Source organism: Mesoplodon bidens (genome assembly GCF_964165515.1).
Source record: "Mesoplodon bidens genome assembly, contig: HAP1_SCAFFOLD_277, whole genome shotgun sequence".
Classification (NCBI taxonomy): Eukaryota; Metazoa; Chordata; class Mammalia; order Artiodactyla; family Ziphiidae; genus Mesoplodon; species Mesoplodon bidens.
This window is the reverse complement of record NW_027671840.1, coordinates 422,792-566,970: the sequence shown is the minus strand read 5'-3', so window position 1 is coordinate 566,970 and position 144,179 is coordinate 422,792. Positions and strand designations below refer to the sequence as shown.

Here is a 144,179-nt window from a genome sequence, read left to right as displayed (position 1 = left end):
ACATAGCTACGTCATGCAAATGTCCCTCTCTCGTCTACCACACCTGCTCCCTCAGCTTCCGGCATGGCCCATGCATGTTATTATGTTTTAAAATTCCTTTTTCAGGAATCCGGAGATCACATCGAGACACTGCCCAGCCTACCGCACCCCTAGCCCAGGTTCAGGAAAAAGGGGAGACCGCTCCCCCATCACACTGTGTCTCCTCCTCACCCTCTTCACCCTGTAAGAACGATCTGCACCCAGACAAAGAGGAAAGGGGCATGAAAATATACTACATGCAGGTACAAGTGAACAAGGGTGTCGCTGTCTCCTGGAAGACAAAGAAACCCTTGGAGTTGCCTGAAAAGCAGCTGAGGATAGAAGAAGTGACCCTTCCTGAGGATGCGTGCACAGTAGCCACTGAGCCCTCTTCTGATGTGTCCACCGAAAACCTCCTGTCTGACAGTGAGCCCACTGGGGAGGACAAAGAGTATGAGGAAAGGGCAGCGCCAGGCAGCCCATCAGGGTCACCTGCCGTCGAGGAGAGACCCAGGGCCAAGACACCGGAGTGGATGGTGACCATGGAGACCGGCTTCAGGTGCATGGCCTGCTGCCGGGTCTTCCCCACCTTGGAGATCCTCCAGCAGCACGTGAAGTTTGGCGTCCTGGAGGGCTTCAGCTGCCGTGTGTTTCATCTCACCATGGCCCAGCTGATGGGCAATGTGGAATCCGAGATCACCCCGAGGAGGAGGACGAAGAGGACGAGGAGGACGAGGAGGACGAGGAGGACGAGGAGGACGAGGAAGAGAAGGTAGAAGGCCCCAGCCCGAAGAGACCCCGCAGGCAGACTCTTTTCTCTCTTTTGAGTTCCACACAGCAACTGAGATTCATGGGACAGAAGATCCTGGAGACGGTGTGGCCTTGGAAGAGGTAAGGCTTGAGGCTGGCAGTCTTCTGAGCCTATGTCACGAGGGCCCAGAGGAGTCCAAGGGAAGGGGCCGCACACATGTGCTGGTTGACCTAATGGCTCTGCAGTTGCATCAAATGGGACACACCCAGCACTAACAAAGGCATTGAGCTCTGTTGACGTAAACAAGAAGGTGGAGCCTTTTCCTAGGAGTTTTCTCAGGGTCTGCACGACGGACCTCAACTCTTAGAGGACGTACTGCCAGCAGCGCCTTCTCGGCAGAGAGAGCCAGGAGTGGTCTCCAGAGAGGACAGGGGCCCTGGCAGGACCAGACCTTTGAGGTCTGAGAGCCTTGGGCCTGAGCCGAGATCTCACCCGGACCACTGGACCTAGCCTTCTGTGACAAAGGGGAATATGAAAGAGAGTCACGTGGAAATGAGGTCCCCCGAGATATGGAAATGTTCCAGAACCTTCGTTGCGTGGTAGTTGATCTGGAGCCAAGCTCACTGTGGTGTGTGTGGCTCTGAGCATTAAGGCAACGCTGGAGGGTAACCCTGACCAGCAGAGCTTGGAGTGCTTCTTGTCTCTTCCTGTTCTACCTCAGTTGTTTTATCCCTTCCAGGGAGAAGAAAGCACCCTCGGGAGAGTTGGTAGTAAACCAGGGTATATCCTCCCTCAAGGGGACCCGGCCTGCCCTTCATTCAAGATGCTCTGGAAATGGGAACTGACTCATGTTATCCAATTGGCTGAGGGAGCACAACTCCCATGTTGATTCCGGTCAGACATGTTCATCAGACCTAGAGCTTTTCTCCTGATTCAAATCAAGTAGGGTATTAGTAGAGTTCCCATTTATTTCAGCCCTAGAGATAGCACATGAGCAAATAAAAAATCTTTGTGTATCAAAGCATTCTAATGAGCCCTTTCATTTTGCTGTTCATTGTGAAAAACACGCTCACTTTATCTCTGCCAATGAAGTGTTTCCACTTGACCAATGATGCCCCACGATCCCATTAGCCTCACTGAATTTAGGGAGCCCATTATGATGACATCATTTCCCTCTCATTCTTGGCCTGCAGAGAAGAGCAGCTACAGAGCATTCCAAGACTGCTAACGCTCCCCTCACCAATACGTTTCTTAAACCTCTGGCAAAGGAAGTGTCCTCTGAGCCCTCCCAGGGCACATAGGGGGTTTGGGTGAGCAGATCTTATATGATAAATCCACTCCAGTGGTCTGGCATTCCTATGCCTTTGTAAACCTTCTACAGTGGTGGTTCTCAGCTGGGGACACTTTTGGTCCCCCCTCCCAGGAAATATGTGGCAGTGTCTTGAGACTTTTATTTTATTTTTTTTTTGTGGTACGCGGGCCTCTCACTGTTGTGGCCTCTCCCGTTGTGGAGCACAAGCTCCAGACGCACAGGCTCAGTGGCCGTGGCTCACGGGCCTAGCCGCTCCACGGCATGTGGGATCTTCCCGGGCCCTGGCACGAACCCATGTCCCCTGCATCGGCAGGCGGACTCTCAACCACTGCGCCACCAGGGAAGCCCCTTGAGACTTTTTTCTTTAAGGAGCTGTGTTATGAATGAGCCCCACGTGGCTGGTGCACACGGATGTATCAAGGCACTTTTTTTTTTTTTTTTTTTTGGTACGCGGGCCTCTCACTGTTGTGGCCTCTCCCGTTGCGGAGCACAGGCTCCGGACGCGCAGGCTCAGCGGCCATGGCTCACGGGCCCAGCTGCCCCGCGGCATGTGGGGTCTTCCCGGACCGGGGCACAAACCCGTGTCCCCTGCATCGGCAGGCGGACTCTCAATCACTGCGCCACCAGGGAAGCCCTCAAGGCACTTTTTATTGTTACAACTAGGGTGGCAGGGAAGAGTATGTGCCACTGGCCCATCTTACATTGCACAGGACAGCTCCCAACAACAAAGAGCTATCCAGTTCAAAATGTCAGTCATGCCAACGTCAAGAAATTTTGCTACAACATACTTAGAAAGTCCTGGCATTTTGACTTTAGCCTACGCTAACTTTGGGTACAGGTTTCAGTCATTTGAGCAAACTGCTGAAGGCATTCCCAGGTAGCCAAGCTAACACGCTGAGTCTGGAATGGGTGTTGAATGCACTCGTATCAACAAATCCAGCCTAACCCAATATTACATTACTCCCACCTGCTTCAATACCTACAAACTCCACACACATTATTTCTCAGGTTTCTATTGATATAAGTTATAAAATTCCGTATTTTAGCAGATAGTGTCTCCTCATGGTCATCCTTTATACCCGGTGGGTACCCACCCCTTCCCTGCTCCCGTCCCCATTTCAAGGACTCTAGTCTGATTACTAGGTCTGGAAAAACGAGAGGTAGTGGAGGCAAGTCTTGAGGATCCACAGACCCCTGCAAGGAAACTACCTCAGAGTAGAGGCAGACTTCCTTCTAATAGCACAGCAGGCTCAACTAAGAGGTCACAGGTCAGAGGTCACAGGCCTCAGCTTTGTTGGAATCTGCCCATATATTTCCACCTCAAATTTCCAGGATTCTACTCCTTCCCACTGATGCCCTATGACATAAGAGAATCTACAAGGTTGTGAATCAATGTGTTGTCATTCAGCCACTGACTGAATTTGACTTTGGATCCCCTTAAAAAAATAAATAAATAAAAAGGAAGGAAAGAAAGATAGAAATGCTGATTATAACAAGTCCCCCAAAGTGTTGCTATGTAGCCAAGCTCAAAGCTAAGACAGAAAATCCCCAACGGTAAAAACAGATTTCGAGCTCAAGCTATCAACTGGGACTTGAAACTGAAGGCCCTACAAAGGCCAATGGAACTGGATACAAAGCTAAAGATTTAGTCTTTAGCATAGATGGGAGTCAAGGTTAGAGGAAGCCACGCACTGGGAGTGAGTTGTGAACTACTCAACACTAAGAGCAGCTCTTTCATTGAATGTGAAGAAAGAAACAGGTAGTCCCTAGTTGCTACCACTGTCTTTGAACCAAACTAAAGAACAAGGTCAACCAGAAGGGCAGATATGAGAATCAAAAAGGAAACCTCTCTGGAATCCTCACTGAACCAAGTCTAAGTTCTGCTCTACTTGTGGTCTTTCACTTACAGAGACAAACCTTTTGGGCTTACCACAGGGATCAACAGACTTTTTCTCTGAAGGGCCAGAAAGTAAATATTTTAGGTTTTGTGGGCCATCAGTGCTCGTCACAACCACTGAACACTGTCAGCACAATGGGAAACACTCAAAGATGGTAAATAAATGGATGGGCCAATAAAGAGCTTTTAGGTTCCAATAAAGCTTTAAAGGCAACGAGCCAGGTTGGGCTCACAGGAGGTAGTTTTCCAGCCCTTGACTTAACTCACTAAACTACAAATTACCTTGAGAGTTGGTGGTTTGATATCTACCAAACCAAACCAAACAAGAAAGCCCTAGGATTTCTGACATCTAATGCAATGCAATTTGAGGTAGCATGGACTTTACATACACATGTGAAGGTGTGGTCTAGGAAACCAATCTTGGAAACCTGCCTCTCACATTAAATACATCTTTTGCTGAGTAAAGCCCTTTAACCAAGTAAGTGTTAAACATCAGTGAAATGACCAAGAAGTAGGAAATGGTATGCAAACCTCCTCCTTAACAACTTGTTCCCATCATTCTAGGTTTCTTCCCTATGCACATTTTTCCTTAGGGAATCGTTGATAAATTTTACCTCTAAAACTTACCTATTTCCACTCTCTATCTTCAGGATTTGCCCAATCACTGTTACTTTGTAAACAATTTAAAAAGTTTTTTGGGGGGTAAATTCCTCTTTTCCCACAGCTAATGGTTCTCTGTGTCATAGTGTCTGGAACGACCCAGCTACTTCTCCAGTCAGACCAAGCACTTGAAAGGACAAGCCGGTACCCCGAGCTATCCATCCATTCACCCAGTAAGGAAGCCTGATGAGGAGAACTAGGATGTGTACATTTCTACTGTTGGAATTAAAACAGAATATTCTGGGCTGCATGGATTTATCCTAAACTTCAAATGCATTAATTATAAATAGACCGTTACACTGACTAATATTCTGTCTCTTTGAATAACCATATACATTTTTTCTTTTTTATAACTGATTTCTAGAGGTCTATTCCTTAATTTTGGCCATATATATGTATACCTCATGATGATAGGATTTCTTACTGTGAGGGATTAATATGTTCTTAGTAATTTTTAATATTATATTTTACATTATTTTACTACCTATGTTACTATAAAAATAACAGTATTTTACTGGAAAATTGATGCTCAATGAAAAATTTAAAATATGGAAGTTAAATGTGGAAAAAATCCCTGAAAATCTTGCCACTGTTTACATAAGGGTGAATATCCCTTTACAGATGATAGGATGCATTAACACACACACATACATGTTTGATAAAGGTATGTGATGTACCTACCTAAAATACATTAAACTGTTACATGCTTCTGTCATTAAGTTTAAGCCATCATTTTAACAGACCTGTCATTACATAAGTATCTTAAAATATAAAGACATTCCTATTGAATATTTCACTTTTACAAAATTTAGTAACATTGACATGCTACTCACCTTTTCTACTTGAATTTCCTAATTATAAGGTCCTATTCTGTGATTTCTATATCAAAGGGACGCACGTTCTATGTTTTGATATGTACTCAGCAACTTCACTTTGAAAATCAATTTTTCAATCCACCGCTAGGAAAAAGTGTGCAAGTCAGTCATTGAATAAATATGTTTGATGAAATTACCAAATTTCAACAAATAATTTTTTTCTTTTTATCTCAGGCCAGAGAGGAGTAAGGAGATAGAGAACTTGACAAAAGTAATCTACTTCACACAGCCTCTTTTCTCTACTTAAGAAGTCCTGATGAAAGTAATGCTAAAACCCTTGGGAGACAATCACATCAAAACCTAGACGGAAATGTGGTGAGTAAGAAACCAACGATCAGTTCATTTACTAAGAAATGTTTGTCCTCTGTCACTGTCATTAGGAACTCTTTCTGACACTTAAACCTCTGCCTTGACGTTCTTGAAAAAAGGGTCAACAGTATGCTTTCTGTATTGCAAGATGAACAATCCATTTTCAGTAAGTCTATACTGTCACAAAAGATAACCAAATTTGTACTGTATAAGGTTCACAGAATATTAGATAGACAAAGTCCAAGATAAGATCCAACTTGAAGCGAGGCTGGGGGGAGACAAATGGAGCTCATCATAACAGGACGATGCCACATTAATATTACAAATTGCAATACTGAGTGGTTTTCTAACACTTCAAATTTTTGTCTCCCTGAATTACTTTTAAGGCCAGATTTAGGTTAACTCCTCTGAATACAAATTTTTATGAAATTTTGGAGGGGATTGCAACATAATTTTCAAAAAGTTTTTCCTCGTTCATTAACTGAACAAATATCGAGCACCTACAAAGTAGCTGACAATGTTCAGACTGTAGATTCAGAACAAATGTCGCTGCATTCGTGGAATTTACGTTGTAATGGGCATAAATTTTGGCATGTTCATCATACTTTTGTACAAGGCCTGCTAAAACTCACACTAAGGCTTCTCCCCTAATATTTAATAGAGGTCAAAGTTCAAACTTACTACACCATTTACCAGAGTTCTCTGCCGTGTGGCCTCCTGGCTACTGGGACATGTTGAGCTATGGCTGAAACACCGACTTTAATGAAACAAATGATTTTTTTTTCTTCTGAACTTGATGACTGGAAGAATTCACATGACACCTGAGTTGTTTCTGTCTCTGTTTTCATCATTTTATGGAACTTTTTTCGTGTGTGGGCTCTCTGATGGTCTTACCACTCCTATCACTTTTATAGGATTTATCAGCAGCATGGATTCTGTGATGAACTGTCAGATTGGAGCGCCAGCTGAAGCTCTTCCCACAGGTCTCACACGTGTAAGGCTTCTCCCCCGTGTGCACTCTTTGATGGGACTGTAGCTGTGAAGGCCGACTGAAGACCTTACTGCATCTGTCACATCTGTACGGCTTCTCTCCAGTGTGGACGCTCTGATGAAGCTGAAGACTTGAGGCCTGAATGAAGTGCTTCCCACACTCCCCACACTTACATGGTTTCTCTCCTGTGTGGACCCCCTGATGCATGTCGAGGTTCAGGCTCCGCTTGAAGCCCTTCCCACACTCCTCACATTTGTATGGCTTTTCTCCAGTGTGGACTTTTTGATGGGCTTGAAGGTGTGAACTCCGACCAAAGCTCTTCCCACACTCTTCACAGTTGAATGGTTTTTCTCTGCTGTGGACTCTCTCATGGGCCAGAAGATTTGAGGCCTGCCTGAAGACTTTCCCACACTCCTCACAATTATACGGTTTCTCTCCGGTGTGGATTCTGCAATGAATTTTAAGATCTGCTCTACGACTGAATCCCTTCCCACACTCTTCACATTTGTATGGTTTCTCACCGGTATGGATCAGCTGGTGGATCTGAAGTCGTGAACTCTGATTGAAGCCCTGCCCACACTCCTCACACTTGTAAGGTTTCTCTACACTGTGGGCCTTCTGATGGATTTGAAGATATGAACTCTGACTGAAGCCCTTCCCACATACCTCACATTTATAGGGCTTCTCCCCTGGGTGGACAACCAGATGAACTTGATAATGGGAGTTCCTCCTGAAGCTCTTCCCACACTCATTACATTTGTATGGTTTCTCTCCTGTATGGACTCTTTGATGTGCCTGAAGGTTTGAACTCAGAGTAAAGCCTTTACCACACACATTACATATGTATGATTTCTCTCCAGTGTGGACTCCCTGACGGGCCTCAAGACTTGAAGGCCGACTAAAGCCTTTCCCACATTCCTCACATTTGTAGGGCTTTTCTCCTGTGTGGACCCTCTGATGAATGTATAGATTTGAGCTACAAATGAAGCCCTTCCCACACTCCTCACATTTGTATGGTTTCTCTCCCGTATGGACTCTCTGATGGGACTGAAGGTGTGAATTCCGACTGAAGCTCTTATCACATGTGTCACATTTGAATGGTTTCTCCCCAGTGTGGACTCTCTGATGGTCCTGAAGGTGAGAGGCCTGACTGAAGGCCCTCCCACACTCCTCACAATTATAAGGTTTCTCTCCCGTGTGGACTTTACAATGAATAGTAAGTGCTGACCTACGACTGAAGCCTTTCCCACATTCCCCACATTTGAATGGTTTCTCTACAGTGTGGACTTTCTGAGGAGTCTGCAGCTGTGAGCTCTGACTGAACTCCTTGCCACACTCATCACACTCACTGTGTTTTCCTCCCACGTGAACTCTCTGATGAATATGAAGAACCGAGCTGTAACGGAAGCCTTTTCCACACTCACTGCACATGAGACTTCTCTTTTGAGTGTAATTGCTGGTGAAGATCAAAGGTGGAGAGATCGGTGAAGGTTTCTTTACATTCATCACACTGGTAAGGATTTTGTCCTGTGTGAATCATAGTATTCTGATCCAGTGTTGAAACCCTCGTGCTATCTTTTCTATAATCGCTGTAGCCGTAAGATTTTTGACCCTTGTGTACTCCATGAGCATCAAGGTGATGTGAAATCCAACTGATGGTGTCAACATCCTCTTTACACTGACACAGTTTATTTTTCATGGAAATTTGCTGGTGTCTATTCTGATAATTCTGGGACTCAGCCAATGAAGTTTTCCTCCAAGAATCCTGGGCTCTCAAAGTTGCAAACCTTGGATTTCCAGTACTACTGGGATCACCTGCTTTATCATTTAATATACGGTTCTCATCTTCAGAAATTTGAATAGAGTCCTGCCCCAATCTGACAGGGGGAATCACCTTGTTTGTGGAACTGACAACTATTTATCATGGAGTCTTGGCATCTGGTTAAGTCATTTGCAATTTGTTGCCAGATTTGCCAGCAGGAAAGCTCTTCACGTGATCCTCTGTCTTGAACGGCCCTCAACTCACTTTGATTGTTTTCTTCTATATGGACAGAGAATTCAGAGATGTGGACACGTGAAAGCTTTGTTCAAAGATTCAAGATTTTACACTTAAGACACAGTATGAGACTTTAATGAACCTCAGGATGGTTCAGCTGATCTTTCGCACGACAAATGAAGTTCTCTGGTTTATATACTAACAGAAACCAAGAGATGGTCTGTTAAACTCCCAAATACTTAGCATTAATGAAACCCATTTAAAACCAAATGACTACTCTGACATACTATTTAAATCATCTTTCAAAAATTACATGTCATTCCTACCATAACACAGTATCAATAAAGACAAGCATTTTGCTGTGCTCACAGCTTTAACAGTGCCTAGCAGTTAGTCAGGGCTCAAGAAATGCATGCACAGGTGAACTCAGTTTGATTTCTAGGATTCTCTACAATTCTGAATCCCAGGTTAAGTTTGAACCAAGTCAGAGAAGCGAAACAGCTTTTACACGTCAGGTATCAGATACAGGAAAAGGACTGGAAAGTACAGTTTTGCTTAAGTTGAAAGGCTGCACCCGAGGCGGCAGCACACCAAGGGGGTTAGTGCTGAGGAGGATATGAAAGGTGCTAAAAACCGGGACTTCCCCGGTGGCACAGTGGTTAATGATCTGCCTGCCAGTGCAGGGGACACAGGTTCGAGCCCCGGTCCGGAAAGATCCCACATGCCGCAGAGCAACTAAGCCCGTGAGCCACAACTACTGAGCCCACGTGCCACAACTACTGAAGCCCGCGTTCCTAGAGACCGTGCTCTGAAACAAGAGAAGCCACTGCAATGAGAAGCCTGCGCACCACAACGAAGAGCTGCTCCCACTCACCACAACTAGAGAAAAGCCCATATGCAGCAACGAAGACCCAATGCAACCAAAAATTAATTAATTTTAAAAAAGGGTCTAAGAATCAGTGGGGTTAAAAAAAAGCATAAAGACCTATGCACTGGATCCTTCTGAGGCATTTGTGCTGCCTAATATGTTCCTCCACTCCCCCTGCCAATCAGGAGTCAAAATTTAGAGGCTAGGGAAGAATGCTGTCTCTTTAAAAACAGCATGGAAAATTTTTGGACACAGATACATTGGTCTTTAACAAGAATGAGTTCCAAAGTGAAGAATGGGGTTTATGAGTGAGCTGGGAATAACTTCCATAGCCTGTGATAAGTATTGAGAAGAAACAGACTAGAAACTATTAAAGAATGATCAAAGCACCCAAGGTGACATTATCTAAAATGCCTTCTACAAGATACATACAAATGCACACACACACACACAAAATGTTTGTAGAGCTAACAAAGATCGATTTCTTATTAGTGAGGTGGGCTTTGGAGGAGGCAAATGGGACGCAGCGGGGCAAATCTTTTAAGGGAAAGGCTAACTCACCAGCTGCCTGTTTTCTGAGACCTGTTCTCCCCTGGTATAAGGGATAAGGAAACAGAAATTTCTTTCCTTCTATGGGAGGGTTACCTAAGAAGTAGACATAAGAATCCTCATTCAAAACAGTATTTCCTCCCCAAATGAATTTGCTCTGCTACTAAGAGCTCAAGGAAAGTCACAGGGAAAGCATTTTACTCAGTTTGGTTATAATTACAGGTTCTATACATATTTTTTGTGCAAGTTGATGAGGGCCAACTTGTACAGAAAGGCAAACACACACATACACACATCATGGGCACCTGAGAAGTTAGAATTAGGCTAGGAATTCATTTGAAGACAAAAAAACATTTAGCAATATCCCTTATTCACTCGGATTTGTTCACCGCCTACTAGCTATTTTCATGGAAGGCTAATTTCTCTATCCATTAACTCATTCGTTTATTCAAGAAATATTTAAGAGTTCCTGTCATGTACCAAGACTATGCTAAGCACTGAGGCTAGTGAGCAATAAACATATAACAGACCAAATTCCTCCTGCACTCCTGGATTACCCTCCAGTGGAAGAAAGAGAGGCGAGAAACAGGTGAACAAAATGTACATGAGTGAAACGCTTAGAGACAAAACAAGGCAGGGCAGAGAGAGTAAGAAAGAGAGGACTGTATTTCCCATAGGGTGGTCAGAGGACAGCCACCTCCTCATCTTTAAGGTGACTGACTGAAAGAAGTAGAGGCCTAAAAGATTACAGGTGAAAGAGCATTCCAGGCAGAGAGAAGGACAAGGAAAAGGCTCTGTGGCAGAAGCATCCTTTGCAGGTCTGGAAAAGATAGGGTAAGAGGGAGGAGAGGTGGTGTATTCAGGGAGGTGGTGGAGAACGAACAGCAGCCCACAGAAGGCTCTAGAAGCCACTTTAAGTGGTTTTTATTCTAAGTAAAAGAAGCCACAAGAGAATTTTGAAACAAGAACATAACCTGACTTAAAGTTACAAAAGATCACTTTGCCACCTAAAGAACAAACTGTGGGAGGAGAAGGGTGGCAACAGGTGACCAGTACAAAGACTATGCAATAATCCTGGAAAGAGATTTCCAACTGGGACCAGGTGATGGACAGCACAGGGCTGGTGAGAAGCAAAACAGATAGACAGCTAACCACAGGAACTCACGACTGCTTGGTTCTCACCTAAATTTCTATCTGCGTTGCTGAATTCATCAACCAAAGCCTCTCTTCTCTTTCTATATGTTTTGTATCTCGTTTGAAGAATGAGAACATGCAAAGTCACAAGTTAACATGAACGGGCTAGAGCGAAAGTTTACTAGAAATTTGAGTTCCAACTGCATATTCAAGGTATTGAAAGCTGTGTTTTTCAAACTTTGTATCACGACCCACTGAAGAAACAGCATTTATTTCACAACCTAGATACACAGGTAGAAAAGTATACATTACTAAAACGAAGCTTGAATGACCTATATCTAACCAATGTCTCTTTTCATGAAATCTGTTCCCACTGGCTCTCACACCACTCATGCCATCGCCCAGAGTTTCTGCTGCAATGTGTTGTACTCTTCCTAAGAAACTCTGATATTTTCTATACTATTTTATTTCATTAAAAAATCACACGTAGGGCTCAATAAATTGGCTTTATGATCCACTAATGGCACGGAGGGAAATCTGAAAAAGAATACACAAGGTACAGCAAGATACTGTCGATTTACAGTTCTTTTACAGAATAATTGAAAAGGACCTGAAACACACTGTTTGGAAAGACCAGAGGCATCCTCTCGTGTCCCACAGGAATTGCAAAAGTCTGGTCCCCAAACTCAGGGAACCACCTCAAGAGGCCCAAAGCCTTGAAACACCAAGGTCACAAAGACACTCGCAGAGAAAGGCTGTCCTCACCCACTGAGACCAGGTTCCGGAAGTTTTCCACCATCACATCCTGGTACAGCTTCCTCTGGGCCGAGTCCAGCAGCCCCAGCTCCTCCTCTGTGAAGGCCACGGCCACGTCCTTGAAGGTCACCGCCTCCTACGACAAACACCACCACCTCAATCTTATACCCAGTGGCCAGTGGAAGAGGGGCAGCCCCGAGGAGACGAGGAGGATGGGAAGTTGCTCCGGCTCCTGTGAGGTGTGCAGACTTCCCAGCACCCCCTCCTTCCATCCTGCCAATGCCACACACTGACTTTCCTCAGCCTCACCGGACGTGCAGCTATGAAAGAGAAAGCTTTGTGTATTTACCTGGGGCTCTCAGACAACTCATAAGTAAACTCCCTAGAATTCTAACCCCTGGATCCTGAACTAAAAAGCTTTCACTGTTTAATTATTATTGCCAAGTGCCCCAGAAACAGTTACCAATGCAGTCCTGGCAGTATTTGATGGCACCTGCTTTCTCATTGAGGTGGGAACCAGCTGAGAAGGAGTGTTATCTGTGGAAACTAACCAAAAGGCCATGCCAGGTCTCTGAATGAAAACTCTCTCTTTCCCCGTTTCTGTCTTTCGCTTGAATGCAATACTCTGACTCCAGACCCTTGGTTTTCTGGGTGAGTCTGAGTTGGTTCCTCCTTTTTTCACAACCCCTATTCTTTATATTTAAAACAAAGATGAAACCAAGCACCTCTTTATACAATTGTTCTGAGCTGTCTATGCAGTGACAAGTGCTTTAAGTACCACTGGACTTTTTAAACTAAGGTCATGTATTACTCTGATTAGAAAAAAATAGAAGATGGAAAAAGAAACAAACCAGTAAATAAAATACACAAAGGGTCTGACTCAAGCATGGGGAAGACTGAATCTAACTCTGGTCGTGAGAAAACTTCTAACCATACATTATTTTTTCTGCGTGAAGCAGCAGTTTGATCCTGCTGTGCTCTGCCGTATTTGGATATTCTACCAAAAAACATCCAAGGCACCACATGGAAAACATACCTCTTAAATTCTGAATACCTAAACCTACTATGTTAAGGGCAAAAAGGGGCAATATTCTTCAGAACAGATATTTTGAGAACAAGGTTAAATCAGGAACACTGTCACTGTAGTGCTCCGAAAACAGGAGAAGTCTTTCAACTCAATGTCTGTGAATAAAGAATAGTTTAAAAAATAGGTGCAGGGCTTCCCTGGTGGCGCAGTGGTCGAGAGTCCGCCTGCCGATGCAGGGGACACGGGTTCGTGCCCCGGTCCGGGAAGATCCCACATGCCGCAGAGCAGCTGGGCCCGTGAGCCGTGGCCGCTGAGCCTGCGCCTCCGGAGCCTGTGCCCCGCAACGGGAGAGGCCACAACAGTGAGAGGCCCGCATACCGGGGAAAAAAAAAAAAAATAGGTGCCTAAGTTTGCAGGAACATGATAAAGCAATTAAAAGTGAATGTTAGCTAGTATTAAATGAAAAAAACAATTTAAAACTGTATCTATGTTATAAATACAAATACACATCCATGAATACATATGATGAAGAGATTACAGAAATATAAAAGCAGCTAATTTGTAAGCAGGTAAGCAGTAGACTGGAAGATGTCCTTCATTTCCCTTAATTTTTCTTTTACTTGTAAAATAAAAAAATGATGAAATAAAACAAAAATTAAAACCGAAACCAATTAAATTTAACAGGAATTTTAAAAAAAGCACACATGGCACACTCAGGTCCTCATATGCTTAGACTCTCCTTGAAAGAGAAAACCCATATGGAACTATACCCAATATTTCGTAATAACCTATAAGGGAAAAGAATCTGAAAATATATGTATATATATGTATAACTGAATCACTTTCCTGTACACCTGAAATTAATACATTGTAAATCAACTATACTCCAATCAAAAAAAAAAAAGAAAAAGAAAAAAGAAGAGGAAAACCTGTGTCCAACCTGAGTACAAAAATGGCGTTTTTAACAGCAAGAAAGGCAAGCTCTACTCACCTGGAATGTGCTCATTTTCTCTCTCCTTCTGGGGCAGTGCAGAGTCCTAGCAAGACAGACAGGGAAAGAAGAAGTCAAACTGGAAACTGGTTTAAAGAAAAAGAAGTCACTAACCCACGTGGTGCTCATTGTGAATTACCAAGGCTCCCAGTCCTCGGGGTGGCTACAGCTGATTATGCTTGATGAGCAGAGCCCCACGCAGATACCAGATGCCCCCGTGAACCCCCTCAGTGGCTGTGTGAGGAATGACCTGCCCATTCATACACAGTGGCCCCCTCACAGTGTGCCTGCAGCTTCCACAGGGGTCATTCTTATTCTGGGTATGGTGTAAACAGAGACCATGTAAGTCAGAGTAGGTTTTGGAGTCAATAGGCATGGGCTCTGATCAGGCTACGCCATTCACTAGCAGTGTCACCCTGGGCAAATTATGCACATCCCTTCGCCTCAGTTCTGTCCTCTGCCAGTAGGGGAGAACACGGGCATCCACCTCGTGAGATCGTCATAAGGTAGGAAGCTCTGAGAACACCACTGTCAGGGTTTCTTATTTCTTAGCAACTGCGGTAAAGCAGATGATATTTTAGTTAGAAATTATCCTTAGAGATGTGATTTCTACCAACAGAAGACTGTCAGACATGTGGAGGTCATATGTTGTTGCCCTGTTATGTGAGAGTCTTTAGACTTCTGAAAATCTCTGCTTGTCTTCCTAAAGATTTTGTGACTGCAACAATAATATTTAAATTGACACGGACAACTTTTTACAAAAGGTATAAAAATACGTTAAGTTTCTTTTTAAACAGGAAGTACCCTTTTGACAATTATGCACAGAGGTAAAGAGAACTAATAAAAGCCAGGATTCTGCAACAACAATAAAAAATAGTTTGACAGTCCATACCTAATTCAAATGAAAAAAGACAGGAATCTGAATTGTAATTATATCATCATAAATATAGGAAAGTTTAAGAAATAAATGGGAGACTTCCCTGGTGGTGCAGTGGATAAGACTCCACATTCCCAATGCAGGGGGCCCGGGTTCGATCTAGTACAAAAGATGGCAATGATTCCACTCCCCAAAGCTTGGGAGAGAGACATCTTCACAACTTCTAACGACCTCCATTTTGACTCTACACTTGCTAGCTGTCTTCTGCTCAATTCAGGATTCTGAAAGGGGCCCTGACAGTTGACAATAATTAGTGGGGGAATAAAATCATTGGACTAAGTAGGGCTTTGGTGAATCCAGCTCAGTTTTATCTGTGACATCCAGCAGGGTCAATTTCCTCGGCCTCAGTTTCCAGAAAAGACCCTCTCTTGAGCTTCTCGAATTTTCACGTGCATGTGAATTACTGCGGGATCTTGTTGGAATGCAGCCTCCTGGGCCCCCTACGCAGAAATTATAAATCAGAAGGTCTCGAATGGGGCTCAAGGCTGGGCATTTCTATCCAAGTGATGCCAATGCCGCTGGTTTGTGGACCACAATTTGAGTAGCACTGCAGTGTAACATCAGTCCCACAAAAAACAGCCTCCACTACACAGAAACATACACAAAGAGTAACCAGACAAAAAGGCACTAAAACATTAACAACTGCTATCTTTACATCCTAAAGTTATAGATAATTAAAATTTTTCTTTATGTATATATCTGCATTTTTCCATAATGATTATGCTGCTTCTATGATATACATATTATTTGAAATAAAATAAATGACCCAGTTGAGAAAACTATCTTAAAAACTCATAAAATAGCCTAAACCTTGCTCTCAAGGTCCCCACAATTAAGTCCCAACCTACTTTCATGATATGATTCTAGCCAGTACCCTATGCTCAAAGAGAATATACCAAAGGGATTAGCAAACTCAGCTGCTGGACTCAAACTGCCTGGGTCCCAACCCCAGCTCTGCCTCCTACCATCGGGGTGAGGATGGGCCAACAGGGTTGTGTTCCCTGCCCCCAGCTCCTCAGCCTTAAAGTAGAGAAAACAGCAGTACCAATTCACAGAGCCACTGCCTGATGGAAATGTGGTCATGTGCATAAAGCTTTTAGAATGGAAATTAGTGACCAAGGCTCAGTTATCATCGTTACCCATGTCCCATACGTTCTACAATTTATAGGAATATCTTAAGTAGAAGAATGCCAAGTCCTACTCACGTGGGGCTCTGTTGCCTCTTCCTCCGTGCAGTGCTTTTTGAGAAGCCAGGGCTGGGGAAGGAAAGGAGACTGTGAAATACCAGGGCTGTTGTTTCCATCCCCACTAATTCATACCGCACCCCCTTCCGCCCCCGTACCAGCTAGAAGTCCTCTCCTTCCAAAACAGGCCAGGAGTCCAGGACAATTCAGCTTCCTGGGCTCACAGAATCCCGCTGCGAAATGGGTGCCTCCCGAATTAGCGTAGTATTAATACCAACAATGTATCAGGCAGTTGTAGACCTTTTACTTGTGCTATCTCGTTTCTTCTCACAACACTATGTTAACAAGGCATTCCTTTTTCCCCCCTTTTACCGAACAGCAACGGAGGCACAGAGGAGTTAAGCAACTCACCCAGTGTGACGCCGTATGAAGCGGTAGGGCTAGCTCATAGGTGGGGGACGGGGTCAGGTTAGGGGTGAAGAAAACCGGGGAGACCCTCAAACCCCAGGAGGCACGACCTGAGCCCACCCCATCCCGGGTACGTTACCAAACGCAAAGAAGCTCCGCCCGCGGGACGTACATCACCACTCCAGGCCCTCAAACCTCCGCTTTTAGCCGCCCCTCCTCTTTCTCCCCAAATGAAAGGTCTGCAAACGTTGGCCCCAGGCGCATGTCGGGGAAGCTTGAATGGGTCGTGAAGAGCGGACCTGAAACACCGCCATCACGCAAAACATGGCTGCTACGTGTCCTCCTGGGGCGGAAGTGCCTGCGACTAACCCGGAACTCCTGGACCACATTTCCCAGAATTCCGCGGGTAAACCTTTACAGCGAGGCGTTACTGTAGCTGCAGTATATGGGACTACACGAGTTTACGAGCTCTGGACTACATGTCCCAGAATGCAAGGGTGGGTGCGGGGGTGTCTACCGGCACCAGCTCTGGACTACATGTTTTCACTCTGGTTTTCACTTTCCGGAATCCCTGAGAAGGTCTCGGGCAGTCTTGCCGTTCTACTGTGTAGGCTTCAGAAGAGTGTAGATTCTGTTCATTGAAAGGCGTACAAACTCAGTAGAATTTTGGACGTCTTCAAGAGGCTAAGCGACATAAAAGCATTACCAGCCACGAAGGCTTCCTGGTAAACCCCAAAGAGTTTCACCATTGGAATAAGGGGAGAAGGAAACTGGGCTTTCTTTGGCAGGGACTGAAGCCAAACGCCAAAACACCTCATTCCCTGAGATTGTGTAAAGGTGAACGTGTTTTGTTAGCATCTTACAACCCGTGCAGAAGCAAGGGAAAATCCTTTCTAGAGACAGACATCAACATCCTAGGTCTCAAGTTATTTCTGTAATTATAAAATCTGTGACATTGCTATTTGACCAAGTGAACTTTAAGGGGAAGGAAAAAGCATTACTTGACATACGGAGGGACACTTCACAGTCATAAAAGTTTCCAATTATCAGAAACTAATAACTTCAGCTGATACTTTATAAAGCAAAAATTGACAGAACCATGAAGAGAAACATTCAAATTCATAATTGGATCTGGAGATTTGAACACATACATAGAGGGAAATGTTGAGCCTTAAAAGCATATATTAAAGTAGAAAGGGGGGCTTCCCTGGTGGCGCAGTGGTTGAGAGTCCGCCTGCCGATGCAGGGGACACGGGTTCGTGCCCTGGTCCGGGAAGATCCCACATGCCGCAGAGCGGCTGGGCCCGTGAGCCATGGCCGCTGAGCCTGCGCGTCCGGAGCCTGTGCTCCGCAACGGGAGAGGCCACAACAGTGAGAGGCCCGCGTACAGCAAGGAAAACAAAAACAAAACAAAACAAAAAAAAACAAAGTAGAAAGGAAGTTGAAAATTGATTCAGAAAACATCCATTTCAGGAAGTTAATAAATGAATAATAAAACTGAAGAAGGCAGATGGAAAAATATAAGATCAGATTAATGAAATACAAAATAAAGTAGATCCCACACACACCCACAAAACAGAAATTAAAGAAAAAAACAAAACAAACAAAAAAAGATCATCCATAGTATAAACAAAGATTTTTTCAAAAATTTGTTCCAAATTCTTTCAGGAAAATATCCTCCAAGAACTATTCCTGACTTAAGCCAACATAGCACACAGGATTTCTTTCCACTACAAGTAAAGTGAAATCTTGGATATAGCATGATGAAATACGGTAACATGATTAAGTTTTATTTATTCACCTCCTGTTCCCTGTGGCACCCTCCACTCCCTTCTCTACCCCGTAAGCTACCATTCTAATTTGTTTGATGTGTTTTCTTTTGGGTGTGTTCTTGTGCACAATGTGCACTTGTGTATATTTTCGATTCATATAAATAATATTGTGTCATAAAATTCATTCTGGTGTTTATTTCCTTCATTCAGGAGTATATTTTTAAGATTCACCCATCCGGGCTTCCCTGGTGGCACAGTGGTTGAGAGTCTGCCTGCCGATGCAGGGGACGCGGGTTCATGCCCCAGTCTGGGAAAATCCCACATGCCGTGGAGCGGCTGGGCCCGTGAGCCATGGCTGCTGAGCCTGCACGTCCGGAGCCTGTGCTCCGCAGCGGGAGAGGCCACAACAGTGAGAGGCCCACGTACCGCAGAAAAACAAACAAACAAAAAAAAACATTCACCCATCTATCTAATTTGTTTCATAGAGTTCCATTTTCTGCACCCACATTTTACCTGTACTCTTCCAACTGCCATGCCAATGACAATAAAGTAAACATCTTCTTACATTTGTTTATAGACGTATCTGAGAATTTCTTTGGAATACATACCCGAGTGAAATTATTTCATAGCAAATGTGTATACTTTAATAATATAGCCAGATTGACTTCCTGAAGGGCTACACCAGTCCAGATTACCAAAGAGTTGCACGTCAGGTTTTTGTGCAACCACTTACCTTCATTTGGACGACTCATCACCGTTTTGCTAGTGTATTAAGTGTATAGTAGTATCTTGTTTTAGTTAAATTTCTCTGATTTCTAATAAGTTTGATCTTTTATTCAAATGCTTGGTAGCTTCATCTATAAATGTCTACTTAAAACTTTTGCCCCATTTTCTAATGTGGATGCTATCTTTTTCTTCCTCATTTCTATTACATATTCTGATTATTAATACCTTTTCAGTTTTACCAATTACAAGTATCCTTTCCTAATTGGGCACGTGTTTCTAAAATTTTTCTATTGTGTTCTTCATGGAATAGAAATCTTTAATTATAAGATAATAAACCAATAATTTCTTAATATCTGTGCTTCTGAAACTCCTCAGGTGAAAAAATATATTTCTACCTTTTAAAAATTAACTTTCTAGACTTATCTTTCACATGTAGGTCCTTTAAATATTTTGGAGTCTATTTATGTACATTTTATTACATGGGATCCACTTTTATTTTTCTCCAAGAGAAATTCTTAAAAATAGTGATATTCATGGCTTGAAGATTCAATATTACAAAGATATCAGTAATCCTCAAAATGATCTATAGGCTCAGTCAAACCCCAATAAAAACACCAGCATTTTTTCCCCTTGGAAATTGATGAGATGTTTACAAATATTATGTGGGAAAGCAAAGAGCTACAAGAAGGGCTGGGGGCTTCCCTGGTGGCGCAGTGGTTGAGAATCTGCCTGCTAATGCAGGGGACACGGGTTTGAGCCCTGGTCTGGGAAGATCCCACATGCCACGGAGCAACTAGGCCCGTGAGCCACGTAGTGAGCCTGCGCGTCTGGAGCCTGTGCTCCCCAACAAGAGGCCGTGATAGTGAGGCCCACGCACCACGATGAAGAGTGGCCCCCGCTTGCCACAACTAAAGAAAGCCCTCGCACAGAAACGAAGACCCAACACAGCAAAAATAAATACATAAACTCCTACCCCCAACATCTAAAAAAACATAAAAATAAAAAATAAAAGAAGAGCTGGGACAATCTGAAAGAAGAATGAAAAGAAAGATATTAGTCACATTAAATCTTACTATAAATCTACAATATAAGATAGTCTGGTGTTCGCTCAAGGATAGACAAGATAATAGACATCAAAATCCATGTTGAAACAGACATTATAACAACGTGTAAAAAGAAAACACTGCAGGGAGTTCCCTGGTGGTCTAGTGGTAAGGATTTGGCGCTTTCACTGTGGTGACCCTGGTTCAATCCCTGGTCAGGGAACTGAGATCCTGCAAGCCACGCAGCACGGCCAAAAGAAAAAAGAAAGAAAAGAAAACACTGCAGCAGAGAGGGGAAAGAACTCTTGTTAATACAGTTGATCCTTGAACTAGGGTTCAAGGGGGTTAGGGGTGCCAACCCTCTGCTAAGCTGAAAATCCAAGTATAACTTATAGCCAGTCCTCTGTACGTACATGGTTTCTCCATAATCGGCAATTCTGCATCTGAGGATTGAACCAACCTTGGATCGTGAAGTAGTGCAGTATTTACTATTAAAAAAAATCCTCGTATAAGTGCACTTGTGTAGTTTAAACCCATGTTGTCCAAGGGTCAACTATTGGTTCTCAGTCAGCTGGATATCCATATGGGAAAAATATTAATCATTACTGCATAGGATATAAAAATATAAATTGCAGAAGATCTGCAGACTTAAATTTGAAAAGTAAACAATGATGCTTTAGGAAAGAAACGTAAGATAACAGCCTTTTTGCCTTGGAGTAGGAAGAATTTCTTAAGACCAAAAAAGTCACCAACTGTGAAAGAAAAAATTGAAAAATTGGACTATTTTAAAGTTAAGAAACACTGTAAACCCAAACGCAGCACTCTTGGGCCAAAAGTGAGAGATATTTTAAAAACATCTATGGAATAAAAGACTCAGATGCATCCCTCATGCCCATGCATTCTTCAAGGGTCAACTGTATCTACCAAAGTTGAACATATACCCTAGAACCCTTTGGCTCCACCCATAGAAATATCCCTCAAACAAGTGCACAAGGCACATTCTAGATTGCTCACATCACCACTAACTGTGATAGCCAAGAATGGGGAAGTACCCAATACCCACCAATAATGGGATTAATAAATAGATTTTGATATGTTTACACACTGCAATAATATCCACCAATGAAAATGAATCAAAGGTATCCACTCCCAACAATATGGATAAATGTCATGGATATACTGTGGAGCAAATGAAGCCAACACAAAATAGCACCTGTTACACGACTCCATTTATATCAAGTACAAAATAGGCTAAGTGAATCTACACCATTACAAATTAGTGGCTACCATATGGAAAGGAAGGTTACTAGAAAGAGCCAAAAAGGGATGCTTCTAGGGCTTGGGGTTTGTCCTGGTCCTCCAAGAACTAGACGGCAAAGTGCTGAGAAAGACTTTAATGAACAAATCTTTCATTAGGGAAAACATCGGAGAGGAAATGGCAGGGAGCTCTGGAAGGCTGGCGGAGCTATCAGCTCATAGTGCAAGTCTGACCCTGAGTGAAGATTTGGAAGAAAGATTTGGTAGATCATCCGAGACTGCCTTGTCATCCACGTAAACTCCTTCAAGGCTGTCAGAGTCCTTGAAAAAAGGTCACTGGACAGAGGAATCCTGGTCTCCAAGAAATGGCCTGCCTTAGGATCCCTGCTGTGCTGACTAGGAGCAATCAGGGGCAAGGCCGGCCTCCAGGCAAACCTGGTGATGGGTTTAAGAGCAGCAGCTGGGACCTTTGGCCAGTTATGCTCCCTGTGGTCATAACTGTGAAACAGGAGACTCTCAACGTGGATGCTTCCTTGCGATAAGATCTGGTTCTTTATTTCTGTCAGTAATAGTACTGAAGCAACGTTGCGTCCTTCTCAGTATAGCATACCCCAGAGATCTAAAACGTTCGTTTGTTCTGTTATTGATCATGTTCATCTCTTGGCTAAGGTAGTGTTCACCAAATTTATACCTACTGTATTTCTTGTTGTGATTAATACTTTGTGGAGAGATACTTTGGGTTTTGTAGCATCCTGCTCCTTGTAAACTTTCAACCAGTAGTTTTATAATTCATGGATTACTCTTGCCAGAACCTATCATTACTATGATGGTTGTAAATAAGGATTTTTACATTACATCATTCCTTCTATATATTTATGGTTTGGCATTCTATTATGAGAGCCCTTCCTTCCCTCCCTTCCTCTTTTTTTATTCATATTCTGTATGATAATTGTTTATTTTATGGCCAAATTGCTCAGATTTACCCCGTGTGAGTCTCTTCAAGCTGGATCTTTTTACACATCCCGCCACTCTTTCCTACTTTCTGGCACAGTAAATTTTCTCCAGGATCATTCTACACTTTCCTTGCTCCAGCCCTGAAATAGAAACGTGGATATACATGCTTATATACATCACATACACATGTGTGTGTTTGTATATCCTCACACTTCCATATCTACTTCTGTAAATACCTAGCATGTGCACTCACTCCCTCTCTCTCTCTACAGATGGGTGGACGGATGGATGGATGGATAGACAGATCTGTATAAATAACTTATGGTCAGACTTCCATATCCGTGGTTCCTCTGTATCTGCAATTCTGCAACCATGGGTTCAACCAACCACAGATCATGTAGTACTGTAGTAATTACTATTAAAAAAAACCCTGCATATAAGTGGACCTGCCCAGTTCAAAACCATATTGTTCAAGGGTCAACTGTAACTTGCTAAATAAAGCCCTTTAACCAACTATATTAAAAATACCACCATTGGTCTGCGTATGGAACGCCATCCAAACCTGCTTTGTCCTTACTGGTTCCACATCCAGAGGGTCCTCTGCTATTATGCTCAGTTCTCTCCCCTTGTGCATCTTTTCAACAAGAGCAACTTTTTTTTTTTACACCTCCACAATGTAGGTATATCCACTTTTGTTTCTAGCTCCAGGATTTTCCCTCTCCCTATTATGGATCTGTAGTTAAAGCACAGCATAAATAATAAAGCTTCAATTGTTGAAACTCATGAATTTTTCTGTGTATGCAAAATAATCTGAGAACTGTTTTGTTTTTGAAATTGGCTTCCGGAGTTCCTACCATAATTTTGATCTTATATGCCTTATGACAATATAGAACAATCATATAAGGTCTTAACTTGCTATTGCAGAGACTGCGCTCAACCTAGGTCCACAGAATGCTCTGATGTCATCATTGAGGTCACAGAATTCCACTGTGCGCCTGGCAACCTTGCAAACATAACAGCCCTGGTGAGCACTAGGCAGTACTGCTGGTTCACTAAGTGGTACAAGTTTTTCAGCCATTTAGGAGACTTGACTATTTTTATTTGTATTGAATCATTTCAACGGATTGCCCAAGAGCCAACAAGGGCCAACCTGTAGGGAAGAGGAGGAGTTGGACATCTCTTGAGGCATCTTCTAAGGGAGACTTCTAGTTGGTACCATGAAACGGCGACAAAAGAGGAAACATCTGGAAAATGAAGCTCCTAAGATCTTCACATTTGGGGCAGTTTTCATTTCAGCTGTGCTTCAAATTGCTGGCTGGAGACGGCCTGTTGGAAGGTGGCTGAAAGCAAGTAGCAATCCTTCGGGCAGCCTGGCCCTTCTCGACTGTCAGACATCTTCAGGGATATTCTAGGAAATGTTGTTTGTTCTAGAGAAGGGAGGGAAACAATCCAATTGTCCAATAATGCTTGAATGGAAAATAAATGATGCTATATGCATGTGATGAAATAATATCAAGCAGTCAAAAATCAAAGACCTAGATCTATATGGATTCACGTGGATAAATCTTGAAAACATAATATTGATTGAAAGAAAATAAGATCAAGAATGTTAGATTGTGATAACAGGTATGTAAGTATTTAAATATTTAAATCAATTCAACATATTGCTTCTATATATATATAGATGCAAGAAAATAAACTTTATCCAAAGAACACATTATTTACATTTCCTATGCTCATTTATCTAGGAGACCCAAAAGAACCCACAGATAAACTAGCAGGAACTAATAAGACGGTTCAACAAGGCACACACATACAAGATCAATAAATTTTAAAAGTCAATCAGGCTCCTCTACACTGGCGATAACAAATTAGAAACTGTAAAAGAAAATAAGAAAAAAAGAAGATCTAAAAATTGTCACAAGAGCCATATAAATTATTTAGAGCTAAGCATACGTAGAAGGCAATATAACTAACAAACTGAGTACGAACAGTTAAACTCCACCCAACCCAAGGTTAGGAAAAGACTGTTGTTACTTTATGAGAACAGACCCTCTTCTTAAGTGGCAGATCAGTAAGTGAGAGTGAATCAAAGAAACACAGCATTTGAAAAGTCAGCTAGTCCAAGCCTCTTGATGGCACATACAGAAGCTGAAGCCCAGATACGTTGAGTTACTTGGTAAAGGGCCCAACGTCCTGACTCAAGGACTAGCATTTTTCACTCATTCGTAAGACACAATCAAATGCAGTACCTTGGAAAGAGATGGGAAAAAAATGAAGAAATCAATTATATAGTTCCTCATCTTTAAGTACAGAAATAGCTGTGACAAAATTACACGTATTGAGGGAAAATTGAAGTGCAGAGTTTAAAATGTCAATAATCCACAGGGAAACTGGAGACCACTGAAAATATTCATATTAAATCTCTCTAGAAAAGACATGAAAAGATCTCCACTCAAAATGTGAATTTTATAATAGACATGGTATGATACAATTTATAATAGATATGGTATGAACCTTTCCCTTTCACGGGAAAGGTTCAGCTGGGAAAAAGGAAATGTTCTTGAAAATGGGGCCTGTGCTATTGCAGACACTGTGCTCCACCTAGGTCCACGGAATGCTCTGATGTCATCACTGAGGTCACAGAATTCCACTGTGCGCCTGGCAACCTTGCAAACATAACAGCCCTGGTGAGCACTAGGCAGTACTGCTGGTTCACTAAGTGGTACAAGTTTTTCAGCCATTTAGGAGACTTGACTATTTTTATTTGTATTGAATCATTTCAACGGATTGCCCAAGAGCCAACAAGGGCCAACCTGTAGGGAAGAGGAGGAGTTGGACATCTCTTGAGGCATCTTCTAAGGGAGACTTCTAGTTGGTACCATGAAACGGCGACAAAAGAGGAAACATCTGGAAAATGAAGAGTCCCAGGAAACTGCCGAGAACGGAGGAGGTATGTGGGGGGCAACATGCTGGGGCACATGGGTTTCTGCCAAACTAAACCTTCTCTAGGATGGGGGGGACTGAGAACGTGTCACCTGTGAAGCAGGGAGCGAGAGACCTTGTCTCACTGACGCTGCCGTATCCATCCGGAGGGTCCCTGTGGTGTGAGACGGCACAGAACGGCCAGATGCCCCCTGGGAGATGGGAGGTCAGCTCCGCTGGTCTGAGGACTCTCCCCTGGGGCAGCCGGGCCTGGAGCTCTGTCGGACTCATAGCAGGCTGCATCCTGCTTGCACAGACCTAGAGGTGCAGCTTTTCTCAGTCCCCGATTTCTCTCTTATTCTCTTGGATCGTTCCCTGGGGTCATGAGGTGGGGGATGTGAAGGATGCAAGGATGCTGAGAGAGACCCATGAGTTGCTTGGCCTCTTTTACCAAAGTGGAAAGAGAAGCCCCATGAGTTGAAGGCCCTGTTGAAAAATATCTTGACAAGTGGAATGCACTTTGAAAGAAGATTGTTTGTCTAGGGATGGTGTCATATTGAAAGCAAGGAGGTTTTATTCCTTCAACAGGAAGAATTTCCCAAAGGAGATCAAGGGAAGGGAAGGGTTTTCCAGAGACTGAGACCGCGTGAGCAGGGGTGAGAAATGGCCTCAGGGTCCTGCGGGGAGCTCTGAGAGCCACGGGCCACGGGGTGCCTGCGTGCATTAAATGTAGGCGAGTAGCTTGCCCTGGGAGAGGGGTGGTCACCCCAGAGCTCCAGCTAGAGGCCTCTGCCCCAGATTAGAGCCCAGTAGCTCCTACCAGGCCCAGGGCCCTGGAGACTGTAGGATGGGCCCTGGGAATGGAGCTCTAGACAGCAGGCAGATTTCCAGGCAGTGGCTGGGACAGGCTGGGGAAGGCAATGAGTGCCCCTGACCATTCAGAATATTTTGCTCTGTGTTCCTGTGTGTGACTGTGTGTGTGTGTGTGTGTGTGTGTGTGTGTGTGTGTGTGTGGTAGTGCAGAGAAGAGCGAGATGAATGGGGTTAGAGTGCTTACCAGATATAAAGTCTGCGTGGTAAAGTTCTTGTCACCCTGCCTGGACCTGGCTGACACTCGGTGTACGTAAGAGTGTATACAGAATTCTTGTTAGGGGTGTTTCATGAGACAGTAACTCATACACCCATGTACACTCTGATACAGCAAAAATATCACACACCCCACATATAACTTCCTTAGTAAACCACACACAGCACATGGAGGTATATACATGCATCCCTTCTGTACTACGTTCTCATACAACCCACCTGTATCACAATCGTCTCCTCTAACACCAAACGCTGGAGATGAGATATGTATATAGACACACACACTATATATATAGGACACACACACACACACACACACTATATATATATGTATCTCCTCAACTCTTGCACAAACACAGCTAACTTCAGCCATCTCTAAATACCTCTATAAGAACCAGTCACGTGTCATACACACCACACTTATAACACATTCTTGAGTAATGCCAGACCCGCTTTGTACAAACCACAGTAAACCACAGTCTCAGTAACCCAGGTCAGGATGGCCAGAGAAAATATGGGCTATCCAGTTCAATTTGAATTCCAGATAAACAACAAGTAATTTTTCAGTAGCAGTATGTCCCACATATTGTATGGGCCATACTTACACTAAAACTAAGTCAGGCCAAACACTGCATGGGAATACTTACACTAAAAAATTATTCTGGGTTTATCTGAAACTGAAATTTAACTGGGTGCCTTGTATTCTGGTTCGCTAAGTCTGGCAACCCTTATATACTTACCACCAGCTGATGTATTATATATTTATTGTAGTTTTGTTTAGTGTGTGTCTTCCCCTACTAGAATGTGCAGCGTTACCAAAGACTACAACAATGGAAGAGTGCCGGATACACAGGAGTAGCTGCTTACTGAATCTTGGTGACTGAATGAATGAACACGCACCATAAATACAAGCCACACCATGTAATGAGGAAAAGTTACATGTCCCAGAATTCCTGACTTGTGAACAGAAACCATGCACACAAAGGCCACACACACAGATAGACACATCTGCACTGTGCTCCCCATGCCAACCCCACACTTACCACAGACTTAACTGATACACATCACTCACTCTTCCCACACACTCACAGTCACCACCGAGGCCTACATTACCAACTAGACAGTGAGAGAATAAGTATGGATTGGAATTAAATCCTGGAGTATCCACTGGGAACCACACTCTCAACTGTGTGTATTCACTGCACCTGACACGTGTCACACACTCAGTAAATATTTGTGGACAGAGGACTGATGAACCCACCCTGAGCCTTTCATTCCTCCCTCAGGAATCTCGAAGTCACAAGAGGATCCCCCTCGGCTTGGATCCACTGTGGTGGCCCAAGGCTGCAGCCCAGGGCCAGGGGAGGTCTCCTCTGCCTCTAAATACTTCTTCTGTACTTCTACTCGGCGCAAGCTCAGCTACGCTGGTAAGGGCGCAGGGCTCCTCAGGTGAGGGGGTGCTTGGCTGTGAGGCAGGAGGCACACAGATCCCAGGGAGGCTGAGAGGAAACCCAGGGTCATCAGAGGTGATGAGGGCTCTGTGGAGGAGCCTGGGCAGGATGGCTGAGCTGTTCCGAGGGCGTGGATGCCAGCTGAGTCTGGGTGTGTGTGTGTGACTACTGCTACTACCATGGTGGGGAAGTCAAGGAGCAGGGGCCGGAAAGGTCTGGGCTTGAGGTGGAGGGAAGAGGGACCAGATTAAGCATCTTCAGAGGAAAATGTAGGCTTTGTCTTTGCCTTTGCTTCCAGAGAAGGACAGAGTTCTGCATCATACACCTCCAGCCTGAGAGCAGGACCATCCAGCTCAGGTCCACACAGCTCACACATACACGCGCCCTCCAGGCACAGCCCTTCTCAGTGCACATCAACCCCAAGCACGTGCTCCACAGTACTCTCCTCCTGCACCACAGCCCCATTCCACAAGGAATGCACCACCGATATTCCCAAACTCACACTCCTCGTCGTACACGCATCCAGCCGCATCCCTCACATACCACAGCCCTCACCACCATACTCCACACCCCTGTATACAGACACCGCTCCAGTATCCCCCCCACGCACATGAAAAGCCCACAGATGACACCAGATACACCACTCCGTCCTACGGCCAACAGACACCAAGCTCGCGACATAGCTATGTCGTGCCAATGTCCCTCTCTCGTCTACCACACCTGCTCCCTCAGCTTCCGGCATGGCCCATGCATGTTATTATGATTTTAATTTCCTTTTTCAGGAATCCGGAGATTTCATCGAGACACTGCCCAGCCTAGAGCACCCCTAGCCCAGGATCAGGGAGAAGGAGAGACCGCTCCCCCATCACACTGTGTCTCCTCCTCACCCTCTTCACCCTCTAAGAACTATCTGCACCCAGACAAAGAGGAAAGGGGCATGAAAATATACTACATGCAGGTACAAGTGAACAAGGGTGTCGCTGTCTCCTGGAAGACAAAGAAACCCTTGGAGTTGCCTGAAAAGCAGCTGAGGATAGAAGAAGTGACCCTTCCTGAGGATGTGTGCGCAGTAGCCACTGAGCCCTCTTCTGATGTGTCCACCGAAAGCCTCCTGTCTGACAGTGAGCCCACTGGGGAGGAGAAAGAGTATGAGGAAAGGGCAGAGCCAGGCAGCCCATCAGGGCCACCTGCCGTCGAGGAGAGACCCAGCGCCAAGACAGCGGACTGGATGGTGACCATGGAGACCGGCTTCAGGTGCATGGCCTGCTGCCGGGTCTTCCCCGCCTTGGAGATCCTCCAGCAGCACGTGAAGTTCGGCATCCTGGAGGGCTTCAGCTGCCGTGTCTCTCATCTCACCATGGTCCAGCTGATGGGCAATGTGGAACCCAAGAGCACCCCTGAGGAGGAGGACGAGGAGGAGGAGGAGGAGAACGAGGAGGAGGAGGACGACGAGGAGGAGGAGGAGGAGGAGGAAGAGAAGCAAGAAGAAAAGGAGAATGAGGGAGCGCAGCCCACGGGGGAAGGCCCCAGCCCAAAGAGACCCCGCAGGCAGGGTCTTTTCTCTCCTTTGAGTTCCAAACAGCAACTGAGATTCATGGGACCGAAGATCCTGGAAGACGGTGTGGCCGTCCCTCGGAAGAGGTAAGGCTTGAGGCTGGCAGTCTTCTGAGCCTATGTCACGAGGGCCCAGAGGAGTCTAAGGGAAGGGGCCGCACACATGTGCTGGTTGACCTAATGGCTCTGCAGTTGCATCAAATGGGACACACCCAGCACTACCAAAGGCATTGAGCTCTGTTGACGTAAACAAGAAGGTGGAGCCTTTTCCTAGGAGTTTTCTCAGGGTCTGCACGACGGACCTCAACTCTTAGAGGACGTACTGCCAGCAGCGCCTTCTCGGCAGAGAGAGCCAGGAGTGGTCTCCAGAGAGGACAGGGGCCCTGGCAGGACCAGACCGTTGAGGTCTGAGAGCCTTGGGCCTGAGCCGAGATCTCACCCGGACCACTGGACCTAGCCTTCTGTGACAAAGGGGAATATGAAAGAGAGTCACGTGGAAATGAGGTCCCCCGAGATATGGAAATGTTCCAGAACCTTCGTTGCGTGGTAGTTGATCTGGAGCCAAGCTCACTGTGGTGTGTGTGGCTCTGAGCATTAAGGCAACGCTGGAGGGTAACCCTGACCAGCAGAGCTTGGAGTGCTGCTTGTCTCTTCCTGTTCTACCTCATTTGTTTTATCCCTTCCAGGGAGAAGAAAGGACCCTCGGGAGAGTAGCAGACAGAAGGCCGTGGTCTGAAGGAGGATGAAGGGACCGGCACTCAGTCTAACATCATATGACGATAGAAGCGTCCTATGCAATAAAGGGCATTTTCCAAACCTTTCCTGGAGCTTTTATTTAATTACATTTTTCTATCTATGCATCTATCTGTCATCTACATCTGTATCTTTCAAGGTTTGTGAACAAGCTTTCACATAAGCACTAGAGACGTCCACCAGCATTTTCCAGAAGAGGCCTGCAAATTGCTGGGGACTCCTCACAAATAGGGAATGGCCACAACCCCTGCCACACAGACTATGCGCGTGGCCCTCCTGACGTACTCCCACTCTCTCTCTGAATTTCCCAACGTCTGAGATGAGGGTGCTGGCTGGAGGCAATGATCACGTGCAGGCTGAATCTTCTCCAGATTCTGATTCTCTTCCTGGGCCTATCGTCCTCAAGCACAGTCTCCATGTCCCTGGCCACACTGATCTCTCTCCTTCAGTCCTTCCCTCCCTCCCTCTCCTGCCTCCCAGTGCAGAGAATACTGTTTTGCATTTGAGACGACATTTAGTTTTTGTTCACAGAATTCTCACCTGTTCTACTGTGGCCTCCGTTGTGAACATTCCAAAGCTGAGAATTTTCTTTTTTTCTCCCTCATTTCTGCTGAGTCTTTACCTTCCTAATGCAGTGAACTCAGAGTGCCTAGCTGACTGGATGGGGACAAAAATCCAGGGAGCAAAGAGAAATAATAAAAGAATATATCAGTTAATTTTTCATAGTGTTATCCAACTACATATTTTTAAAAATTTGGAATACTATTAGGAATCTTCTCTTTATAAAAAACTGAATTATTGGGCTTCCCTGGTGGAGCAGTGGTTAAGAATATGCCTGCGAATGCAGGGGACATGGGTTCGAGCCCTGGTCTGGGAAGATCCCACGTGCCACGGAGTAACTCAGCCCGCGCGCCACAACTACTGAGCCTGCGCTCTAGAGCCCGTGTGCCACATCTACCGAGCCCACGTGCCACAACTACGGAAGCCTGCGTGCCTGGAGCCCATGCTCCGCAACAAGAGAAGCCACTGCAATGAGAAGCCCGTGCACCACAGCCAAGAGTAGCCCCCGCTCACTGCAACTAGAGAACGCCCGCTAGCAGCAACAAAGACCCAATGCAGCCCAAAATAACTTAATTAATTTTAAAAAATTGAATTAGTTTCAAGGGTACAATGTATAAAAGTACAATAAAAGCCCCCCTTCAGAACCCCCCAACCCCACTCTCAAGATGGAATAGATATGCTGTGATACAATTTATAGTCGTAGCACTACTACTCCTCCCACCACATCCCAAATCCTCTGAGCCAGGTGCAGCAGCTCCCTTTCACAATGCTAGCACCCGCCACAAGACAGATGATAATCCCTTTGGACATTTCAAGGAGCGGCACCAAGGCAACAGTACCTGGGAAATGCCACTGACAGCTCAGAATATCCATGGCATTTCTAGAGCCTCGGCACTGCTCTCGCTCTGGGAATGAAGGTCCAAAAAGCACATCGGAGAATGTCCATAGTTGTAAACAAGCTCCACCTTTGAAACACAATCTACATAGAACCACATATACAAGCCTGCACGATGGAGGAAGCCAAGGTCTCCTCCATGATTTCCCTTCTGACCACCTTAGTGTCTCCTCAACCATAAAAGGTGAACTTGAAACTCAGGACCTTGCCTTGTCCCCAGAAACATCCAAGCTTGGATCAGTCTTTCTAAGACCAGATCCTTGCTCTCTGAACTATTAGAGACTTGTCACATACACAGAAGTAGAACAGGATTGTTTCTATCTACCTGGGGACCAGGAGTCTTTCACATTGCTCCTGTTAAAACTCTCACAACAGCAAAACTTTACCTACAAAGGGTTCAAGCTATGACACTCCCAATTTCCACAAACCTCCTCAGCTCTTGTGAGTCACATGCAGCCAATTCCAGGAATTGGAAACATGGTTGTGAGGATGAAACTGACTTTGGGGCTCCCCTTGGATATGGTCTTCCAGACTTACCAAAAGGCCATTAAGAGGAAGGTTTACCCCACCTCAGGGAAACCCGAGGCAGTACTTGCAGTCAAGGGCTGGCCATGGCTTCTGAGCTACATCCAAAAAGAATTTCATACTGTACCTGGATCTGCTGAAGCCATTTCTGACTGTCCGAGAGCCAGCATGTACCGCTCCTCAACTGCCTCCATTGTGGATCATCAGTAGGGCTGTCAGATTTAGTAAATATAAGTACAGGATGCCCAGTTCAACTTGAACTTCACATGAATAGTAAGTCATTATTTTTAGTATAAGTAGATCCTATGAACTATTTGGGGCATACTTATCTTAAAAATGTACTTGTTGTTTCTCTGACATTCAGAGTTAACTAAACAGCCTATATTTTATCTGTCAACCCTACCCTTCAGAAATGATGGAGGCTCATAGAGATCCAGGAGACGCCTCAGCGCCTCCTCAGCTTTTATTTCTACGTCCTGGACAGCGAGCACGAACCTTCCAGTCCCAGTCATTGGCTAGAATGGAGGATATTCTCTGTTTTAGAGCTTTTTCTACTTGTCATTGTTATTATCTTCCTTATTTTAAAGAGATGTTTATTTTTTCCCAAACTTCATAGCTCATCCAAAAGTATTTCAAAGTTCATTAGACAAGGGAAAAACAACATGGGTCTGAAAAGTGAAGGAAACCGCCTGGTGTTTAGTAAAGAAGTAGTAGGGAGACTGAAAAAGCCAAACTTAATAAGCAAATCTCTCCAAGGGTATTTTCAGAGCTTGATACCCTCCCACACCCTGAAAATATTATTACATCAAAAACGTAGAACTGCTAACCAAATGTAAGGCTCCCATATGATTCTATCAAACTGAGGATGCTTCTTTACTAAGCAGTGAGCACACTTGCTGCCCCAGGGACCTTGGCAGTTGCAACGTAGGGCTCTTCCCTCTGGGATGGAAACAGCAAGTTTTCCTGTGGTCTACACGCTGGCCCCAAAAATACTACACTCCCAATACTTGTCAACTTTAAGTATTTTTCTACATATCTCCATTTTTCTGTTACTATTTGGACTACATCCTAGACTTGACACTACATAAATTGCATTCAAGAAGCTATTTTTAAAAGTTGGTAGGAAACCTTAAATCTATAGCTTGCAGTCCCTGGCTTACTTTCATCCAGGTGCATAAGTGTTTTCAAAAGTAGTCAGGTTAGTTACCCCATATCACAGCCCCACGCTTGTGTCACAGATATAAAAATGGAACATGATATTTAAGGTTTTAGTTGCCAAATCATCAAGCCTCCCAGACAGAGGCAATAGGGCAAAATGATTACAGAGGCATGGATTTTGATTTGCTCCAGTGTCTTGGGCAAGTCACTTGGCCTCTGTATTTATTTGTACTTATCTGCACTTATCTGTCACTTGGGGGTCATAATTGTACCTGGTCCATGGGTACGTTGTACAAATGATCTGTAAAGTAGTTACAAGAAACCGACACAGAGTAAGCACTCCACAGACATTGGCTATTAGCTATTGGAAATATTTCTCCATGAAACAGATGACTTTATCAGTGGATGACTCGGTGGGAGACAGTGAATCACAGAATCACAGCATGTTGAAAGTGACCTAGTTCACACTCTTATGTGAAAAAAAGAAAAGTGTGCCTGGGTAGAAAATGTCTGAAAGCGTACCTAACAAATAGTTTATCATGTTAACTTGGAGAATTAGAATAAAACAGGAAAGCAGGAAAGAAAAACTTGAGTGTAATTCAATTTCTCTATCATTTGTGTTTCTACACTGAGACTCTGAATACACTGGAAGCGCAATGTTTTTTAATGTGGCGGGATAAAGGTTTTCACGTTTTCCTGATCCATCCGTATTATTATCTCAGAATTGCTGGCAGTTCTTGCCATCTTTGGATCTACACCCATCTGAGTCAGGGGGCCATTCTGGACGGAGGAGATAATAGAGCAGAAGTGAAGTGAGAGGAAAGGAGAGACAAGATTTTCTCTTTTCTCTTCCAAGAGGAAAGGTCTTTGGAATGGGAACAACTCACAACCAAACTTTGGGGAAAGGATGTGATGGAAAATGAGACAAACATCCTACCCCTGTGATGAGAAGGATTCCCTGGGCTGGATGGAGGGAGGTCACAGGTGGCTGGACAAGGAAACCAACTAGGGAGAAACACACACAAGTGTAGAGCAAACACCCTGAGGCCACTCAGCCTGACTCCATGCAAACATGTGTCCAGCAGCCAGCCCTTCACCTGTGGCTCCCCAGCAAGACAGGTACCTCGGGGGTGCCAACTCATTCTGAGTCCATTATGCCTGGCCATTCATAAACCGCTGTCTAACGTGTGAGGAATAAACTCTCAATGTTTATGAGGAAATTGGGGAAGGAGATTGAAAGGTTACTTAAACGGAAAAAAAAGAAGTTCAGCAAGGCAGGATGGTAGAGAGACAAGAAAAAGACCTTAAAAGATAGAAAGGATTTGCCAAAGAAGAGAAAGAAAAAGAAATGATTCCGAATGGCTTAACCTGCAGCTAGGAAGTTAAGGAAGATTATTGATGGGTGAAGACTATGGAATAAAGTGAATAAAAGTTTTCAGAAGTTGCTGAGACTATGGTAAGAAGCATGATTATCCAATTATGAATTGGCTGCAATGGCATTCTAGGGGGACACTAGGAAGGGGAAGCAAATGTTCCTGAGATGACAGTGGCAGGTGGAAAGTTGTTTCAGGGGAAGAGCAGTCTTGCAGAGGGTGTATCAGAGGAGGGCAAGTGTGAGCAAGCAAGGAAATACTAAGTGTATACGGTTCCTTCACTGAGTGCACCCAGCCCCGTGGTCAGCCTTGAGAACAAGCAGGACTTCAGGTACTGGAGCTACATTTCAGTCATCAAGACTTGAGAAGACACCCTTAACTCAGGTCTTCTCTTCAAACTCCATCTTTCCTTCTTGACCTTCATTTGGCCTCTTCCCTTACCCTCAAGCTGTGGACTGAGGCCACAGAGCAAGATGGGTCACTAGTGTCCTCCATCCCCTGGCGACTGTGGTTCACATCAGTGGAGTACCAAAGGCAATAGCCAAGTAACAGACACAAGAGTGTATGAAGAAGAAGAGATTCTGATAAGGCTTTCTGTGACAGTGTGGGCCAAGTCGGCTCTATATGGCTGGTATCACCTGAATTATGAGCAGCCTTAGGGGAGAAGTTCTCAGAAGGCAGAGCCTGGCTCTCTAGAGGCTCTGCGTGCTCACAGCCCACTCCAAGACCTCAGTTACACCTTCGGCCCCCAATATCTCTCCCTCTGCCTGCTCAGAGTTTTTGAAGGCTTCTTTCCTCCACATTTCTCTTGAGCGGTGGAGGAGGAAGATGAGCTTCAGGCCAGCTCAGACTCCCCTGGGATCCCAGCAGGATGCCTATCATTAACCTCCCACCTTCTAGGAAGCTCCTAAGATCTTCACATTTGGGGCAGTTTTCATTTCAGCTGTGCTTCAAATTGCTGGCTGGAGACGGCCTGTTGGAAGGTGGCTAAAAGCAAGTAGCAATCCTTCGGGCAGCCTGGCCCTTCTCGACTGTCAGACATCTTCAGGGATATTCTAGGAAATGTTGTTTGTTCTAGAGAAGGGAGGGAAACAATCCAATTGTCCAATAATGCTTGAATGGAAAATAAATGATGCTATATGCATGTGATGAAATAATATCAAGCAGTCAAAAATCAAAGACCTAGATCTATATGGATTCACGTGGATAAATCTTGAAAACATAATATTGATTGAAAGAAAATAAGATCAAGAATGTTAGATTGTGATAACAGGTATGTAAGTATTTAAATATTTAAATCAATTCAACATATTGCTTCTATATATATATAGATGCAAGAAAATAAACTTTATCCAAAGAACACATTATTTACATTTCCTATGCTCATTTATCTAGGAGACCCAAAAGAACCCACAGATAAACTAGCAGGAACTAATAAGACGGTTCAACAAGGCACACACATACAAGATCAATAAATTTTAAAAGTCAATCAGGCTCCTCTACACTGGCGATAACAAATTAGAAACTGTAAAAGAAAATAAGAAAAAAAGAAGATCTAAAAATTGTCACAAGAGCCATATAAATTATTTAGAGCTAAGCATACGTAGAAGGCAATATAACTAACAAAGTGAGTACGAACAGTTAAACTCCACCCAACCCAAGGTTAGGAAAAGACTGTTGTTACTTTATGAGAACAGACCCTCTTCTTAAGTGGCAGATCAGTAAGTGAGAGTGAATCAAAGAAACACAGCATTTGAAAAGTCAGCTAGTCCAAGCCTCTTGATGGCACATACAGAAGCTGAAGCCCAGATAGGTTGAGTTACTTGGTAAAGGGCCCAACGTCCTGACTCAAGGACTAGCATTTTTCACTCATTCGTAAGACACAATCAAATGCAGTACCTTGGAAAGAGATGGGAAAAAAATGAAGAAATCAATTATATAGTTCCTCATCTTTAAGTACAGAAATAGCTGTGACAAAATTACACGTATTGAGGGAAAATTGAAGTGCAGAGTTTAAAATGTCAATAATCCACAGGGAAACTGGAGACCACTGAAAATATTCATATTAAATCTCTCTAGAAAAGACATGAAAAGATCTCCACTCAAAATGTGAATTTTATAATAGACATGGTATGATACAATTTATAATAGATATGGTATGAACCTTTCCCTTTCACGGGAAAGGTTCAGCTGGGAAAAAGGAAATGTTCTTGAAAATGGGGCCTGTGCTATTGCAGACACTGTGCTCCACCTAGGTCCACGGAATGCTCTGATGTCATCACTGAGGTCACAGAATTCCACTGTGCGCCTGGCAACCTTGCAGACATAACAGCCCTGGTGAGCACTAGGCAGTACTGCTGGTTCACTAAGTGGTACAAGTTTTTCAGCCATTTAGGAGACTTGACTATTTTTATTTGTATTGAATCATTTCAACGGATTGCCCAAGAGCCAACAAGGGCCAACCTGTAGGGAAGAGGAGGAGTTGGACATCTCTTGAGGCATCTTCTAAGGGAGACTTCTAGTTGGTACCATGAAACGGCGACAAAAGAGGAAACATCTGGAAAATGAAGAGTCCCAGGAAACTGCCGAGAACGGAGGAGGTATGTGGGGGGCAACATGCTGGGGCACATGGGTTTCTGCCAAACTAAACCTTCTCTAGGATGGGGGGGACTGAGAACGTGTCACCTGTGAAGCAGGGAGCGAGAGACCTTGTCTCACTGACGCTGCCGTATCCATCCGGAGGGTCCCTGTGGTGTGAGACGGCACAGAACGGCCAGATGCCCCCTGGGAGATGGGAGGTCAGCTCCGCTGGTCTGAGGACTCTCCCCTGGGGCAGCCGGGCCTGGAGCTCTGTCGGACTCATAGCAGGCTGCATCCTGCTTGCACAGACCTAGAGGTGCAGCTTTTCTCAGTCCCCGATTTCTCTCTTATTCTCTTGGATCTTTCCCTGGGGTCATGAGGTGGGGGATGTGAAGGATGCAAGGATGCTGAGAGAGACCCATGAGTTGCTTGGCCTCTTTTACCAAAGTGGAAAGAGAAGCCCCATGAGTTGAAGGCCCTGTTGAAAAATATCTTGACAAGTGGAATGCACTTTGAAAGAAGATTGTTTGTCTAGGGATGGTGTCATATTGAAAGCAAGGAGGTTTTATTCCTTCAACAGGAAGAATTTCCCAAAGGAGATCAAGGGAAGGGAAGGGTTTTCCAGAGACTGAGACCGCGTGAGCAGGGGTGAGAAATGGCCTCAGGGTCCTGCGGGGAGCTCTGAGAGCCACGGGCCACGGGGTGCCTGCGTGCATTAAATGTAGGCGAGTAGCTTGCCCTGGGAGAGGGGTGGTCACCCCAGAGCTCCAGCTAGAGGCCTCTGCCCCAGATTAGAGCCCAGTAGCTCCTACCAGGCCCAGGGCCCTGGAGACTGTAGGATGGGTCCTGGGAATGGAGCTCTAGACAGCAGGCAGATTTCCAGGCAGTGGCTGGGACAGGCTGGGGAAGGCAATGACTGCCCCTGACCATTCAGAATATTTTGCTCTGTGTTCCTGTGTGTTCGTGTGTGTGTGTGTGTGTGGTGGGGGGTAGTGCAGAGAAGAGCGAGATGAATGGGGTTAGAGTGCTTACCAGATATAAAGTCTGCGTGGTAAAGTTCTTGTCACCCTGCCTGGACCTGGCTGACACTCGGTGTACGTAAGAGTGTATACAGAATTCTTGTTAGGGGTGTTTCATGAGACAGTAACTCATACACCCATGTACACTCTGATACAGCAAAAATATCACACACCCCACATATAACTTCCTTAGTAAACCACACACAGCACATGGAGGTATATACATGCATCCCTTCTGTACTACGTTCTCATACAACCCACCTGTATCACAATCGTCTCCTCCAACACCAAACGCTGGAGATGAGATATGTATATAGGCACACACACTATATATATAGGACACACACACACACACTATATATATATGTATCTCCTCAACTCTTGCACAAACACAGCTAACTTCAGCCATCTCTAAATACCTCTATAAGAACCAGTCACGTGTCATACACACCACACTTATAACACATTCTTGAGTAATGCCAGACCCGCTTTGTACAAACCACAGTAAACCACAGTCTCAGTAACCCAGGTCAGGATTGCCAGAGAAAATATGGGCTATCCAGTTCAATTTGAATTCCAGATAAACAACAAGTAATTTTTCAGTATCAGTATGTCCCACATATTGTATGGGCCATACTTACACTAAAACTAAGTCAGGCCAAACACTGCATGGGAATACTTACACTAAAAAAGTATTCTGGGTTTATCTGAAACTGAAATTTAACTGGGTGCCTTGTATTCTTGTTCGCTAAGTCTGGCAACCCTTATATACTTACCACCAGCTGATGTATTATATATTTATTGTAGTTTTGTTTAGTGTGTGTCTTCCCCTACTAGAATGTGCAGCGTTACCAAAGACTACAACAATGGAAGAGTGCCGGATACACAGGAGTAGCTGCTTACTGAATCTTGGTGACTGAATGAATGAACACGCACCATAAATACAAGCCACACCATGTAATGAGGAAAAGTTACATGTCCCAGAATTCCTGACTTGTGAACAGAAACCATGCACACAAAGGCCACACACACAGATAGACACATCTGCACTGTGCTCCCCATGCCAACCCCACACTTACCACAGACTTAACTGATACACATCACTCACTCTTCCCACACACTCACAGTCACCACCGAGGCCTACATTACCAACTAGACAGTGAGAGAATAAGTATGGATTGGAATTAAATCCTGGAGTATCCACTGGGAACCACACTCTCAACTGTGTGTATTCACTGCACCTGACACGTGTCACACACTCAGTAAATATTTGTGGACAGAGGACTGATGAACCCACCCTGAGCCTTTCATTCCTCCCTCAGGAATCTCGAAGTCACAAGAGGATCCCCCTCGGCTTGGATCCACTGTGGTGGCCCAAGGCTGCAGCCCAGGGCCAGGGGAGGTCTCCTCTGCCCCTAAACACTTCTCCTGTGCTTCTTCTCCGCGCAAGCTCATGTACGCCGGTAAGGGCGCGGGGCTCCTCAGGTGAGGGGGTGCTTGGCTGTGAGGCAGGAGGCACACAGATCCCAGGGAGGCTGAGAGGAAACCCAAGGTCATCAGAGGTGATGAGGGCTCTGTGGAGGAGCCTGGGCGGGATGGCTGAGCTGTTACGAGGGCGTGTATCCCAGCTGAGTCAGGGGTGGGGGGCGGGTGTGAATCCTGGTACTACCATGGTGGGGAAGTCAAGGAGCAGTGGCCGGAAAGGTCTGGACTTGAGGTGGAGGGAAGAGGGACCAGATTAAGCATCTTCAGAGAAAAATGTAGGGTTTCTCTTTGCCTTTGCTTCCAGAGAAGGACAGAGTTCTGCATCATACACCTCCAGCCTGAGAGCAGCGCCATCCAGCTCAGGTCCACACAGCTCACACACACATGCGCCCTCCAGGCACAGCCCTTCTCCGTGCACACATGAACCCCAAGCACGTGCTCCACAGTACTCTCCTCCTGCACCACAGCCCCATTCCACAAGGAATGCACCACCGATATTCCCAAACTCACACTCCTCGTCATACACGCATCCATACGCTTCCCTCACATACCACAGTCCTCACCACTGTACTCCACACCCGTGTATACAGACACCGCTCCAGTATCCCCCAACACGCAGATGAAAAGCCCACAGATGACACCAGATACACCACTGCCTCCTACGGCCAACAGACACCAAGCTCACGACATAGCTACGTCATGCAAATGTCCCTCTCTCGTCTACCACACCTGCTCCCTCAGCTTCCGGCATGGCCCATGCATGTTATTATGTTTTAAAATTCCTTTTTCAGGAATCCGGAGATCACATCGAGACACTGCCCAGCCTACCGCACCCCTAGCCCAGGTTCAGGAAAAAGGGGAGACCGCTCCCCCATCACACTGTGTCTCCTCCTCACCCTCTTCACCCTGTAAGAACGATCTGCACCCAGACAAACAGGAAAGGGGCATGAAAATATACTACATGCAGGTACAAGTGAACAAGGGTGTCGCTGTCTCCTGGAAGACAAAGAAACCCTTGGAGTTGCCTGAAAAGCAGCTGAGGATAGAAGAAGTGACCCTTCCTGAGGATGCGTGCGCAGTAGGCACTTACCCCTCTGATGTGTCCACCGAAAACCTCCTGTCTGACAGTGAGCCCACTGGGGAGGACAAAGAGTATGAGGAAAGGGCAGCGCCAGGCAGCCCATCAGGGTCACCTGCCGTCGAGGAGAGACCCAGGGCCAAGACACCGGAGTGGATGGTGACCATGGAGACCGGCTTCAGGTGCATGGCCTGCTGCCGGGTCTTCCCCACCTTGGAGATCCTCCAGCAGCACGTGAAGTTTGGCGTCCTGGAGGGCTTCAGCTGCCGTGTCTTTCATCTCACCATGGCCCAGCTGATGGGCAATGTGGAATCCGAGATCACCCCGAGGAGGAGGACGAAGAGGACGAGGAGGACGAGGAGGACGAGGAGGACGAGGAGGACGAGGAGGACGAGGAAGAGAAGGTAGAAGGCCCCAGCCCGAAGAGACCCCGCAGGCAGGCTCTTTTCTCTCTTTTGAGTTCCACACAGCAACTGAGATTCATGGGACAGAAGATCCTGGAGACGGTGTGGCCTTGGAAGAGGTAAGGCTTGAGGCTGGCAGTCTTCTGAGCCTATGTCACGAGGGCCCAGAGGAGTCCAAGGGAAGGGGCCGCACACATGTGCTGGTTGACCTAATGGCTCTGCAGTTGCATCAAATGGGACACACCCAGCACTAACAAAGGCATTGAGCTCTGTTGACGTAAACAAGAAGGTGGAGCCTTTTCCTAGGAGTTTTCTCAGGGTCTGCACGACGGACCTCAACTCTTAGAGGACATACTGCCAGCAGCGCCTTCTCGGCAGAGAGAGCCAGGAGTGGTCTCCAGAGAGGACAGGGGCCCTGGCAGGACCAGACCTTTGAGGTCTGAGAGCCTTGGGCCTGAGCCGAGATCTCACCCGGACCACTGGACCTAGCCTTCTGTGACAAAGGGGAATATGAAAGAGAGTCACGTGGAAATGAGGTCCCCCGAGATATGGAAATGTTCCAGAACCTTCGTTGCGTGGTAGTTGATCTGGAGCCAAGCTCACTGTGGTGTGTGTGGCTCTGAGCATTAAGGCAACGCTGGAGGGTAACCCTGACCAGCAGAGCTTGGAGTGCTTCTTGTCTCTTCCTGTTCTACCTCAGTTGTTTTATCCCTTCCAGGGAGAAGAAAGCACCCTCGGGAGAGTTGGTAGTAAACCAGGGTATATCCTCCCTCAAGGGGACCCGGCCTGCCCTTCATTCAAGATGCTCTGGAAATGGGAACTGACTCATGTTATCCAATTGGCTGAGGGAGCACAACTCCCATGTTGATTCCGGTCAGACATGTTCATCAGACCTAGAGCTTTTCTCCTGATTCAAATCAAGTAGGGTATTAGTAGAGTTCCCATTTATTTCAGCCCTAGAGATAGCACATGAGCAAATAAAAAATCTTTGTGTATCAAAGCATTCTAATGAGCCCTTTCATTTTGCTGTTCATTGTGAAAAACACGCTCACTTTATCTCTGCCAATGAAGTGTTTCCACTTGACCAATGATGCCCCACGATCCCATTAGCCTCACTGAATTTAGGGAGCCCATTATGATGACATCATTTCCCTCTCATTCTTGGCCTGCAGAGAAGAGCAGCTACAGAGCATTCCAAGACTGCTAACGCTCCCCTCACCAATACGTTTCTTAAACCTCTGGCAAAGGAAGTGTCCTCTGAGCCCTCCCAGGGCACATAGGGGGTTTGGGTGAGCAGATCTTATATGATAAATCCACTCCAGTGGTCTGGCATTCCTATGCCTTTGTAAACCTTCTACAGTGGTGGTTCTCAGCTGGGGACACTTTTGGTCCCCCCTCCCAGGAAATATGTGGCAGTGTCTTGAGACTTTTATTTTATTTTTTTTTTGTGGTACGCGGGCCTCTCACTGTTGTGGCCTCTCCCGTTGTGGAGCACAAGCTCCAGACGCACAGGCTCAGTGGCCGTGGCTCACGGGCCTAGCCGCTCCACGGCATGTGGGATCTTCCCGGGCCCTGGCACGAACCCATGTCCCCTGCATCGGCAGGCGGACTCTCAACCACTGCGCCACCAGGGAAGCCCCTTGAGACTTTTTTCTTTAAGGAGCTGTGTTATGAATGAGCCCCACGTGGCTGGTGCACACGGATGTATCAAGGCACTTTTTTTTTTTTTTTTTTTTGGTACGCGGGCCTCTCACTGTTGTGGCCTCTCCCGTTGCGGAGCACAGGCTCCGGACGCGCAGGCTCAGCGGCCATGGCTCACGGGCCCAGCTGCCCCGCGGCATGTGGGGTCTTCCCGGACCGGGGCACAAACCCGTGTCCCCTGCATCGGCAGGCGGACTCTCAATCACTGCGCCACCAGGGAAGCCCTCAAGGCACTTTTTATTGTTACAACTAGGGTGGCAGGGAAGAGTATGTGCCACTGGCCCATCTTACATTGCACAGGACAGCTCCCAACAACAAAGAGCTATCCAGTTCAAAATGTCAGTCATGCCAACGTCAAGAAATTTTGCTACAACATACTTAGAAAGTCCTGGCATTTTGACTTTAGCCTACGCTAACTTTGGGTACAGGTTTCAGTCATTTGAGCAAACTGCTGAAGGCATTCCCAGGTAGCCAAGCTAACACGCTGAGTCTGGAATGGGTGTTGAATGCACTCGTATCAACAAATCCAGCCTAACCCAATATTACATTACTCCCACCTGCTTCAATACCTACAAACTCCACACACATTATTTCTCAGGTTTCTATTGATATAAGTTATAAAATTCCGTATTTTAGCAGATAGTGTCTCCTCATGGTCATCCTTTATACCCGGTGGGTACCCACCCCTTCCCTGCTCCCGTCCCCATTTCAAGGACTCTAGTCTGATTACTAGGTCTGGAAAAACGAGAGGTAGTGGAGGCAAGTCTTGAGGATCCACAGACCCCTGCAAGGAAACTACCTCAGAGTAGAGGCAGACTTCCTTCTAATAGCACAGCAGGCTCAACTAAGAGGTCACAGGTCAGAGGTCACAGGCCTCAGCTTTGTTGGAATCTGCCCATATATTTCCACCTCAAATTTCCAGGATTCTACTCCTTCCCACTGATGCCCTATGACATAAGAGAATCTACAAGGTTGTGAATCAATGTGTTGTCATTCAGCCACTGACTGAATTTGACTTTGGATCCCCTTAAAAAAATAAATAAATAAAAAGGAAGGAAAGAAAGATAGAAATGCTGATTATAACAAGTCCCCCAAAGTGTTGCTATGTAGCCAAGCTCAAAGCTAAGACAGAAAATCCCCAACGGTAAAAACAGATTTCGAGCTCAAGCTATCAACTGGGACTTGAAACTGAAGGCCCTACAAAGGCCAATGGAACTGGATACAAAGCTAAAGATTTAGCCTTTAGCATAGATGGGAGTCAAGGTTAGAGGAAGCCACGCACTGGGAGTGAGTTGTGAACTACTCAACACTAAGAGCAGCTCTTTCATTGAATGTGAAGAAAGAAACAGGTAGTCCCTAGTTGCTACCACTGTCTTTGAACCAAACTAAAGAACAAGGTCAACCAGAAGGGCAGATATGAGAATCAAAAAGGAAACCTCTCTGGAATCCTCACTGAACCAAGTCTAAGTTCTGCTCTACTTGTGGTCTTTCACTTACAGAGACAAACCTTTTGGGCTTACCACAGGGATCAACAGACTTTTTCTCTGAAGGGCCAGAAAGTAAATATTTTAGGTTTTGTGGGCCATCAGTGCTCGTCACAACCACTGAACACTGTCAGCACAATGGGAAACACTCAAAGATGGTAAATAAATGGATGGGCCAATAAAGAGCTTTTAGGTTCCAATAAAGCTTTAAAGGCAATGAGCCAGGTTGGGCTCACAGGAGGTAGTTTTCCAGCCCTTGACTTAACTCACTAAACTACAAATTACCTTGAGAGTTGGTGGTTTGATATCTACCAAACCAAACCAAACAAGAAAGCCCTAGGATTTCTGACATCTAATGCAATGCAATTTGAGGTAGCATGGACTTTACATACACATGTGAAGGTGTGGTCTAGGAAACCAATCTTGGAAACCTGCCTCTCACATTAAATACATCTTTTGCTGAGTAAAGCCCTTTAACCAAGTAAGTGTTAAACATCAGTGAAATGACCAAGAAGTAGGAAATGGTATGCAAACCTCCTCCTTAACAACTTGTTCCCATCATTCTAGGTTTCTTCCCTATGCACATTTTTCCTTAGGGAATCGTTGATAAATTTTACCTCTAAAACTTACCTATTTCCACTCTCTATCTTCAGGATTTGCCCAATCACTGTTACTTTGTAAACAATTTAAAAAAGTTTTTTGGGGGGTAAATTCCTTTTTTCCCACAGCTAATGGTTCTCTGTGTCATAGTGTCTGGAACGACCCAGCTACTTCTCCAGTCAGACCAAGCACTTGAAAGGACAAGCCGGTACCCCGAGCTATCCATCCATTCACCCAGTAAGGAAGCCTGATGAGGAGAACTAGGATGTGTACATTTCTACTGTTGGAATTAAAACAGAATATTCTGGGCTGCATGGATTTATCCTAAACTTCAAATGCATTAATTATAAATAGACCGTTACACTGACTAATATTCTGTCTCTTTGAATAACCATATACATTTTTTCTTTTTTATAACTGATTTCTAGAGGTCTATTCCTTAATTTTGGCCATATATATGTATACCTCATGATGATAGGATTTCTTACTGTGAGGGATTAATATGTTCTTAGTAATTTTTAATATTATATTTTACATTATTTTACTACCTATGTTACTATAAAAATAACAGTATTTTACTGGAAAATTGATGCTCAATGAAAAATTTAAAATATGGAAGTTAAATGTGGAAAAAATCCCTGAAAATCTTGCCACTGTTTACATAAGGGTGAATATCCCTTTACAGATGATAGGATGCATTAACACACACACATACATGTTTGATTAAGGTATGTGATGTACCTACCTAAAATACATTAAACTGTTACATGCTTCTGTCATTAAGTTTAAGCCATCATTTTAACAGACCTGTCATTACATAAGTATCTTAAAATATAAAGACATTCCTATTGAATATTTCACTTTTGCAAAATTTAGTAACATTGACATGCTACTCACCTTTTCTACTTGAATTTCCTAATTATAAGGTCCTATTCTGTGATTTCTATATCAAAGGGACGCACGTTCTATGTTTTGATATGTACTCAGCAACTTCACTTTGAAAATCAATTTTTCAATCCACCGCTAGGAAAAAGTGTGCAAGTCAGTCATTGAATAAATATGTTTGATGAAGTTACCAAATTTCAACAAATAATTTTTTTCTTTTTATCTCAGGCCAGAGAGGAGTAAGGAGATAGAGAACTTGACAAAAGTAATCTACTTCACACAGCCTCTTTTCTCTACTTAAGAAGTCCTGATGAAAGTAATGCTAAAACCCTTGGGAGACAATCACATCAAAACCTAGACGGAAATGTGGTGAATAAGAAACCAACGATCAGTTCATTTACTAAGAAATGTTTGTCCTCTGTCACTGTCATTAGTAACTCTTTCTGACACTTAAACCTCTGCCTTGACGTTCTTGAAAAAAGGGTCAACAGTATGCTTTCTGTATTGCAAGATGAACAATCCATTTTCAGTAAGTCTATACTGTCACAAAAGATAACCAAATTTGTACTGTATAAGGTTCACAGAATATTAGATAGACAAAGTCCAAGATAAGATCCAACTTGAAGCGAGGCTGGGGGGAGACAAATGGAGCTCATCATAACAGGACGATGCCACATTAATATTACAAATTGCAATACTGAGTGGTTTTCTAACACTTCAAATTTTTGTCTCCCTGAATTACTTTTAAGGCCAGATTTAGGTTAACTCCTCTGAATACAAATTTTTATGAAATTTTGGAGGGGATTGCAACATAATTTTCAAAAAGTTGTTCCTCATTCATTAACTGAACAAATATCGAGCACCTACAAAGTAGCTGACAATGTTCAGACTGTAGATTCAGAACAAACGTCGCTGCATTCGTGGAATTTACGTTGTAATGGGCATAAATTTTGGCATGTTCATCATACTTTTGTACAAGGCCTGCTAAAACTCACACTAAGGCTTCTCCCCTAATATTTAATAGAGGTCAAAGTTCAAACTTACTACACCATTTACCAGAGTTCTCTGCCGTGTGGCCTCCTGGCTACTGGGACATGTTGAGCTATGGCTGAAACACCGACTTTAATGAAACAAATGATTTTTTTTTCTTCTGAACTTGATGACTGGAAGAATTCACATGACACCTGAGTTGTTTCTGTCTCTGTTTTCATCATTCTATGGAACTTTTTTCGTGTGTGGGCTCTCTGATGGTCTTACCACTCCTATCACTTTTATAGGATTTATCAGCAGCATGGATTCTGTGATGAACTGTCAGATTGGAGCGCCAGCTGAAGCTCTTCCCACAGGTCTCACACGTGTAAGGCTTCTCCCCCGTGTGCACTCTTTGATGGGACTGTAGCTGTGAAGGCCGACTGAAGACCTTACTGCATCTGTCACATCTGTACGGCTTCTCTCCAGTGTGGACGCTTTGATGAAGCTGAAGACTTGAGGCCTGACTGAAGTGCTTCCCACACTCCCCACACTTACATGGTTTCTCTCCTGTGTGGACCCTCTGATGCATGTCGAGGTTCAGGCTCCGCTTGAAGCCCTTCCCACACTCCTCACATTTGTATGGCTTTTCTCCAGTGTGGACTTTTTGATGGGCTTGAAGGTGTGAACTCCGACCAAAGCTCTTCCCACACTCTTCACAGTTGAATGGTTTTTCTCTGCTGTGGACTCTCTCATGGGCCAGAAGATTTGAGGCCTGCCTGAAGACTTTCCCACACTCCTCACAATTATACGGTTTCTCTCCGGTGTGGATTCTGCAATGAATTTTAAGATCTGCTCTACGACTGAATCCCTTCCCACACTCTTCACATTTGTATGGTTTCTCACCGGTATGGATCAGCTGGTGGATCTGAAGTCGTGAACTCTGATTGAAGCCCTGCCCACACTCCTCACACTTGTAAGGTTTCTCTACACTGTGGGCCTTCTGATGGATTTGAAGATATGAACTCTGACTGAAGCCCTTCCCACATACCTCACATTTATAGGGCTTCTCCCCTGGGTGGACAACCAGATGAACTTGATAATGGGAGTTCCTCCTGAAGCTCTTCCCACACTCATTACATTTGTATGGTTTCTCTCCTGTATGGACTCTTTGATGTGCCTGAAGGTTTGAACTCAGAGTAAAGCCTTTACCACACACATTACATATGTATGATTTCTCTCCAGTGTGGACTCCCTGATGGGCCTCAAGACTTGAAGGCCGACTAAAGCCTTTCCCACATTCCTCACATTTGTAGGGTTTTTCTCCTGTGTGGACCCTCTGATGAATGTATAGATTTGAGGTACAAATGAAGCCCTTCCCACACTCCTCACATTTGTACGGTTTCTCTCCCGTATGGACTCTCTGATGGGACTGAAGGTGTGAATTCCGACTGAAGCTCTTATCACATGTGTCACATTTGAATGGTTTCTCCCCAGTGTGGACTCTCTGATGGTCCTGAAGGTGAGAGGCCTGACTGAAGGCCCTCCCACACTCCTCACAATTATAAGGTTTCTCTCCCGTGTGGACTTTACAATGAATAGTAAGTGCTGACCTACGACTGAAGCCTTTCCCACATTCCCCACATTTGAATGGTTTCTCTACAGTGTGGACTTTCTGAGGAGTCTGCAGCTGTGAGCTCTGACTGAACTCCTTGCCACACTCATCACACTCACTGTGTTTTCCTCCCACGTGAACTCTCTGATGAATATGAAGAACCGAGCTGTAACGGAAGCCTCTTCCACACTCACTGCACATGAGACTTCTCTTTTGAGTGTAATTGCTGGTGAAGATCAAAGGTGGAGAGATCGGTGAAGGTTTCTTTACATTCATCACACTGGTAAGGTTTTTGTCCTGTGTGAATCATAGTATTCTGATCCAGTGTTGAAACCCTCGTGCTATCTTTTCTATAATCACTGTAGCCGTAAGATTTTTGACCCTTGTGTACTCCATGAGCATCAAGGTGATGTGAAATCCAACTGATGGTGTCAACATCCTCTTTACACTGACACAGTTTATTTTTCATGGAAATTTGCTGGTGTCTATTCTGATAATTCTGGGACTCAGCCAATGAAGTTTTCCTCCAAGAATCCTGGGCTCTCAAAGTTGCAAACCTTGGATTTCCAGTACTACTGGGATCACCTGCTTTATCATTTAATATACGGTTCTCATCTTCAGAAATTTGAATAGAGTCCTGCCCCAATCTGGCAGGGGGAATCACCTTGTTTGTGGAACTGACAACTATTTATCATGGAGTCTTGGCATCTGGTTAAGTCATTTGCAATCTGTTGCCAGATTTGCCAGCAGGAAAGCTCTTCACGTGATCCTCTGTCTTGAACGGCCCTCCACTCACTTTGATTGTTTTCTTCTATATGGACAGAGAATTCAGAGATGTGGACACGTGAAAGCTTTGTTCAAAGATTCAAGATTTTACACTTAAGACACAGTATGAGACTTTAATGAACCTCAGGATGGTTCAGCTGATCTTTCGCACGACAAATGAAGTTCTCTGGTTTATATACTAACAGAAACCAAGAGATGGTCTGTTAAACTCCCAAATACTTAGCATTAATGAAACCCATTTAAAACCAAATGACTACTCTGACATACTATTTAAATCATCTTTCAAAAATTACATGTCATTCCTACCATAACACAGTATCAATAAAGACAAGCATTTTGCTGTGCTCACAGCTTTAACAGTGCCTAGCAGTTAGTCAGGGCTCAAGAAATGCATGCACAGGTGAACTCAGTTTGATTTCTAGGATTCTCTACAATTCTGAATCCCAGGTTAAGTTTGAACCAAGTCAGAGAAGCGAAACAGCTTTTACACGTCAGGTATCAGATACAGGAAAAGGACTGGAAAGTACAGTTTTGCTTAAGTTGAAAGGCTGCACCCGAGGCGGCAGCACACCAAGGGGGTTAGTGCTGAGGAGGATATGAAAGGTGCTAAAAACCGGGACTTCCCCGGTGGCACAGTGGTTAATGATCTGCCTGCCAGTGCAGGGGACACAGGTTCGAGCCCCGGTCTGGAAAGATCCCACATGCCGCAGAGCAACTGAGCCCGTGAGCCACAACTACTGAGCCCACGTGCCACAACTACTGAAGCCCGCGTTCCTAGAGACCGTGCTCTGAAACAAGAGAAGCCACTGCAATGAGAAGCCTGCGCACCACAACGAAGAGCTGCTCCCACTCACCACAACTAGAGAAAAGCCCATATGCAGCAACGAAGACCCAATGCAACCAAAAATTAATTAATTTTAAAAAAGGGTCTAAGAATCAGTGGGGTTAAAAAAAAGCATAAAGACCTATGCACTGGATCCTTCTGAGGCATTTGTGCTGCCTAATATGTTCCTCCACTCCCCCTGCCAAGCAGGAGTCAAAATGTAGAAGCTAGGGAAGAATGCTGTCTCTTTAAAAACAGCATGGAAAATTTTTGGACACAGATACATTGGTCTTTAACAAGAATGAGTTCCAAAGTGAAGAATGGGGTTTATGAGTGAGCTGGGAATAACTTCCATAGCCTGTGATAAGTATTGAGAAGAAACAGACTAGAAACTATTAAAGAATGATCAAAGCACCCAAGGTGACATTATCTAAAATGCCTTCTACAAGATACATACAAATGCACACACACACACACAAAATGTTTGTAGAGCTAACAAAGATCGATTTCTTATTAGTGAGGTGGGCTTTGGAGGAGGCAAATGGGACGCAGCGGGGCAAATCTTTTAAGGGAAAGGCTAACTCACCAGCTGCCTGTTTTCTGAGACCTGTTCTCCCCTGGTATAAGGGATAAGGAAACAGAAATTTCTTTCCTTCTATGGGAGGGCTACCTAAGAAGTAGACATAAGAATCCTCATTCAAAACAGTATTTCCTCCCCCAAATGAATTTGCTCTGCTACTAAGAGCTCAAGGAAAGTCACAGGGAAAGCATTTTACTCAGTTTGGTTATAATTACAGGTTCTATACATATTTTTTGTGCAAGTTGATGAGGGCCAACTTGTACAGAAAGGCAAACACACACATACACACATCATGGGCACCTGAGAAGTTAGAATTAGGCTAGGAATTCATTTGAAGACAAAAAAACATTTAGCAATATCCCTTATTCACTCGGATTTGTTCACCGCCTACTAGCTATTTTCATGGAAGGCTAATTTCTCTATCCATTAACTCATTCGTTTATTCAAGAAATATTTAAGAGTTCCTGTCATGTACCAAGACTATGCTAAGCACTGAGGCTAGTGAGCAATAAACATATAACAGACCAAATTCCTTCTGCACTCCTGGATTACCCTCCAGTGGAAGAAAGAGAGGCGAGAAACAGGTGAACAAAATGTACATGAGTGAAACGCTTAGAGACAAAACAAGGCAGGGCAGAGAGAGTAAGAAAGAGAGGACTGTATTTCCCATAGGGTGGTCAGAGGACAGCCACCTCCTCATCTTTAAGGTGACTGACTGAAAGAAGTAGAGGCCTAAAAGATTACAGGTGAAAGAGCATTCCAGGCAGAGAGAAGGACAAGGAAAAGGCTCTGTGGCAGAAGCATCCTTTGCAGGTCTGGAAAAGATAGGGTAAGAGGGAGGAGAGGTGGTGTATTCAGGGAGGTGGTGGAGAACGAACAGCAGCCCACAGAAGGCTCTAGAAGCCACTTTAAGTGGTTTTTATTCTAAGTAAAAGAAGCCACAAGAGAATTTTGAAACAAGAACATAACCTGACTTAAAGTTACAAAAGATCACTTTGCCACCTAAAGAACAAACTGTGGGAGGAGAAGGGTGGCAACAGGTGACCAGTACAAAGACTATGCAATAATCCTGGAAAGAGATTTCCAACTGGGACCAGGTGATGGACAGCACAGGGCTGGTGAGAAGCAAAACAGACAGACAGCTAACCACAGGAACTCACGACTGCTTGGTTCTCACCTAAATTTCTATCTGCGTTGCTGAATTCATCAACCAAAGCCTCTCTTCTCTTTCTATATGTTTTGTATCTCGTTTGAAGAATGAGAACATGCAAAGTCACAAGTTAACATGAACGGGCTAGAGCGAAAGTTTACTAGAAATTTGAGTTCCAACTGCATATTCAAGGTATTGAAAGCTGTGTTTTTCAAACTTTGTATCACGACCCACTGAAGAAACAGCATTTATTTCACAACCTAGATACACAGGTAGAAAAGTATACATTACTAAAACGAAGCTTGAATGACCTATATCTAACCAATGTCTCTTTTCATGAAATCTGTTCCCACTGGCTCTCACACCACTCATGCCATCGCCCAGAGTTTCTGCTGCAATGTGTTGTACTCTTCCTAAGAAACTCTGATATTTTCTATACTTTTTTATTTCATTAAAAAATCACACGTAGGGCTCAATAAATTGGCTTTATGATCCACTAATGGCAGGGAGGGAAATCTGAAAAAGAATACACAAGGTACAGCAAGATACTGTCGATTTACAGTTCTTTTACAGAATAATTGAAAAGGACCTGAAACACACTGTTTGGAAAGACCAGAGGCATCCTCTCGTGTCCCACAGGAATTGCAAAAGTCTGGTCCCCAAACTCAGGGAACCACCTCAAGAGGCCCAAAGCCTTGAAACACCAAGGTCACAAAGACACTCGCAGAGAAAGGCTGTCCTCACCCACTGAGACCAGGTTCCGGAAGTTTTCCACCATCACATCCTGGTACAGCTTCCTCTGGGCCGAGTCCAGCAGCCCCAGCTCCTCCTCTGTGAAGGCCACGGCCACGTCCTTGAAGGTCACCGCCTCCTACGACAAACACCACCACCTCAATCTTATACCCAGTGGCCAGTGGAAGAGGGGCAGCCCCGAGGAGACGAGGAGGATGGGAAGTTGCTCCGGCTCCTGTGAGGTGTGCAGACTTCCCAGCACCCCCTCCTTCCATCCTGCCAATGCCACACACTGACTTTCCTCAGCCTCACCGGACGTGCAGCTATGAAAGAGAAAGCTTTGTGTATTTACCTGGGGCTCTCAGACAACTCATAAGTAAACTCCCTAGAATTCTAACCCCTGGATCCTGAACTAAAAAGCTTTCACTGTTTAATTATTATTGCCAAGTGCCCCAGAAACAGTTACCAATGCAGTCCTGGCAGTATTTGATGGCACCTGCTTTCTCATTGAGGTGGGAACCAGCTGAGAAGGAGTGTTATCTGTGGAAACTAACCAAAAGGCCATGCCAGGTCTCTGAATGAAAACTCTCTCTTTCCCCGTTTCTGTCTTTCGCTTGAATGCAATACTCTGACTCCAGACCCTTGGTTTTCTGGGTGAGTCTGAGTTGGTTCCTCCTTTTTTCACAACCCCTATTCTTTATATTTAAAACAAAGATGAAACCAAGCACCTCTTTATACAATTGTTCTGAGCTGTCTATGCAGTGACAAGTGCTTTAAGTACCACTGGACTTTTTAAACTAAGGTCATGTATTACTCTGATTAGAAAAAAATAGAAGATGGAAAAAGAAACAAACCAGTAAATAAAATACACAAAGGGTCTGACTCAAGCATGGGGAAGACTGAATCTAACTCTGGTCGTGAGAAAACTTCTAACCATACATTATTTTTTCTGCGTGAAGCAGCAGTTTGATCCTGCTGTGCTCTGCCGTATTTGGATATTCTACCAAAAAACATCCAAGGCACCACATGGAAAACATACCTCTTAAATTCTGAATACCTAAACCTACTATGTTAAGGGCAAAAAGGGGCAATATTCTTCAGAACAGATATTTTGAGAACAAGGTTAAATCAGGAACACTGTCACTGTAGTGCTCCGAAAACAGGAGAAGTCTTTCAACTCAATGTCTGTGAATAAAGAATAGTTTAAAAAATAGGTGCAGGGCTTCCCTGGTGGCGCAGTGGTCGAGAGTCCGCCTGCCGATGCAGGGGACACGGGTTCGTGCCCCGGTCCGGGAAGATCCCACATGCCGCAGAGCAGCTGGGCCCGTGAGCCGTGGCCGCTGAGCCTGCGCCTCCGGAGCCTGTGCCCCGCAACGGGAGAGGCCACAACAGTGAGAGGCCCGCATACCGGGGAAAAAAAAAAAAAATAGGTGCCTAAGTTTGCAGGAACATGATAAAGCAATTAAAAGTGAATGTTAGCTAGTATTAAATGAAAAAAACAATTTAAAACTGTATCTATGTTATAAATACAAATACGCATCCATGAATACATATGATGAAGAGATTACAGAAATATAAAAGCAGCTAATTTGTAAGCAGGTAAGCAGTAGACTGGAAGATGTCCTTCATTTCCCTTAATTTTTCTTTTACTTGTAAAATAAAAAAATGATGAAATAAAACAAAAATTAAAACCGAAACCAATTAAATTTAACAGGAATTTTAAAAAAAGCACACATGGCACACTCAGGTCCTCATATGCTTAGACTCTCCTTGAAAGAGAAAACCCATATGGAACTATACCCAATATTTCGTAATAACCTATAAGGGAAAAGAATCTGAAAATATATGTATATATATGTATAACTGAATCACTTTGCTGTACACCTGAAATTAATACATTGTAAATCAACTATACTCCAATCAAAAAAAAAAAAAAAGAAAAAGAAAAAAAAAGAGGAAAACCTGTGTCCAACCTGAGTACAAAAATGGCGTTTTTAACAGCAAGAAAGGCAAGCTCTACTCACCTGGAATGTGCTCATTTTCTCTCTCCTTCTGGGGCAGTGCAGAGTCCTAGCAAGACAGACAGGGAAAGAAGAAGTCAAACTGGAAACTGGTTTAAAGAAAAAGAAGTCACTAACCCACGTGGTGCTCATTGTGAATTACCAAGGCTCCCAGTCCTCGGGGTGGCTACAGCTGATTATGCTTGATGAGCAGAGCCCCACGCAGATACCAGATGCCCCCGTGAACCCCCTCAGTGGCTGTGTGAGGAATGACCTGCCCATTCATACACAGTGGCCCCCTCACAGTGTGCCTGCAGCTTCCACAGGGGTCATTCTTATTCTGGGTATGGTGTAAACAGAGACCATGTAAGTCAGAGTAGGTTTTGGAGTCAATAGGCATGGGCTCTGATCAGGCTACGCCATTCACTAGCAGTGTCACCCTGGGCAAATTATGCACATCCCTTCGCCTCAGTTCTGTCCTCTGCCAGTAGGGGAGAACACGGGCATCCACCTCGTGAGATCGTCATAAGGTAGGAAGCTCTGAGAACACCACTGTCAGGGTTTCTTATTTCTTAGCAACTGCGGTAAAGCAGATGATATTTTAGTTAGAAATTATCCTTAGAGATGTGATTTCTACCAACAGAAGACTGTCAGACATGTGGAGGTCATACGTTGTTGCCCTGTTATGTGAGAGTCTTTAGACTTCTGAAAATCTCTGCTTGTCTTCCTAAAGATTTTGTGACTGCAACAATAATATTTAAATTGACATGGACAACTTTTTACAAAAGGTATAAAAATACGTTAAGTTTCTTTTTAGACAGGAAGTACCCTTTTGACAATTATGCACAGAGGTAAAGAGAACTAATAAAAGCCAGGATTCTGCAACAACAATAAAAAATAGTTTGACAGTCCATACCTAATTCAAATGAAAAAAGACAGGAATCTGAATTGTAATTATATCATCATAAATATAGGAAAGTTTAAGAAATAAATGGGAGACTTCCCTGGTGGTGCAGTGGATAAGACTCCACATTCCCAATGCAGGGGGCCCGGGTTCGATCTAGTACAAAAGATGGCAATGATTCCACTCCCCAAAGCTTGGGAGAGAGACATCTTCACAACTTCTAACGACCTCCATTTTGACTCTACACTTGCTAGCTGTCTTCTGCTCAACTCAGGATTCTGAAAGGGGCCCTGACAGTTGACAATAATTAGTGGGGGAATAAAATCATTGGACTAAGTAGGGCTTTGGTGAATCCAGCTCAGTTTTATCTGTGACATCCAGCAGGGTCAATTTCCTCGGCCTCAGTTTCCAGAAAAGACCCTCTCTTGAGCTTCTCGAATTTTCACGTGCATGTGAATTACTGCGGGATCTTGTTGGAATGCAGCCTCCTGGGCCCCCTACGCAGAAATTATAAATCAGAAGGTCTCGAATGGGGCTCAAGGCTGGGCATTTCTATCCAAGTGATGCCAGTGCCGCTGGTTTGTGGACCACAATTTGAGTAGCACTGCAGTGTAACATCAGTCCCACAAAAAACAGCCTCCACTACACAGAAACATACACAAAGAGTAACCAGACAAAAAGGCACTAAAACATTAACAACTGCTATCTTTACATCCTAAAGTTATAGATAATTAAAATTTTTCTTTATGTATATATCTGCATTTTTCCATAATGATTATGCTGCTTCTATGATATACATATTATTTGAAATAAAATAAATGACCCAGTTGAGAAAACTATCTTAAAAACTCATAAAATAGCCTAAACCTTGCTCTCAAGGTCCCCACAATTAAGTCCCAACCTACTTTCATGATATGATTCTAGCCAGTACCCTATGCTCAAAGAGAATATACCAAAGGGATTAGCAAACTCAGCTGCTGGACTCAAACTGCCTGGGTCCCAACCCCAGCTCTGCCTCCTACCATCGGGGTGAGGATGGGCCCACAGGGTTGTGTTCCCTGCCCCCAGCTCCTCAGCCTTAAAGTAGAGAAAACAGCAGTACCAATTCACAGAGCCACTGCCTGATGGAAATGTGGTCATGTGCATAAAGCTTTTAGAATGGAAATTAGTGACCAAGGCTCAGTTATCATCGTTACCCATGTCCCATACGTTCTACAATTTATAGGAATATCTTAAGTAGAAGAATGCCAAGTCCTACTCACGTGGGGCTCTGTTGCCTCTTCCTCCGTGCAGTGCTTTTTGAGAAGCCAGGGCTGGGGAAGGAAAGGAGACTGTGAAATACCAGGGCTGTTGTTTCCATCCCCACTAATTCATACCGCACCCCCTTCCGCCCCCGTACCAGCTAGAAGTCCTCTCCTTCCAAAACAGGCCAGGAGTCCAGGACAATTCAGCTTCCTGGGCTCACAGAATCCCGCTGCGAAATGGGTGCCTCCCGAATTAGCGTAGTATTAATACCAACAACGTATCAGGCAGTTGTAGACCTTTTACTTGTGCTATCTCGTTTCTTCTCACAACACTATGTTAACAAGGCATTCCTTTCTCCCCCCTTTTACCGAACAGCAACGGAGGCACAGAGGAGTTAAGCAACTCACCCAGTGTGACGCCGTATGAAGCGGTAGGGCTAGCTCATAGGTGGGGGACGGGGTCAGGTTAGGGGTGAAGAAAACCGGGGAGACCCTCAAACCCCAGGAGGCACGACCTGAGCCCACCCCATCCCGGGTACGTTACCAAACGCAAAGAAGCTCCGCCCGCGGGACGTACATCACCACTCCAGGCCCTCAAACCTCCGCTTTTAGCCGCCCCTCCTCTTTCTCCCCAAATGAAAGGTCTGCAAACGTTGGCCCCAGGCGCATGTCGGGGAAGCTTGAATGGGTCGTGAAGAGCGGACCTGAAACACCGCCATCACGCAAAACATGGCTGCTACGTGTCCTCCTGGGGCGGAAGTGCCTGCGACTAACCCGGAACTCCTGGACCACATTTCCCAGAATTCCGCGGGTAAACCTTTACAGCGAGGCGTTACTGTAGCTGCAGTATATGGGACTACACGAGTTTACGAGCTCTGGACTACATGTCCCAGAATGCAAGGGTGGGTGCGGGGGTGTCTACCGGCACCAGCTCTGGACTACATGTTTTCACTCTGGTTTTCACTTTCCGGAATCCCTGAGAAGGTCTCGGGCAGTCTTGCCGTTCTACTGTGTAGGCTTCAGAAGAGTGTAGATTCTGTTCATTGAAAGGCGTACAAACTCAGTAGAATTTTGGACGTCTTCAAGAGGCTAAGCGACATAAAAGCATTACCAGCCACGAAGGCTTCCTGGTAAACCCCAAAGAGTTTCACCATTGGAATAAGGGGAGAAGGAAACTGGGCTTTCTTTGGCAGGGACTGAAGCCAAACGCCAAAACACCTCATTCCCTGAGATTGTGTAAAGGTGAACGTGTTTTGTTAGCATCTTACAACCCGTGCAGAAGCAAGGGAAAATCCTTTCTAGAGACAGACATCAACATCCTAGGTCTCAAGTTATTTCTGTAATTATAAAATCTGTGACATTGCTATTTGACCAAGTGAACTTTAAGGGGAAGGAAAAAGCATTACTTGACATACGGAGGGACACTTCACAGTCATAAAAGTTTCCAATTATCAGAAACTAATAACTTCAGCTGATACTTTATAAAGCAAAAATTGACAGAACCATGAAGAGAAACATTCAAATTCATAATTGGATCTGGAGATTTGAACACATACATAGAGGGAAATGTTGAGCCTTAAAAGCATATATTAAAGTAGAAAGGGGGGCTTCCCTGGTGGCGCAGTGGTTGAGAGTCCGCCTGCCGATGCAGGGGACACGGGTTCGTGCCCTGGTCCGGGAAGATCCCACATGCCGCAGAGCGGCTGGGCCCGTGAGCCATGGCCGCTGAGCCTGCGCGTCCGGAGCCTGTGCTCCGCAACGGGAGAGGCCACAACAGTGAGAGGCCCGCGTACAGCAAGGAAAACAAAAACAAAACAAAACAAAAAAAAACAAAGTAGAAAGGAAGTTGAAAATTGATTCAGAAAACATCCATTTCAGGAAGTTAATAAATGAATAATAAAACTGAAGAAGGCAGATGGAAAAATATAAGATCAGATTAATGAAATACAAAATAAAGTAGATCCCACACACACCCACAAAACAGAAATTAAAGAAAAAAACAAAACAAACAAAAAAAGATCATCCATAGTATAAACAAAGATTTTTTCAAAAATTTGTTCCAAATTCTTTCAGGAAAATATCCTCCAAGAACTATTCCTGACTTAAGCCAACATAGCACACAGGATTTCTTTCCACTACAAGTAAAGTGAAATCTTGGATATAGCATGATGAAATACGGTAACATGATTAAGTTTTATTTATTCACCTCCTGTTCCCTGTGGCACCCTCCACTCCCTTCTCTACCCCGTAAGCTACCATTCTAATTTGTTTGATGTGTTTTCTTTTGGGTGTGTTCTTGTGCACAATGTGCACTTGTGTATATTTTCGATTCATATAAATAATATTGTGTCATAAAATTCATTCTGGTGTTTATTTCCTTCATTCAGGAGTATATTTTTAAGATTCACCCATCCGGGCTTCCCTGGTGGCACAGTGGTTGAGAGTCTGCCTGCCGATGCAGGGGACGCGGGTTCATGCCCCAGTCTGGGAAAATCCCACATGCCGTGGAGCGGCTGGGCCCGTGAGCCATGGCTGCTGAGCCTGCACGTCCGGAGCCTGTGCTCCGCAGCGGGAGAGGCCACAACAGTGAGAGGCCCACGTACCGCAGAAAAACAAACAAACAAAAAAAAACATTCACCCATCTATCTAATTTGTTTCATAGAGTTCCATTTTCTGCACCCACATTTTACCTGTACTCTTCCAACTGCCATGCCAATGACAATAAAGTAAACATCTTCTTACATTTGTTTATAGACGTATCTGAGAATTTCTTTGGAATACATACCCGAGTGAAATTATTTCATAGCAAATGTGTATACTTTAATAATATAGCCAGATTGACTTCCTGAAGGGCTACACCAGTCCAGATTACCAAAGAGTTGCACGTCAGGTTTTTGTGCAACCACTTACCTTCATTTGGACGACTCATCACCGTTTTGCTAGTGTATTAAGTGTATAGTAGTATCTTGTTTTAGTTAAATTTCTCTGATTTCTAATAAGTTTGATCTTTTATTCAAATGCTTGGTAGCTTCATCTATAAATGTCTACTTAAAACTTTTGCCCCATTTTCTAATGTGGATGCTATCTTTTTCTTCCTCATTTCTATTACATATTCTGATTATTAATACCTTTTCAGTTTTACCAATTACAAGTATCCTTTCCTAATTGGGCACGTGTTTCTAAAATTTTTCTATTGTGTTCTTCATGGAATAGAAATCTTTAATTATAAGATAATAAACCAATAATTTCTTAATATCTGTGCTTCTGAAACTCCTCAGGTGAAAAAATATATTTCTACCTTTTAAAAATTAACTTTCTAGACTTATCTTTCACATGTAGGTCCTTTAAATATTTTGGAGTCTATTTATGTACATTTTATTACATGGGATCCACTTTTATTTTTCTCCAAGAGAAATTCTTAAAAATAGTGATATTCATGGCTTGAAGATTCAATATTACAAAGATATCAGTAATCCTCAAAATGATCTATAGGCTCAGTCAAACCCCAATAAAAACACCAGCATTTTTTCCCCTTGGAAATTGATGAGATGTTTACAAATATTATGTGGGAAAGCAAAGAGCTACAAGAAGAGCTGGGGGCTTCCCTGGTGGCGCAGTGGTTGAGAATCTGCCTGCTAATGCAGGGGACACGGGTTTGAGCCCTGGTCTGGGAAGATCCCACATGCCACGGAGCAACTAGGCCCGTGAGCCACGTAGTGAGCCTGCGCGTCTGGAGCCTGTGCTCCCCAACAAGAGGCCGTGATAGTGAGGCCCACGCACCACGATGAAGAGTGGCCCCCGCTTGCCACAACTAAAGAAAGCCCTCGCACAGAAACGAAGACCCAACACAGCAAAAATAAATACATAAACTCCTACCCCCAACATCTAAAAAAACATAAAAATAAAAAATAAAAGAAGAGCTGGGACAATCTGAAAGAAGAATGAAAAGAAAGATATTAGTCACATTAAATCTTACTATAAATCTACAATATAAGATAGTCTGGTGTTCGCTCAAGGATAGACAAGATAATAGACATCAAAATCCATGTTGAAACAGACATTATAACAACGTGTAAAAAGAAAACACTGCAGGGAGTTCCCTGGTGGTCTAGTGGTAAGGATTTGGCGCTTTCACTGTGGTGACCCTGGTTCAATCCCTGGTCAGGGAACTGAGATCCTGCAAGCCACGCAGCACGGCCAAAAGAAAAAAGAAAGAAAAGAAAACACTGCAGCAGAGAGGGGAAAGAACTCTTGTTAATACAGTTGATCCTTGAACTAGGGTTCAAGGGGGTTAGGGGTGCCAACCCTCTGCTAAGCTGAAAATCCAAGTATAACTTATAGCCAGTCCTCTGTACGTACATGGTTTCTCCATAATCGGCAATTCTGCATCTGAGGATTGAACCAACCTTGGATCGTGAAGTAGTGCAGTATTTACTATTAAAAAAAATCCTCGTATAAGTGCACTTGTGTAGTTTAAACCCATGTTGTCCAAGGGTCAACTATTGGTTCTCAGTCAGCTGGATATCCATATGGGAAAAATATTAATCATTACTGCATAGGATATAAAAATATAAATTGCAGAAGATCTGCAGACTTAAATTTGAAAAGTAAACAATGATGCTTTAGGAAAGAAACGTAAGATAACAGCCTTTTTGCCTTGGAGTAGGAAGAATTTCTTAAGACCAAAAAAGTCACCAACTGTGAAAGAAAAAATTGAAAAATTGGACTATTTTAAAGTTAAGAAACACTGTAAACCCAAACGCAGCACTCTTGGGCCAAAAGTGAGAGATATTTTAAAAACATCTATGGAATAAAAGACTCAGATGCATCCCTCATGCCCATGCATTCTTCAAGGGTCAACTGTATCTACCAAAGTTGAACATATACCCTAGAACCCTTTGGCTCCACCCATAGAAATATCCCTCAAACAAGTGCACAAGGCACATTCTAGATTGCTCACATCACCACTAACTGTGATAGCCAAGAATGGGGAAGTACCCAATACCCACCAATAATGGGATTAATAAATAGATTTTGATATGTTTACACACTGCAATAATATCCACCAATGAAAATGAATCAAAGGTATCCACTCCCAACAATATGGATAAATGTCATGGATATACTGTGGAGCAAATGAAGCCAACACAAAATAGCACCTGTTACACGACTCCATTTATATCAAGTACAAAATAGGCTAAGTGAATCTACACCATTACAAATTAGTGGCTACCATATGGAAAGGAAGGTTACTAGAAAGAGCCAAAAAGGGATGCTTCTAGGGCTTGGGGTTTGTCCTGGTCCTCCAAGAACTAGACGGCAAAGTGCTGAGAAAGACTTTAATGAACAAATCTTTCATTAGGGAAAACATCGGAGAGGAAATGGCAGGGAGCTCTGGAAGGCTGGCGGAGCTATCAGCTCATAGTGCAAGTCTGACCCTGAGTGAAGATTTGGAAGAAAGATTTGGTAGATCATCCGAGACTGCCTTGTCATCCACGTAAACTCCTTCAAGGCTGTCAGAGTCCTTGAAAAAAGGTCACTGGACAGAGGAATCCTGGTCTCCAAGAAATGGCCTGCCTTAGGATCCCTGCTGTGCTGACTAGGAGCAATCAGGGGCAAGGCCGGCCTCCAGGCAAACCTGGTGATGGGTTTAAGAGCAGCAGCTGGGACCTTTGGCCAGTTATGCTCCCTGTGGTCATAACTGTGAAACAGGAGACTCTCAACGTGGATGCTTCCTTGCGATAAGATCTGGTTCTTTATTTCTGTCAGTAATAGTACTGAAGCAACGTTGCGTCCTTCTCAGTATAGCATACCCCAGAGATCTAAAACGTTCGTTTGTTCTGTTATTGATCATGTTCATCTCTTGGCTAAGGTAGTGTTCACCAAATTTATACCTACTGTATTTCTTGTTGTGATTAATACTTTGTGGAGAGATACTTTGGGTTTTGTAGCATCCTGCTCCTTGTAAACTTTCAACCAGTAGTTTTATAATTCATGGATTACTCTTGCCAGAACCTATCATTACTATGATGGTTGTAAATAAGGATTTTTACATTACATCATTCCTTCTATATATTTATGGTTTGGCATTCTATTATGAGAGCCCTTCCTTCCCTCCCTTCCTCTTTTTTTATTCATATTCTGTATGATAATTGTTTATTTTATGGCCAAATTGCTCAGATTTACCCAGTGTGAGTCTCTTCGAGCTGGATCTTTTTACACATCCCACCACTCTTTCCTACTTTCTGGCACAGTAAATTTTCTCCAGGATCATTCTACACTTTCCTTGCTCCAGCCCTGAAATAGAAACGTGGATATACATGCTTATATACATCACATACACATGTGTGTGTTTGTATATACTCACACTTCCATATCTACTTCTGTAAATACCTAGCATGTGCACTCACTCCCTCTCTCTCTCTACAGATGGGTGGACGGATGGATGGATGGATAGACAGATCTGTATAAATAACTTATGGTCAGACTTCCATACCGTGGTTCCTCTGTATCTGCAACCATGGGTTCAACCAACCACAGATCATGTAGTACTGTAGTAATTACTATTAAAAAAAACCCTGCATATAAGTGGACCTGCCCAGTTCAAAACCATATTGTTCAAGGGTCAACTGTAACTTGCTAAATAAAGCCCTTTAACCAACTATATTAAAAATACCACCATTGGTCTGCGTATGGAACGCCATCCAAACCTGCTTTGTCCTTACTGGTTCCACATCCAGAGGGTCCTCTGCTATTATGCTCAGTTCTCTCCCCTTGTGCATCTTTTCAACAAGAGCAACTTTTTTTTTTTACACCTCCACAATGTAGGTATATCCACTTTTGTTTCTAGCTCCAGGATTTTCCCTCTCCCTATTATGGATCTGTAGTTAAAGCACAGCATAAATAATAAAGCTTCAATTGTTGAAACTCATGAATTTTTCTGTGTATGCAAAATAATCTGAGAACTGTTTTGTTTTTGAAATTGGCTTCCGGAGTTCCTACCATAATTTTGATCTTATATGCCTTATGACAATATAGAACAATCATATAAGGTCTTAACTTGCTATTGCAGAGACTGCGCTCAACCTAGGTCCACAGAATGCTCTGATGTCATCATTGAGGTCACAGAATTCCACTGTGCGCCTGGCAACCTTGCAAACATAACAGCCCTGGTGAGCACTAGGCAGTACTGCTGGTTCACTAAGTGGTACAAGTTTTTCAGCCATTTAGGAGACTTGACTATTTTTATTTGTATTGAATCATTTCAACGGATTGCCCAAGAGCCAACAAGGGCCAACCTGTAGGGAAGAGGAGGAGTTGGACATCTCTTGAGGCATCTTCTAAGGGAGACTTCTAGTTGGTACCATGAAACGGCGACAAAAGAGGAAACATCTGGAAAATGAAGCTCCTAAGATCTTCACATTTGGGGCAGTTTTCATTTCAGCTGTGCTTCAAATTGCTGGCTGGAGACGGCCTGTTGGAAGGTGGCTGAAAGCAAGTAGCAATCCTTCGGGCAGCCTGGCCCTTCTCGACTGTCAGACATCTTCAGGGATATTCTAGGAAATGTTGTTTGTTCTAGAGAAGGGAGGGAAACAATCCAATTGTCCAATAATGCTTGAATGGAAAATAAATGATGCTATATGCATGTGATGAAATAATATCAAGCAGTCAAAAATCAAAGACCTAGATCTATATGGATTCACGTGGATAAATCTTGAAAACATAATATTGATTGAAAGAAAATAAGATCAAGAACGTTAGATTGTGATAACAGGTATGTAAGTATTTAAATATTTAAATCAATTCAACATATTGCTTCTATATATATATAGATGCAAGAAAATAAACTTTATCCAAAGAACACATTATTTACATTTCCTATGCTCATTTATCTAGGAGACCCAAAAGAACCCACAGATAAACTAGCAGGAACTAATAAGACGGTTCAACAAGGCACACACATACAAGATCAATAAATTTTAAAAGTCAATCAGGCTCCTCTACACTGGCGATAACAAATTAGAAAGTGTAAAAGAAAATAAGAAAAAAAGAAGATCTAAAAATTGTCACAAGAGCCATATAAATTATTTAGAGCTAAGCATACGTAGAAGGCAATATAACTAACAAAGTGAGTACGAACAGTTAAACTCCACCCAACCCAAGGTTAGGAAAAGACTGTTGTTACTTTATGAGAACAGACCCTCTTCTTAAGTGGCAGATCAGTAAGTGAGAGTGAATCAAAGAAACACAGCATTTGAAAAGTCAGCTAGTCCAAGCCTCTTGATGGCACATACAGAAGCTGAAGCCCAGATAGGTTGAGTTACTTGGTAAAGGGCCCAACGTCCTGACTCAAGGACTAGCATTTTTCACTCATTCGTAAGACACAATCAAATGCAGTACCTTGGAAAGAGATGGGAAAAAAATGAAGAAATCAATTATATAGTTCCTCATCTTTAAGTACAGAAATAGCTGTGACAAAATTACACGTATTGAGGGAAAATTGAAGTGCAGAGTTTAAAATGTCAATAATCCACAGGGAAACTGGAGACCACTGAAAATATTCATATTAAATCTCTCTAGAAAAGACATGAAAAGATCTCCACTCAAAATGTGAATTTTATAATAGACATGGTATGATACAATTTATAATAGATATGGTATGAACCTTTCCCTTTCACGGGAAAGGTTCAGCTGGGAAAAAGGAAATGTTCTTGAAAATGGGGCCTGTGCTATTGCAGACACTGTGCTCCACCTAGGTCCACGGAATGCTCTGATGTCATCACTGAGGTCACAGAATTCCACTGTGCGCCTGGCAACCTTGCAAACATAACAGCCCTGGTGAGCACTAGGCAGTACTGCTGGTTCACTAAGTGGTACAAGTTTTTCAGCCATTTAGGAGACTTGACTATTTTTATTTGTATTGAATCATTTCAACGGATTGCCCAAGAGCCAACAAGGGCCAACCTGTAGGGAAGAGGAGGAGTTGGACATCTCTTGAGGCATCTTCTAAGGGAGACTTCTAGTTGGTACCATGAAACGGCGACAAAAGAGGAAACATCTGGAAAATGAAGAGTCCCAGGAAACTGCCGAGAACGGAGGAGGTATGTGGGGGGCAACATGCTGGGGCACATGGGTTTCTGCCAAACTAAACCTTCTCTAGGATGGGGGGGACTGAGAACGTGTCACCTGTGAAGCAGGGAGCGAGAGACCTTGTCTCACTGACGCTGCCGTATCCATCCGGAGGGTCCCTGTGGTGTGAGACGGCACAGAACGGCCAGATGCCCCCTGGGAGATGGGAGGTCAGCTCCGCTGGTCTGAGGACTCTCCCCTGGGGCAGCCGGGCCTGGAGCTCTGTCGGACTCATAGCAGGCTGCATCCTGCTTGCACAGACCTAGAGGTGCAGCTTTTCTCAGTCCCCGATTTCTCTCTTATTCTCTTGGATCTTTCCCTGGGGTCATGAGGTGGGGGATGTGAAGGATGCAAGGATGCTGAGAGAGACCCATGAGTTGCTTGGCCTCTTTTACCAAAGTGGAAAGAGAAGCCCCATGAGTTGAAGGCCCTGTTGAAAAATATCTTGACAAGTGGAATGCACTTTGAAAGAAGATTGTTTGTCTAGGGATGGTGTCATATTGAAAGCAAGGAGGTTTTATTCCTTCAACAGGAAGAATTTCCCAAAGGAGATCAAGGGAAGGGAAGGGTTTTCCAGAGACTGAGACCGCGTGAGCAGGGGTGAGAAATGGCCTCAGGGTCCTGCGGGGAGCTCTGAGAGCCACGGGCCACGGGGTGCCTGCGTGCATTAAATGTAGGCGAGTAGCTTGCCCTGGGAGAGGGGTGGTCACCCCAGAGCTCCAGCTAGAGGCCTCTGCCCCAGATTAGAGCCCAGTAGCTCCTACCAGGCCCAGGGCCCTGGAGACTGTAGGATGGGCCCTGGGAATGGAGCTCTAGACAGCAGGCAGATTTCCAGGCAGTGGCTGGGACAGGCTGGGGAAGGCAATGACTGCCCCTGACCATTCAGAATATTTTGCTCTGTGTTCCTGTGTGTGACTCTGTGTGTGTGTGTGTGTGTGTGTGTGTGTGTGTGTGTGTGTGTGTGTGTGTGTGTGGTAGTGCAGAGAAGAGCGAGATGAATGGGGTTAGAGTGCTTACCAGATATAAAGTCTGCGTGGTAAAGTTCTTGTCACCCTGCCTGGACCTGGCTGACACTCGGTGTACGTAAGAGTGTATACAGAATTCTTGTTAGGGGTGTTTCATGAGACAGTAACTCATACACCCATGTACACTCTGATACAGCAAAAATATCACACACCCCACATATAACTTCCTTAGTAAACCACACACAGCACATGGAGGTATATACATGCATCCCTTCTGTACTACGTTCTCATACAACCCACCTGTATCACAATCGTCTCCTCTAACACCAAACGCTGGAGATGAGATATGTATATAGACACACACACTATATATATAGGACACACACACACACACACACACTATATATATATGTATCTCCTCAACTCTTGCACAAACACAGCTAACTTCAGCCATCTCTAAATACCTCTATAAGAACCAGTCACGTGTCATACACACCACACTTATAACACATTCTTGAGTAATGCCAGACCCGCTTTGTACAAACCACAGTAAACCACAGTCTCAGTAACCCAGGTCAGGATTGCCAGAGAAAATATGGGCTATCCAGTTCAATTTGAATTCCAGATAAACAACAAGTAATTTTTCAGTATCAGTATGTCCCACATATTGTATGGGCCATACTTACACTAAAACTAAGTCAGGCCAAACACTGCATGGGAATACTTACACTAAAAAATTATTCTGGGTTTATCTGAAAGTGAAATTTAACTGGGTGCCTTGTATTCTTGTTCGCTAAGTCTGGCAACCCTTATATACTTACCACCAGCTGATGTATTATATATTTATTGTAGTTTTGTTTAGTGTGTGTCTTCCCCTACTAGAATGTGCAGCGTTACCAAAGACTACAACAATGGAAGAGTGCCGGATACACAGGAGTAGCTGCTTACTGAATCTTGGTGACTGAATGAATGAACACGCACCATAAATACAAGCCACACCATGTAATGAGGAAAAGTTACATGTCCCAGAATTCCTGACTTGTGAACAGAAACCATGCACACAAAGGCCACACACACAGATAGACACATCTGCACTGTGCTCCCCATGCCAACCCCACACTTACCACAGACTTAACTGATACACATCACTCACTCTTCCCACACACTCACAGTCACCACCGAGGCCTACATTACCAACTAGTCAGTGAGAGAATAAGTATGGATTGGAATTAAATCCTGGAGTATCCACTGGGAACCACACTCTCAACTGTGTGTATTCACTGCACCTGACACGTGTCACACACTCAGTAAATATTTGTGGACAGAGGACTGATGAACCCACCCTGAGCCTTTCATTCCTCCCTCAGGAATCTCGAAGTCACAAGAGGATCCCCCTCGGCTTGGATCCACTGTGGTGGCCCAAGGCTGCAGCCCAGGGCCAGGGGAGGTCTCCTCTGCCTCTAAATACTTCTTCTGTACTTCTACTCGGCGCAAGCTCAGCTACGCTGGTAAGGGCGCGGGGCTCCTCAGGTGAGGGGGTGCTTGGCTGTGAGGCAGGAGGCACACAGATCCCAGGGAGGCTGAGAGGAAACCCAGGGTCATCAGAGGTGATGAGGGCTCTGTGGAGGAGCCTGGGCAGGATGGCTGAGCTGTTCCGAGGGCGTGGATGCCAGCTGAGTCTGGGTGTGTGTGTGTGAATACTGCTACTACCATGGTGGGGAAGTCAAGGAGCAGGGGCCGGAAAGGTCTGGGCTTGAGGTGGAGGGAAGAGGGACCAGATTAAGCATCTTCAGAGGAAAATGTAGGCTTTGTCTTTGCCTTTGCTTCCAGAGAAGGACAGAGTTCTGCATCATACACCTCCAGCCTGAGAGCAGGACCATCCAGCTCAGGTCCACACAGCTCACACATACACGCGCCCTCCAGGCACAGCCCTTCTCAGTGCACATCAACCCCAAGCACGTGCTCCACAGTACTCTCCTCCTGCACCACAGCCCCATTCCACAAGGAACGCACCACCGATATTCCCAAACTCACACTCCTCGTCGTACACGCATCCAGCCGCATCCCTCACATACCACAGCCCTCACCACCATACTCCACACCCCTGTATACAGACACCGCTCCAGTATCCCCCCCACGCACATGAAAAGCCCACAGATGACACCAGATACACCACTCCGTCCTACGGCCAACAGACACCAAGCTCACGACATAGCTATGTCGTGCCAATGTCCCTCTCTCGTCTACCACACCTGCTCCCTCAGCTTCCGGCATGGCCCATGCATGTTATTATGATTTTAATTTCCTTTTTCAGGAATCCGGAGATTTCATCGAGACACTGCCCAGCCTAGAGCACCCCTAGCCCAGGATCAGGGAGAAGGAGAGACCGCTCCCCCATCACACTGTGTCTCCTCCTCACCCTCTTCACCCTCTAAGAACTATCTGCACCCAGACAAAGAGGAAAGGGGCATGAAAATATACTACATGCAGGTACAAGTGAACAAGGGTGTCGCTGTCTCCTGGAAGACAAAGAAACCCTTGGAGTTGCCTGAAAAGCAGCTGAGGATAGAAGAAGTGACCCTTCCTGAGGATGTGTGCGCAGTAGCCACTGAGCCCTCTTCTGATGTGTCCACCGAAAGCCTCCTGTCTGACAGTGAGCCCACTGGGGAGGACAAAGAGTATGAGGAAAGGGCAGAGCCAGGCAGCCCATCAGGGCCACCTGCCGTCGAGGAGAGACCCAGCGCCAAGACAGCGGACTGGATGGTGACCATGGAGACCGGCTTCAGGTGCATGGCCTGCTGCCGGGTCTTCCCCGCCTTGGAGATCCTCCAGCAGCACGTGAAGTTCGGCATCCTGGAGGGCTTCAGCTGCCGTGTCTCTCATCTCACCATGGTCCAGCTGATGGGCAATGTGGAACCCAAGAGCACCCCTGAGGAGGAGGACGAGGAGGAGGAGGAGGAGAACGAGGAGGAGGAGGACGACGAGGAGGAGGAGGAGGAGGAGGAAGAGAAGCAAGAAGAAAAGGAGAATGAGGGAGCGCAGCCCACGGGGGAAGGCCCCAGCCCAAAGAGACCCCGCAGGCAGGGTCTTTTCTCTCCTTTGAGTTCCAAACAGCAACTGAGATTCATGGGACCGAAGATCCTGGAAGACGGTGTGGCCGTCCCTCGGAAGAGGTAAGGCTTGAGGCTGGCAGTCTTCTGAGCCTATGTCACGAGGGCCCAGAGGAGTCTAAGGGAAGGGGCCGCACACATGTGCTGGTTGACCTAATGGCTCTGCAGTTGCATCAAATGGGACACACCCAGCACTACCAAAGGCATTGAGCTCTGTTGACGTAAACAAGAAGGTGGAGCCTTTTCCTAGGAGTTTTCTCAGGGTCTGCACGACGGACCTCAACTCTTAGAGGACGTACTGCCAGCAGCGCCTTCTCGGCAGAGAGAGCCAGGAGTGGTCTCCAGAGAGGACAGGGGCCCTGGCAGGACCAGACCGTTGAGGTCTGAGAGCCTTGGGCCTGAGCCGAGATCTCACCCGGACCACTGGACCTAGCCTTCTGTGACAAAGGGGAATATGAAAGAGAGTCACGTGGAAATGAGGTCCCCCGAGATATGGAAATGTTCCAGAACCTTCGTTGCGTGGTAGTTGATCTGGAGCCAAGCTCACTGTGGTGTGTGTGGCTCTGAGCATTAAGGCAACGCTGGAGGGTAACCCTGACCAGCAGAGCTTGGAGTGCTGCTTGTCTCTTCCTGTTCTACCTCATTTGTTTTATCCCTTCCAGGGAGAAGAAAGGACCCTCGGGAGAGTAGCAGACAGAAGGCCGTGGTCTGAAGGAGGATGAAGGGACCGGCACTCAGTCTAACATCATATGACGATAGAAGCGTCCTATGCAATAAAGGGCATTTTCCAAACCTTTCCTGGAGCTTTTATTTAATTACATTTTTCTATCTATGCATCTATCTGTCATCTACATCTGTATCTTTCAAGGTTTGTGAACAAGCTTTCACATAAGCACTAGAGACGTCCACCAGCATTTTCCAGAAGAGGCCTGCAAATTGCTGGGGACTCCTCACAAATAGGGAATGGCCACAACCCCTGCCACACAGACTATGCGCGTGGCCCTCCTGACGTACTCCCACTCTCTCTCTGAATTTCCCAACGTCTGAGATGAGGGTGCTGGCTGGAGGCAATGATCACGTGCAGGCTGAATCTTCTCCAGATTCTGATTCTCTTCCTGGGCCTATCGTCCTCAAGCACAGTCTCCATGTCCCTGGCCACACTGATCTCTCTCCTTCAGTCCTTCCCTCCCTCGCTCTCCTGCCTCCCAGTGCAGAGAATACTGTTTTGCATTTGAGACGACATTTAGTTTTTGTTCACAGAATTCTCACCTGTTCTACTGTGGCCTCTGTTGTGAACATTCCAAAGCTGAGAATTTTCTTTTTTTCTCCCTCATTTCTGCTGAGTCTTTACCTTCCTAATGCAGTGAACTCAGAGTGCCTAGCTGACTGGATGGGGACAAAAATCCAGGGAGCAAAGAGAAATAATAAAAGAATATATCAGTTAATTTTTCATAGTGTTATCCAACTACATATTTTTAAAATTTTGGAATACTATTAGGAATCTTCTCTTTATAAAAAACTGAATTATTGGGCTTCCCTGGTGGAGCAGTGGTTAAGAATATGCCTGCGAATGCAGGGGACATGGGTTCGAGCCCTGGTCTGGGAAGATCCCACGTGCCACGGAGTAACTCAGCCCGCGCGCCACAACTACTGAGCCTGCGCTCTAGAGCCCGTGTGCCACATCTACCGAGCCCACGTGCCACAACTACGGAAGCCTGCGTGCCTAGAGCCCATGCTCCGCAACAAGAGAAGCCACTGCAATGAGAAGCCCGTGCACCACAGCCAAGAGTAGCCCCCGCTCACTGCAACTAGAGAACGCCCGCTAGCAGCAACAAAGACCCAATGCAGCCCAAAATAACTTAATTAATTTTAAAACATTGAATTAGTTTCAAGGGTACAATGTATAAAAGTACAATAAAAGCCCCCCTTCAGAACCCCCCAACCCCACTCTCAAGATGGAATAGATATGCTGTGATACAATTTATAGTCGTAGCACTACTACTCCTCCCACCACATCCCAAATCCTCTGAGCCAGGTGCAGCAGCGACCTTTCACAATGCTAGCACCCGCCACACGACAGATGATAATCCCTTTGGACGTTTCAAGGAGCGGCACCAAGGCAACAGTACCTGGGAAATGCCACTGACAGCTCAGAATATCCATGGCATTTCTAGAGCCTCGGCACTGCTCTCGCTCTGGGAATGAAGGTCCAAAAAGCACATCGGAGAATGTTCATAGTTGTAAACAAGCTCCACCTTTGAAACACAATCTACATAGAACCACATATACAAGCCTGCACGATGGAGGAAGCCAAGGTCTCCTCCATGATTTCCCTTCTGACCACCTTATTGTCTCCTCAACCATAAAAGGTGAACTTGAAACTCAGGACCTTGCCTTGTCACCAGAAACATCCAAGCTTGGATCAGTCTTTCTAAGACCAGATCCTTGCTCTCTGAACTATTAGAGACTTGTCACATACACAGAGGTAGAACAGGATTATTTCTATCTACCTGGGGACCTGGAGTCTTTCACATTGCTCCTGTTAAAACACTCACAACAGCAAAACTTTACCTACAAAGGGTTCAAGCTATGACACTCCCAATTTCCACAAACCTCCTCAGCTCTTGTGAGTCACATGCAGCCAATTCCAGGAATTGGAAACATGGTTGTGAGGATGAAACTGACTTTGGGGCTCCCCTTGGATATGGTCTTCCAGACTTACCAAAAGGCCATTAAGAGGAAGGTTTACCCCACCTCAGGGAAACCCGAGGCAGTACTTGCAGTCATAGGGCTGGCCATGGCTTCTGAGCTACATCCAAAAAGAATTTCATACTGTACCTGGATCTGCTGAAGCCATTTCTGACTGTCCGAGAGCCAGCATGTACCGCTTCTCAACTGCCTCCATTGTGGATCATCAGTAGGGCTGTCAGATTTAGTAAATATAAGTACAGGATACCCAGTTAAACCTGAACTTCACATGAATAATAAGTCATTATTTTTAGTATAAGTAGATCCTATGAACTCTTTGGGGCATACTAATCTTAAAAATGTACTTGTTGTTTCTCTGACATTCAGATTTAACTAAACAGCCTATATTTTATCTGTCAACCCTACCCTTCAGAAATGATGGAGGCTCATAGAGATCCAGGAGACGCCTCAGCGCCTCCTCAGCTTTTATTTCTACGTCCTGGACAGCGAGCACGAACCTTCCAGTCCCAGTCATTGGCTAGAATGGAGGATATTCTCTGTTTTAGAGCTTTTTCTACTTGTCATTGTTATTATCTTCCTTATTTTAAAGAGATGTTTATTTTTTCCCAAACTTCATAGCTCATCCAAAAGTATTTCAAAGTTCATTAGACAAGGGAAAAACAACATGGGTCTGAAAAGTGAAGGAAACCGCCTGGTGTTTAGTAAAGAAGTAGTAGGGAGACTGAAAAAGCCAAACTTAATAAGCAAATCTCTCCAAGGGTATTTTCAGAGCTTGATACCCTCCCACACCCTGAAAATATTATTACATCAAAAACGTAGAACTGCTAACCAAATGTAAGGCTCCCATATGATTCTATCAAACTGAGGATGCTTCTTTACGAAGCAGTGAGCACACTTGCTGCCCCAGGGACCTTGGCAGTTGCAACGTAGGGCTCTTCCCTCTGGGATGGAAACAGCAAGTTTTCCTGTGGTCTACACGCTGGCCCCAAAAATACTACACTCCCAATACTTGTCAACTTTAAGTATTTTTCTACATATCTCCATTTTTCTGTTACTATTTGGACTACATCCTAGACTTGACACTACATAAATTGCATTCAAGAAGCTATTTTTAAAAGTTGGTAGGAAACCTTAAATCTATAGCTTGCAGTCCCTGGCTTACTTTCATCCAGGTGCATAAGTGTTTTCAAAAGTAGTCAGGTTAGTTACCCCATATCACAGCCCCACGCTTGTGTCACAGATATAAAAATGGAACATGATATTTAAGGTTTTAGTTGCCAAATCATCAAGCCTCCCAGACAGAGGCAATAGGGCAAAATGATTACAGAGGCATGGATTTTGATTTGCTCCAGTGTCTTGGGCAAGTCACTTGGCCTCTGTATTTATTTGTACTTATCTGCACTTATCTGTCACTTGGGGGTCATAATTGTACCTGGTCCATGGGTACGTTGTACAAATGATCTGTAAAGTAGTTACAAGAAACCGACACAGAGTAAGCACTCCACAGACATTGGCTATTAGCTATTGGAAATATTTCTCCATGAAACAGATGACTTTATCAGTGGATGACTCGGTGGGAGACAGTGAATCACAGAATCACAGCATGTTGAAAGTGACCTAGTTCACACTCTTATGTGAAAAAAAGAAAAGTGTGCCTGGGTAGAAAATGTCTGAAAGCTTACCTAACAAATAGTTTATCATGTTAACTTGGAGAATTAGAATAAAACAGGAAAGCAGGAAAGAAAAACTTGAGTGTAATTCAATTTCTCTATCATTTGTGTTTCTACACTGAGACTCTGAATACACTGGAAGCGCAATGTTTTTTAATGTGGCGGGATAAAGGTTTTCACGTTTTCCTGATCCATCCGTATTATTATCTCAGAATTGCTGGCAGTTCTTGCCATCTTTGGATCTACACCCATCTGAGTCAGGGGGCCATTCTGGACGGAGGAGATAATAGAGCAGAAGTGAAGTGAGAGGAAAGGAGGGACAAGATTTTCTCTTTTCTCTTCCAAGAGGAAAGGTCTTTGGAATGGGAACAACTCACAACCAAACTTTGGGGAAAGGATGTGATGGAAAATGAGACAAACATCCTACCCCTGTGATGAGAAGGATTCCCTGGGCTGGATGGAGGGAGGTCACAGGTGGCTGGACAAGGAAACCAACTAGGGAGAAACACACACAAGTGCAGAGCAAACACCCTGAGGCCACTCAGCCTGACTCCATGCAAACATGTGTCCAGCAGCCAGCCCTTCACCTGTGGCTCCCCAGCAAGACAGGTACCTCGGGGGTGCCAACTCATTCTGAGTCCATTATGCCTGGCCATTCATAAACCGCTGTCTAACGTGTGAGGAATAAACTCTCAATGTTTATGAGGAAATTGGGGAAGGAGATTGAAAGGTTACTTAAACGGAAAAAAAAGAAGTTCAGCAAGGCAGGATGGTAGAGAGACAAGAAAAAGACCTTAAAAGATAGAAAGGATTTGCCAAAGAAGAGAAAGAAAAAGAAATGATTCCGAATGGCTTAACCTGCAGCTAGGAAGTTAAGGAAGATTATTGATGGGTGAAGACTATGGAATAAAGTGAATAAAAGTTTTCAGAAGTTGCTGAGAATATGGTAAGAAGCATGATTATCCAATTATGAATTGGCTGCAATGGCATTCTAGGGGGACACTAGGAAGGGGAAGCAAATGTTCCTGAGATGACAGTGGCAGGTGGAAAGTTGTTTCAGGGGAAGAGCAGTCTTGCAGAGGGTGTATGAGAGGAGGGCAAGTGTGAGCAAGCAAGGAAATACTAAGTGTATACGGTTCCTTCACTGAGTGCACCCAGCCCCGTGGTCAGCCTTGAGAACAAGCAGGACTTCAGGTACTGGAGCTACATTTCAGTCATCAAGACTTGAGAAGACACCCTTAACTCAGGTCTTCTCTTCAAACTCCATCTTTCCTTCTTGACCTTCATTTGGCCTCTTCCCTTACCCTCAAGCTGTGGACTGAGGCCACAGAGCAAGATGGGTCACTAGTGTCCTCCATCCCCTGGCGACTGTGGTTCACATCAGTGGAGTACCAAAGGCAATAGCCAAGTAACAGACACAAGAGTGTATGAAGAAGAAGAGATTCTGATAAGGCTTTCTGTGACAGTGTGGGCCAAGTCGGCTCTATATGGCTGGTATCACCTGAATTATGAGCAGCCTTAGGGGAGAAGTTCTCAGAAGGCAGAGCCTGGCTCTCTAGAGGCTCTGCGTGCTCACAGCCCACTCCAAGACCTCAGTTACACCTTCGGCCCCCAATATCTCTCCCTCTGCCTGCTCAGAGTTTTTGAAGGCTTCTTTCCTCCACATTTCTCTTGAGCGGTGGAGGAGGAAGATGAGCTTCAGGCCAGCTCAGACTCCCCTGGGATCCCAGCAGGATGCCTATCATTAACCTCCCACCTTCTAGGAAGCTCCTAAGATCTTCACATTTGGGGCAGTTTTCATTTCAGCTGTGCTTCAAATTGCTGGCTGGAGACGGCCTGTTGGAAGGTGGCTGAAAGCAAGTAGCAATCCTTCGGGCAGCCTGGCCCTTCTCGACTGTCAGACATCTTCAGGGATATTCTAGGAAATGTTGTTTGTTCTAGAGAAGGGAGGGAAACAATCCAATTGTCCAATAATGCTTGAATGGAAAATAAATGATGCTATATGCATGTGATGAAATAATATCAAGCAGTCAAAAATCAAAGACCTAGATCTATATGGATTCACGTGGATAAATCTTGAAAACATAATATTGATTGAAAGAAAATAAGATCAAGAATGTTAGATTGTGATAACAGGTATGTAAGTATTTAAATATTTAAATCAATTCAACATATTGCTTCTATATATATATAGATGCAAGAAAATAAACTTTATCCAAAGAACACATTATTTACATTTCCTATGCTCATTTATCTAGGAGACCCAAAAGAACCCACAGATAAACTAGCAGGAACTAATAAGACGGTTCAACAAGGCACACACATACAAGATCAATAAATTTTAAAAGTCAATCAGGCTCCTCTACACTGGCGATAACAAATTAGAAACTGTAAAAGAAAATAAGAAAAAAAGAAGATCTAAAAATTGTCACAAGAGCCATATAAATTATTTAGAGCTAAGCATACGTAGAAGGCAATATAACTAACAAACTGAGTACGAACAGTTAAACTCCACCCAACCCAAGGTTAGGAAAAGACTGTTGTTACTTTATGAGAACAGACCCTCTTCTTAAGTGGCAGATCAGTAAGTGAGAGTGAATCAAAGAAACACAGCATTTGAAAAGTCAGCTAGTCCAAGCCTCTTGATGGCACATACAGAAGCTGAAGCCCAGATAGGTTGAGTTACTTGGTAAAGGGCCCAACGTCCTGACTCAAGGACTAGCATTTTTCACTCATTCGTAAGACACAATCAAATGCAGTACCTTGGAAAGAGATGGGAAAAAAATGAAGAAATCAATTATATAGTTCCTCATCTTTAAGTACAGAAATAGCTGTGACAAAATTACACGTATTGAGGGAAAATTGAAGTGCAGAGTTTAAAATGTCAATAATCCACAGGGAAACTGGAGACCACTGAAAATATTCATATTAAATCTCTCTAGAAAAGACATGAAAAGATCTCCACTCAAAATGTGAATTTTATAATAGACATGGTATGATACAATTTATAATAGATATGGTATGAACCTTTCCCTTTCACGGGAAAGGTTCAGCTGGGAAAAAGGAAATGTTCTTGAAAATGGGGCCTGTGCTATTGCAGACACTGTGCTCCACCTAGGTCCACGGAATGCTCTGATGTCATCACTGAGGTCACAGAATTCCACTGTGCGCCTGGCAACCTTGCAAACATAACAGCCCTGGTGAGCACTAGGCAGTACTGCTGGTTCACTAAGTGGTACAAGTTTTTCAGCCATTTAGGAGACTTGACTATTTTTATTTGTATTGAATCATTTCAACGGATTGCCCAAGAGCCAACAAGGGCCAACCTGTAGGGAAGAGGAGGAGTTGGACATCTCTTGAGGCATCTTCTAAGGGAGACTTCTAGTTGGTACCATGAAACGGCGACAAAAGAGGAAACATCTGGAAAATGAAGAGTCCCAGGAAACTGCCGAGAACGGAGGAGGTATGTGGGGGGCAACATGCTGGGGCACATGGGTTTCTGCCAAACTAAACCTTCTCTAGGATGGGGGGGACTGAGAACGTGTCACCTGTGAAGCAGGGAGCGAGAGACCTTGTCTCACTGACGCTGCCGTATCCATCCGGAGGGTCCCTGTGGTGTGAGACGGCACAGAACGGCCAGATGCCCCCTGGGAGATGGGAGGTCAGCTCCGCTGGTCTGAGGACTCTCCCCTGGGGCAGCCGGGCCTGGAGCTCTGTCGGACTCATAGCAGGCTGCATCCTGCTTGCACAGACCTAGAGGTGCAGCTTTTCTCAGTCCCCGATTTCTCTCTTATTCTCTTGGATCTTTCCCTGGGGTCATGAGGTGGGGGATGTGAAGGATGCAAGGATGCTGAGAGAGACCCATGAGTTGCTTGGCCTCTTTTACCAAAGTGGAAAGAGAAGCCCCATGAGTTGAAGGCCCTGTTGAAAAATATCTTGACAAGTGGAATGCACTTTGAAAGAAGATTGTTTGTCTAGGGATGGTGTCATATTGAAAGCAAGGAGGTTTTATTCCTTCAACAGGAAGAATTTCCCAAAGGAGATCAAGGGAAGGGAAGGGTTTTCCAGAGACTGAGACCGCGTGAGCAGGGGTGAGAAATGGCCTCAGGGTCCTGCGGGGAGCTCTGAGAGCCACGGGCCACGGGGTGCCTGCGTGCATTAAATGTAGGCGAGTAGCTTGCCCTGGGAGAGGGGTGGTCACCCCAGAGCTCCAGCTAGAGGCCTCTGCCCCAGATTAGAGCCCAGTAGCTCCTACCAGGCCCAGGGCCCTGGAGACTGTAGGATGGGTCCTGGGAATGGAGCTCTAGACAGCAGGCAGATTTCCAGGCAGTGGCTGGGACAGGCTGGGGAAGGCAATGACTGCCCCTGACCATTCAGAATATTTTGCTCTGTGTTCCTGTGTGTTCGTGTGTGTGTGTGTGTGGGGGGGGGGGTAGTGCAGAGAAGAGCGAGATGAATGGGGTTAGAGTGCTTACCAGATATAAAGTCTGCGTGGTAAAGTTCTTGTCACCCTGCCTGGACCTGGCTGACACTCGGTGTACGTAAGAGTGTATACAGAATTCTTGTTAGGGGTGTTTCATGAGACAGTAACTCATACACCCATGTACACTCTGATACAGCAAAAATATCACACACCCCACATATAACTTCCTTAGTAAACCACACACAGCACATGGAGGTATATACATGCATCCCTTCTCTACTACGTTCTCATACAACCCACCTGTATCACAATCGTCTCCTCCAACACCAAACGCTGGAGATGAGATATGTATATAGACACACACACTATATATATAGGACACACACACACACACACTATATATATGTGTATCTCCTCAACTCTTGCACAAACACAGCTAACTTCAGCCATCTCTAAATACCTCTATAAGAACCAGTCACGTGTCATACACACCACACTTATAACACATTCTTGAGTAATGCCAGACCCGCTTTGTACAAACCACAGTAAACCACAGTCTCAGTAACCCAGGTCAGGATTGCCAGAGAAAATATGGGCTATCCAGTTCAATTTGAATTCCAGATAAACAACAAGTAATTTTTCAGTATCAGTATGTCCCACATATTGTATGGGCCATACTTACACTAAAACTAAGTCAGGCCAAACACTGCATGGGAATACTTACACTAAAAAAGTATTCTGGGTTTATCTGAAACTGAAATTTAACTGGGTGCCTTGTATTCTTGTTCGCTAAGTCTGGCAACCCTTATATACTTACCACCAGCTGATGTATTATATATTTATTGTAGTTTTGTTTAGTGTGTGTCTTCCCCTACTAGAATGTGCAGCGTTACCAAAGACTACAACAATGGAAGAGTGCCGGATACACAGGAGTAGCTGCTTACTGAATCTTGGTGACTGAATGAATGAACACGCACCATAAATACAAGCCACACCATGTAATGAGGAAAAGTTACATGTCCCAGAATTCCTGACTTGTGAACAGAAACCATGCACACAAAGGCCACAGACACAGATAGACACATCTGCACTGTGCTCCCCATGCCAACCCCACACTTACCACAGACTTAACTGATACACATCACTCACTCTTCCCACACACTCACAGTCACCACCGAGGCCTACATTACCAACTAGACAGTGAGAGAATAAGTATGGATTGGAATTAAATCCTGGAGTATCCACTGGGAACCACACTCTCAACTGTGTGTATTCACTGCACCTGACACGTGTCACACACTCAGTAAATATTTGTGGACAGAGGACTGATGAACCCACCCTGAGCCTTTCATTCCTCCCTCAGGAATCTCGAAGTCACAAGAGGATCCCCCTCGGCTTGGATCCACTGTGGTGGCCCAAGGCTGCAGCCCAGGGCCAGGGGAGGTCTCCTCTGCCCCTAAACACTTCTCCTGTGCTTCTTCTCCGCGCAAGCTCATGTACGCCGGTAAGGGCGCGGGGCTCCTCAGGTGAGGGGGTGCTTGGCTGTGAGGCAGGAGGCACACAGATCCCAGGGAGGCTGAGAGGAAACCCAAGGTCATCAGAGGTGATGAGGGCTCTGTGGAGGAGCCTGGGCGGGATGGCTGAGCTGTTACGAGGGCGTGTATCCCAGCTGAGTCAGGGGTGGGGGGCGGGTGTGAATCCTGGTACTACCATGGTGGGGAAGTCAAGGAGCAGTGGCCGGAAAGGTCTGGACTTGAGGTGGAGGGAAGAGGGACCAGATTAAGCATCTTCAGAGAAAAATGTAGGGTTTCTCTTTGCCTTTGCTTCCAGAGAAGGACAGAGTTCTGCATCATACACCTCCAGCCTGAGAGCAGCGCCATCCAGCTCAGGTCCACACAGCTCACACACACATGCGCCCTCCAGGCACAGCCCTTCTCCGTGCACACATGAACCCCAAGCACGTGCTCCACAGTACTCTCCTCCTGCACCACAGCCCCATTCCACAAGGAATGCACCACCGATATTCCCAAACTCACACTCCTCGTCATACACGCATCCATACGCTTCCCTCACATACCACAGTCCTCACCACTGTACTCCACACCCGTGTATACAGACACCGCTCCAGTATCCCCCAACACGCAGATGAAAAGCCCACAGATGACACCAGATACACCACTGCCTCCTACGGCCAACAGACACCAAGCTCACGACATAGCTACGTCATGCAAATGTCCCTCTCTCGTCTACCACACCTGCTCCCTCAGCTTCCGGCATGGCCCATGCATGTTATTATGTTTTAAAATTCCTTTTTCAGGAATCCGGAGATCACATCGAGACACTGCCCAGCCTACCGCACCCCTAGCCCAGGTTCAGGAAAAAGGGGAGACCGCTCCCCCATCACACTGTGTCTCCTCCTCACCCTCTTCACCCTGTAAGAACGATCTGCACCCAGACAAAGAGGAAAGGGGCATGAAAATATACTACATGCAGGTACAAGTGAACAAGGGTGTCGCTGTCTCCTGGAAGACAAAGAAACCCTTGGAGTTGCCTGAAAAGCAGCTGAGGATAGAAGAAGTGACCCTTCCTGAGGATGCGTGCACAGTAGCCACTGAGCCCTCTTCTGATGTGTCCACCGAAAACCTCCTGTCTGACAGTGAGCCCACTGGGGAGGACAAAGAGTATGAGGAAAGGGCAGCGCCAGGCAGCCCATCAGGGTCACCTGCCGTCGAGGAGAGACCCAGGGCCAAGACACCGGAGTGGATGGTGACCATGGAGACCGGCTTCAGGTGCATGGCCTGCTGCCGGGTCTTCCCCACCTTGGAGATCCTCCAGCAGCACGTGAAGTTTGGCGTCCTGGAGGGCTTCAGCTGCCGTGTCTTTCATCTCACCATGGCCCAGCTGATGGGCAATGTGGAATCCGAGATCACCCCGAGGAGGAGGACGAAGAGGACGAGGAGGACGAGGAGGACGAGGAGGACGAGGAAGAGAAGGTAGAAGGCCCCAGCCCGAAGAGACCCCGCAGGCAGACTCTTTTCTCTCTTTTGAGTTCCACACAGCAACTGAGATTCATGGGACAGAAGATCCTGGAGACGGTGTGGCCTTGGAAGAGGTAAGGCTTGAGGCTGGCAGTCTTCTGAGCCTATGTCACGAGGGCCCAGAGGAGTCCAAGGGAAGGGGCCGCACACATGTGCTGGTTGACCTAATGGCTCTGCAGTTGCATCAAATGGGACACACCCAGCACTAACAAAGGCATTGAGCTCTGTTGACGTAAACAAGAAGGTGGAGCCTTTTCCTAGGAGTTTTCTCAGGGTCTGCACGACGGACCTCAACTCTTAGAGGACGTACTGCCAGCAGCGCCTTCTCGGCAGAGAGAGCCAGGAGTGGTCTCCAGAGAGGACAGGGGCCCTGGCAGGACCAGACCTTTGAGGTCTGAGAGCCTTGGGCCTGAGCCGAGATCTCACCCGGACCACTGGACCTAGCCTTCTGTGACAAAGGGGAATATGAAAGAGAGTCACGTGGAAATGAGGTCCCCCGAGATATGGAAATGTTCCAGAACCTTCGTTGCGTGGTAGTTGATCTGGAGCCAAGCTCACTGTGGTGTGTGTGGCTCTGAGCATTAAGGCAACGCTGGAGGGTAACCCTGACCAGCAGAGCTTGGAGTGCTTCTTGTCTCTTCCTGTTCTACCTCAGTTGTTTTATCCCTTCCAGGGAGAAGAAAGCACCCTCGGGAGAGTTGGTAGTAAACCAGGGTATATCCTCCCTCAAGGGGACCCGGCCTGCCCTTCATTCAAGATGCTCTGGAAATGGGAACTGACTCATGTTATCCAATTGGCTGAGGGAGCACAACTCCCATGTTGATTCCGGTCAGACATGTTCATCAGACCTAGAGCTTTTCTCCTGATTCAAATCAAGTAGGGTATTAGTAGAGTTCCCATTTATTTCAGCCCTAGAGATAGCACATGAGCAAATAAAAAATCTTTGTGTATCAAAGCATTCTAATGAGCCCTTTCATTTTGCTGTTCATTGTGAAAAACACGCTCACTTTATCTCTGCCAATGAAGTGTTTCCACTTGACCAATGATGCCCCACGATCCCATTAGCCTCACTGAATTTAGGGAGCCCATTATGATGACATCATTTCCCTCTCATTCTTGGCCTGCAGAGAAGAGCAGCTACAGAGCATTCCAAGACTGCTAACGCTCCCCTCACCAATACGTTTCTTAAACCTCTGGCAAAGGAAGTGTCCTCTGAGCCCTCCCAGGGCACATAGGGGGTTTGGGTGAGCAGATCTTATATGATAAATCCACTCCAGTGGTCTGGCATTCCTATGCCTTTGTAAACCTTCTACAGTGGTGGTTCTCAGCTGGGGACACTTTTGGTCCCCCCTCCCAGGAAATATGTGGCAGTGTCTTGAGACTTTTATTTTATTTTTTTTTTGTGGTACGCGGGCCTCTCACTGTTGTGGCCTCTCCCGTTGTGGAGCACAAGCTCCAGACGCACAGGCTCAGTGGCCGTGGCTCACGGGCCTAGCCGCTCCACGGCATGTGGGATCTTCCCGGGCCCTGGCACGAACCCATGTCCCCTGCATCGGCAGGCGGACTCTCAACCACTGCGCCACCAGGGAAGCCCCTTGAGACTTTTTTCTTTAAGGAGCTGTGTTATGAATGAGCCCCACGTGGCTGGTGCACACGGATGTATCAAGGCACTTTTTTTTTTTTTTTTTTTTGGTACGCGGGCCTCTCACTGTTGTGGCCTCTCCCGTTGCGGAGCACAGGCTCCGGACGCGCAGGCTCAGCGGCCATGGCTCACGGGCCCAGCTGCCCCGCGGCATGTGGGGTCTTCCCGGACCGGGGCACAAACCCGTGTCCCCTGCATCGGCAGGCGGACTCTCAATCACTGCGCCACCAGGGAAGCCCTCAAGGCACTTTTTATTGTTACAACTAGGGTGGCAGGGAAGAGTATGTGCCACTGGCCCATCTTACATTGCACAGGACAGCTCCCAACAACAAAGAGCTATCCAGTTCAAAATGTCAGTCATGCCAACGTCAAGAAATTTTGCTACAACATACTTAGAAAGTCCTGGCATTTTGACTTTAGCCTACGCTAACTTTGGGTACAGGTTTCAGTCATTTGAGCAAACTGCTGAAGGCATTCCCAGGTAGCCAAGCTAACACGCTGAGTCTGGAATGGGTGTTGAATGCACTCGTATCAACAAATCCAGCCTAACCCAATATTACATTACTCCCACCTGCTTCAATACCTACAAACTCCACACACATTATTTCTCAGGTTTCTATTGATATAAGTTATAAAATTCCGTATTTTAGCAGATAGTGTCTCCTCATGGTCATCCTTTATACCCGGTGGGTACCCACCCCTTCCCTGCTCCCGTCCCCATTTCAAGGACTCTAGTCTGATTACTAGGTCTGGAAAAACGAGAGGTAGTGGAGGCAAGTCTTGAGGATCCACAGACCCCTGCAAGGAAACTACCTCAGAGTAGAGGCAGACTTCCTTCTAATAGCACAGCAGGCTCAACTAAGAGGTCACAGGTCAGAGGTCACAGGCCTCAGCTTTGTTGGAATCTGCCCATATATTTCCACCTCAAATTTCCAGGATTCTACTCCTTCCCACTGATGCCCTATGACATAAGAGAATCTACAAGGTTGTGAATCAATGTGTTGTCATTCAGCCACTGACTGAATTTGACTTTGGATCCCCTTAAAAAAATAAATAAATAAAAAGGAAGGAAAGAAAGATAGAAATGCTGATTATAACAAGTCCCCCAAAGTGTTGCTATGTAGCCAAGCTCAAAGCTAAGACAGAAAATCCCCAACGGTAAAAACAGATTTCGAGCTCAAGCTATCAACTGGGACTTGAAACTGAAGGCCCTACAAAGGCCAATGGAACTGGATACAAAGCTAAAGATTTAGCCTTTAGCATAGATGGGAGTCAAGGTTAGAGGAAGCCACGCACTGGGAGTGAGTTGTGAACTACTCAACACTAAGAATGGAAGAGCAGCTCTTTCATTGAATGTGAAGAAAGAAACAGGTAGTCCCTAGTTGCTACCACTGTCTTTGAACCAAACTAAAGAACAAGGTCAACCAGAAGGGCAGATATGAGAATCAAAAAGGAAACCTCTCTGGAATCCTCACTGAACCAAGTCTAAGTTCTGCTCTACTTGTGGTCTTTCACTTACAGAGACAAACCTTTTGGGCTTACCACAGGGATCAACAGACTTTTTCTCTGAAGGGCCAGAAAGTAAATATTTTAGGTTTTGTGGGCCATCAGTGCTCGTCACAACCACTGAACACTGTCAGCACAATGGGAAACACTCAAAGATGGTAAATAAATGGATGGGCCAATAAAGAGCTTTTAGGTTCCAATAAAGCTTTAAAGGCAACGAGCCAGGTTGGGCTCACAGGAGGTAGTTTTCCAGCCCTTGACTTAACTCACTAAACTACAAATTACCTTGAGAGTTGGTGGTTTGATATCTACCAAACCAAACCAAACAAGAAAGCCCTAGGATTTCTGACATCTAATGCAATGCAATTTGAGGTAGCATGGACTTTACATACACATGTGAAGGTGTGGTCTAGGAAACCAATCTTGGAAACCTGCCTCTCACATTAAATACATCTTTTGCTGAGTAAAGCCCTTTAACCAAGTAAGTGTTAAACATCAGTGAAATGACCAAGAAGTAGGAAATGGTATGCAAACCTCCTCCTTAACAACTTGTTCCCATCATTCTAGGTTTCTTCCCTATGCACATTTTTCCTTAGGGAATCGTTGATAAATTTTACCTCTAAAACTTACCTATTTCCACTCTCTATCTTCAGGATTTGCCCAATCACTGTTACTTTGTAAACAATTTAAAAAGTTTTTTGGGGGGTAAATTCCTCTTTTCCCACAGCTAATGGTTCTCTGTGTCATAGTGTCTGGAACGACCCAGCTACTTCTCCAGTCAGACCAAGCACTTGAAAGGACAAGCCGGTACCCCGAGCTATCCATCCATTCACCCAGTAAGGAAGCCTGATGAGGAGAACTAGGATGTGTACATTTCTACTGTTGGAATTAAAACAGAATATTCTGGGCTGCATGGATTTATCCTAAACTTCAAATGCATTAATTATAAATAGACCGTTACACTGACTAATATTCTGTCTCTTTGAATAACCATATACATTTTTTCTTTTTTATAACTGATTTCTAGAGGTCTATTCCTTAATTTTGGCCATATATATGTATACCTCATGATGATAGGATTTCTTACTGTGAGGGATTAATATGTTCTTAGTAATTTTTAATATTATATTTTACATTATTTTACTACCTATGTTACTATAAAAATAACAGTATTTTACTGGAAAATTGATGCTCAATGAAAAATTTAAAATATGGAAGTTAAATGTGGAAAAAATCCCTGAAAATCTTGCCACTGTTTACATAAGGGTGAATATCCCTTTACAGATGATAGGATGCATTAACACACACACATACATGTTTGATAAAGGTATGTGATGTACCTACCTAAAATACATTAAACTGTTACATGCTTCTGTCATTAAGTTTAAGCCATCATTTTAACAGACCTGTCATTACATAAGTATCTTAAAATATAAAGACATTCCTATTGAATATTTCACTTTTACAAAATTTAGTAACATTGACATGCTACTCACCTTTTCTACTTGAATTTCCTAATTATAAGGTCCTATTCTGTGATTTCTATATCAAAGGGACGCACGTTCTATGTTTTGATATGTACTCAGCAACTTCACTTTGAAAATCAATTTTTCAATCCACCGCTAGGAAAAAGTGTGCAAGTCAGTCATTGAATAAATATGTTTGATGAAATTACCAAATTTCAACAAATAATTTTTTTCTTTTTATCTCAGGCCAGAGAGGAGTAAGGAGATAGAGAACTTGACAAAAGTAATCTACTTCACACAGCCTCTTTTCTCTACTTAAGAAGTCCTGATGAAAGTAATGCTAAAACCCTTGGGAGACAATCACATCAAAACCTAGACGGAAATGTGGTGAGTAAGAAACCAACGATCAGTTCATTTACTAAGAAATGTTTGTCCTCTGTCACTGTCATTAGGAACTCTTTCTGACACTTAAACCTCTGCCTTGACGTTCTTGAAAAAAGGGTCAACAGTATGCTTTCTGTATTGCAAGATGAACAATCCATTTTCAGTAAGTCTATACTGTCACAAAAGATAACCAAATTTGTACTGTATAAGGTTCACAGAATATTAGATAGACAAAGTCCAAGATAAGATCCAACTTGAAGCGAGGCTGGGGGGAGACAAATGGAGCTCATCATAACAGGACGATGCCACATTAATATTACAAATTGCAATACTGAGTGGTTTTCTAACACTTCAAATTTTTGTCTCCCTGAATTACTTTTAAGGCCAGATTTAGGTTAACTCCTCTGAATACAAATTTTTATGAAATTTTGGAGGGGATTGCAACATAATTTTCAAAAAGTTGTTCCTCATTCATTAACTGAACAAATATCGAGCACCTACAAAGTAGCTGACAATGTTCAGACTGTAGATTCAGAACAAATGTCGCTGCATTCGTGGAATTTACGTTGTAATGGGCATAAATTTTGGCATGTTCATCATACTTTTGTACAAGGCCTGCTAAAACTCACACTAAGGCTTCTCCCCTAATATTTAATAGAGGTCAAAGTTCAAACTTACTACACCATTTACCAGAGTTCTCTGCCGTGTGGCCTCCTGGCTACTGGGACATGTTGAGCTATGGCTGAAACACCGACTTTAATGAAACAAATGATTTTTTTTTCTTCTGAACTTGATGACTGGAAGAATTCACATGACACCTGAGTTGTTTCTGTCTCTGTTGTCATCATTTTATGGAACTTTTTTCGTGTGTGGGCTCTCTGATGGTCTTACCACTCCTATCACTTTTATAGGATTTATCAGCAGCATGGATTCTGTGATGAACTGTCAGATTGGAGCGCCAGCTGAAGCTCTTCCCACAGGTCTCACACGTGTAAGGCTTCTCCCCCGTGTGCACTCTTTGATGGGACTGTAGCTGTGAAGGCCGACTGAAGACCTTACTGCATCTGTCACATCTGTACGGCTTCTCTCCAGTGTGGACGCTCTGATGAAGCTGAAGACTTGAGGCCTGAATGAAGTGCTTCCCACACTCCCCACACTTACATGGTTTCTCTCCTGTGTGGACCCCCTGATGCATGTCGAGGTTCAGGCTCCGCTTGAAGCCCTTCCCACACTCCTCACATTTGTATGGCTTTTCTCCAGTGTGGACTTTTTGATGGGCTTGAAGGTGTGAACTCCGACCAAAGCTCTTCCCACACTCTTCACAGTTGAATGGTTTTTCTCTGCTGTGGACTCTCTCATGGGCCAGAAGATTTGAGGCCTGCCTGAAGACTTTCCCACACTCCTCACAATTATACGGTTTCTCTCCGGTGTGGATTCTGCAATGAATTTTAAGATCTGCTCTACGACTGAATCCCTTCCCACACTCTTCACATTTGTATGGTTTCTCACCGGTATGGATCAGCTGGTGGATCTGAAGTCGTGAACTCTGATTGAAGCCCTGCCCACACTCCTCACACTTGTAAGGTTTCTCTACACTGTGGGCCTTCTGATGGATTTGAAGATATGAACTCTGACTGAAGCCCTTCCCACATACCTCACATTTATAGGGCTTCTCCCCTGGGTGGACAACCAGATGAACTTGATAATGGGAGTTCCTCCTGAAGCTCTTCCCACACTCATTACATTTGTATGGTTTCTCTCCTGTATGGACTCTTTGATGTGCCTGAAGGTTTGAACTCAGAGTAAAGCCTTTACCACACACATTACATATGTATGATTTCTCTCCAGTGTGGACTCCCTGACGGGCCTCAAGACTTGAAGGCCGACTAAAGCCTTTCCCACATTCCTCACATTTGTAGGGCTTTTCTCCTGTGTGGACCCTCTGATGAATGTATAGATTTGAGCTACAAATGAAGCCCTTCCCACACTCCTCACATTTGTATGGTTTCTCTCCCGTATGGACTCTCTGATGGGACTGAAGGTGTGAATTCCGACTGAAGCTCTTATCACATGTGTCACATTTGAATGGTTTCTCCCCAGTGTGGACTCTCTGATGGTCCTGAAGGTGAGAGGCCTGACTGAAGGCCCTCCCACACTCCTCACAATTATAAGGTTTCTCTCCCGTGTGGACTTTACAATGAATAGTAAGTGCTGACCTACGACTGAAGCCTTTCCCACATTCCCCACATTTGAATGGTTTCTCTACAGTGTGGACTTTCTGAGGAGTCTGCAGCTGTGAGCTCTGACTGAACTCCTTGCCACACTCATCACACTCACTGTGTTTTCCTCCCACGTGAACTCTCTGATGAATATGAAGAACCGAGCTGTAACGGAAGCCTTTTCCACACTCACTGCACATGAGACTTCTCTTTTGAGTGTAATTGCTGGTGAAGATCAAAGGTGGAGAGATCGGTGAAGGTTTCTTTACATTCATCACACTGGTAAGGATTTTGTCCTGTGTGAATCATAGTATTCTGATCCAGTGTTGAAACCCTCGTGCTATCTTTTCTATAATCGCTGTAGCCGTAAGATTTTTGACCCTTGTGTACTCCATGAGCATCAAGGTGATGTGAAATCCAACTGATGGTGTCAACATCCTCTTTACACTGACACAGTTTATTTTTCATGGAAATTTGCTGGTGTCTATTCTGATAATTCTGGGACTCAGCCAATGAAGTTTTCCTCCAAGAATCCTGGGCTCTCAAAGTTGCAAACCTTGGATTTCCAGTACTACTGGGATCACCTGCTTTATCATTTAATATACGGTTCTCATCTTCAGAAATTTGAATAGAGTCCTGCCCCAATCTGACAGGGGGAATCACCTTGTTTGTGGAACTGACAACTATTTATCATGGAGTCTTGGCATCTGGTTAAGTCATTTGCAATTTGTTGCCAGATTTGCCAGCAGGAAAGCTCTTCACGTGATCCTCTGTCTTGAACGGCCCTCAACTCACTTTGATTGTTTTCTTCTATATGGACAGAGAATTCAGAGATGTGGACACGTGAAAGCTTTGTTCAAAGATTCAAGATTTTACACTTAAGACACAGTATGAGACTTTAATGAACCTCAGGATGGTTCAGCTGATCTTTCGCACGACAAATGAAGTTCTCTGGTTTATATACTAACAGAAACCAAGAGATGGTCTGTTAAACTCCCAAATACTTAGCATTAATGAAACCCATTTAAAACCAAATGACTACTCTGACATACTATTTAAATCATCTTTCAAAAATTACATGTCATTCCTACCATAACACAGTATCAATAAAGACAAGCATTTTGCTGTGCTCACAGCTTTAACAGTGCCTAGCAGTTAGTCAGGGCTCAAGAAATGCATGCACAGGTGAACTCAGTTTGATTTCTAGGATTCTCTACAATTCTGAATCCCAGGTTAAGTTTGAACCAAGTCAGAGAAGCGAAACAGCTTTTACACGTCAGGTATCAGATACAGGAAAAGGACTGGAAAGTACAGTTTTGCTTAAGTTGAAAGGCTGCACCCGAGGCGGCAGCACACCAAGGGGGTTAGTGCTGAGGAGGATATGAAAGGTGCTAAAAACCGGGACTTCCCCGGTGGCACAGTGGTTAATGATCTGCCTGCCAGTGCAGGGGACACAGGTTCGAGCCCCGGTCCGGAAAGATCCCACATGCCGCAGAGCAACTAAGCCCGTGAGCCACAACTACTGAGCCCACGTGCCACAACTACTGAAGCCCGCGTTCCTAGAGACCGTGCTCTGAAACAAGAGAAGCCACTGCAATGAGAAGCCTGCGCACCACAACGAAGAGCTGCTCCCACTCACCACAACTAGAGAAAAGCCCATATGCAGCAACGAAGACCCAATGCAACCAAAAATTAATTAATTTTAAAAAAGGGTCTAAGAATCAGTGGGGTTAAAAAAAAGCATAAAGACCTATGCACTGGATCCTTCTGAGGCATTTGTGCTGCCTAATATGTTCCTCCACTCCCCCTGCCAATCAGGAGTCAAAATTTAGAGGCTAGGGAAGAATGCTGTCTCTTTAAAAACAGCATGGAAAATTTTTGGACACAGATACATTGGTCTTTAACAAGAATGAGTTCCAAAGTGAAGAATGGGGTTTATGAGTGAGCTGGGAATAACTTCCATAGCCTGTGATAAGTATTGAGAAGAAACAGACTAGAAACTATTAAAGAATGATCAAAGCACCCAAGGTGACATTATCTAAAATGCCTTCTACAAGATACATACAAATGCACACACACACACACAAAATGTTTGTAGAGCTAACAAAGATCGATTTCTTATTAGTGAGGTGGGCTTTGGAGGAGGCAAATGGGACGCAGCGGGGCAAATCTTTTAAGGGAAAGGCTAACTCACCAGCTGCCTGTTTTCTGAGACCTGTTCTCCCCTGGTATAAGGGATAAGGAAACAGAAATTTCTTTCCTTCTATGGGAGGGTTACCTAAGAAGTAGACATAAGAATCCTCATTCAAAACAGTATTTCCTCCCCAAATGAATTTGCTCTGCTACTAAGAGCTCAAGGAAAGTCACAGGGAAAGCATTTTACTCAGTTTGGTTATAATTACAGGTTCTATACATATTTTTTGTGCAAGTTGATGAGGGCCAACTTGTACAGAAAGGCAAACACACACATACACACATCATGGGCACCTGAGAAGTTAGAATTAGGCTAGGAATTCATTTGAAGACAAAAAAACATTTAGCAATATCCCTTATTCACTCGGATTTGTTCACCGCCTACTAGCTATTTTCATGGAAGGCTAATTTCTCTATCCATTAACTCATTCGTTTATTCAAGAAATATTTAAGAGTTCCTGTCATGTACCAAGACTATGCTAAGCACTGAGGCTAGTGAGCAATAAACATATAACAGACCAAATTCCTCCTGCACTCCTGGATTACCCTCCAGTGGAAGAAAGAGAGGCGAGAAACAGGTGAACAAAATGTACATGAGTGAAACGCTTAGAGACAAAACAAGGCAGGGCAGAGAGAGTAAGAAAGAGAGGACTGTATTTCCCATAGGGTGGTCAGAGGACAGCCACCTCCTCATCTTTAAGGTGACTGACTGAAAGAAGTAGAGGCCTAAAAGATTACAGGTGAAAGAGCATTCCAGGCAGAGAGAAGGACAAGGAAAAGGCTCTGTGGCAGAAGCATCCTTTGCAGGTCTGGAAAAGATAGGGTAAGAGGGAGGAGAGGTGGTGTATTCAGGGAGGTGGTGGAGAACGAACAGCAGCCCACAGAAGGCTCTAGAAGCCACTTTAAGTGGTTTTTATTCTAAGTAAAAGAAGCCACAAGAGAATTTTGAAACAAGAACATAACCTGACTTAAAGTTACAAAAGATCACTTTGCCACCTAAAGAACAAACTGTGGGAGGAGAAGGGTGGCAACAGGTGACCAGTACAAAGACTATGCAATAATCCTGGAAAGAGATTTCCAACTGGGACCAGGTGATGGACAGCACAGGGCTGGTGAGAAGCAAAACAGATAGACAGCTAACCACAGGAACTCACGACTGCTTGGTTCTCACCTAAATTTCTATCTGCGTTGCTGAATTCATCAACCAAAGCCTCTCTTCTCTTTCTATATGTTTTGTATCTCGTTTGAAGAATGAGAACATGCAAAGTCACAAGTTAACATGAACGGGCTAGAGCGAAAGTTTACTAGAAATTTGAGTTCCAACTGCATATTCAAGGTATTGAAAGCTGTGTTTTTCAAACTTTGTATCACGACCCACTGAAGAAACAGCATTTATTTCACAACCTAGATACACAGGTAGAAAAGTATACATTACTAAAACGAAGCTTGAATGACCTATATCTAACCAATGTCTCTTTTCATGAAATCTGTTCCCACTGGCTCTCACACCACTCATGCCATCGCCCAGAGTTTCTGCTGCAATGTGTTGTACTCTTCCTAAGAAACTCTGATATTTTCTATACTATTTTATTTCATTAAAAAATCACACGTAGGGCTCAATAAATTGGCTTTATGATCCACTAATGGCAGGGAGGGAAATCTGAAAAAGAATACACAAGGTACAGCAAGATACTGTCGATTTACAGTTCTTTTACAGAATAATTGAAAAGGACCTGAAACACACTGTTTGGAAAGACCAGAGGCATCCTCTCGTGTCCCACAGGAATTGCAAAAGTCTGGTCCCCAAACTCAGGGAACCACCTCAAGAGGCCCAAAGCCTTGAAACACCAAGGTCACAAAGACACTCGCAGAGAAAGGCTGTCCTCACCCACTGAGACCAGGTTCCGGAAGTTTTCCACCATCACATCCTGGTACAGCTTCCTCTGGGCCGAGTCCAGCAGCCCCAGCTCCTCCTCTGTGAAGGCCACGGCCACGTCCTTGAAGGTCACCGCCTCCTACGACAAACACCACCACCTCAATCTTATACCCAGTGGCCAGTGGAAGAGGGGCAGCCCCGAGGAGACGAGGAGGATGGGAAGTTGCTCCGGCTCCTGTGAGGTGTGCAGACTTCCCAGCACCCCCTCCTTCCATCCTGCCAATGCCACACACTGACTTTCCTCAGCCTCACCGGACGTGCAGCTATGAAAGAGAAAGCTTTGTGTATTTACCTGGGGCTCTCAGACAACTCATAAGTAAACTCCCTAGAATTCTAACCCCTGGATCCTGAACTAAAAAGCTTTCACTGTTTAATTATTATTGCCAAGTGCCCCAGAAACAGTTACCAATTCAGTCCTGGCAGTATTTGATGGCACCTGCTTTCTCATTGAGGTGGGAACCAGCTGAGAAGGAGTGTTATCTGTGGAAACTAACCAAAAGGCCATGCCAGGTCTCTGAATGAAAACTCTCTCTTTCCCCGTTTCTGTCTTTCGCTTGAATGCAATACTCTGACTCCAGACCCTTGGTTTTCTGGGTGAGTCTGAGTTGGTTCCTCCTTTTTTCACAACCCCTATTCTTTATATTTAAAACAAAGATGAAACCAAGCACCTCTTTATACAATTGTTCTGAGCTGTCTATGCAGTGACAAGTGCTTTAAGTACCACTGGACTTTTTAAACTAAGGTCATGTATTACTCTGATTAGAAAAAAATAGAAGATGGAAAAAGAAACAAACCAGTAAATAAAATACACAAAGGGTCTGACTCAAGCATGGGGAAGACTGAATCTAACTCTGGTCGTGAGAAAACTTCTAACCATACATTATTTTTTCTGCGTGAAGCAGCAGTTTGATCCTGCTGTGCTCTGCCGTATTTGGATATTCTACCAAAAAACATCCAAGGCACCACATGGAAAACATACCTCTTAAATTCTGAATACCTAAACCTACTATGTTAAGGGCAAAAAGGGGCAATATTCTTCAGAACAGATATTTTGAGAACAAGGTTAAATCAGGAACACTGTCACTGTAGTGCTCCGAAAACAGGAGAAGTCTTTCAACTCAATGTCTGTGAATAAAGAATAGTTTAAAAAATAGGTGCAGGGCTTCCCTGGTGGCGCAGTGGTCGAGAGTCCGCCTGCCGATGCAGGGGACACGGGTTCGTGCCCCGGTCCGGGAAGATCCCACATGCCGCAGAGCAGCTGGGCCCGTGAGCCGTGGCCGCTGAGCCTGCGCCTCCGGAGCCTGTGCCCCGCAACGGGAGAGGCCACAACAGTGAGAGGCCCGCATACCGGGGAAAAAAAAAAAAAATAGGTGCCTAAGTTTGCAGGAACATGATAAAGCAATTAAAAGTGAATGTTAGCTAGTATTAAATGAAAAAAACAATTTAAAACTGTATCTATGTTATAAATACAAATACACATCCATGAATACATATGATGAAGAGATTACAGAAATATAAAAGCAGCTAATTTGTAAGCAGGTAAGCAGTAGACTGGAAGATGTCCTTCATTTCCCTTAATTTTTCTTTTACTTGTAAAATAAAAAAATGATGAAATAAAACAAAAATTAAAACCGAAACCAATTAAATTTAACAGGATTTTTTTTTTTTTTTTTTTTTTTTTTTTTTTTTTTTTTTGCGGTAGGCGGGCCTCTCACTGTTGTGGCCTCTCCCCTTGCAGAGCACAGGCTCCGGATGCGCAGGCTCAGCAGCCATGGCTCACGGGCCCAGCCGCTCCGCGGCATGTGGGATCTTCCCAGACCGGGGCACGAACCCGTGTCCCCTGCATCGGCAGGCGGACTCTCAACCACTGCGCCACCAGGGAAGCCCAACAGGAATTTTAAAAAAAGCACACATGGCACACTCAGGTCCTCATATGCTTAGACTCTCCTTGAAAGAGAAAACCCATATGGAACTATACCCAATATTTCGTAATAACCTATAAGGGAAAAGAATCTGAAAATATATGTATATATATGTATAACTGAATCACTTTCCTGTACACCTGAAATTAATACATTGTAAATCAACTATACTCCAATCAAAAAAAAAAAAGAAAAAGAAAAAAGAAGAGGAAAACCTGTGTCCAACCTGAGTACAAAAATGGCGTTTTTAACAGCAAGAAAGGCAAGCTCTACTCACCTGGAATGTGCTCATTTTCTCTCTCCTTCTGGGGCAGTGCAGAGTCCTAGCAAGACAGACAGGGAAAGAAGAAGTCAAACTGGAAACTGGTTTAAAGAAAAAGAAGTCACTAACCCACGTGGTGCTCATTGTGAATTACCAAGGCTCCCAGTCCTCGGGGTGGCTACAGCTGATTATGCTTGATGAGCAGAGCCCCACGCAGATACCAGATGCCCCCGTGAACCCCCTCAGTGGCTGTGTGAGGAATGACCTGCCCATTCATACACAGTGGCCCCCTCACAGTGTGCCTGCAGCTTCCACAGGGGTCATTCTTATTCTGGGTATGGTGTAAACAGAGACCATGTAAGTCAGAGTAGGTTTTGGAGTCAATAGGCATGGGCTCTGATCAGGCTACGCCATTCACTAGCAGTGTCACCCTGGGCAAATTATGCACATCCCTTCGCCTCAGTTCTGTCCTCTGCCAGTAGGGGAGAACACGGGCATCCACCTCGTGAGATCGTCATAAGGTAGGAAGCTCTGAGAACACCACTGTCAGGGTTTCTTATTTCTTAGCAACTGCGGTAAAGCAGATGATATTTTAGTTAGAAATTATCCTTAGAGATGTGATTTCTACCAACAGAAGACTGTCAGACATGTGGAGGTCATACGTTGTTGCCCTGTTATGTGAGAGTCTTTAGACTTCTGAAAATCTCTGCTTGTCTTCCTAAAGATTTTGTGACTGCAACAATAATATTTAAATTGACACGGACAACTTTTTACAAAAGGTATAAAAATACGTTAAGTTTCTTTTTAAACAGGAAGTACCCTTTTGACAATTATGCACAGAGGTAAAGAGAACTAATAAAAGCCAGGATTCTGCAACAACAATAAAAAATAGTTTGACAGTCCATACCTAATTCAAATGAAAAAAGACAGGAATCTGAATTGTAATTATATCATCATAAATATAGGAAAGTTTAAGAAATAAATGGGAGACTTCCCTGGTGGTGCAGTGGATAAGACTCCACATTCCCAATGCAGGGGGCCCGGGTTCGATCTAGTACAAAAGATGGCAATGATTCCACTCCCCAAAGCTTGGGAGAGAGACATCTTCACAACTTCTAACGACCTCCATTTTGACTCTACACTTGCTAGCTGTCTTCTGCTCAATTCAGGATTCTGAAAGGGGCCCTGACAGTTGACAATAATTAGTGGGGGAATAAAATCATTGGACTAAGTAGGGCTTTGGTGAATCCAGCTCAGTTTTATCTGTGACATCCAGCAGGGTCAATTTCCTCGGCCTCAGTTTCCAGAAAAGACCCTCTCTTGAGCTTCTCGAATTTTCACGTGCATGTGAATTACTGCGGGATCTTGTTGGAATGCAGCCTCCTGGGCCCCCTACGCAGAAATTATAAATCAGAAGGTCTCGAATGGGGCTCAAGGCTGGGCATTTCTATCCAAGTGATGCCAATGCCGCTGGTTTGTGGACCACAATTTGAGTAGCACTGCAGTGTAACATCAGTCCCACAAAAAACAGCCTCCACTACACAGAAACATACACAAAGAGTAACCAGACAAAAAGGCACTAAAACATTAACAACTGCTATCTTTACATCCTAAAGTTATAGATAATTAAAATTTTTCTTTATGTATATATCTGCATTTTTCCATAATGATTATGCTGCTTCTATGATATACATATTATTTGAAATAAAATAAATGACCCAGTTGAGAAAACTATCTTAAAAACTCATAAAATAGCCTAAACCTTGCTCTCAAGGTCCCCACAATTAAGTCCCAACCTACTTTCATGATATGATTCTAGCCAGTACCCTATGCTCAAAGAGAATATACCAAAGGGATTAGCAAACTCAGCTGCTGGACTCAAACTGCCTGGGTCCCAACCCCAGCTCTGCCTCCTACCATCGGGGTGAGGATGGGCCAACAGGGTTGTGTTCCCTGCCCCCAGCTCCTCAGCCTTAAAGTAGAGAAAACAGCAGTACCAATTCACAGAGCCACTGCCTGATGGAAATGTGGTCATGTGCATAAAGCTTTTAGAATGGAAATTAGTGACCAAGGCTCAGTTATCATCGTTACCCATGTCCCATACGTTCTACAATTTATAGGAATATCTTAAGTAGAAGAATGCCAAGTCCTACTCACGTGGGGCTCTGTTGCCTCTTCCTCCGTGCAGTGCTTTTTGAGAAGCCAGGGCTGGGGAAGGAAAGGAGACTGTGAAATACCAGGGCTGTTGTTTCCATCCCCACTAATTCATACCGCACCCCCTTCCGCCCCCGTACCAGCTAGAAGTCCTCTCCTTCCAAAACAGGCCAGGAGTCCAGGACAATTCAGCTTCCTGGGCTCACAGAATCCCGCTGCGAAATGGGTGCCTCCCGAATTAGCGTAGTATTAATACCAACAATGTATCAGGCAGTTGTAGACCTTTTACTTGTGCTATCTCGTTTCTTCTCACAACACTATGTTAACAAGGCATTCCTTTTTCCCCCCTTTTACCGAACAGCAACGGAGGCACAGAGGAGTTAAGCAACTCACCCAGTGTGACGCCGTATGAAGCGGTAGGGCTAGCTCATAGGTGGGGGACGGGGTCAGGTTAGGGGTGAAGAAAACCGGGGAGACCCTCAAACCCCAGGAGGCACGACCTGAGCCCACCCCATCCCGGGTACGTTACCAAACGCAAAGAAGCTCCGCCCGCGGGACGTACATCACCACTCCAGGCCCTCAAACCTCCGCTTTTAGCCGCCCCTCCTCTTTCTCCCCAAATGAAAGGTCTGCAAACGTTGGCCCCAGGCGCATGTCGGGGAAGCTTGAATGGGTCGTGAAGAGCGGACCTGAAACACCGCCATCACGCAAAACATGGCTGCTACGTGTCCTCCTGGGGCGGAAGTGCCTGCGACTAACCCGGAACTCCTGGACCACATTTCCCAGAATTCCGCGGGTAAACCTTTACAGCGAGGCGTTACTGTAGCTGCAGTATATGGGACTACACGAGTTTACGAGCTCTGGACTACATGTCCCAGAATGCAAGGGTGGGTGCGGGGGTGTCTACCGGCACCAGCTCTGGACTACATGTTTTCACTCTGGTTTTCACTTTCCGGAATCCCTGAGAAGGTCTCGGGCAGTCTTGCCGTTCTACTGTGTAGGCTTCAGAAGAGTGTAGATTCTGTTCATTGAAAGGCGTACAAACTCAGTAGAATTTTGGACGTCTTCAAGAGGCTAAGCGACATAAAAGCATTACCAGCCACGAAGGCTTCCTGGTAAACCCCAAAGAGTTTCACCATTGGAATAAGGGGAGAAGGAAACTGGGCTTTCTTTGGCAGGGACTGAAGCCAAACGCCAAAACACCTCATTCCCTGAGATTGTGTAAAGGTGAACGTGTTTTGTTAGCATCTTACAACCCGTGCAGAAGCAAGGGAAAATCCTTTCTAGAGACAGACATCAACATCCTAGGTCTCAAGTTATTTCTGTAATTATAAAATCTGTGACATTGCTATTTGACCAAGTGAACTTTAAGGGGAAGGAAAAAGCATTACTTGACATACGGAGGGACACTTCACAGTCATAAAAGTTTCCAATTATCAGAAACTAATAACTTCAGCTGATACTTTATAAAGCAAAAATTGACAGAACCATGAAGAGAAACATTCAAATTCATAATTGGATCTGGAGATTTGAACACATACATAGAGGGAAATGTTGAGCCTTAAAAGCATATATTAAAGTAGAAAGGGGGGCTTCCCTGGTGGCGCAGTGGTTGAGAGTCCGCCTGCCGATGCAGGGGACACGGGTTCGTGCCCTGGTCCGGGAAGATCCCACATGCCGCAGAGCGGCTGGGCCCGTGAGCCATGGCCGCTGAGCCTGCGCGTCCGGAGCCTGTGCTCCGCAACGGGAGAGGCCACAACAGTGAGAGGCCCGCGTACAGCAAGGAAAACAAAAACAAAAAAAAAAACAAAACAAAAAAAAAACAAAGTAGAAAGGAAGTTGAAAATTGATTCAGAAAACATCCATTTCAGGAAGTTAATAAATGAATAATAAAACTGAAGAAGGCAGATGGAAAAATATAAGATCAGATTAATGAAATACAAAATAAAGTAGATCCCACACACACCCACAAAACAGAAATTAAAGAAAAAAACAAAACAAACAAAAAAAGATCATCCATAGTATAAACAAAGATTTTTTCAAAAATTTGTTCCAAATTCTTTCAGGAAAATATCCTCCAAGAACTATTCCTGACTTAAGCCAACATAGCACACAGGATTTCTTTCCACTACAAGTAAAGTGAAATCTTGGATATAGCATGATGAAATACGGTAACATGATTAAGTTTTATTTATTCACCTCCTGTTCCCTGTGGCACCCTCCACTCCCTTCTCTACCCCGTAAGCTACCATTCTAATTTGTTTGATGTGTTTTCTTTTGGGTGTGTTCTTGTGCACAATGTGCACTTGTGTATATTTTCGATTCATATAAATAATATTGTGTCATAAAATTCATTCTGGTGTTTATTTCCTTCATTCAGGAGTATATTTTTAAGATTCACCCATCCGGGCTTCCCTGGTGGCACAGTGGTTGAGAGTCTGCCTGCCGATGCAGGGGACGCGGGTTCATGCCCCAGTCTGGGAAAATCCCACATGCCGTGGAGCGGCTGGGCCCGTGAGCCATGGCTGCTGAGCCTGCACGTCCGGAACCTGTGCTCCGCAGCGGGAGAGGCCACAACAGTGAGAGGCCCACGTACCGCAGAAAAACAAACAAACAAAAAAAAACATTCACCCATCTATCTAATTTGTTTCATAGAGTTCCATTTTCTGCACCCACATTTTACCTGTACTCTTCCAACTGCCATGCCAATGACAATAAAGTAAACATCTTCTTACATTTGTTTATAGACGTATCTGAGAATTTCTTTGGAATACATACCCGAGTGAAATTATTTCATAGCAAATGTGTATACTTTAATAATATAGCCAGATTGACTTCCTGAAGGGCTACACCAGTCCAGATTACCAAAGAGTTGCACGTCAGGTTTTTGTGCAACCACTTACCTTCATTTGGACGACTCATCACCGTTTTGCTAGTGTATTAAGTGTATAGTAGTATCTTGTTTTAGTTAAATTTCTCTGATTTCTAATAAGTTTGATCTTTTATTCAAATGCTTGGTAGCTTCATCTATAAATGTCTACTTAAAACTTTTGCCCCATTTTCTAATGTGGATGCTATCTTTTTCTTCCTCATTTCTATTACATATTCTGATTATTAATACCTTTTCAGTTTTACCAATTACAAGTATCCTTTCCTAATTGGGCACGTGTTTCTAAAATTTTTCTATTGTGTTCTTCATGGAATAGAAATCTTTAATTATAAGATAATAAACCAATAATTTCTTAATATCTGTGCTTCTGAAACTCCTCAGGTGAAAAAATATATTTCTACCTTTTAAAAATTAACTTTCTAGACTTATCTTTCACATGTAGGTCCTTTAAATATTTTGGAGTCTATTTATGTACATTTTATTACATGGGATCCACTTTTATTTTTCTCCAAGAGAAATTCTTAAAAATAGTGATATTCATGGCTTGAAGATTCAATATTACAAAGATATCAGTAATCCTCAAAATGATCTATAGGCTCAGTCAAACCCCAATAAAAACACCAGCATTTTTTCCCCTTGGAAATTGATGAGATGTTTACAAATATTATGTGGGAAAGCAAAGAGCTACAAGAAGAGCTGGGGGCTTCCCTGGTGGCGCAGTGGTTGAGAATCTGCCTGCTAATGCAGGGGACACGGGTTTGAGCCCTGGTCTGGGAAGATCCCACATGCCACGGAGCAACTAGGCCCGTGAGCCACGTAGTGAGCCTGCGCGTCTGGAGCCTGTGCTCCCCAACAAGAGGCCGTGATAGTGAGGCCCACGCACCACGATGAAGAGTGGCCCCCGCTTGCCACAACTAAAGAAAGCCCTCGCACAGAAACGAAGACCCAACACAGCAAAAATAAATACATAAACTCCTACCCCCAACATCTAAAAAAACATAAAAATAAAAAATAAAAGAAGAGCTGGGACAATCTGAAAGAAGAATGAAAAGAAAGATATTAGTCACATTAAATCTTACTATAAATCTACAATATAAGATAGTCTGGTGTTCGCTCAAGGATAGACAAGATAATAGACATCAAAATCCATGTTGAAACAGACATTATAACAACGTGTAAAAAGAAAACACTGCAGGGAGTTCCCTGGTGGTCTAGTGGTAAGGATTTGGCGCTTTCACTGTGGTGACCCTGGTTCAATCCCTGGTCAGGGAACTGAGATCCTGCAAGCCACGCAGCACGGCCAAAAGAAAAAAGAAAGAAAAGAAAACACTGCAGCAGAGAGGGGAAAGAACTCTTGTTAATACAGTTGATCCTTGAACTAGGGTTCAAGGGGGTTAGGGGTGCCAACCCTCTGCTAAGCTGAAAATCCAAGTATAACTTATAGCCAGTCCTCTGTACGTACATGGTTTCTCCATAATCGGCAATTCTGCATCTGAGGATTGAACCAACCTTGGATCGTGAAGTAGTGCAGTATTTACTATTAAAAAAAATCCTCGTATAAGTGCACTTGTGTAGTTTAAACCCATGTTGTCCAAGGGTCAACTATTGGTTCTCAGTCAGCTGGATATCCATATGGGAAAAATATTAATCATTACTGCATAGGATATAAAAATATAAATTGCAGAAGATCTGCAGACTTAAATTTGAAAAGTAAACAATGATGCTTTAGGAAAGAAACGTAAGATAACAGCCTTTTTGCCTTGGAGTAGGAAGAATTTCTTAAGACCAAAAAAGTCACCAACTGTGAAAGAAAAAATTGAAAAATTGGACTATTTTAAAGTTAAGAAACACTGTAAACCCAAACGCAGCACTCTTGGGCCAAAAGTGAGAGATATTTTAAAAACATCTATGGAATAAAAGACTCAGATGCATCCCTCATGCCCATGCATTCTTCAAGGGTCAACTGTATCTACCAAAGTTGAACATATACCCTAGAACCCTTTGGCTCCACCCATAGAAATATCCCTCAAACAAGTGCACAAGGCACATTCTAGATTGCTCACATCACCACTAACTGTGATAGCCAAGAATGGGGAAGTACCCAATACCCACCAATAATGGGATTAATAAATAGATTTTGATATGTTTACACACTGCAATAATATCCACCAATGAAAATGAATCAAAGGTATCCACTCCCAACAATATGGATAAATGTCATGGATATACTGTGGAGCAAATGAAGCCAACACAAAATAGCACCTGTTACACGACTCCATTTATATCAAGTACAAAATAGGCTAAGTGAATCTACACCATTACAAATTAGTGGCTACCATATGGAAAGGAAGGTTACTAGAAAGAGCCAAAAAGGGATGCTTCTAGGGCTTGGGGTTTGTCCTGGTCCTCCAAGAACTAGACGGCAAAGTGCTGAGAAAGACTTTAATGAACAAATCTTTCATTAGGGAAAACATCGGAGAGGAAATGGCAGGGAGCTCTGGAAGGCTGGCGGAGCTATCAGCTCATAGTGCAAGTCTGACCCTGAGTGAAGATTTGGAAGAAAGATTTGGTAGATCATCCGAGACTGCCTTGTCATCCACGTAAACTCCTTCAAGGCTGTCAGAGTCCTTGAAAAAAGGTCACTGGACAGAGGAATCCTGGTCTCCAAGAAATGGCCTGCCTTAGGATCCCTGCTGTGCTGACTAGGAGCAATCAGGGGCAAGGCCGGCCTCCAGGCAAACCTGGTGATGGGTTTAAGAGCAGCAGCTGGGACCTTTGGCCAGTTATGCTCCCTGTGGTCATAACTGTGAAACAGGAGACTCTCAACGTGGATGCTTCCTTGCGATAAGATCTGGTTCTTTATTTCTGTCAGTAATAGTACTGAAGCAACGTTGCGTCCTTCTCAGTATAGCATACCCCAGAGATCTAAAACGTTCGTTTGTTCTGTTATTGATCATGTTCATCTCTTGGCTAAGGTAGTGTTCACCAAATTTATACCTACTGTATTTCTTGTTGTGATTAATACTTTGTGGAGAGATACTTTGGGTTTTGTAGCATCCTGCTCCTTGTAAACTTTCAACCAGTAGTTTTATAATTCATTGATTACTCTTGCCAGAACCTATCATTACTATGATGGTTGTAAATAAGGATTTTTTTTTTTTTTTTTTTTTTTTTTTTTTTTTTTTTTTTTTTTTGCAGTATGTGGGCCTCTCACTGTTGTGGCCTCTCCCATTGCGGAGCACAGGCTCCGGACGCGCAGGCTCAACGGCCATGGCTCACGGGCCCAGCTGCTCCGCAGCATGTGGGATCTTCCCAGACTGGGGCACGAACCCGTGTCCCCTGCATCGGCAGGCGGACTCTCAACCACTGCGCCACCAGGGAAGCCCGTAAATAAGGATTTTTACATTACATCATTCCTTCTATATATTTATGGTTTGGCATTCTATTATGAGAGCCCTTCCTTCCCTCCCTTCCTCTTTTTTTATTCATATTCTGTATGATAATTGTTTATTTTATGGCCAAATTGCTCAGATTTACCCCGTGTGAGTCTCTTCAAGCTGGATCTTTTTACACATCCCGCCACTCTTTCCTACTTTCTGGCACAGTAAATTTTCTCCAGGATCATTCTACACTTTCCTTGCTCCAGCCCTGAAATAGAAACGGGGATATACATGCTTATATACATCACATACACATGTGTGTGTTTGTATATCCTCACACTTCCATATCTACTTCTGTAAATACCTAGCATGTGCACTCACTCCCTCTCTCTCTCTACAGATGGGTGGACGGATGGATGGATGGATAGACAGATCTGTATAAATAACTTATGGTCAGACTTCCATATCCGTGGTTCCTCTGTATCTGCAATTCTGCAACCATGGGTTCAACCAACCACAGATCATGTAGTACTGTAGTAATTACTATTAAAAAAAACCCTGCATATAAGTGGACCTGCCCAGTTCAAAACCATATTGTTCAAGGGTCAACTGTAACTTGCTAAATAAAGCCCTTTAACCAACTATATTAAAAATACCACCATTGGTCTGCGTATGGAACGCCATCCAAACCTGCTTTGTCCTTACTGGTTCCACATCCAGAGGGTCCTCTGCTATTATGCTCAGTTCTCTCCCCTTGTGCATCTTTTCAACAAGAGCAACTTTTTTTTTTTACACCTCCACAATGTAGGTATATCCACTTTTGTTTCTAGCTCCAGGATTTTCCCTCTCCCTATTATGGATCTGTAGTTAAAGCACAGCATAAATAATAAAGCTTCAATTGTTGAAACTCATGAATTTTTCTGTGTATGCAAAATAATCTGAGAACTGTTTTGTTTTTGAAATTGGCTTCCGGAGTTCCTACCATAATTTTGATCTTATATGCCTTATGACAATATAGAACAATCATATAAGGTCTTAACTTGCTATTGCAGAGACTGCGCTCAACCTAGGTCCACAGAATGCTCTGATGTCATCATTGAGGTCACAGAATTCCACTGTGCGCCTGGCAACCTTGCAAACATAACAGCCCTGGTGAGCACTAGGCAGTACTGCTGGTTCACTAAGTGGTACAAGTTTTTCAGCCATTTAGGAGACTTGACTATTTTTATTTGTATTGAATCATTTCAACGGATTGCCCAAGAGCCAACAAGGGCCAACCTGTAGGGAAGAGGAGGAGTTGGACATCTCTTGAGGCATCTTCTAAGGGAGACTTCTAGTTGGTACCATGAAACGGCGACAAAAGAGGAAACATCTGGAAAATGAAGCTCCTAAGATCTTCACATTTGGGGCAGTTTTCATTTCAGCTGTGCTTCAAATTGCTGGCTGGAGACGGCCTGTTGGAAGGTGGCTGAAAGCAAGTAGCAATCCTTCGGGCAGCCTGGCCCTTCTCGACTGTCAGACATCTTCAGGGATATTCTAGGAAATGTTGTTTGTTCTAGAGAAGGGAGGGAAACAATCCAATTGTCCAATAATGCTTGAATGGAAAATAAATGATGCTATATGCATGTGATGAAATAATATCAAGCAGTCAAAAATCAAAGACCTAGATCTATATGGATTCACGTGGATAAATCTTGAAAACATAATATTGATTGAAAGAAAATAAGATCAAGAATGTTAGATTGTGATAACAGGTATGTAAGTATTTAAATATTTAAATCAATTCAACATATTGCTTCTATATATATATAGATGCAAGAAAATAAACTTTATCCAAAGAACACATTATTTACATTTCCTATGCTCATTTATCTAGGAGACCCAAAAGAACCCACAGATAAACTAGCAGGAACTAATAAGACGGTTCAACAAGGCACACACATACAAGATCAATAAATTTTAAAAGTCAATCAGGCTCCTCTACACTGGCGATAACAAATTAGAAACTGTAAAAGAAAATAAGAAAAAAAGAAGATCTAAAAATTGTCACAAGAGCCATATAAATTATTTAGAGCTAAGCATACGTAGAAGGCAATATAACTAACAAAGTGAGTACGAACAGTTAAACTCCACCCAACCCAAGGTTAGGAAAAGACTGTTGTTACTTTATGAGAACAGACCCTCTTCTTAAGTGGCAGATCAGTAAGTGAGAGTGAATCAAAGAAACACAGCATTTGAAAAGTCAGCTAGTCCAAGCCTCTTGATGGCACATACAGAAGCTGAAGCCCAGATAGGTTGAGTTACTTGGTAAAGGGCCCAACGTCCTGACTCAAGGACTAGCATTTTTCACTCATTCGTAAGACACAATCAAATGCAGTACCTTGGAAAGAGATGGGAAAAAAATGAAGAAATCAATTATATAGTTCCTCATCTTTAAGTACAGAAATAGCTGTGACAAAATTACACGTATTGAGGGAAAATTGAAGTGCAGAGTTTAAAATGTCAATAATCCACAGGGAAACTGGAGACCACTGAAAATATTCATATTAAATCTCTCTAGAAAAGACATGAAAAGATCTCCACTCAAAATGTGAATTTTATAATAGACATGGTATGATACAATTTATAATAGATATGGTATGAACCTTTCCCTTTCACGGGAAAGGTTCAGCTGGGAAAAAGGAAATGTTCTTGAAAATGGGGCCTGTGCTATTGCAGACACTGTGCTCCACCTAGGTCCACGGAATGCTCTGATGTCATCACTGAGGTCACAGAATTCCACTGTGCGCCTGGCAACCTTGCAAACATAACAGCCCTGGTGAGCACTAGGCAGTACTGCTGGTTCACTAAGTGGTACAAGTTTTTCAGCCATTTAGGAGACTTGACTATTTTTATTTGTATTGAATCATTTCAACGGATTGCCCAAGAGCCAACAAGGGCCAACCTGTAGGGAAGAGGAGGAGTTGGACATCTCTTGAGGCATCTTCTAAGGGAGACTTCTAGTTGGTACCATGAAACGGCGACAAAAGAGGAAACATCTGGAAAATGAAGAGTCCCAGGAAACTGCCGAGAACGGAGGAGGTATGTGGGGGGCAACATGCTGGGGCACATGGGTTTCTGCCAAACTAAACCTTCTCTAGGATGGGGCGGACTGAGAACGTGTCACCTGTGAAGCAGGGAGCGAGAGATCTTGTCTCACTGACGCTGCCGTATCCATCCGGAGGGTCCCTGTGGTGTGAGATGGCACAGAACGGCCAGATGCCCCCTGGGAGATGGGAGGTCAGCTCCGCTGGTCTGAGGACTCTCCCCTGGGGCAGCCGGGCCTGGAGCTTTGTCGGACTCATAGCAGGCTGCATCCTGCTTGCACAGACCTAGAGGTGCAGCTTTTCTCAGTCCCCGATTTCTCTCTTATTCTCTTGGATCGTTCCCTGGGGTCATGAGGTGGGGGATGTGAAGGATGCAAGGATGCTGAGAGAGACCCATGAGTTGCTTGGCCTCTTTTACCAAAGTGGAAAGAGAAGCCCCATGAGTTGAAGGCCCTGTTGAAAAATATCTTGACAAGTGGAATGCACTTTGAAAGAAGATTGTTTGTCTAGGGATGGTGTCATATTGAAAGCAAGGAGGTTTTATTCCTTCAACAGGAAGAATTTCCCAAAGGAGATCAAGGGAAGGGAAGGGTTTTCCAGAGACTGAGACCGCGTGAGCAGGGGTGAGAAATGGCCTCAGGGTCCTGCGGGGAGCTCTGAGAGCCACGGGCCACGGGGTGCCTGCGTGCATTAAATGTAGGCGAGTAGCTTGCCCTGGGAGAGGGGTGGTCACCCCAGAGCTCCAGCTAGAGGCCTCTGCCCCAGATTAGAGCCCAGTAGCTCCTACCAGGCCCAGGGCCCTGGAGACTGTAGGATGGGCCCTGGGAATGGAGCTCTAGACAGCAGGCAGATTTCCAGGCAGTGGCTGGGACAGGCTGGGGAAGGCAATGAGTGCCCCTGACCATTCAGAATATTTTGCTCTGTGTTCCTGTGTGTGACTGTGTGTGTGTGTGTGTGTGTGTGTGTGTGTGTGTGTGTGTGTGTGTGTGTGTGTGTGTGTGTGTGTGTGTGTGTGTGTGTGTGTGTGTGTGTGTGTGTGTGTGTGTGTGTGTGTGTGTGTGTGTGTGTGTGTGTGTGTGTGTGTGTGTGTGTGTGTGGTAGTGCAGAGAAGAGCGAGATGAATGGGGTTAGAGTGCTTACCAGATATAAAGTCTGCGTGGTAAAGTTCTTGTCACCCTGCCTGGACCTGGCTGACACTCGGTGTACGTAAGAGTGTATACAGAATTCTTGTTAGGGGTGTTTCATGAGACAGTAACTCATACACCCATGTACACTCTGATACAGCAAAAATATCACACACCCCACATATAACTTCCTTAGTAAACCACACACAGCACATGGAGGTATATACATGCATCCCTTCTGTACTACGTTCTCATACAACCCACCTGTATCACAATCGTCTCCTCTAACACCAAACGCTGGAGATGAGATATGTATATAGACACACACACTATATATATAGGACACACACACACACACACACACTATATATATATGTATCTCCTCAACTCTTGCACAAACACAGCTAACTTCAGCCATCTCTAAATACCTCTATAAGAACCAGTCACGTGTCATACACACCACACTTATAACACATTCTTGAGTAATGCCAGACCCGCTTTGTACAAACCACAGTAAACCACAGTCTCAGTAACCCAGGTCAGGATTGCCAGAGAAAATATGGGCTATCCAGTTCAATTTGAATTCCAGATAAACAACAAGTAATTTTTCAGTAGCAGTATGTCCCACATATTGTATGGGCCATACTTACACTAAAACTAAGTCAGGCCAAACACTGCATGGGAATACTTACACTAAAAAATTATTCTGGGTTTATCTGAAACTGAAATTTAACTGGGTGCCTTGTATTCTTGTTCGCTAAGTCTGGCAACCCTTATATACTTACCACCAGCTGATGTATTATATATTTATTGTAGTTTTGTTTAGTGTGTGTCTTCCCCTACTAGAATGTGCAGCGTTACCAAAGACTACAACAATGGAAGAGTGCCGGATACACAGGAGTAGCTGCTTACTGAATCTTGGTGACTGAATGAATGAACACGCACCATAAATACAAGCCACACCATGTAATGAGGAAAAGTTACATGTCCCAGAATTCCTGACTTGTGAACAGAAACCATGCACACAAAGGCCACACACACAGATAGACACATCTGCACTGTGCTCCCCATGCCAACCCCACACTTACCACAGACTTAACTGATACACATCACTCACTCTTCCCACACACTCACAGTCACCACCGAGGCCTACATTACCAACTAGACAGTGAGAGAATAAGTATGGATTGGAATTAAATCCTGGAGTATCCACTGGGAACCACACTCTCAACTGTGTGTATTCACTGCACCTGACACGTGTCACACACTCAGTAAATATTTGTGGACAGAGGACTGATGAACCCACCCTGAGCCTTTCATTCTTCCCTCAGGAATCTCGAAGTCACAAGAGGATCCCCCTCGGCTTGGATCCACTGTGGTGGCCCAAGGCTGCAGCCCAGGGCCAGGGGAGGTCTCCTCTGCCTCTAAATACTTCTTCTGTACTTCTACTCGGCGCAAGCTCAGCTACGCTGGTAAGGGCGCAGGGCTCCTCAGGTGAGGGGGTGCTTGGCTGTGAGGCAGGAGGCACACAGATCCCAGGGAGGCTGAGAGGAAACCCAGGGTCATCAGAGGTGATGAGGGCTCTGTGGAGGAGCCTGGGCAGGATGGCTGAGCTGTTCCGAGGGCGTGGATGCCAGCTGAGTCTGGGTGTGTGTGTGTGAATACTGCTACTACCATGGTGGGGAAGTCAAGGAGCAGGGGCCGGAAAGGTCTGGGCTTGAGGTGGAGGGAAGAGGGACCAGATTAAGCATCTTCAGAGGAAAATGTAGGCTTTGTCTTTGCCTTTGCTTCCAGAGAAGGACAGAGTTCTGCATCATACACCTCCAGCCTGAGAGCAGGACCATCCAGCTCAGGTCCACACAGCTCACACATACACGCGCCCTCCAGGCACAGCCCTTCTCAGTGCACATCAACCCCAAGCACGTGCTCCACAGTACTCTCCTCCTGCACCACAGCCCCATTCCACAAGGAATGCACCACCGATATTCCCAAACTCACACTCCTCGTCGTACACGCATCCAGCCGCATCCCTCACATACCACAGCCCTCACCACCATACTCCACACCCCTGTATACAGACACCGCTCCAGTATCCCCCCCACGCACATGAAAAGCCCACAGATGACACCAGATACACCACTCCGTCCTACGGCCAACAGACACCAAGCTCGCGACATAGCTATGTCGTGCCAATGTCCCTCTCTCGTCTACCACACCTGCTCCCTCAGCTTCCGGCATGGCCCATGCATGTTATTATGATTTTAATTTCCTTTTTCAGGAATCCGGAGATTTCATCGAGACACTGCCCAGCCTAGAGCACCCCTAGCCCAGGATCAGGGAGAAGGAGAGACCGCTCCCCCATCACACTGTGTCTCCTCCTCACCCTCTTCACCCTCTAAGAACTATCTGCACCCAGACAAAGAGGAAAGGGGCATGAAAATATACTACATGCAGGTACAAGTGAACAAGGGTGTCGCTGTCTCCTGGAAGACAAAGAAACCCTTGGAGTTGCCTGAAAAGCAGCTGAGGATAGAAGAAGTGACCCTTCCTGAGGATGTGTGCGCAGTAGCCACTGAGCCCTCTTCTGATGTGTCCACCGAAAGCCTCCTGTCTGACAGTGAGCCCACTGGGGAGGAGAAAGAGTATGAGGAAAGGGCAGAGCCAGGCAGCCCATCAGGGCCACCTGCCGTCGAGGAGAGACCCAGCGCCAAGACAGCGGACTGGATGGTGACCATGGAGACCGGCTTCAGGTGCATGGCCTGCTGCCGGGTCTTCCCCGCCTTGGAGATCCTCCAGCAGCACGTGAAGTTCGGCATCCTGGAGGGCTTCAGCTGCCGTGTCTCTCATCTCACCATGGTCCAGCTGATGGGCAATGTGGAACCCAAGAGCACCCCTGAGGAGGAGGACGAGGAGGAGGAGGAGGAGAACGAGGAGGAGGAGGACGACGAGGAGGAGGAGGAGGAGGAGGAAGAGAAGCAAGAAGAAAAGGAGAATGAGGGAGCGCAGCCCACGGGGGAAGGCCCCAGCCCGAAGAGACCCCGCAGGCAGGGTCTTTTCTCTCCTTTGAGTTCCAAACAGCAACTGAGATTCATGGGACCGAAGATCCTGGAAGACGGTGTGGCCGTCCCTCGGAAGACGTAAGGCTTGAGGCTGGCAGTCTTCTGAGCCTATGTCACGAGGGCCCAGAGGAGTCTAAGGGAAGGGGCCGCACACATGTGCTGGTTGACCTAATGGCTCTGCAGTTGCATCAAATGGGACACACCCAGCACTACCAAAGGCATTGAGCTCTGTTGACGTAAACAAGAAGGTGGAGCCTTTTCCTAGGAGTTTTCTCAGGGTCTGCACGACGGACCTCAACTCTTAGAGGACGTACTGCCAGCAGCGCCTTCTCGGCAGAGAGAGCCAGGAGTGGTCTCCAGAGAGGACAGGGGCCCTGGCAGGACCAGACCGTTGAGGTCTGAGAGCCTTGGGCCTGAGCCGAGATCTCACCCGGACCACTGGACCTAGCCTTCTGTGACAAAGGGGAATATGAAAGAGAGTCACGTGGAAATGAGGTCCCCCGAGATATGGAAATGTTCCAGAACCTTCGTTGCGTGGTAGTTGATCTGGAGCCAAGCTCACTGTGGTGTGTGTGGCTCTGAGCATTAAGGCAACGCTGGAGGGTAACCCTGACCAGCAGAGCTTGGAGTGCTGCTTGTCTCTTCCTGTTCTACCTCATTTGTTTTATCCCTTCCAGGGAGAAGAAAGGACCCTCGGGAGAGTAGCAGACAGAAGGCCGTGGTCTGAAGGAGGATGAAGGGACCGGCACTCAGTCTAACATCATATGACGATAGAAGCGTCCTATGCAATAAAGGGCATTTTCCAAACCTTTCCTGGAGCTTTTATTTAATTACATTTTTCTATCTATGCATCTATCTGTCATCTACATCTGTATCTTTCAAGGTTTGTGAACAAGCTTTCACATAAGCACTAGAGACGTCCACCAGCATTTTCCAGAAGAGGCCTGCAAATTGCTGGGGACTCCTCACAAATAGGGAATGGCCACAACCCCTGCCACACAGACTATGCGCGTGGCCCTCCTGACGTACTCCCACTCTCTCTCTGCATTTCCCAACGTCTGAGATGAGGGTGCTGGCTGGAGGCAATGATCACGTGCAGGCTGAATCTTCTCCAGATTCTGATTCTCTTCCTGGGCCTATCGTCCTCAAGCACAGTCTCCATGTCCCTGGCCACACTGATCTCTCTCCTTCAGTCCTTCCCTCCCTCGCTCTCCTGCCTCCCAGTGCAGAGAATACTGTTTTGCATTTGAGACGACATTTAGTTTTTGTTCACAGAATTCTCACCTGTTCTACTGTGGCCTCCGTTGTGAACATTCCAAAGCTGAGAATTTTCTTTTTTTCTCCCTCATTTCTGCTGAGTCTTTACCTTCCTAATGCAGTGAACTCAGAGTGCCTAGCTGACTGGATGGGGACAAAAATCCAGGGAGCAAAGAGAAATAATAAAAGAATATATCAGTTAATTTTTCATAGTGTTATCCAACTACATATTTTTAAAATTTTGGAATACTATTAGGAATCTTCTCTTTATAAAAAACTGAATTATTGGGCTTCCCTGGTGGAGCAGTGGTTAAGAATATGCCTGCGAATGCAGGGGACATGGGTTCGAGCCCTGGTCTGGGAAGATCCCACGTGCCACGGAGTAACTCAGCCCGCGCGCCACAACTACTGAGCCTGCGCTCTAGAGCCCGTGTGCCACATCTACCGAGCCCACGTGCCACAACTACGGAAGCCTGCGTGCCTAGAGCCCATGCTCCGCAACAAGAGAAGCCACTGCAATGAGAAGCCCGTGCACCACAGCCAAGAGTAGCCCCCGCTCACTGCAACTAGAGAACGCCCGCTAGCAGCAACAAAGACCCAATGCAGCCCAAAATAACTTAATTAATTTTAAAAAATTGAATTAGTTTCAAGGGTACAATGTATAAAAGTACAATAAAAGCCCCCCTTCAGAACCCCCCAACCCCACTCTCAAGATGGAATAGATATGCTGTGATACAATTTATAGTCGTAGCACTACTACTCCTCCCACCACATCCCAAATCCTCTGAGCCAGGTGCAGCAGCTCCCTTTCACAATGCTAGCACCCGCCACAAGACAGATGATAATCCCTTTGGACATTTCAAGGAGCGGCACCAAGGCAACAGTACCTGGGAAATGCCACTGACAGCTCAGAATATCCATGGCATTTCTAGAGCCTCGGCACTGCTCTCGCTCTGGGAATGAAGGTCCAAAAAGCACATCGGAGAATGTCCATAGTTGTAAACAAGCTCCACCTTTGAAACACAATCTACATAGAACCACATATACAAGCCTGCACGATGGAGGAAGCCAAGGTCTCCTCCATGATTTCCCTTCTGACCACCTTAGTGTCTCCTCAACCATAAAAGGTGAACTTGAAACTCAGGACCTTGCCTTGTCCCCAGAAACATCCAAGCTTGGATCAGTCTTTCTAAGACCAGATCCTTGCTCTCTGAACTATTAGAGACTTGTCACATACACAGAAGTAGAACAGGATTGTTTCTATCTACCTGGGGACCAGGAGTCTTTCACATTGCTCCTGTTAAAACACTCACAACAGCAAAACTTTACCTACAAAGGGTTCAAGCTATGACACTCCCAATTTCCACAAACCTCCTCAGCTCTTGTGAGTCACATGCAGCCAATTCCAGGAATTGGAAACATGGTTGTGAGGATGAAACTGACTTTGGGGCTCCCCTTGGATATGGTCTTCCAGACTTACCAAAAGGCCATTAAGAGGAAGGTTTACCCCACCTCAGGGAAACCCGAGGCAGTACTTGCAGTCAAGGGCTGGCCATGGCTTCTGAGCTACATCCAAAAAGAATTTCATACTGTACCTGGATCTGCTGAAGCCATTTCTGACTGTCCGAGAGCCAGCATGTACCGCTCCTCAACTGCCTCCATTGTGGATCATCAGTAGGGCTGTCAGATTTAGTAAATATAAGTACAGGATGCCCAGTTCAACTTGAACTTCACATGAATAATAAGTCATTATTTTTAGTATAAGTAGATCCTATGAACTATTTGGGGCATACTTATCTTAAAAATGTACTTGTTGTTTCTCTGACATTCAGAGTTAACTAAACAGCCTATATTTTATCTGTCAACCCTACCCTTCAGAAATGATGGAGGCTCATAGAGATCCAGGAGACGGCTCAGCGCCTCCTCAGCTTTTATTTCTACGTCCTGGACAGCGAGCACGAACCTTCCAGTCCCAGTCATTGGCTAGAATGGAGGATATTCTCTGTTTTAGAGCTTTTTCTACTTGTCATTGTTATTATCTTCCTTATTTTAAAGAGATGTTTATTTTTTCCCAAACTTCATAGCTCATCCAAAAGTATTTCAAAGTTCATTAGACAAGGGAAAAACAACATGGGTCTGAAAAGTGAAGGAAACCGCCTGGTGTTTAGTAAAGAAGTAGTAGGGAGACTGAAAAAGCCAAACTTAATAAGCAAATCTCTCCAAGGGTATTTTCAGAGCTTGATACCCTCCCACACCCTGAAAATATTATTACATCAAAAACGTAGAACTGCTAACCAAATGTAAGGCTCCCATATGATTCTATCAAACTGAGGATGCTTCTTTACTAAGCAGTGAGCACACTTGCTGCCCCAGGGACCTTGGCAGTTGCAACGTAGGGCTCTTCCCTCTGGGATGGAAACAGCAAGTTTTCCTGTGGTCTACACGCTGGCCCCCAAAATACTACACTCCCAATACTTGTCAACTTTAAGTATTTTTCTACATATCTCCATTTTTCTGTTACTATTTGGACTACATCCTAGACTTGACACTACATAAATTGCATTCAAGAAGCTATTTTTAAAAGTTGGTAGGAAACCTTAAATCTATAGCTTGCAGTCCCTGGCTTACTTTCATCCAGGTGCATAAGTGTTTTCAAAAGTAGTCAGGTTAGTTACCCCATATCACAGCCCCACGCTTGTGTCACAGATATAAAAATGGAACATGATATTTAAGGTTTTAGTTGCCAAATCATCAAGCCTCCCAGACAGAGGCAATAGGGCAAAATGATTACACAGGCATGGATTTTGATTTGCTCCAGTGTCTTGGGCAAGTCACTTGGCCTCTGTATTTATTTGTACTTATCTGCACTTATCTGTCACTTGGGGGTCATAACTGTACCTGGTCCATGGGTACGTTGTACAAATGATCTGTAAAGTAGTTACAAGAAACCGACACAGAGTAAGCACTCCACAGACATTGGCTATTAGCTATTGGAAATATTTCTCCATGAAACAGATGACTTTATCAGTGGATGACTCGGTGGGAGACAGTGAATCACAGAATCACAGCATGTTGAAAGTGACCTAGTTCACACTCTTATGTGAAAAAAAGAAAAGTGTGCCTGTGTAGAAAATGTCTGAAAGTTTACCTAACAAATAGTTTATCATGTTAACTTGGAGAATTAGAATAAAACAGGAAAGCAGGAAAGAAAAACTTGAGTGTAATTCAATTTCTCTATCATTTGTGTTTCTACACTGAGACTCTGAATACACTGGAAGCGCAATGTTTTTTAATGTGGCGGGATAAAGGTTTTCACGTTTTCCTGATCCATCCGTATTATTATCTCAGAATTGCTGGCAGTTCTTGCCATCTTTGGATCTACACCCATCTGAGTCAGGGGGCCATTCTGGACGGAGGAGATAATAGAGCAGAAGTGAAGTGAGAGGAAAGGAGAGACAAGATTTTCTCTTTTCTCTTCCAAGAGGAAAGGTCTTTGGAATGGGAACAACTCACAACCAAACTTTGGGGAAAGGATGTGATGGAAAATGAGATAAACATCCTACCCCTGTGATGAGAAGGATTCCCTGGGCTGGATGGAGGGAGGTCACAGGTGGCTGGACAAGGAAACCAACTAGGGAGAAACACACACAAGTGCAGAGCAAACACCCTGAGGCCACTCAGCCGGACTCCATGCAAACATGTGTCCAGCAGCCAGCCCTTCACCTGTGGCTCCCCAGCAAGACAGGTACCTCGGGGGTGCCAACTCATTCTGAGTCCATTATGCCTGGCCATTCATAAACCGCTGTCTAACGTGTGAGGAATAAACTCTCAATGTTTATGAGGAAATTGGGGAAGGAGATTGAAAGGTTACTTAAACGGAAAAAAAAGAAGTTCAGGAAGGCAGGATGGTAGAGAGACAAGAAAAAGACCTTAAAAGATAGAAAGGATTTGCCAAAGAAGAGAAAGAAAAAGAAATGATTCCGAATGGCTTAACCTGCAGCTAGGAAGTTAAGGAAGATTATTGATGGGTGAAGACTATGGAATAAAGTGAATAAAAGTTTTCAGAAGTTGCTGAGAATATGGTAAGAAGCATGATTATCCAATTATGAATTGGCTGCAATGGCATTCTAGGGGGACACTAGGAAGGGGAAGCAAATGTTCCTGAGATGACAGTGGCAGGTGGAAAGTTGTTTCAGGGGAAGAGCAGTCTTGCAGAGGGTGTATCAGAGGAGGGCAAGTGTGAGCAAGCAAGGAAATACTAAGTGTATACGGTTCCTTCACTGAGTGCACCCAGCCCCGTGGTCAGCCTTGAGAACAAGCAGGACTTCAGGTACTGGAGCTACATTTCAGTCATCAAGACTTGAGAAGACACCCTTAACTCAGGTCTTCTCTTCAAACTCCATCTTTCCTTCTTGACCTTCATTTGGCCTCTTCCCTTACCCTCAAGCTGTGGACTGAGGCCACAGAGCAAGATGGGTCACTAGTGTCCTCCTTCCCCTGGCGACTGTGGTTCACATCAGTGGAGTACCAAAGGCAATAGCGAAGTAACAGACACAAGAGTGTATGAAGAAGAAGAGATTCTGATAAGGCTTTCTGTGACAGTGTGGGCCAAGTCGGCTCTATATGGCTGGTATCACCTGAATTATGAGCAGCCTTAGGGGAGAAGTTCTCAGAAAGCAGAGCCTGGCTCTCTAGAGGCTCTGCGTGCTCACAGCCCACTCCAAGACCTCAGTTACACCTTCGGCCCCCAATATCTCTCCCTCTGCCTGCTCAGAGTTTTTGAAGGCTTCTTTCCTCCACATTTCTCTTGAGAGGTGGAGGAGGAAGATGAGCTTCAGGCCAGCTCAGACTCCCCTGGGATCCCAGCAGGATGCCTATCATTAACCTCCCACCTTCTAGGAAGCTCCTAAGATCTTCACATTTGGGGCAGTTTTCATTTCAGCTGTGCTTCAAATTGCTGGCTGGAGACGGCCTGTTGGAAGGTGGCTGAAAGCAAGTAGCAATCCTTCGGGCAGCCTGGCCCTTCTCGACTGTCAGACATCTTCAGGGATATTCTAGGAAATGTTGTTTGTTCTAGAGAAGGGAGGGAAACAATCCAATTGTCCAATAATGCTTGAATGGAAAATAAATGATGCTATATGCATGTGATGAAATAATATCAAGCAGTCAAAAATCAAAGACCTAGATCTATATGGATTCACGTGGATAAATCTTGAAAACATAATATTGATTGAAAGAAAATAAGATCAAGAATGTTAGATTGTGATAACAGGTATGTAAGTATTTAAATATTTAAATCAATTCAACATATTGCTTCTATATATATATAGATGCAAGAAAATAAACTTTATCCAAAGAACACATTATTTACATTTCCTATGCTCATTTATCTAGGAGACCCAAAAGAACCCACAGATAAACTAGCAGGAACTAATAAGACGGTTCAACAAGGCACACACATACAAGATCAATAAATTTTAAAAGTCAATCAGGCTCCTCTACACTGGCGATAACAAATTAGAAACTGTAAAAGAAAATAAGAAAAAAAGAAGATCTAAAAATTGTCACAAGAGCCATATAAATTATTTAGAGCTAAGCATACGTAGAAGGCAATATAACTAACAAACTGAGTACGAACAGTTAAACTCCACCCAACCCAAGGTTAGGAAAAGACTGTTGTTACTTTATGAGAACAGACCCTCTTCTTAAGTGGCAGATCAGTAAGTGAGAGTGAATCAAAGAAACACAGCATTTGAAAAGTCAGCTAGTCCAAGCCTCTTGATGGCACATACAGAAGCTGAAGCCCAGATAGGTTGAGTTACTTGGTAAAGGGCCCAACGTCCTGACTCAAGGACTAGCATTTTTCACTCATTCGTAAGACACAATCAAATGCAGTACCTTGGAAAGAGATGGGAAAAAAATGAAGAAATCAATTATATAGTTCCTCATCTTTAAGTACAGAAATAGCTGTGACAAAATTACACGTATTGAGGGAAAATTGAAGTGCAGAGTTTAAAATGTCAATAATCCACAGGGAAACTGGAGACCACTGAAAATATTCATATTAAATCTCTCTAGAAAAGACATGAAAAGATCTCCACTCAAAATGTGAATTTTATAATAGACATGGTATGATACAATTTATAATAGATATGGTATGAACCTTTCCCTTTCACGGGAAAGGTTCAGCTGGGAAAAAGGAAATGTTCTTGAAAATGGGGCCTGTGCTATTGCAGACACTGTGCTCCACCTAGGTCCACGGAATGCTCTGATGTCATCACTGAGGTCACAGAATTCCACTGTGCGCCTGGCAACCTTGCAAACATAACAGCCCTGGTGAGCACTAGGCAGTACTGCTGGTTCACTAAGTGGTACAAGTTTTTCAGCCATTTAGGAGACTTGACTATTTTTATTTGTATTGAATCATTTCAACGGATTGCCCAAGAGCCAACAAGGGCCAACCTGTAGGGAAGAGGAGGAGTTGGACATCTCTTGAGGCATCTTCTAAGGGAGACTTCTAGTTGGTACCATGAAACGGCGACAAAAGAGGAAACATCTGGAAAATGAAGAGTCCCAGGAAACTGCCGAGAACGGAGGAGGTATGTGGGGGGCAACATGCTGGGGCACATGGGTTTCTGCCAAACTAAACCTTCTCTAGGATGGGGGGGACTGAGAACGTGTCACCTGTGAAGCAGGGAGCGAGAGACCTTGTCTCACTGACGCTGCCGTATCCATCCGGAGGGTCCCTGTGGTGTGAGACGGCACAGAACGGCCAGATGCCCCCTGGGAGATGGGAGGTCAGCTCCGCTGGTCTGAGGACTCTCCCCTGGGGCAGCCGGGCCTGGAGCTCTGTCGGACTCATAGCAGGCTGCATCCTGCTTGCACAGACCTAGAGGTGCAGCTTTTCTCAGTCCCCGATTTCTCTCTTATTCTCTTGGATCGTTCCCTGGGGTCATGAGGTGGGGGATGTGAAGGATGCAAGGATGCTGAGAGAGACCCATGAGTTGCTTGGCCTCTTTTACCAAAGTGGAAAGAGAAGCCCCATGAGTTGAAGGCCCTGTTGAAAAATATCTTGACAAGTGGAATGCACTTTGAAAGAAGATTGTTTGTCTAGGGATGGTGTCATATTGAAAGCAAGGAGGTTTTATTCCTTCAACAGGAAGAATTTCCCAAAGGAGATCAAGGGAAGGGAAGGGTTTTCCAGAGACTGAGACCGCGTGAGCAGGGGTGAGAAATGGCCTCAGGGTCCTGCGGGGAGCTCTGAGAGCCACGGGCCACGGGGTGCCTGCGTGCATTAAATGTAGGCGAGTAGCTTGCCCTGGGAGAGGGGTGGTCACCCCAGAGCTCCAGCTAGAGGCCTCTGCCCCAGATTAGAGCCCAGTAGCTCCTACCAGGCCCAGGGCCCTGGAGACTGTAGGATGGGCCCTGGGAATGGAGCTCTAGACAGCAGGCAGATTTCCAGGCAGTGGCTGGGACAGGCTGGGGAAGGCAATGACTGCCCCTGACCATTCAGAATATTTTGCTCTGTGTTCCTGTGTGTTCGTGTGTGTGTGTGGGGGGGGGGGGGGGGTAGTGCAGAGAAGAGCGAGATGAATGGGGTTAGAGTGCTTACCAGATATAAAGTCTGCGTGGTAAAGTTCTTGTCACCCTGCCTGGACCTGGCTGACACTCGGTGTACGTAAGAGTGTATACAGAATTCTTGTTAGGGGTGTTTCATGAGACAGTAACTCATACACCCATGTACACTCTGATACAGCAAAAATATCACACACCCCACATATAACTTCCTTAGTAAACCACACACAGCACATGGAGGTATATACATGCATCCCTTCTGTACTACGTTCTCATACAACCCACCTGTATCACAATCGTCTCCTCCAACACCAAACGCTGGAGATGAGATATGTATATAGACACACACACTATATATATAGGACACACACACACACACTATATATATATGTATCTCCTCAACTCTTGCACAAACACAGCTAACTTCAGCCATCTCTAAATACCTCTATAAGAACCAGTCACGTGTCATACACACCACACTTATAACACATTCTTGAGTAATGCCAGACCCGCTTTGTACAAACCACAGTAAACCACAGTCTCAGTAACCCAGGTCAGGATTGCCAGAGAAAATATGGGCTATCCAGTTCAATTTGAATTCCAGATAAACAACAAGTAATTTTTCAGTATCAGTATGTCCCACATATTGTATGGGCCATACTTACACTAAAACTAAGTCAGGCCAAACACTGCATGGGAATACTTACACTAAAAAAGTATTCTGGGTTTATCTGAAACTGAAATTTAACTGGGTGCCTTGTATTCTTGTTCGCTAAGTCTGGCAACCCTTATATACTTACCACCAGCTGATGTATTATATATTTATTGTAGTTTTGTTTAGTGTGTGTCTTCCCCTACTAGAATGTGCAGCGTTACCAAAGACTACAACAATGGAAGAGTGCCGGATACACAGGAGTAGCTGCTTACTGAATCTTGGTGACTGAATGAATGAACACGCACCATAAATACAAGCCACACCATGTAATGAGGAAAAGTTACATGTCCCAGAATTCCTGACTTGTGAACAGAAACCATGCACACAAAGGCCACACACACAGATAGACACATCTGCACTGTGCTCCCCATGCCAACCCCACACTTACCACAGACTTAACTGATACACATCACTCACTCTTCCCACACACTCACAGTCACCACCGAGGCCTACATTACCAACTAGACAGTGAGAGAATAAGTATGGATTGGAATTAAATCCTGGAGTATCCACTGGGAACCACACTCTCAACTGTGTGTATTCACTGCACCTGACACGTGTCACACACTCAGTAAATATTTGTGGACAGAGGACTGATGAACCCACCCTGAGCCTTTCATTCCTCCCTCAGGAATCTCGAAGTCACAAGAGGATCCCCCTCGGCTTGGATCCACTGTGGTGGCCCAAGGCTGCAGCCCAGGGCCAGGGGAGGTCTCCTCTGCCCCTAAACACTTCTCCTGTGCTTCTTCTCCGCGCAAGCTCATGTACGCCGGTAAGGGCGCGGGGCTCCTCAGGTGAGGGGGTGCTTGGCTGTGAGGCAGGAGGCACACAGATCCCAGGGAGGCTGAGAGGAAACCCAAGGTCATCAGAGGTGATGAGGGCTCTGTGGAGGAGCCTGGGCGGGATGGCTGAGCTGTTACGAGGGCGTGTATCCCAGCTGAGTCAGGGGTGGGGGGCGGGTGTGAATCCTGGTACTACCATGGTGGGGAAGTCAAGGAGCAGTGGCCGGAAAGGTCTGGACTTGAGGTGGAGGGAAGAGGGACCAGATTAAGCATCTTCAGAGAAAAATGTAGGGTTTCTCTTTGCCTTTGCTTCCAGAGAAGGACAGAGTTCTGCATCATACACCTCCAGCCTGAGAGCAGCGCCATCCAGCTCAGGTCCACACAGCTCACACACACATGCGCCCTCCAGGCACAGCCCTTCTCCGTGCACACATGAACCCCAAGCACGTGCTCCACAGTACTCTCCTCCTGCACCACAGCCCCATTCCACAAGGAATGCACCACCGATATTCCCAAACTCACACTCCTCGTCATACACGCATCCATACGCTTCCCTCACATACCACAGTCCTCACCACTGTACTCCACACCCGTGTATACAGACACCGCTCCAGTATCCCCCAACACGCAGATGAAAAGCCCACAGATGACACCAGATACACCACTGCCTCCTACGGCCAACAGACACCAAGCTCACGACATAGCTACGTCATGCAAATGTCCCTCTCTCGTCTACCACACCTGCTCCCTCAGCTTCCGGCATGGCCCATGCATGTTATTATGTTTTAAAATTCCTTTTTCAGGAATCCGGAGATCACATCGAGACACTGCCCAGCCTACCGCACCCCTAGCCCAGGTTCAGGAAAAAGGGGAGACCGCTCCCCCATCACACTGTGTCTCCTCCTCACCCTCTTCACCCTGTAAGAACGATCTGCACCCAGACAAAGAGGAAAGGGGCATGAAAATATACTACATGCAGGTACAAGTGAACAAGGGTGTCGCTGTCTCCTGGAAGACAAAGAAACCCTTGGAGTTGCCTGAAAAGCAGCTGAGGATAGAAGAAGTGACCCTTCCTGAGGATGCGTGCACAGTAGCCACTGAGCCCTCTTCTGATGTGTCCACCGAAAACCTCCTGTCTGACAGTGAGCCCACTGGGGAGGACAAAGAGTATGAGGAAAGGGCAGCGCCAGGCAGCCCATCAGGGTCACCTGCCGTCGAGGAGAGACCCAGGGCCAAGACACCGGAGTGGATGGTGACCATGGAGACCGGCTTCAGGTGCATGGCCTGCTGCCGGGTCTTCCCCACCTTGGAGATCCTCCAGCAGCACGTGAAGTTTGGCGTCCTGGAGGGCTTCAGCTGCCGTGTCTTTCATCTCACCATGGCCCAGCTGATGGGCAATGTGGAATCCGAGATCACCCCGAGGAGGAGGACGAAGAGGACGAGGAGGACGAGGAGGACGAGGAGGACGAGGAGGACGAGGAGGACGAGGAAGAGAAGGTAGAAGGCCCCAGCCCGAAGAGACCCCGCAGGCAGGCTCTTTTCTCTCTTTTGAGTTCCACACAGCAACTGAGATTCATGGGACAGAAGATCCTGGAGACGGTGTGGCCTTGGAAGAGGTAAGGCTTGAGGCTGGCAGTCTTCTGAGCCTATGTCACGAGGGCCCAGAGGAGTCCAAGGGAAGGGGCCGCACACATGTGCTGGTTGACCTAATGGCTCTGCAGTTGCATCAAATGGGACACACCCAGCACTAACAAAGGCATTGAGCTCTGTTGACGTAAACAAGAAGGTGGAGCCTTTTCCTAGGAGTTTTCTCAGGGTCTGCACGACGGACCTCAACTCTTAGAGGACGTACTGCCAGCAGCGCCTTCTCGGCAGAGAGAGCCAGGAGTGGTCTCCAGAGAGGACAGGGGCCCTGGCAGGACCAGACCTTTGAGGTCTGAGAGCCTTGGGCCTGAGCCGAGATCTCACCCGGACCACTGGACCTAGCCTTCTGTGACAAAGGGGAATATGAAAGAGAGTCACGTGGAAATGAGGTCCCCCGAGATATGGAAATGTTCCAGAACCTTCGTTGCGTGGTAGTTGATCTGGAGCCAAGCTCACTGTGGTGTGTGTGGCTCTGAGCATTAAGGCAACGCTGGAGGGTAACCCTGACCAGCAGAGCTTGGAGTGCTTCTTGTCTCTTCCTGTTCTACCTCAGTTGTTTTATCCCTTCCAGGGAGAAGAAAGCACCCTCGGGAGAGTTGGTAGTAAACCAGGGTATATCCTCCCTCAAGGGGACCCGGCCTGCCCTTCATTCAAGATGCTCTGGAAATGGGAACTGACTCATGTTATCCAATTGGCTGAGGGAGCACAACTCCCATGTTGATTCCGGTCAGACATGTTCATCAGACCTAGAGCTTTTCTCCTGATTCAAATCAAGTAGGGTATTAGTAGAGTTCCCATTTATTTCAGCCCTAGAGATAGCACATGAGCAAATAAAAAATCTTTGTGTATCAAAGCATTCTAATGAGCCCTTTCATTTTGCTGTTCATTGTGAAAAACACGCTCACTTTATCTCTGCCAATGAAGTGTTTCCACTTGACCAATGATGCCCCACGATCCCATTAGCCTCACTGAATTTAGGGAGCCCATTATGATGACATCATTTCCCTCTCATTCTTGGCCTGCAGAGAAGAGCAGCTACAGAGCATTCCAAGACTGCTAACGCTCCCCTCACCAATACGTTTCTTAAACCTCTGGCAAAGGAAGTGTCCTCTGAGCCCTCCCAGGGCACATAGGGGGTTTGGGTGAGCAGATCTTATATGATAAATCCACTCCAGTGGTCTGGCATTCCTATGCCTTTGTAAACCTTCTACAGTGGTGGTTCTCAGCTGGGGACACTTTTGGTCCCCCCTCCCAGGAAATATGTGGCAGTGTCTTGAGACTTTTATTTTATTTTTTTTTTGTGGTACGCGGGCCTCTCACTGTTGTGGCCTCTCCCGTTGTGGAGCACAAGCTCCAGACGCACAGGCTCAGTGGCCGTGGCTCACGGGCCTAGCCGCTCCACGGCATGTGGGATCTTCCCGGGCCCTGGCACGAACCCATGTCCCCTGCATCGGCAGGCGGACTCTCAACCACTGCGCCACCAGGGAAGCCCCTTGAGACTTTTTTCTTTAAGGAGCTGTGTTATGAATGAGCCCCACGTGGCTGGTGCACACGGATGTATCAAGGCACTTTTTTTTTTTTTTTTTTTTGGTACGCGGGCCTCTCACTGTTGTGGCCTCTCCCGTTGCGGAGCACAGGCTCCGGACGCGCAGGCTCAGCGGCCATGGCTCACGGGCCCAGCTGCCCCGCGGCATGTGGGGTCTTCCCGGACCGGGGCACAAACCCGTGTCCCCTGCATCGGCAGGCGGACTCTCAATCACTGCGCCACCAGGGAAGCCCTCAAGGCACTTTTTATTGTTACAACTAGGGTGGCAGGGAAGAGTATGTGCCACTGGCCCATCTTACATTGCACAGGACAGCTCCCAACAACAAAGAGCTATCCAGTTCAAAATGTCAGTCATGCCAACGTCAAGAAATTTTGCTACAACATACTTAGAAAGTCCTGGCATTTTGACTTTAGCCTACGCTAACTTTGGGTACAGGTTTCAGTCATTTGAGCAAACTGCTGAAGGCATTCCCAGGTAGCCAAGCTAACACGCTGAGTCTGGAATGGGTGTTGAATGCACTCGTATCAACAAATCCAGCCTAACCCAATATTACATTACTCCCACCTGCTTCAATACCTACAAACTCCACACACATTATTTCTCAGGTTTCTATTGATATAAGTTATAAAATTCCGTATTTTAGCAGATAGTGTCTCCTCATGGTCATCCTTTATACCCGGTGGGTACCCACCCCTTCCCTGCTCCCGTCCCCATTTCAAGGACTCTAGTCTGATTACTAGGTCTGGAAAAACGAGAGGTAGTGGAGGCAAGTCTTGAGGATCCACAGACCCCTGCAAGGAAACTACCTCAGAGTAGAGGCAGACTTCCTTCTAATAGCACAGCAGGCTCAACTAAGAGGTCACAGGTCAGAGGTCACAGGCCTCAGCTTTGTTGGAATCTGCCCATATATTTCCACCTCAAATTTCCAGGATTCTACTCCTTCCCACTGATGCCCTATGACATAAGAGAATCTACAAGGTTGTGAATCAATGTGTTGTCATTCAGCCACTGACTGAATTTGACTTTGGATCCCCTTAAAAAAATAAATAAATAAAAAGGAAGGAAAGAAAGATAGAAATGCTGATTATAACAAGTCCCCCAAAGTGTTGCTATGTAGCCAAGCTCAAAGCTAAGACAGAAAATCCCCAACGGTAAAAACAGATTTCGAGCTCAAGCTATCAACTGGGACTTGAAACTGAAGGCCCTACAAAGGCCAATGGAACTGGATACAAAGCTAAAGATTTAGTCTTTAGCATAGATGGGAGTCAAGGTTAGAGGAAGCCACGCACTGGGAGTGAGTTGTGAACTACTCAACACTAAGAGCAGCTCTTTCATTGAATGTGAAGAAAGAAACAGGTAGTCCCTAGTTGCTACCACTGTCTTTGAACCAAACTAAAGAACAAGGTCAACCAGAAGGGCAGATATGAGAATCAAAAAGGAAACCTCTCTGGAATCCTCACTGAACCAAGTCTAAGTTCTGCTCTACTTGTGGTCTTTCACTTACAGAGACAAACCTTTTGGGCTTACCACAGGGATCAACAGACTTTTTCTCTGAAGGGCCAGAAAGTAAATATTTTAGGTTTTGTGGGCCATCAGTGCTCGTCACAACCACTGAACACTGTCAGCACAATGGGAAACACTCAAAGATGGTAAATAAATGGATGGGCCAATAAAGAGCTTTTAGGTTCCAATAAAGCTTTAAAGGCAATGAGCCAGGTTGGGCTCACAGGAGGTAGTTTTCCAGCCCTTGACTTAACTCACTAAACTACAAATTACCTTGAGAGTTGGTGGTTTGATATCTACCAAACCAAACCAAACAAGAAAGCCCTAGGATTTCTGACATCTAATGCAATGCAATTTGAGGTAGCATGGACTTTACATACACATGTGAAGGTGTGGTCTAGGAAACCAATCTTGGAAACCTGCCTCTCACATTAAATACATCTTTTGCTGAGTAAAGCCCTTTAACCAAGTAAGTGTTAAACATCAGTGAAATGACCAAGAAGTAGGAAATGGTATGCAAACCTCCTCCTTAACAACTTGTTCCCATCATTCTAGGTTTCTTCCCTATGCACATTTTTCCTTAGGGAATCGTTGATAAATTTTACCTCTAAAACTTACCTATTTCCACTCTCTATCTTCAGGATTTGCCCAATCACTGTTACTTTGTAAACAATTTAAAAAAGTTTTTTGGGGGGTAAATTCCTTTTTTCCCACAGCTAATGGTTCTCTGTGTCATAGTGTCTGGAACGACCCAGCTACTTCTCCAGTCAGACCAAGCACTTGAAAGGACAAGCCGGTACCCCGAGCTATCCATCCATTCACCCAGTAAGGAAGCCTGATGAGGAGAACTAGGATGTGTACATTTCTACTGTTGGAATTAAAACAGAATATTCTGGGCTGCATGGATTTATCCTAAACTTCAAATGCATTAATTATAAATAGACCGTTACACTGACTAATATTCTGTCTCTTTGAATAACCATATACATTTTTTCTTTTTTATAACTGATTTCTAGAGGTCTATTCCTTAATTTTGGCCATATATATGTATACCTCATGATGATAGGATTTCTTACTGTGAGGGATTAATATGTTCTTAGTAATTTTTAATATTATATTTTACATTATTTTACTACCTATGTTACTATAAAAATAACAGTATTTTACTGGAAAATTGATGCTCAATGAAAAATTTAAAATATGGAAGTTAAATGTGGAAAAAATCCCTGAAAATCTTGCCACTGTTTACATAAGGGTGAATATCCCTTTACAGATGATAGGATGCATTAACACACACACATACATGTTTGATTAAGGTATGTGATGTACCTACCTAAAATACATTAAACTGTTACATGCTTCTGTCATTAAGTTTAAGCCATCATTTTAACAGACCTGTCATTACATAAGTATCTTAAAATATAAAGACATTCCTATTGAATATTTCACTTTTGCAAAATTTAGTAACATTGACATGCTACTCACCTTTTCTACTTGAATTTCCTAATTATAAGGTCCTATTCTGTGATTTCTATATCAAAGGGACGCACGTTCTATGTTTTGATATGTACTCAGCAACTTCACTTTGAAAATCAATTTTTCAATCCACCGCTAGGAAAAAGTGTGCAAGTCAGTCATTGAATAAATATGTTTGATGAAGTTACCAAATTTCAACAAATAATTTTTTTCTTTTTATCTCAGGCCAGAGAGGAGTAAGGAGATAGAGAACTTGACAAAAGTAATCTACTTCACACAGCCTCTTTTCTCTACTTAAGAAGTCCTGATGAAAGTAATGCTAAAACCCTTGGGAGACAATCACATCAAAACCTAGACGGAAATGTGGTGAATAAGAAACCAACGATCAGTTCATTTACTAAGAAATGTTTGTCCTCTGTCACTGTCATTAGTAACTCTTTCTGACACTTAAACCTCTGCCTTGACGTTCTTGAAAAAAGGGTCAACAGTATGCTTTCTGTATTGCAAGATGAACAATCCATTTTCAGTAAGTCTATACTGTCACAAAAGATAACCAAATTTGTACTGTATAAGGTTCACAGAATATTAGATAGACAAAGTCCAAGATAAGATCCAACTTGAAGCGAGGCTGGGGGGAGACAAATGGAGCTCATCATAACAGGACGATGCCACATTAATATTACAAATTGCAATACTGAGTGGTTTTCTAACACTTCAAATTTTTGTCTCCCTGAATTACTTTTAAGGCCAGATTTAGGTTAACTCCTCTGAATACAAATTTTTATGAAATTTTGGAGGGGATTGCAACATAATTTTCAAAAAGTTGTTCCTCATTCATTAACTGAACAAATATCGAGCACCTACAAAGTAGCTGACAATGTTCAGACTGTAGATTCAGAACAAACGTCGCTGCATTCGTGGAATTTACGTTGTAATGGGCATAAATTTTGGCATGTTCATCATACTTTTGTACAAGGCCTGCTAAAACTCACACTAAGGCTTCTCCCCTAATATTTAATAGAGGTCAAAGTTCAAACTTACTACACCATTTACCAGAGTTCTCTGCCGTGTGGCCTCCTGGCTACTGGGACATGTTGAGCTATGGCTGAAACACCGACTTTAATGAAACAAATGATTTTTTTTTCTTCTGAACTTGATGACTGGAAGAATTCACATGACACCTGAGTTGTTTCTGTCTCTGTTTTCATCATTCTATGGAACTTTTTTCGTGTGTGGGCTCTCTGATGGTCTTACCACTCCTATCACTTTTATAGGATTTATCAGCAGCATGGATTCTGTGATGAACTGTCAGATTGGAGCGCCAGCTGAAGCTCTTCCCACAGGTCTCACACGTGTAAGGCTTCTCCCCCGTGTGCACTCTTTGATGGGACTGTAGCTGTGAAGGCCGACTGAAGACCTTACTGCATCTGTCACATCTGTACGGCTTCTCTCCAGTGTGGACGCTTTGATGAAGCTGAAGACTTGAGGCCTGACTGAAGTGCTTCCCACACTCCCCACACTTACATGGTTTCTCTCCTGTGTGGACCCTCTGATGCATGTCGAGGTTCAGGCTCCGCTTGAAGCCCTTCCCACACTCCTCACATTTGTATGGCTTTTCTCCAGTGTGGACTTTTTGATGGGCTTGAAGGTGTGAACTCCGACCAAAGCTCTTCCCACACTCTTCACAGTTGAATGGTTTTTCTCTGCTGTGGACTCTCTCATGGGCCAGAAGATTTGAGGCCTGCCTGAAGACTTTCCCACACTCCTCACAATTATACGGTTTCTCTCCGGTGTGGATTCTGCAATGAATTTTAAGATCTGCTCTACGACTGAATCCCTTCCCACACTCTTCACATTTGTATGGTTTCTCACCGGTATGGATCAGCTGGTGGATCTGAAGTCGTGAACTCTGATTGAAGCCCTGCCCACACTCCTCACACTTGTAAGGTTTCTCTACACTGTGGGCCTTCTGATGGATTTGAAGATATGAACTCTGACTGAAGCCCTTCCCACATACCTCACATTTATAGGGCTTCTCCCCTGGGTGGACAACCAGATGAACTTGATAATGGGAGTTCCTCCTGAAGCTCTTCCCACACTCATTACATTTGTATGGTTTCTCTCCTGTATGGACTCTTTGATGTGCCTGAAGGTTTGAACTCAGAGTAAAGCCTTTACCACACACATTACATATGTATGATTTCTCTCCAGTGTGGACTCCCTGATGGGCCTCAAGACTTGAAGGCCGACTAAAGCCTTTCCCACATTCCTCACATTTGTAGGGTTTTTCTCCTGTGTGGACCCTCTGATGAATGTATAGATTTGAGGTACAAATGAAGCCCTTCCCACACTCCTCACATTTGTACGGTTTCTCTCCCGTATGGACTCTCTGATGGGACTGAAGGTGTGAATTCCGACTGAAGCTCTTATCACATGTGTCACATTTGAATGGTTTCTCCCCAGTGTGGACTCTCTGATGGTCCTGAAGGTGAGAGGCCTGACTGAAGGCCCTCCCACACTCCTCACAATTATAAGGTTTCTCTCCCGTGTGGACTTTACAATGAATAGTAAGTGCTGACCTACGACTGAAGCCTTTCCCACATTCCCCACATTTGAATGGTTTCTCTACAGTGTGGACTTTCTGAGGAGTCTGCAGCTGTGAGCTCTGACTGAACTCCTTGCCACACTCATCACACTCACTGTGTTTTCCTCCCACGTGAACTCTCTGATGAATATGAAGAACCGAGCTGTAACGGAAGCCTCTTCCACACTCACTGCACATGAGACTTCTCTTTTGAGTGTAATTGCTGGTGAAGATCAAAGGTGGAGAGATCGGTGAAGGTTTCTTTACATTCATCACACTGGTAAGGTTTTTGTCCTGTGTGAATCATAGTATTCTGATCCAGTGTTGAAACCCTCGTGCTATCTTTTCTATAATCACTGTAGCCGTAAGATTTTTGACCCTTGTGTACTCCATGAGCATCAAGGTGATGTGAAATCCAACTGATGGTGTCAACATCCTCTTTACACTGACACAGTTTATTTTTCATGGAAATTTGCTGGTGTCTATTCTGATAATTCTGGGACTCAGCCAATGAAGTTTTCCTCCAAGAATCCTGGGCTCTCAAAGTTGCAAACCTTGGATTTCCAGTACTACTGGGATCACCTGCTTTATCATTTAATATACGGTTCTCATCTTCAGAAATTTGAATAGAGTCCTGCCCCAATCTGGCAGGGGGAATCACCTTGTTTGTGGAACTGACAACTATTTATCATGGAGTCTTGGCATCTGGTTAAGTCATTTGCAATCTGTTGCCAGATTTGCCAGCAGGAAAGCTCTTCACGTGATCCTCTGTCTTGAACGGCCCTCCACTCACTTTGATTGTTTTCTTCTATATGGACAGAGAATTCAGAGATGTGGACACGTGAAAGCTTTGTTCAAAGATTCAAGATTTTACACTTAAGACACAGTATGAGACTTTAATGAACCTCAGGATGGTTCAGCTGATCTTTCGCACGACAAATGAAGTTCTCTGGTTTATATACTAACAGAAACCAAGAGATGGTCTGTTAAACTCCCAAATACTTAGCATTAATGAAACCCATTTAAAACCAAATGACTACTCTGACATACTATTTAAATCATCTTTCAAAAATTACATGTCATTCCTACCATAACACAGTATCAATAAAGACAAGCATTTTGCTGTGCTCACAGCTTTAACAGTGCCTAGCAGTTAGTCAGGGCTCAAGAAATGCATGCACAGGTGAACTCAGTTTGATTTCTAGGATTCTCTACAATTCTGAATCCCAGGTTAAGTTTGAACCAAGTCAGAGAAGCGAAACAGCTTTTACACGTCAGGTATCAGATACAGGAAAAGGACTGGAAAGTACAGTTTTGCTTAAGTTGAAAGGCTGCACCCGAGGCGGCAGCACACCAAGGGGGTTAGTGCTGAGGAGGATATGAAAGGTGCTAAAAACCGGGACTTCCCCGGTGGCACAGTGGTTAATGATCTGCCTGCCAGTGCAGGGGACACAGGTTCGAGCCCCGGTCTGGAAAGATCCCACATGCCGCAGAGCAACTGAGCCCGTGAGCCACAACTACTGAGCCCACGTGCCACAACTACTGAAGCCCGCGTTCCTAGAGACCGTGCTCTGAAACAAGAGAAGCCACTGCAATGAGAAGCCTGCGCACCACAACGAAGAGCTGCTCCCACTCACCACAACTAGAGAAAAGCCCATATGCAGCAACGAAGACCCAATGCAACCAAAAATTAATTAATTTTAAAAAAGGGTCTAAGAATCAGTGGGGTTAAAAAAAAGCATAAAGACCTATGCACTGGATCCTTCTGAGGCATTTGTGCTGCCTAATATGTTCCTCCACTCCCCCTGCCAAGCAGGAGTCAAAATGTAGAAGCTAGGGAAGAATGCTGTCTCTTTAAAAACAGCATGGAAAATTTTTGGACACAGATACATTGGTCTTTAACAAGAATGAGTTCCAAAGTGAAGAATGGGGTTTATGAGTGAGCTGGGAATAACTTCCATAGCCTGTGATAAGTATTGAGAAGAAACAGACTAGAAACTATTAAAGAATGATCAAAGCACCCAAGGTGACATTATCTAAAATGCCTTCTACAAGATACATACAAATGCACACACACACACACAAAATGTTTGTAGAGCTAACAAAGATCGATTTCTTATTAGTGAGGTGGGCTTTGGAGGAGGCAAATGGGACGCAGCGGGGCAAATCTTTTAAGGGAAAGGCTAACTCACCAGCTGCCTGTTTTCTGAGACCTGTTCTCCCCTGGTATAAGGGATAAGGAAACAGAAATTTCTTTCCTTCTATGGGAGGGCTACCTAAGAAGTAGACATAAGAATCCTCATTCAAAACAGTATTTCCTCCCCCAAATGAATTTGCTCTGCTACTAAGAGCTCAAGGAAAGTCACAGGGAAAGCATTTTACTCAGTTTGGTTATAATTACAGGTTCTATACATATTTTTTGTGCAAGTTGATGAGGGCCAACTTGTACAGAAAGGCAAACACACACATACACACATCATGGGCACCTGAGAAGTTAGAATTAGGCTAGGAATTCATTTGAAGACAAAAAAACATTTAGCAATATCCCTTATTCACTCGGATTTGTTCACCGCCTACTAGCTATTTTCATGGAAGGCTAATTTCTCTATCCATTAACTCATTCGTTTATTCAAGAAATATTTAAGAGTTCCTGTCATGTACCAAGACTATGCTAAGCACTGAGGCTAGTGAGCAATAAACATATAACAGACCAAATTCCTTCTGCACTCCTGGATTACCCTCCAGTGGAAGAAAGAGAGGCGAGAAACAGGTGAACAAAATGTACATGAGTGAAACGCTTAGAGACAAAACAAGGCAGGGCAGAGAGAGTAAGAAAGAGAGGACTGTATTTCCCATAGGGTGGTCAGAGGACAGCCACCTCCTCATCTTTAAGGTGACTGACTGAAAGAAGTAGAGGCCTAAAAGATTACAGGTGAAAGAGCATTCCAGGCAGAGAGAAGGACAAGGAAAAGGCTCTGTGGCAGAAGCATCCTTTGCAGGTCTGGAAAAGATAGGGTAAGAGGGAGGAGAGGTGGTGTATTCAGGGAGGTGGTGGAGAACGAACAGCAGCCCACAGAAGGCTCTAGAAGCCACTTTAAGTGGTTTTTATTCTAAGTAAAAGAAGCCACAAGAGAATTTTGAAACAAGAACATAACCTGACTTAAAGTTACAAAAGATCACTTTGCCACCTAAAGAACAAACTGTGGGAGGAGAAGGGTGGCAACAGGTGACCAGTACAAAGACTATGCAATAATCCTGGAAAGAGATTTCCAACTGGGACCAGGTGATGGACAGCACAGGGCTGGTGAGAAGCAAAACAGACAGACAGCTAACCACAGGAACTCACGACTGCTTGGTTCTCACCTAAATTTCTATCTGCGTTGCTGAATTCATCAACCAAAGCCTCTCTTCTCTTTCTATATGTTTTGTATCTCGTTTGAAGAATGAGAACATGCAAAGTCACAAGTTAACATGAACGGGCTAGAGCGAAAGTTTACTAGAAATTTGAGTTCCAACTGCATATTCAAGGTATTGAAAGCTGTGTTTTTCAAACTTTGTATCACGACCCACTGAAGAAACAGCATTTATTTCACAACCTAGATACACAGGTAGAAAAGTATACATTACTAAAACGAAGCTTGAATGACCTATATCTAACCAATGTCTCTTTTCATGAAATCTGTTCCCACTGGCTCTCACACCACTCATGCCATCGCCCAGAGTTTCTGCTGCAATGTGTTGTACTCTTCCTAAGAAACTCTGATATTTTCTATACTTTTTTATTTCATTAAAAAATCACACGTAGGGCTCAATAAATTGGCTTTATGATCCACTAATGGCAGGGAGGGAAATCTGAAAAAGAATACACAAGGTACAGCAAGATACTGTCGATTTACAGTTCTTTTACAGAATAATTGAAAAGGACCTGAAACACACTGTTTGGAAAGACCAGAGGCATCCTCTCGTGTCCCACAGGAATTGCAAAAGTCTGGTCCCCAAACTCAGGGAACCACCTCAAGAGGCCCAAAGCCTTGAAACACCAAGGTCACAAAGACACTCGCAGAGAAAGGCTGTCCTCACCCACTGAGACCAGGTTCCGGAAGTTTTCCACCATCACATCCTGGTACAGCTTCCTCTGGGCCGAGTCCAGCAGCCCCAGCTCCTCCTCTGTGAAGGCCACGGCCACGTCCTTGAAGGTCACCGCCTCCTACGACAAACACCACCACCTCAATCTTATACCCAGTGGCCAGTGGAAGAGGGGCAGCCCCGAGGAGACGAGGAGGATGGGAAGTTGCTCCGGCTCCTGTGAGGTGTGCAGACTTCCCAGCACCCCCTCCTTCCATCCTGCCAATGCCACACACTGACTTTCCTCAGCCTCACCGGACGTGCAGCTATGAAAGAGAAAGCTTTGTGTATTTACCTGGGGCTCTCAGACAACTCATAAGTAAACTCCCTAGAATTCTAACCCCTGGATCCTGAACTAAAAAGCTTTCACTGTTTAATTATTATTGCCAAGTGCCCCAGAAACAGTTACCAATTCAGTCCTGGCAGTATTTGATGGCACCTGCTTTCTCATTGAGGTGGGAACCAGCTGAGAAGGAGTGTTATCTGTGGAAACTAACCAAAAGGCCATGCCAGGTCTCTGAATGAAAACTCTCTCTTTCCCCGTTTCTGTCTTTCGCTTGAATGCAATACTCTGACTCCAGACCCTTGGTTTTCTGGGTGAGTCTGAGTTGGTTCCTCCTTTTTTCACAACCCCTATTCTTTATATTTAAAACAAAGATGAAACCAAGCACCTCTTTATACAATTGTTCTGAGCTGTCTATGCAGTGACAAGTGCTTTAAGTACCACTGGACTTTTTAAACTAAGGTCATGTATTACTCTGATTAGAAAAAAATAGAAGATGGAAAAAGAAACAAACCAGTAAATAAAATACACAAAGGGTCTGACTCAAGCATGGGGAAGACTGAATCTAACTCTGGTCGTGAGAAAACTTCTAACCATACATTATTTTTTCTGCGTGAAGCAGCAGTTTGATCCTGCTGTGCTCTGCCGTATTTGGATATTCTACCAAAAAACATCCAAGGCACCACATGGAAAACATACCTCTTAAATTCTGAATACCTAAACCTACTATGTTAAGGGCAAAAAGGGGCAATATTCTTCAGAACAGATATTTTGAGAACAAGGTTAAATCAGGAACACTGTCACTGTAGTGCTCCGAAAACAGGAGAAGTCTTTCAACTCAATGTCTGTGAATAAAGAATAGTTTAAAAAATAGGTGCAGGGCTTCCCTGGTGGCGCAGTGGTCGAGAGTCCGCCTGCCGATGCAGGGGACACGGGTTCGTGCCCCGGTCCGGGAAGATCCCACATGCCGCAGAGCAGCTGGGCCCGTGAGCCGTGGCCGCTGAGCCTGCGCGTCCGGAGCCTGTGCCCCGCAACGGGAGAGGCCACAACAGTGAGAGGCCCGCATACCGGGGAAAAAAAAAAAAAAAAGGTGCCTAAGTTTGCAGGAACATGATAAAGCAATTAAAAGTGAATGTTAGCTAGTATTAAATGAAAAAAACAATTTAAAACTGTATCTATGTTATAAATACAAATACGCATCCATGAATACATATGATGAAGAGATTACAGAAATATAAAAGCAGCTAATTTGTAAGCAGGTAAGCAGTAGACTGGAAGATGTCCTTCATTTCCCTTAATTTTTCTTTTACTTGTAAAATAAAAAAATGATGAAATAAAACAAAAATTAAAACCGAAACCAATTAAATTTAACAGGAATTTTAAAAAAAGCACACATGGCACACTCAGGTCCTCATATGCTTAGACTCTCCTTGAAAGAGAAAACCCATATGGAACTATACCCAATATTTCGTAATAACCTATAAGGGAAAAGAATCTGAAAATATATGTATATATATGTATAACTGAATCACTTTGCTGTACACCTGAAATTAATACATTGTAAATCAACTATACTCCAATCAAAAAAAAAAAAAAAGAAAAAGAAAAAAAAAGAGGAAAACCTGTGTCCAACCTGAGTACAAAAATGGCGTTTTTAACAGCAAGAAAGGCAAGCTCTACTCACCTGGAATGTGCTCATTTTCTCTCTCCTTCTGGGGCAGTGCAGAGTCCTAGCAAGACAGACAGGGAAAGAAGAAGTCAAACTGGAAACTGGTTTAAAGAAAAAGAAGTCACTAACCCACGTGGTGCTCATTGTGAATTACCAAGGCTCCCAGTCCTCGGGGTGGCTACAGCTGATTATGCTTGATGAGCAGAGCCCCACGCAGATACCAGATGCCCCCGTGAACCCCCTCAGTGGCTGTGTGAGGAATGACCTGCCCATTCATACACAGTGGCCCCCTCACAGTGTGCCTGCAGCTTCCACAGGGGTCATTCTTATTCTGGGTATGGTGTAAACAGAGACCATGTAAGTCAGAGTAGGTTTTGGAGTCAATAGGCATGGGCTCTGATCAGGCTACGCCATTCACTAGCAGTGTCACCCTGGGCAAATTATGCACATCCCTTCGCCTCAGTTCTGTCCTCTGCCAGTAGGGGAGAACACGGGCATCCACCTCGTGAGATCGTCATAAGGTAGGAAGCTCTGAGAACACCACTGTCAGGGTTTCTTATTTCTTAGCAACTGCGGTAAAGCAGATGATATTTTAGTTAGAAATTATCCTTAGAGATGTGATTTCTACCAACAGAAGACTGTCAGACATGTGGAGGTCATACGTTGTTGCCCTGTTATGTGAGAGTCTTTAGACTTCTGAAAATCTCTGCTTGTCTTCCTAAAGATTTTGTGACTGCAACAATAATATTTAAATTGACATGGACAACTTTTTACAAAAGGTATAAAAATACGTTAAGTTTCTTTTTAGACAGGAAGTACCCTTTTGACAATTATGCACAGAGGTAAAGAGAACTAATAAAAGCCAGGATTCTGCAACAACAATAAAAAATAGTTTGACAGTCCATACCTAATTCAAATGAAAAAAGACAGGAATCTGAATTGTAATTATATCATCATAAATATAGGAAAGTTTAAGAAATAAATGGGAGACTTCCCTGGTGGTGCAGTGGATAAGACTCCACATTCCCAATGCAGGGGGCCCGGGTTCGATCTAGTACAAAAGATGGCAATGATTCCACTCCCCAAAGCTTGGGAGAGAGACATCTTCACAACTTCTAACGACCTCCATTTTGACTCTACACTTGCTAGCTGTCTTCTGCTCAACTCAGGATTCTGAAAGGGGCCCTGACAGTTGACAATAATTAGTGGGGGAATAAAATCATTGGACTAAGTAGGGCTTTGGTGAATCCAGCTCAGTTTTATCTGTGACATCCAGCAGGGTCAATTTCCTCGGCCTCAGTTTCCAGAAAAGACCCTCTCTTGAGCTTCTCGAATTTTCACGTGCATGTGAATTACTGCGGGATCTTGTTGGAATGCAGCCTCCTGGGCCCCCTACGCAGAAATTATAAATCAGAAGGTCTCGAATGGGGCTCAAGGCTGGGCATTTCTATCCAAGTGATGCCAGTGCCGCTGGTTTGTGGACCACAATTTGAGTAGCACTGCAGTGTAACATCAGTCCCACAAAAAACAGCCTCCACTACACAGAAACATACACAAAGAGTAACCAGACAAAAAGGCACTAAAACATTAACAACTGCTATCTTTACATCCTAAAGTTATAGATAATTAAAATTTTTCTTTATGTATATATCTGCATTTTTCCATAATGATTATGCTGCTTCTATGATATACATATTATTTGAAATAAAATAAATGACCCAGTTGAGAAAACTATCTTAAAAACTCATAAAATAGCCTAAACCTTGCTCTCAAGGTCCCCACAATTAAGTCCCAACCTACTTTCATGATATGATTCTAGCCAGTACCCTATGCTCAAAGAGAATATACCAAAGGGATTAGCAAACTCAGCTGCTGGACTCAAACTGCCTGGGTCCCAACCCCAGCTCTGCCTCCTACCATCGGGGTGAGGATGGGCCAACAGGGTTGTGTTCCCTGCCCCCAGCTCCTCAGCCTTAAAGTAGAGAAAACAGCAGTACCAATTCACAGAGCCACTGCCTGATGGAAATGTGGTCATGTGCATAAAGCTTTTAGAATGGAAATTAGTGACCAAGGCTCAGTTATCATCGTTACCCATGTCCCATACGTTCTACAATTTATAGGAATATCTTAAGTAGAAGAATGCCAAGTCCTACTCACGTGGGGCTCTGTTGCCTCTTCCTCCGTGCAGTGCTTTTTGAGAAGCCAGGGCTGGGGAAGGAAAGGAGACTGTGAAATACCAGGGCTGTTGTTTCCATCCCCACTAATTCATACCGCACCCCCTTCCGCCCCCGTACCAGCTAGAAGTCCTCTCCTTCCAAAACAGGCCAGGAGTCCAGGACAATTCAGCTTCCTGGGCTCACAGAATCCCGCTGCGAAATGGGTGCCTCCCGAATTAGCGTAGTATTAATACCAACAACGTATCAGGCAGTTGTAGACCTTTTACTTGTGCTATCTCGTTTCTTCTCACAACACTATGTTAACAAGGCATTCCTTTCTCCCCCCTTTTACCGAACAGCAACGGAGGCACAGAGGAGTTAAGCAACTCACCCAGTGTGACGCCGTATGAAGCGGTAGGGCTAGCTCATAGGTGGGGGACGGGGTCAGGTTAGGGGTGAAGAAAACCGGGGAGACCCTCAAACCCCAGGAGGCACGACCTGAGCCCACCCCATCCCGGGTACGTTACCAAACGCAAAGAAGCTCCGCCCGCGGGACGTACATCACCACTCCAGGCCCTCAAACCTCCGCTTTTAGCCGCCCCTCCTCTTTCTCCCCAAATGAAAGGTCTGCAAACGTTGGCCCCAGGCGCATGTCGGGGAAGCTTGAATGGGTCGTGAAGAGCGGACCTGAAACACCGCCATCACGCAAAACATGGCTGCTACGTGTCCTCCTGGGGCGGAAGTGCCTGCGACTAACCCGGAACTCCTGGACCACATTTCCCAGAATTCCGCGGGTAAACCTTTACAGCGAGGCGTTACTGTAGCTGCAGTATATGGGACTACACGAGTTTACGAGCTCTGGACTACATGTCCCAGAATGCAAGGGTGGGTGCGGGGGTGTCTACCGGCACCAGCTCTGGACTACATGTTTTCACTCTGGTTTTCACTTTCCGGAATCCCTGAGAAGGTCTCGGGCAGTCTTGCCGTTCTACTGTGTAGGCTTCAGAAGAGTGTAGATTCTGTTCATTGAAAGGCGTACAAACTCAGTAGAATTTTGGACGTCTTCAAGAGGCTAAGCGACATAAAAGCATTACCAGCCACGAAGGCTTCCTGGTAAACCCCAAAGAGTTTCACCATTGGAATAAGGGGAGAAGGAAACTGGGCTTTCTTTGGCAGGGACTGAAGCCAAACGCCAAAACACCTCATTCCCTGAGATTGTGTAAAGGTGAACGTGTTTTGTTAGCATCTTACAACCCGTGCAGAAGCAAGGGAAAATCCTTTCTAGAGACAGACATCAACATCCTAGGTCTCAAGTTATTTCTGTAATTATAAAATCTGTGACATTGCTATTTGACCAAGTGAACTTTAAGGGGAAGGAAAAAGCATTACTTGACATACGGAGGGACACTTCACAGTCATAAAAGTTTCCAATTATCAGAAACTAATAACTTCAGCTGATACTTTATAAAGCAAAAATTGACAGAACCATGAAGAGAAACATTCAAATTCATAATTGGATCTGGAGATTTGAACACATACATAGAGGGAAATGTTGAGCCTTAAAAGCATATATTAAAGTAGAAAGGGGGGCTTCCCTGGTGGCGCAGTGGTTGAGAGTCCGCCTGCCGATGCAGGGGACACGGGTTCGTGCCCTGGTCCGGGAAGATCCCACATGCCGCAGAGCGGCTGGGCCCGTGAGCCATGGCCGCTGAGCCTGCGCGTCCGGAGCCTGTGCTCCGCAACGGGAGAGGCCACAACAGTGAGAGGCCCGCGTACAGCAAGGAAAACAAAAACAAAACAAAACAAAAAAAAACAAAGTAGAAAGGAAGTTGAAAATTGATTCAGAAAACATCCATTTCAGGAAGTTAATAAATGAATAATAAAACTGAAGAAGGCAGATGGAAAAATATAAGATCAGATTAATGAAATACAAAATAAAGTAGATCCCACACACACCCACAAAACAGAAATTAAAGAAAAAAACAAAACAAACAAAAAAAGATCATCCATAGTATAAACAAAGATTTTTTCAAAAATTTGTTCCAAATTCTTTCAGGAAAATATCCTCCAAGAACTATTCCTGACTTAAGCCAACATAGCACACAGGATTTCTTTCCACTACAAGTAAAGTGAAATCTTGGATATAGCATGATGAAATACGGTAACATGATTAAGTTTTATTTATTCACCTCCTGTTCCCTGTGGCACCCTCCACTCCCTTCTCTACCCCGTAAGCTACCATTCTAATTTGTTTGATGTGTTTTCTTTTGGGTGTGTTCTTGTGCACAATGTGCACTTGTGTATATTTTCGATTCATATAAATAATATTGTGTCATAAAATTCATTCTGGTGTTTATTTCCTTCATTCAGGAGTATATTTTTAAGATTCACCCATCCGGGCTTCCCTGGTGGCACAGTGGTTGAGAGTCTGCCTGCCGATGCAGGGGACGCGGGTTCATGCCCCAGTCTGGGAAAATCCCACATGCCGTGGAGCGGCTGGGCCCGTGAGCCATGGCTGCTGAGCCTGCACGTCCGGAGCCTGTGCTCCGCAGCGGGAGAGGCCACAACAGTGAGAGGCCCACGTACCGCAGAAAAACAAACAAACAAAAAAAAACATTCACCCATCTATCTAATTTGTTTCATAGAGTTCCATTTTCTGCACCCACATTTTACCTGTACTCTTCCAACTGCCATGCCAATGACAATAAAGTAAACATCTTCTTACATTTGTTTATAGACGTATCTGAGAATTTCTTTGGAATACATACCCGAGTGAAATTATTTCATAGCAAATGTGTATACTTTAATAATATAGCCAGATTGACTTCCTGAAGGGCTACACCAGTCCAGATTACCAAAGAGTTGCACGTCAGGTTTTTGTGCAACCACTTACCTTCATTTGGACGACTCATCACCGTTTTGCTAGTGTATTAAGTGTATAGTAGTATCTTGTTTTAGTTAAATTTCTCTGATTTCTAATAAGTTTGATCTTTTATTCAAATGCTTGGTAGCTTCATCTATAAATGTCTACTTAAAACTTTTGCCCCATTTTCTAATGTGGATGCTATCTTTTTCTTCCTCATTTCTATTACATATTCTGATTATTAATACCTTTTCAGTTTTACCAATTACAAGTATCCTTTCCTAATTGGGCACGTGTTTCTAAAATTTTTCTATTGTGTTCTTCATGGAATAGAAATCTTTAATTATAAGATAATAAACCAATAATTTCTTAATATCTGTGCTTCTGAAACTCCTCAGGTGAAAAAATATATTTCTACCTTTTAAAAATTAACTTTCTAGACTTATCTTTCACATGTAGGTCCTTTAAATATTTTGGAGTCTATTTATGTACATTTTATTACATGGGATCCACTTTTATTTTTCTCCAAGAGAAATTCTTAAAAATAGTGATATTCATGGCTTGAAGATTCAATATTACAAAGATATCAGTAATCCTCAAAATGATCTATAGGCTCAGTCAAACCCCAATAAAAACACCAGCATTTTTTCCCCTTGGAAATTGATGAGATGTTTACAAATATTATGTGGGAAAGCAAAGAGCTACAAGAAGAGCTGGGGGCTTCCCTGGTGGCGCAGTGGTTGAGAATCTGCCTGCTAATGCAGGGGACACGGGTTTGAGCCCTGGTCTGGGAAGATCCCACATGCCACGGAGCAACTAGGCCCGTGAGCCACGTAGTGAGCCTGCGCGTCTGGAGCCTGTGCTCCCCAACAAGAGGCCGTGATAGTGAGGCCCACGCACCACGATGAAGAGTGGCCCCCGCTTGCCACAACTAAAGAAAGCCCTCGCACAGAAACGAAGACCCAACACAGCAAAAATAAATACATAAACTCCTACCCCCAACATCTAAAAAAACATAAAAATAAAAAATAAAAGAAGAGCTGGGACAATCTGAAAGAAGAATGAAAAGAAAGATATTAGTCACATTAAATCTTACTATAAATCTACAATATAAGATAGTCTGGTGTTCGCTCAAGGATAGACAAGATAATAGACATCAAAATCCATGTTGAAACAGACATTATAACAACGTGTAAAAAGAAAACACTGCAGGGAGTTCCCTGGTGGTCTAGTGGTAAGGATTTGGCGCTTTCACTGTGGTGACCCTGGTTCAATCCCTGGTCAGGGAACTGAGATCCTGCAAGCCACGCAGCACGGCCAAAAGAAAAAAGAAAGAAAAGAAAACACTGCAGCAGAGAGGGGAAAGAACTCTTGTTAATACAGTTGATCCTTGAACTAGGGTTCAAGGGGGTTAGGGGTGCCAACCCTCTGCTAAGCTGAAAATCCAAGTATAACTTATAGCCAGTCCTCTGTACGTACATGGTTTCTCCATAATCGGCAATTCTGCATCTGAGGATTGAACCAACCTTGGATCGTGAAGTAGTGCAGTATTTACTATTAAAAAAAATCCTCGTATAAGTGCACTTGTGTAGTTTAAACCCATGTTGTCCAAGGGTCAACTATTGGTTCTCAGTCAGCTGGATATCCATATGGGAAAAATATTAATCATTACTGCATAGGATATAAAAATATAAATTGCAGAAGATCTGCAGACTTAAATTTGAAAAGTAAACAATGATGCTTTAGGAAAGAAACGTAAGATAACAGCCTTTTTGCCTTGGAGTAGGAAGAATTTCTTAAGACCAAAAAAGTCACCAACTGTGAAAGAAAAAATTGAAAAATTGGACTATTTTAAAGTTAAGAAACACTGTAAACCCAAACGCAGCACTCTTGGGCCAAAAGTGAGAGATATTTTAAAAACATCTATGGAATAAAAGACTCAGATGCATCCCTCATGCCCATGCATTCTTCAAGGGTCAACTGTATCTACCAAAGTTGAACATATACCCTAGAACCCTTTGGCTCCACCCATAGAAATATCCCTCAAACAAGTGCACAAGGCACATTCTAGATTGCTCACATCACCACTAACTGTGATAGCCAAGAATGGGGAAGTACCCAATACCCACCAATAATGGGATTAATAAATAGATTTTGATATGTTTACACACTGCAATAATATCCACCAATGAAAATGAATCAAAGGTATCCACTCCCAACAATATGGATAAATGTCATGGATATACTGTGGAGCAAATGAAGCCAACACAAAATAGCACCTGTTACACGACTCCATTTATATCAAGTACAAAATAGGCTAAGTGAATCTACACCATTACAAATTAGTGGCTACCATATGGAAAGGAAGGTTACTAGAAAGAGCCAAAAAGGGATGCTTCTAGGGCTTGGGGTTTGTCCTGGTCCTCCAAGAACTAGACGGCAAAGTGCTGAGAAAGACTTTAATGAACAAATCTTTCATTAGGGAAAACATCGGAGAGGAAATGGCAGGGAGCTCTGGAAGGCTGGCGGAGCTATCAGCTCATAGTGCAAGTCTGACCCTGAGTGAAGATTTGGAAGAAAGATTTGGTAGATCATCCGAGACTGCCTTGTCATCCACGTAAACTCCTTCAAGGCTGTCAGAGTCCTTGAAAAAAGGTCACTGGACAGAGGAATCCTGGTCTCCAAGAAATGGCCTGCCTTAGGATCCCTGCTGTGCTGACTAGGAGCAATCAGGGGCAAGGCCGGCCTCCAGGCAAACCTGGTGATGGGTTTAAGAGCAGCAGCTGGGACCTTTGGCCAGTTATGCTCCCTGTGGTCATAACTGTGAAACAGGAGACTCTCAACGTGGATGCTTCCTTGCGATAAGATCTGGTTCTTTATTTCTGTCAGTAATAGTACTGAAGCAACGTTGCGTCCTTCTCAGTATAGCATACCCCAGAGATCTAAAACGTTCGTTTGTTCTGTTATTGATCATGTTCATCTCTTGGCTAAGGTAGTG

General features: G+C 44.6%; 5 protein-coding genes and 4 pseudogenes across 9 annotated transcripts in view; 7 read left to right on the top strand and 2 right to left on the bottom strand.

Moving 5' to 3' along the window:
- The window catches only part of LOC308610942 (protein FAM170A-like), a 5,686-nt pseudogene extending 848 nt beyond the window's left edge, over positions 1 to 4,838 (top strand). Inside the window, exons 1-2 of the transcript in view lie at positions 1 to 790; positions 4,725 to 4,838. The exon at positions 1 to 790 is cut by the window's left edge and continues 848 nt beyond it. The product of the transcript in view is annotated as a protein FAM170A-like (transcript). The remainder of the gene's footprint in view (positions 791 to 4,724) is intronic.
- The window catches only part of LOC308610952 (uncharacterized protein), a gene marked incomplete at its 5' end in the record, with an annotated part of 51,325 nt that extends 28,843 nt beyond the window's left edge, over positions 1 to 22,482 (bottom strand). Inside the window, 5 exons of the mRNA XM_081259921.1 lie at positions 12,126 to 12,252; positions 14,135 to 14,180; positions 16,277 to 16,327; positions 16,803 to 16,962; positions 22,445 to 22,482. Of these exons, the coding sequence (XP_081116047.1) occupies positions 12,126 to 12,252; positions 14,135 to 14,180; positions 16,277 to 16,327; positions 16,803 to 16,962; positions 22,445 to 22,482 (422 nt within the window). The remainder of the gene's footprint in view (positions 1 to 12,125; positions 12,253 to 14,134; positions 14,181 to 16,276; positions 16,328 to 16,802; positions 16,963 to 22,444) is intronic.
- Positions 22,483 to 25,298: 2,816 nt separating this feature from the next.
- LOC308610951 (protein FAM170A-like) lies at positions 25,299 to 39,762 on the top strand (the record flags this gene model as incomplete). Its single annotated transcript, XM_081259920.1, has 3 exons — positions 25,299 to 25,368; positions 28,660 to 29,400; positions 39,746 to 39,762. The coding sequence occupies 3 exons, from the start codon at positions 25,299 to 25,301 to the stop codon at positions 39,760 to 39,762; spliced, it is 828 nt and encodes a 275-aa protein (XP_081116046.1).
- On the top strand, positions 39,619 to 45,311 carry LOC308610950 (protein FAM170A-like; annotated as a pseudogene). Its single transcript has 2 exons — positions 39,619 to 41,262; positions 45,198 to 45,311. The product of its transcript is annotated as a protein FAM170A-like (transcript).
- Positions 45,312 to 52,327: 7,016 nt separating this feature from the next.
- On the bottom strand, positions 52,328 to 139,455 carry LOC308610949 (uncharacterized protein; the record flags this gene model as incomplete). Its single annotated transcript, XM_081259919.1, has 11 exons — positions 52,328 to 52,726; positions 54,612 to 55,988; positions 56,754 to 56,804; positions 93,078 to 93,204; positions 95,325 to 95,370; positions 97,467 to 97,517; positions 134,166 to 134,292; positions 136,178 to 136,223; positions 138,320 to 138,370; positions 138,846 to 139,005; positions 139,358 to 139,455. The coding sequence occupies 10 exons, from the start codon at positions 139,453 to 139,455 to the stop codon at positions 55,816 to 55,818; spliced, it is 930 nt and encodes a 309-aa protein (XP_081116045.1). The 3' UTR covers positions 52,328 to 52,726; positions 54,612 to 55,815.
- Positions 65,767 to 80,249, top strand: LOC308610941 (protein FAM170A-like; the record flags this gene model as incomplete). Its single annotated transcript, XM_081259916.1, has 3 exons — positions 65,767 to 65,836; positions 69,144 to 69,884; positions 80,233 to 80,249. The coding sequence occupies 3 exons, from the start codon at positions 65,767 to 65,769 to the stop codon at positions 80,247 to 80,249; spliced, it is 828 nt and encodes a 275-aa protein (XP_081116042.1).
- LOC308610940 (protein FAM170A-like) lies at positions 80,106 to 85,790 on the top strand (annotated as a pseudogene). Its single transcript has 2 exons — positions 80,106 to 81,734; positions 85,677 to 85,790. The product of its transcript is annotated as a protein FAM170A-like (transcript).
- Positions 106,745 to 121,325, top strand: LOC308610939 (protein FAM170A-like; the record flags this gene model as incomplete). The annotated part of the gene is made up of 3 exons (XM_081259915.1): positions 106,745 to 106,814; positions 110,222 to 110,962; positions 121,309 to 121,325. The coding sequence occupies 3 exons, from the start codon at positions 106,745 to 106,747 to the stop codon at positions 121,323 to 121,325; spliced, it is 828 nt and encodes a 275-aa protein (XP_081116041.1).
- LOC308610959 (protein FAM170A-like) lies at positions 121,182 to 123,169 on the top strand (annotated as a pseudogene). The gene has a single exon. The product of its transcript is annotated as a protein FAM170A-like (transcript).
- Positions 139,456 to 144,179: the final 4,724 nt, after the last annotated feature.